This window comes from Mercurialis annua, linkage group LG1-X (genome assembly GCF_937616625.2).
Source record: "Mercurialis annua linkage group LG1-X, ddMerAnnu1.2, whole genome shotgun sequence".
NCBI classification, from domain to species: Eukaryota; Viridiplantae; Streptophyta; class Magnoliopsida; order Malpighiales; family Euphorbiaceae; genus Mercurialis; species Mercurialis annua.
Window position 1 is genome coordinate 57,347,999 of NC_065570.1, and position 119,824 is coordinate 57,467,822.

At 32.2% G+C, this 119,824-nt stretch overlaps 17 protein-coding genes, 1 long non-coding RNA gene and 2 pseudogenes across 20 annotated transcripts; 10 read left to right on the forward strand and 10 right to left on the reverse strand.

The window, feature by feature from the left end:
- The first annotated feature begins 4,326 nt into the window (after window positions 1-4,326).
- LOC126664598 (uncharacterized) lies at window positions 4,327-5,809 on the forward strand. The gene is made up of 4 exons (XM_050357073.2): window positions 4,327-4,530; window positions 4,646-4,764; window positions 5,023-5,141; window positions 5,393-5,809. The coding sequence occupies exons 1-4, from the start codon at window positions 4,479-4,481 to the stop codon at window positions 5,541-5,543; spliced, it is 441 nt and encodes a 146-aa protein (XP_050213030.1). The 5' UTR covers window positions 4,327-4,478; the 3' UTR covers window positions 5,544-5,809.
- A 9,339-nt stretch (window positions 5,810-15,148) lies between these two features.
- Window positions 15,149-17,002, forward strand: LOC126665785 (eugenol synthase 1-like). Its single transcript, XM_050358692.1, has 5 exons — window positions 15,149-15,403; window positions 15,501-15,635; window positions 16,071-16,290; window positions 16,382-16,585; window positions 16,682-17,002. Exons 1-5 carry the CDS (start codon window positions 15,221-15,223, stop codon window positions 16,846-16,848), a joined length of 909 nt encoding a protein of 302 aa, XP_050214649.1. The 5' UTR covers window positions 15,149-15,220; the 3' UTR covers window positions 16,849-17,002.
- Window positions 17,003-17,266: 264 nt separating this feature from the next.
- Window positions 17,267-17,999, reverse strand: LOC126665786 (uncharacterized). The gene is made up of 2 exons (XM_050358693.2): window positions 17,758-17,999; window positions 17,267-17,647 (listed from the first exon to the last, which is right to left on the reverse strand). The coding sequence occupies exons 1-2, from the start codon at window positions 17,870-17,872 to the stop codon at window positions 17,484-17,486; spliced, it is 279 nt and encodes a 92-aa protein (XP_050214650.1). The 5' UTR covers window positions 17,873-17,999; the 3' UTR covers window positions 17,267-17,483.
- Window positions 18,000-24,253: 6,254 nt separating this feature from the next.
- On the forward strand, window positions 24,254-25,404 carry LOC126673678 (gamma carbonic anhydrase 1, mitochondrial-like; annotated as a pseudogene).
- A 4,372-nt stretch (window positions 25,405-29,776) lies between these two features.
- On the forward strand, window positions 29,777-33,224 carry LOC126680582 (uncharacterized). Of its 2 annotated transcripts, none has more exons than XM_050375740.2 (3): window positions 29,777-30,120; window positions 30,199-30,344; window positions 30,697-33,224. In XM_050375740.2, exons 2-3 carry the CDS (start codon window positions 30,224-30,226, stop codon window positions 33,222-33,224), a joined length of 2,649 nt encoding a protein of 882 aa, XP_050231697.2. In that variant the 5' UTR covers window positions 29,777-30,120; window positions 30,199-30,223. The 2 variants fall into 2 exon arrangements, with proteins under 2 accessions (XP_050231697.2, XP_055960221.1); XM_056104246.1 differs by having other exon boundaries at window positions 30,207-30,344.
- Window positions 33,225-36,276: 3,052 nt separating this feature from the next.
- Window positions 36,277-37,130, forward strand: LOC126673688 (E3 ubiquitin-protein ligase SINA-like 10). The gene is made up of 2 exons (XM_050367924.2): window positions 36,277-36,363; window positions 36,450-37,130. The coding sequence occupies exons 1-2, from the start codon at window positions 36,277-36,279 to the stop codon at window positions 37,128-37,130; spliced, it is 768 nt and encodes a 255-aa protein (XP_050223881.1).
- Window positions 37,131-37,545: 415 nt separating this feature from the next.
- Window positions 37,546-39,136, reverse strand: LOC126673697 (uncharacterized). The gene is made up of 2 exons (XM_056105043.1): window positions 38,496-39,136; window positions 37,546-38,308 (listed from the first exon to the last, which is right to left on the reverse strand). The coding sequence occupies exons 1-2, from the start codon at window positions 38,554-38,556 to the stop codon at window positions 37,728-37,730; spliced, it is 642 nt and encodes a 213-aa protein (XP_055961018.1). The 5' UTR covers window positions 38,557-39,136; the 3' UTR covers window positions 37,546-37,727.
- Window positions 39,137-41,614: 2,478 nt separating this feature from the next.
- Window positions 41,615-44,389, forward strand: LOC126665725 (uncharacterized). Its single transcript, XM_050358605.2, has 8 exons — window positions 41,615-41,844; window positions 42,245-42,508; window positions 42,602-42,673; window positions 42,757-42,795; window positions 42,914-43,021; window positions 43,317-43,414; window positions 43,514-43,625; window positions 43,838-44,389. The coding sequence occupies exons 1-8, from the start codon at window positions 41,689-41,691 to the stop codon at window positions 44,084-44,086; spliced, it is 1,098 nt and encodes a 365-aa protein (XP_050214562.1). The 5' UTR covers window positions 41,615-41,688; the 3' UTR covers window positions 44,087-44,389.
- Window positions 44,390-45,031: 642 nt separating this feature from the next.
- Window positions 45,032-47,780, reverse strand: LOC126664422 (proteasome subunit alpha type-1-A-like). Its single transcript, XM_050356798.2, has 2 exons — window positions 47,257-47,780; window positions 45,032-45,682 (listed from the first exon to the last, which is right to left on the reverse strand). Exons 1-2 carry the CDS (start codon window positions 47,605-47,607, stop codon window positions 45,176-45,178), a joined length of 858 nt encoding a protein of 285 aa, XP_050212755.1. The 5' UTR covers window positions 47,608-47,780; the 3' UTR covers window positions 45,032-45,175.
- A 1,174-nt stretch (window positions 47,781-48,954) lies between these two features.
- Window positions 48,955-50,026, reverse strand: LOC126666184 (uncharacterized). Its single transcript, XR_007637825.2, has 3 exons — window positions 49,695-50,026; window positions 49,285-49,366; window positions 48,955-49,123 (listed from the first exon to the last, which is right to left on the reverse strand). It is a non-coding gene; the product is annotated as an uncharacterized LOC126666184 (long non-coding RNA).
- Window positions 50,027-52,762: 2,736 nt separating this feature from the next.
- LOC126686629 (auxilin-like protein 1) lies at window positions 52,763-58,791 on the forward strand. 2 transcript variants are annotated; one of them, XM_050380775.2, is made up of 9 exons: window positions 52,763-53,695; window positions 54,102-56,446; window positions 56,561-57,477; window positions 57,574-57,640; window positions 57,725-57,822; window positions 57,915-57,980; window positions 58,061-58,150; window positions 58,357-58,533; window positions 58,623-58,791. In XM_050380775.2, exons 1-9 carry the CDS (start codon window positions 53,361-53,363, stop codon window positions 58,656-58,658), a joined length of 4,131 nt encoding a protein of 1,376 aa, XP_050236732.1. In that variant the 5' UTR covers window positions 52,763-53,360; the 3' UTR covers window positions 58,659-58,791. The 2 variants fall into 2 exon arrangements, with proteins under 2 accessions (XP_050236732.1, XP_050236727.1); XM_050380770.2 differs by having other exon boundaries at window positions 52,764-53,695; window positions 54,102-57,477.
- A 1,655-nt stretch (window positions 58,792-60,446) lies between these two features.
- LOC126665399 (ornithine transcarbamylase, chloroplastic) lies at window positions 60,447-63,159 on the reverse strand. Its single transcript, XM_050358187.1, has 5 exons — window positions 62,906-63,159; window positions 61,991-62,325; window positions 61,575-61,706; window positions 61,212-61,487; window positions 60,447-60,868 (listed from the first exon to the last, which is right to left on the reverse strand). Exons 1-5 carry the CDS (start codon window positions 63,093-63,095, stop codon window positions 60,686-60,688), a joined length of 1,116 nt encoding a protein of 371 aa, XP_050214144.1. The 5' UTR covers window positions 63,096-63,159; the 3' UTR covers window positions 60,447-60,685.
- An 18,635-nt stretch (window positions 63,160-81,794) lies between these two features.
- LOC126653748 (mannan endo-1,4-beta-mannosidase 7) lies at window positions 81,795-84,244 on the forward strand. Its single transcript, XM_050347689.2, has 5 exons — window positions 81,795-82,238; window positions 82,316-82,510; window positions 82,715-82,837; window positions 83,182-83,384; window positions 83,466-84,244. The coding sequence occupies exons 1-5, from the start codon at window positions 81,912-81,914 to the stop codon at window positions 83,914-83,916; spliced, it is 1,299 nt and encodes a 432-aa protein (XP_050203646.1). The 5' UTR covers window positions 81,795-81,911; the 3' UTR covers window positions 83,917-84,244.
- A 288-nt stretch (window positions 84,245-84,532) lies between these two features.
- LOC126653740 (glucose-1-phosphate adenylyltransferase large subunit 1-like) lies at window positions 84,533-88,792 on the reverse strand. The gene is made up of 15 exons (XM_050347676.2): window positions 88,525-88,792; window positions 88,194-88,424; window positions 87,958-88,080; window positions 87,405-87,578; window positions 87,173-87,265; window positions 87,004-87,087; window positions 86,836-86,891; window positions 86,598-86,691; window positions 86,283-86,468; window positions 86,085-86,165; window positions 85,859-85,945; window positions 85,682-85,786; window positions 85,258-85,364; window positions 85,009-85,069; window positions 84,533-84,861 (listed from the first exon to the last, which is right to left on the reverse strand). Exons 2-15 carry the CDS (start codon window positions 88,410-88,412, stop codon window positions 84,760-84,762), a joined length of 1,572 nt encoding a protein of 523 aa, XP_050203633.1. The 5' UTR covers window positions 88,413-88,424; window positions 88,525-88,792; the 3' UTR covers window positions 84,533-84,759.
- A 1,294-nt stretch (window positions 88,793-90,086) lies between these two features.
- LOC130014995 (uncharacterized) lies at window positions 90,087-93,793 on the forward strand. The gene is made up of 4 exons (XM_056104247.1): window positions 90,087-90,459; window positions 91,169-92,774; window positions 92,942-93,158; window positions 93,270-93,793. The coding sequence occupies exons 1-4, from the start codon at window positions 90,438-90,440 to the stop codon at window positions 93,696-93,698; spliced, it is 2,274 nt and encodes a 757-aa protein (XP_055960222.1). The 5' UTR covers window positions 90,087-90,437; the 3' UTR covers window positions 93,699-93,793.
- An 850-nt stretch (window positions 93,794-94,643) lies between these two features.
- Window positions 94,644-95,521, reverse strand: LOC126666248 (uncharacterized). Its single transcript, XM_050359253.1, has 2 exons — window positions 95,004-95,521; window positions 94,644-94,930 (listed from the first exon to the last, which is right to left on the reverse strand). The coding sequence occupies exons 1-2, from the start codon at window positions 95,510-95,512 to the stop codon at window positions 94,720-94,722; spliced, it is 720 nt and encodes a 239-aa protein (XP_050215210.1). The 5' UTR covers window positions 95,513-95,521; the 3' UTR covers window positions 94,644-94,719.
- A 308-nt stretch (window positions 95,522-95,829) lies between these two features.
- Window positions 95,830-99,918, reverse strand: LOC126673708 (uncharacterized). The gene is made up of 7 exons (XM_056104842.1): window positions 99,676-99,918; window positions 98,321-99,178; window positions 97,914-98,195; window positions 97,547-97,813; window positions 97,294-97,464; window positions 96,826-97,152; window positions 95,830-96,751 (listed from the first exon to the last, which is right to left on the reverse strand). The coding sequence occupies exons 1-7, from the start codon at window positions 99,916-99,918 to the stop codon at window positions 96,305-96,307; spliced, it is 2,595 nt and encodes an 864-aa protein (XP_055960817.1). The 3' UTR covers window positions 95,830-96,304.
- A 1,787-nt stretch (window positions 99,919-101,705) lies between these two features.
- LOC126665420 (defensin-like protein 1) lies at window positions 101,706-102,250 on the reverse strand. Its single transcript, XM_050358228.2, has 2 exons — window positions 102,144-102,250; window positions 101,706-102,047 (listed from the first exon to the last, which is right to left on the reverse strand). Exons 1-2 carry the CDS (start codon window positions 102,202-102,204, stop codon window positions 101,872-101,874), a joined length of 237 nt encoding a protein of 78 aa, XP_050214185.1. The 5' UTR covers window positions 102,205-102,250; the 3' UTR covers window positions 101,706-101,871.
- Window positions 102,251-106,537: 4,287 nt separating this feature from the next.
- LOC126666219 (50S ribosomal protein L31, chloroplastic) lies at window positions 106,538-107,220 on the forward strand. Its single transcript, XM_050359225.2, has 2 exons — window positions 106,538-106,697; window positions 106,782-107,220. Exons 1-2 carry the CDS (start codon window positions 106,626-106,628, stop codon window positions 107,115-107,117), a joined length of 408 nt encoding a protein of 135 aa, XP_050215182.1. The 5' UTR covers window positions 106,538-106,625; the 3' UTR covers window positions 107,118-107,220.
- Window positions 107,221-107,231: 11 nt separating this feature from the next.
- Window positions 107,232-108,445, reverse strand: LOC126666220 (defensin-like protein 19; annotated as a pseudogene).
- Window positions 108,446-119,824: the final 11,379 nt, after the last annotated feature.

Genomic DNA, 119,824 nt, shown 5'->3' on the forward strand with positions numbered 1-119,824 from the left:
CTTTTTAACGTTCTTTAATTTTTCTTGTTTGGTAAGGCTTTAAAATAATGAGAAATGAACTTTTATTTGACCATTCATTATCATTATAGTTCTTGGGTACATAATGAAATACGCTTGATCATGTGATTCGGATGAATTTTTCTCTTCATTATTCTATGGGAGCCCACTTGGATTTTGTTCTGATTTGTTGTTAGCATTCCATAGATTACGTAATTTGTAAGATTGAAATATAATGATGGAATAATCCATTTTCAGAATCTTAAACTATACCTATTTTATTCATCCGATTCTTAAACTATTTTTTATTCTTATCTGATCCTTTAACTTAGCAAAAAATTATTTTCGAGTCCTTAACTGACAAAAATGACGCCGTTTAAGGTAACAAATTGCATTTTTAAAAATAACAAAACAACGTCTTTTTTATCGTTCAAGGACTTGAAAATAATTTTTCAATAAATTGAAGGATCAGATAAGGACAAAAAATAGTTTAAGCATCAGATGAACAAAACATGCATAGTTCAAGGACCTGGAAATGAATTATTTCTATAATGATATGTGTGTAGCAGACTATCAGTAGTCAAATTGGTCATCACTTTTGCTTAATTCTATGTGTTCGAGGTCTTATTTGGTTAGAGGTAACTTACTGAGGATGTATAATTTTACGGAAAGTAATATTTATGATCTGTCTGATTCATTTTTAAAAAGTCGAGGGTTTGATTTCTCTTTAACTAAAAAATATTTTTTCTAAAGAAAATTAGGTAAATTCTACTTTCCATCTACATTAATATAAAATACAATTATATTTCTAAAATAAATTAGCTTAGTTCTATTTTCATATTTAATTATAGTTCTAACTATAGTTAGTTATTGTGTTAATTAATTAAAAATAAACATGTACTAAATTAGTTCCTACTTGTTTATTTTTATTTTATTAAAAAAATAATTTTATTATTAGTTTACTATCAATTTACTTTTAGTTTATTAAAAAATAAATTTATTATAAGTTTACTATTGGAATTATGAAAAAATATAGTAATTCAAATAGAATTATAATTAGATGAATATCTTAAATTCCAAATCAGGATAATTCAAAATTTGCTCTTTTGTTTTTTATTGTTAGAGTCGCCTTCTTTCTTCTGTTTAGCTCTCGAGTCTTCGCGATGGTCGAATCTAAAATTGTTTTGATTGGTAGAAATGGTGGATTTTTAGATGTTGAAATTTGAAGAGAAATGAATGGAATTGAAGGCGGAAATGAAGTGGAATAGAGGTTTGGTGTCAGATTTTAATTTGAAACAAGATTATCGCTGTTACTAAATCTACCAGTTGAAATTAAAAAACAATAATGTTAAATGAGTTTTGTATAATACAGAGAAATTGTAAAAAAATATAGAAAAAAGGGATAGAAAAAAGGACCATAATTCAAAAAGCAAAAAGTCATTATAACATAAATGATGGATAAACAACTTAATTACAATATTGATTTCCGAATTTAAATTTTTTGCGGCAACTGTGTTGAGTAATGTACAATAAATTGTTTATAAATTAACAAAAACCATCGTATATCTGAAAAAAAAGTTTGTAAAAATGAAAGAAGAAGAAAGAATTTTAGTACACCGTTCAACTTGTGCTGTTAATTTAGCAAGAATGAAGACCAGACTGTATAAACGGTAATATAATAGGCTTTTCCCGCAGCCTAATTTCCTCTTTAAATTAGTCACCCTGGAAGGAAAATACGAAACAAAAACAAAAATGAAGAAATGGAATTTTGAGTTCCAAAAACTAAAAAGAAATCATTTGACTGTGGGCTTAGATCCAATTTTTCATAACCCATATGATGGTTCATTGTGCTTGAGTTAAGCTAAGCCCACATACTGGTTACGATTTTGGACCATAGACTCAATTATGTATCTTTTCATTGAGTGTTGCACTTGCATCATTAATCCTACGGTTAGACTGACAATTTTTAGTTGGTATGCGTCATTATTATTAAAAATGTATATTTCGGCTTAAGTGGCAATTTGCCCCTTCAACTTGTAAATAATAGACAATTAATAAACAAATTAATTTTGTGGGCAAATTAGTCACGAACTTGTTAGTTATGGGCAATTAACTCCATTTTGGCAATTTGCCTCCTCAACTTGTAAGTTAATTGTTCCCTAAATTAGCAATTTGCCCCTTCGACTTATAAGTTAATTTGTCCAAATAGGGTTAATTGCCCATAACTATCATGTTCGTGACTAATTTGCCTACAAAGTTAATTTATGTATTAATTGCCCATTGCTTACAAATTGAGAAGGCAAATTGCCACTTAAGTCTTTCATTTACTATTAAAATTTTATTTTATTTTAAATCTAAATTTCTAAACATTAAAATACATTTGAGACATTCAAAAAATAAATGAAGCATCCCGAGTTATTTGAAATACCAATTGTTTTTTTTGTTGAGATTAAGATCATTTTAAGTTTTAATGAACATAAAAGGTCATATTCATTTGATTTACACCGTTCATAAAAATGAATGATGTAAATGAAAATAATATAGACTAAATTAAATTAATTTACACTATTTACTTTTCATGATTGGGATAGATTAATTGAACATAATCATAATCTTTCATATTTCATTAGAACTTAAAAGAATCTTAACTTTCTTTTGTTATCTTCAAACTATTTGAAATTTTATCTCCATGCAAATTCAACAAATGAAGTAAAATTTATCGTTATTTTTCAAAAAAAAAAAATAGTTATTTTATATTTAATACCCATACTCATAGTCATATCAATAGTTAATGATTAATGAAAAACAATCTTATAAAAAAATTAAAAAGTATATTAGTTAGAATAAAATGAACAAAATTTATATATATTAGAAAATATCGTTTGATAAGAAAAGTATAATGAAAATTCACTAATTTAAAAAAAAATACAATTCAATGGTCTTATAAATTAATATAAGTACATGTTGGGGTAAGATGGTATCTAACCGCAACCCAAACCCCTCGGGTTTGACTTTCAGAATATTTATCACAATTCATAATTATATCTCTTTTATTTTAGAATCAAACAATTTCATCCTTCAATTTAAATTTTGTTAACAATTAAAGTATTATGTTAATAAAAATCATTAATATTTACAATTAAAGAAAAAAAATAAAATAAGAAATTTTTGGATTTCTTTTAAGAAAAGTAATCAAATTGGAAAAAGGTAAAATAAATAGAAACAATTGTGGACCGTATTACGTAATTTGCCTTCGTCTTTAACGACAGTAGACAAAATTCTAATAGAATGCTTTAGTTGTTTATATAATTTAAACTAGGTTTAATAGCAAAAAAAAAAAACCTTTCCAACTTGTTATAATTTTATCCAAATCTTTTAATTTTTGCAATAATATCCAAATTGCACTTTTTATGTGAATTTTTTTTGAGTTTTTTGCCATTTCTTGGGACTTTTACTATATTATTATACATCAAAATAATAATAATAATAATAGCCTAATATCTTAATTGAAAACAACAAATTTAGCCATCAATTTGACTATTATTGTTACAAAAAATGCAATTTAGATATTATTGCAATAAAAAAATACAATTTAGATATTATTGCAAAAATTAAAAGGTTTGGATATAATTGCAACAAGTCGTAAATGTTTATTTTTTTTACCATTAGGCCTTTAAACTAAGATGTGTCAAAATGCATATTAGAATATATTTTAATTTATTTACTTTAATTTAAATTTGTTTTTGTTAGTATTGGTCATTTTTAGTTTTACAATTATTAGATTTCACTATTTTAAAAAAGTACATGTACCTCATCCAATAATAATTGTGGTTGAGATAAAAAAAAATTCATTATATTTTTATTTCAAATTTATTAAAATTTAATCTATATATTTAATTTTTATTAATATTAAATTTCTAAACAAATTTTATTTTTTTAATATAAAAATTGAACTCACGACTTAATAGAATATTGTCCTCGCTTAATTATTTGAGTTATAACTCGTTGATAAAGTAACACTATTAATACTTTTTATAACAGCAAATATTAGTAATAAAATTAAAAACATAAAATTAGAAAATTAAAAATTAGAAATGAAGAAACAAAAATGCACCGATTTAAAATGTTAAAAATAAAACAAATACAGAGGCCTAAGACATGCATTATGCCAAGCTACCGTTTATGATATCACGCATACTGCTCTGCTAATACCACTGTATCTTAATCTGTGAGCTACCTTACAAAACTTAGTGGAACTTATCACAATCATATTCATGGCGGCAGCTTTTATCCAAAATCTTTGTTTAAACGGTCGTGGCCCCTTTGTCTCAACTCAAATAAACAAAACATTACGAACACGCTTTAGGATAAGAACAAGAAATAGATAAGACCCACCATCCTCAATAGCTATACAATAAATTTGAGCTCTCCATTTTGCAGTAGTAAGTCAATAGTTTTTGAGAGAATTTTTTTGAGCAAAAATGGGATCTTTAATGGCTGGCTGGGACTCACATGCCTTAAATTCTAAATCAGGTACAATTAATCATCATCAAATAACTTATTAGTAGTAATTAGTTTTTTTTGTAATTATGCTCTATGTGATTATTTATGCTCAGTCTAATCATTAAGTACTTAATTAATTTGCCAGTCAAATACAGAAAGAATTGGTCATTCACCAAAGAAGAAATTGAAGCTTACTGGAAATTAAAGAAGAAAGTAGAGGAGGATCATCTTAAATCCATTTCTAGTCCATCTGATAGCTACCAGGTTCTTTAATTTTCTTTAAGAACTAAAATTTCGATTTTAGTACTTTTTGATCATCCATGAACTATTTATTTAAAATTAATCAGAACTTTAAAAATTAAAATAAATCCATTTGTAGTCAATTCGAATCATTTTTTTTTATTTTTGTCAACGATAAGATAAAAAATGTATTCTGAAGAATTTTATTCTAATTATAATCGAACGTTCGGATTTTTTTTGTTTGTATCACACTATAAATCCAATTATATATGTGTGTGACAGGATGGGGGACATGTTGATGATAGCGATACAATAAAGCTGAAGAGATCAAGCTCCTTGCCTGATTCCAAGACCATGAAAGCAGACAAAAGATTGGAGGAGCTCATAACGAAAAATGGATGGTATAATTAAACTAAACCCTATGCTTGATCGGAAATTAAGATTATTAATGTTATTATTAAATCAATAATAATTAAGTTATAATTTAATGGCTTTGTGATGAACTTGTATGCTTCTTCTATCCGTAAAGATACAATAATAGTATTTTTGGTCGCATAAAGATTGAAAAAAAAAGTAATGTTATCTAACTATAAATTTTTCGAAATGTTCTTTGAATTTATTATATCAACATTAATTGAATTATATTATGCAGGTGGACAAGGAGCAACTCGGCATTTCTAAATGAACCTCCAGTACTGGAACGAGCTTCTAATACTTACGCTTCGCAGTTTCACATAGCCAACGCGGCTGCCTCAAAAGTTAATAATAATAATACTGGAATTAGTGCTTGGTTTAGTTCTTAATTACTTAATTTACTCCTACTTGTATTGTATATATGCAAAATGCTTGTTTAATGTAACGACCCAACTCTAGATGTTTTACAAATCCATGTGTATAAATTTAGATATAAGCTGAGTGTGATGGTGTGACTGTATGGTATGCGAATAGTTGGAGAGCGTGGAAAGGGACATTTTGCGATGCTTTGGTATTGTAATTTGTGAGATTTTGGCATCTCTCTGGATTTCTTGTGCAAGGCAGTGCCAGTACTAGTGTGAAAATTTCACTTGAACATTGCTTGTTTATCATTTCCTCCACGTCTATAATAACACTAGATTCTTGTACAATGTAAAAGAATTAATGATTAGTTTAGATCATATTAGTGGACTTCTATTTTTTGTCTTTTTTAAAATATTAAATAATTTCAGTCTTATTCTATGATAAAAATTAGAGAAGATCACAAAAATACCACAAAAATAGCTCAACATTTCACACATTGTCACCTAACTCCCTTATTTATCATTCCTACCACAAAAGCAAAAAAGTTTACAACAAACACCATTCCATTAAATAGGTGACACATGGCAAGCATAATACCATCTTAATAAAAAGGAATAACAACAGCTAGCACATGTGATTTTCGTGTCAGAGCGCGTCAGCGCGCGTCATAACGCGTCAGCACGTCAGAGCGCGTCAGCGCGTCAGCACCTATAGCAAGCAAGCATCAACAAATTATAGACACAGTTTTGTAATATCATATGATACATCTCTGATACATCTCTGAGACATCATTTCAAAAAAAAAATTGATAGTAATCTACTCCTTCCGTCCCAATAGAGTTGTCCACTTTGAGAAAAAAATTTGTCCCAAAACTCTTGTCCACTTTCAAAAAATAATTAACTTTTACACTCAATTGTTCTATATTACCCCTATTAAAAATCCACTAATGAGTAAATTGAAAGTAAATTGCAAGTGGACCCCATATTAAATAGGGGTATGACAAGAAAAATAAGGTAAATTTTACAAAACCCATAAACAATAATTACTTTTCTTAAACTGTGTGATAAAGGCAAAGTGGACAACTCTATTGGGACGGAGGGAGTATTTATTTTTTAAAAATATATACTGATTATTTATAGTATTTTATTATTTCTGTACATTTACAAATATAACAATAATCCACAAAACTATTCAAAATAATATTTACAAAAAGTAAAAAATTAGTTTAATTAACTAACAATAAATAATTGTGTATCAATGATGTATCAAACAAATATAATATTGATATATATCGGACACGGGTCCGATGCATGAATAATATATTTTTCATGTATAAATTATGTATCGAAGATTTATCAAATATGTACTAAAAATAATTTTATTAATTATTATCGAATATATTGTTCATACATACCGAACACGGGTCTAATGCATGAATAATATATTTCTCATGTGTAAATTATGTATCGAATATGTATCAAACATATATTAAAATAAATATATAATACATGTAATAAAAAATTTAATACGTCGCAAAATGTATCAAATAAGTGTAAAAAAATAAGTGTAATAAAACTGTATATATCATGTATCTATTTAAATATATATCTTGTATAAATTTAGTAAAAATGTATCTATCATGTATATATTTAAATATATTTAAAAATATATCTATCGTGTATAAATTATGTATCAGTGATGTATCTATTAAGTACATTTAAAAAAAATATCTATCATGTTTAATATTTTTTTATAAATACCACGTATAAATTATGTATCGAAAATGTATCACGTATGTATACAAGATGCATTAAATATATATCGGAGATGTATCAAATATTTATCGAATATTTTTCACTTATACTCGTCTTTCTCATTTCTTCCACCTTGGGACTTTCAGTCAAATAATGAAAACAAACTGATCAAATATATATAAAACAATAAATATAATAATATTAATTATAAGTTTTTTTAAATATAAAAACGAATCAATCGATTAGTCAGTTAATTCAATTAATGTATCAAATATGTATCTATCATGTATAAATTGTGTATCAGATATGTATTAAAAATATATTTGAATTATAATTAAATATAGTCGATTAGAATTTAATAAACACTAGAAAATTCATTTTAATTAGTGTTATTATATATGTATATAAGCTTTTTACAATATAAAAACGAAACAATCGAATTTGTCAGTTAATATAATTAATGTATCAAATATGTATTTATCATGTATAAATTGTGTATCAGAGATATATTAAAAATATATTCGAATTGCTATTAAATATAGTCGGTTAGAATTCAATGAGCACTATAAAATAACATTACCAACAATAACATATCCGAAAATGCACTATCTAAACATTAAAAGATAAAAAAAAATTGAACTCAATTCATTAAAAATTTAAATTCATATTAACTAGCAAATCAAGGGTTATTTCCAACAAAAATACTAATTTTTAACTAAATTTTACCATCTTTAAATGTTATGAATATGCACCAAACAATAAATATGTATCGGAGATGTATCAAATATATATATATGAATTATGTAATAAAACTAAAAAAATTGTAAATATGAAAAAAAATGTTTTGAACGATCGAATATATATCAAATATGTATCGAGATGTATCAAATTATATGTTTGATTATTTTTAAATTTTTTTTGCATCGATGTTTTTTCATAAATCGAACTTCTCTGTTAACAAAAATGAAAAACAAAAAGTGAAAACTGATAAATTAGCAAAAAGATAAAATACCAAATTATCAAAAAAATGGAGAAATATGGTAGATAACAAAAATTGCAGAGATAAGTTATAGAGAGAATAACAAATAGCAAAAGGACAAAATAGTACAACAATATCATATTAATCCTTTTAAACGAAACCAACACTTTGAAAAGGTGTAGCTTAATTATTGTGATTGTCCGCACTGGATTTTGCTCCCTTCTCCCTCAATATGTCACGTGTAGTCTTTAGGTAAGACATGGTGCTGATGAAAAGTAATAAGAAAGTTGGTAAGAATGTAAGAAACATGATAACAAATGTAAACAAAATAGTTTAATTTGTATTTAACGAAAATTGTTGATTTTCTTGTTATTTTCTCTAAAAATTAACCTGAGGTGAGACGTTATTACTATTTGAGTTATCTCATATTATGTAGTATAAACTATACTGGTGATATGGAATTTTTAACCTTTTTGTTGAGAATGTCAACTTATAAATTTATTATGAAAAATATGTTTTTGAGTTTATGTATTTATCTATTTTTTAAAATTAATTTTTATTATTTATTATTTTAATCTAGTAGCAATTACAATTGTAATAATCAAAATATTTCTAATAACCCGACATATAACAAGTTGCCTATCCTAAAAACATACATAAATTTATTGAATAGATCGGCTTACACTCATGCGAAGGAATTATTGTAACTGTGTAACTAAAATCACTTTGACTTCTAAAAACCGCAACATGCAAACCTGAATCATCTCAAAGATTGCTGAAACTAACAAAAGTCTGCCATAAAATATGTCTAAATCGTCAAAAGAAATTTGAGAGAATAAAGAAATATAAACACAACAACATTCATCAAGAGTTAAAACAAGTGATTCTGAAAATAAGATTTTGATCAATTATATAAAAAAAAAAAAAAACAACAAACTATTAAAATCAAACATCCTTTAAAATTTAAACACTCTACAAATAAACAAAAATCCGTAACCAAATATATTTATATAGACACACACATTGAAAGTTTAAAATCGATATTTTTTCCCTTTCATAATGAGGTTGATTTTGGAAGAAAGGCTAGAGAAGAGTGTATTTATCCAATTTTAATGTGATGCGCTTTTCTATTAAAAAAATTGAAATGCGTACTTGTGTATATGGGTAACATTATAGTTTTGACTTTTTAAAAAAAACTGCAACTCTTAAATTTATAAGGAAAAAAATCATGGTTGTCAAATTTGAACCAAACAAATTAAATGGTTAAAAAAATAAAATTGGTAAATAATAAAACATAAAAATTTACATAAATATTATGGAATATTAGTACCCGAACTTAATCTTTGGTTAGTGCAGTTGTTAGTGTTTCATAATGGAATCTGGTCACCGTCCGAAATTAAAAAAAGTGTCGATCTCGTCCGATGATGATTTCTAGTCTTCAGAATAAGGTTGATTTTGGAAGAAAGGCTAGAGGGAGGGAAGAGTATTTATCCAATTTTAATGTATTATATTTTTCTGTTAAAATATTAAAATGCGTACTTAGTGTATATTGGTAATATTGTAGTTTTAACTTTTCTTTTAAAAATTCGAGTTTGTAAATTTATAAGAAAAATACCATGATTGTTAAATCTGAACCAGACAAATTAAATGGTTAAAAAGATAAAAATTGGTAAATAATAAAATATAAAAGTTTACATAAAGTTATGATATATTAGTACATGAACTTAATCTTTAGTTGGTGCGGTTGTTAGTGTTTCATAATATAATTTATCACTGCGCAAATTAGAAGAGATGTGCCGGTCTCGTTGGATGACGACTCCTAACCTTCGCGCTAATTCTTCTAATTAGTAGTGATGTCTCAAGTTTTAATTAACAACAGTGTTGTGATCCTTAAAATTTGAAGCTCGCGACTAATTCCCCCCGATTATAATATATTTTCTTCAAATTATTATTTTAATAATATATTATAACTGATGCAATATACAATTTTATCTTTTAATATATTTTATTATATAAAGTATTTTTTATATATAATCACATCAATAATTACTCTTTCCGTCCCACAAATATAGGTCACCTTTTTATTTTTGGCGTCCAAACTATAGGCCACCTTCTAAATTTGGTAAGTAACTTAAAAATTCAAAATTTTATATACCCCTAATAAATATACCTAGTTATCTCAAATGAATTAATGATTTTATGTTTCAATACAAAATTCACCGATTAAAAAATTAGTCATTAATATAGTATTTATATATCTAAATATTATAAAAAAATAAAATTGGAAAGTTCAGTAAAAGAACTAATTTTAACAAACTTGACATATTTTTCTTAAATCTTTTATTTGTCTAAATAACCTATTTTTGTTGGAAGGGGGAGTATTAAATATGTTATTATGTTCAACACTGATTGGACCTCTTACTCTTCTTCACTCTCTGTCCTCACCAGTTCAATGTCCGAGCCGGGTTTGATAACATTAAAAAGAATATATATTAATTTTTTTATATTTGTTTACTTTGACACTGAATTTTTATATTTTTATTTATTAATATTAAATTTTAATATTCTCAATCTTGTAGATAATAAATTTTATTATGGAAAGATAATAAAGCATATTTTTATTTTAATAAAATTGAGTTTTTGTATTTTTATTTTGGCCCTTAAAAAATTCCGATCTTATAGCCCCTTTTACGATCCTACCATGACCTTGAAAACTTGTCAATTTAACCCTATTTCACATTTTATCGTTTCAATTGCACCCCAATTTTTAAATTTTTGTCATTTTTTTACTTAATTGATGAAATCATTCAATTAACCATGTTTAAAGATAAAATTAAATTCATTTCCATTTAATAAAGTATAATTTTTATTTTTAAAAACTAACTAAAAAGCATAATCAGATTAAAACTAATTCAAATTTTTAATTAATTTAACTAAATTTAAATAAATTTTAAACATGTACAATTAATATATGCTATACATGAAGAACGTTTTTTAAAAAAATTCAAACAAAATAGACGTCAATTTAATATTTCAGGATACAATTAAAATGATAAAATGTAAAATAGGATAAAATTGACAAGTTTTTAATATTAAGGTAGAATTCAAAAGGGATTATAAGGTTGGGAATTTTTTAAGGTATTACCCCTTTTGTTTTTATAAAGTTTCTAAAATTGCGTTAGGCCAGTTTATTCTGTATGCTTGGGCTTTACTCCATCATGATGGTAATTTATGATTCCGAACTCGTGAACATCACTACAAAGCCCTGCTGATGGGGGGGTCCTTTTATAAAGTAATTATAAAGTTTCTTGGGTAGCCAAGGCATTTAAACAAACGAAGGATCACTTTATTCCTTCAACTTGGCACAAAATATTAAAAACGTCAACTTGGCACAAAATATTAAAAACGTCTAAATTAATAAAAAAAATTACTTTTATCCTGAATTTGGTACAATTGGATTAAAATGCCCCCTCCCTACTCTCATCTAAAAAAGTGAGATACACTTTCCGATTTTCAAAGATGGTTATTTTTCCGAAGTGGTCTTTAAATGAAAAAAATTTAGAATGGTCCTAAACTTTTTTTAATATTTTAAATTAATACCTAATAATTAAAAAAAATTAATCCTTTTAATTTAAAATTTAAAATGACAAATTAACCCTCCACAATTTATATATATAACAATTTAACACCTAAAATTTATACATATAATAAATTAACCCTAATTTTTTTTTAAAAAAAATATTACAATTTTAACAAAAAATTTATTATTTTTTAAATTACAAACAGACCCACGGGTCTGATCTTTAATGAATAAAAGATTTGTTCATCTGTGTGATTTTTTTTAGGCCTAATGTCTTAAAAAACCCCGACCTTTTAGCCCCTTTTCAATCATATCCTGACGTTGAAAATTTGTCAATTTTACCCTATTTTGCATTTTTATGTTTCAATTGTACCCTGAAAAATTAAATTAACGTCTTTTGCGTTTGAAAATTTATTTAAAACATTCTCCATGTCTCGCATATATTAATTGTATATTTTTAAAATTTATTTAAATTTAGTTAAATTAATTAAGAATTTAAATTAGTGTTAATTTGATTATGGTTTTTAGTTAGTTTTTAAAAATAAAGGACTTATTTGTACTTTTTTGAATAAAAAAGAATTTAATTTCATGTTTAGACTTAATTAATTGAATGATTTCATCATTTAAGTAAAAAAAATTAACAAAAATTAAAATATTGGGGTACAATTGAAAACGGAAAATTCAAAAGTGGGTAAAATTGATAAATTTTCAACGCCGGGGTGGAATTGAAAAAAAAGTTTAAAGGTGAGTGGTTTTTGAGTGATTAGGTCTTGTTTTTAAGTGATACCTTAACAAAATTGACGGTGTTAACAGAACTTTGGATGGAAAGGTTTTACTAGTCCAATTAGCAAAACTTAGGGGATTTTATGATTTTTTTTTTAGAAATTTGCACAAAAAACTCTTTTTTTTAACTTATTTGTTCTAAATACCTCAATTTCAAAAATTTACTTTTATACTCTATTTTTCTATTGTTTTTAGTTGTACTCTCAATTAGCAAAATAACTTATTTTTATTTTTACTCTCCTTCTTTTAAACACATGCATATCTCATTCTTCATTTTTTTTTCTCTCTCCTTTTCCTCTCTCTTCCTTCTCCTTTTTCTTTTTCGTTTTTTTCTTTCTCTCTCCTTTTTTCTCTCTTTTTTTTCTCTTTCTTTCTCTTCTTCTTCTTCTTCTTCTTCTTCTTCTTCTTTTCTCTGCAATTTTTTTTTCGTTTTTTTTTGTTTTTTGCTTTTTTTATTTTCCACACTATATAAATGAACTCTAAGACAAAGAAATTTGAATAAAAAGAAGAGTTTAAGAGATAATATGATGGGTGATAGATGATAATTCTTCTTCTACTTCTTTCTTTCTATGTTGTTTTAAATTATTAGATCATTGTTTTCTGTAATTTTTTACAAATTTTTTTAAGAAAATCGTAATTTTCTTTATTGATGATGTTTTAACCTGGTTGCAAATGTTTAAAATTAAATTTAGAAATCGTTTGAAACTGTTTTTTCGAAACTGTTTTATACTATTCGAAACCTTTGTAAACGGTTTGAAATTGTTTTATACTGTTCGAAAGTGTTTCAAACTGTTATTTTTTTAAGTGTTTGAAAGTATTTTTTTAGAAACTATTTTAGATTGTTTGAGACTTTTGTAAACGGTTTGCAACTGTTTTATACTGTTTGAAACTGTTTTTTTAAAACTGTTTGAAACTGTTATTTTTTATGTAAACGGTTTGAAACTGTTTTATACTGTTTGAAACTGTTATTTTTTAAACTATTTGAAAGTATTTTTAGAAACTGTTTGAGACCTTTGTAAACGGTTTGCAACTATTTTATACTGTTCGAAACCTTTGTAAACGGTGTGAAACTGTATTTTGAAACCGTTTCTAATAGATTTTTAATGAGAACAAATAAATTAATAATTTACAGTTTTCTTTGTTTTTTAAGAAAGTTATGATCGTTAGATTTGAATTCGAAGTGAAATTTGAAGCTATTTGATTAGAAATTAAAAATTCGAGCGGATCGAAATTAAATTTAAAAGTCACAATAAATTTTTAAAAAGTAATGATAGAATTAGAGAAATCAATTTGTTGAATTGTTATGAGCTGAAGATTTTAAATTTAATTGTTGATTTGTTGTTTTTTTTTTCTCTTTAAATGAGCTGAGAAGAGAAGAAAAAGAAGAAGAAGAAACTTTTTAATAAAGTGTGTTAAATATAAGTGGAGTATAAAAAATAAAGAGCAGAGTAAAAAAGTAAATGGTTGACACACTTGGGGTATGTAAATCAAGTTAGAATTTTAGGGTTACTAAATGCTAATATTTCTCTAATCTAGGTAATTAGCTATTTCTCTCTTTTTTTTAAATAATTTGTGATAGAAGGCTCTAAAGTAAGATGTCACGGTTGATTATTAGACGAATTTTACGGTTGATCGAATCGAATGGCACAAATTTGCAGAGTATTCTTTGTTACCTACTCATCTTCACATTTAAATTATGATGAATGTAACCACCAAATTAACTTGACAAAGAACTTCCCAACAATCTTATCTGTTGACTAATTTAATTAATCGAACCGATCGAATTTATTGCATTATTTAAATTAAATTAATTAAAATCTTAAAAATATAAAATTGAATCGGCTAATTGGTCTCTTAATTAGATTAATCTGATAAAAATTGAAAGAATAATAATTATTTTAAAAAAATTAAGTTAATAAATTTTTTAGAATCTTTAATTGTAATCGAACTGAATTTTCTATTAATCAAACTGAATGAATTAACTAAATTTTATAATTAAAACAATCAAATTAATTAATTTGATTTAACTGGATTTTTTTGCTCTCTTTTATTTTCAACTGCCGGGCTCGTGTCATTTTCTTCTTTAATCACCCGCTTATAGGTAAAATCCAAGATTGCTTTATTTTGCATCTTCTTCTTATTTTGTTTCTTGAGTACTTGTTGGCAAAACCGATTAGATGATTGATTGATTATTTACTTACACTTTAATTTTTGGTAGTAATTGATTTTCTGCACAATGCATTCAACCCTTAATTCTTTCTATATTCACTTGACAATTGACACTTGACATTACAAAACTTAAAATTAATTTAAATGGAGAAAATATGTCAAATAATAAAAAGAACTAAAGGATTTTAGTAATTCAACCCTTAATTCCAACTATATTCACTCCTTCACAATTGACACTTGACATTCCAAAATTGAAAACTACTACTAATTTAAATGAAGAAGTATGTCAAATAATAATAATAAAAAAAAGGTATTTTAGTAATTACGCATTCTCGGCCTGTGTCCATAAATAGTTCAGCGCTGCAAAAAGAAAATCCATCAACGGCCTTAGCGTTCTCGTTTCTTCTCAAAGAAAAGAAAAGAAAAGAAAAAAAAAGAATGGGTGATAAAAGCAAAATCTTGATAATTGGAGGGACTGGTTATATCGGAAAGTTTATAGTTGAAGCAAGTGCAAAGGCTGGCCATCCCACATTCGCTCTGGTTAGGGAGAGCACAGTCTCTGATGCTGTTAAAGGCAAAATTGTCGAGAATTTCAAGAGCTTGGGCGTCACTGTGCTACATGTAAGCTCATTTAATTAATTCTCCATTTGATATTGTACTCTGTTTAGTAAATTAAATACACATATCTAAAGAGAAATGATTGAATTAATGTATGCAGGGTGATCTATTTAACCATGAAAGTTTGGTGAATGCTATTAAGCAAGTGGATGTGGTGATATCAACAGTTGGTGGCCAGCAATTAGCAGATCAGGCCAAGATTATTGCTGCTATTAAACAAACTGGCAATGTCAAGGTTTTACCCTTTATTTGTGTTCTTTACTATATTCAGCTATTTATTTGTTATCTGAAGAAGTTATATTATGGTTCAATTCAACCCAACAATTAGATTAAATAAATAGATTAGTCTTCCTAATTATCTTATGCTAATTATAATTTTTGATTATTTGAAAACGTAATTATGAAAAAATGGGTGTAGACAAGTTACTATTTTATTTCTTTATTCAGAAGTAAGAAGTTTCGGAGTTTATGTTGCACGGAAACAGAAATATTGAAATGAAAAACTCTTTAAACCTGTAAACAGCGAAAGGATGTATGAATAAACGCTATAAGTATAAAGTTTCGGAGTTTATTAAGTGTTTTGGATAACTCAATAAATCCTTTTTAATTAACCACAAGATGAGAGACTAATTGATCTCCCTTGAACTGGATATGTTATGTGGTGGTTTAGAGATTCTTCCCTTCAGAGTTTGGGACAGATGTGGATCATGTTCATATCGTTGAGCCAGCAAAATCTATATTTGAAATAAAGGCTCAACTTCGCCGTACCATTGAGGCTGAAGGGATACCCTACACTTATGTCGTTTCCAACTGCTTTGCTGCTATGATTATCCCCTGGGTGCTACCCCCTGGTGACACTGTCTCCATCTTAGGAGACGGCAGTGTCAAAGGTAACTATATATGTCTTTTTGTCTAAATTTCCGCTTGTTAATTGAACGATTTAAATGTGGCTCAGTTTGATATAATATGTTTGTTTTGCAGCAATTTTTAGTCTGGAGCAGGACATTGGAACCTACACCATCAAAGCGGTAGATGATCCAAGAACCTTGAACAAATCCCTGTTTATCAACCCTCCTAAGAACATTTTAAACTACAATGAACTTGTTGCTCTCAAAGAGAAGAAAACAGGCAAGACCTTTCAGAAAATCTATGTTTCAGAAGAGAAGCTTCTCAAGGACATCGAAAGTAAGCCAATTTCATTACATTTTATTCTGTTTGATCAAAGACAGAGATAAGATTTTCATCATTCTATTTTTGGTGTTTGTTCTTGAATTCTTGCAGCCGTTCCGGTGCCATATAGCATTGGTCTAGCAATCAACCATAGCGTGTTTATAAAGGGCGATCAGACCAACTTTGAGATTGATCCTTCATGGGGAGTTGAGGCTTCTGCTCTGTATCCAGATGTCAAATACACCACCGTTGAAGAATTCTTTGATCAGAACGCTTGAGGGTTTTAAATGTGCTTCTTTTGTACAATATTATCATCTGAATAAACATATATTCAATGGTTGCAAATGGATCAATGATTCTTCTGAACTGTTTTTGTTTGTAAATCTGCTATCTCTATCAATAAAATAATTGCAGAAATCTGCTGCTATACTAGATTGTTCTTGTTTTAAGTTTATGTCAGTGATCACAGACAGGTTTGCAAATATTTTGGATAAGTGGCTCCTTCTTGGAGCTACACTCCCGCCAATATTCCTGACGGATATTGGTATTGTGTCGGCAATCCATCGGATTTACATTTACTGTGCCAATTCTCTAGTTATTGGCTAAAATTACTGATGAATAGTATTCATCGATTCGTCGCGCAGTTTTCTATCAGTGGAGAGTTTTGAGTCTTTTGACTATGCAAAGTTAACTTCATTTACAAGAAAGATGCAGTTGTATTTCTATATAGCAGCTTTATCTATGATCTATCTATGAACTAATTACATCTCTTTTGCATTTTTACATTTATTTTTCATGAACTGAACTATAGGATTGAAATCTCCAAAACAATTTCCCTAAATCATAAAACAACTCTTAAATAAATAACTCCATAGCCATGGCTCGAAAATATATATGTATCTTTGACCTATAATCATAGCTTCTTAAAAAACTTTCTCAAACTAGACCATCTCGTTCTGAAAACCGGTTCCAGCACCGGAGCAGGTGCCGGTGCCGATCGGATAATTTTTCTTGCCAATTGCTTCTCTGAGTAGTCAATCATTCTTCTAGCATTCATTAGTCCTCCACTTCTATCAACTGCAATAAACAAAAAACCAACATATCCATAATTTCACCAGTCTCTGAAGTAAACTGTAACAGTAAAACAGAAACCAAAAAAGTAATTAAAGAGAAGTAAGTTTACCTACCATTGAACTGCAGCAAGTCAGGTTTTGAAGATTCTGACAATAAAATGAGTGTTGGAGTGATAATTGTGAGGATAGCCCAGAAGAAAAATATAACTACAAAAGTTCTCTCATTCATTTGTTGAGAGAAAAATGAGACGAATTAGTATTGTTAGAGAGGTTTAATAAACATGTTGGAATTTGAAGAGGAGAGGGGTAGCACCAAGCAGAGCAGGCATTAGCTGGCCAATGTATTATAAAATTAAAAAGCCATAATTATAAAATCACTTAACTAATACTCAACTTGTTAATATTTTGTCTTACTTAGGGGTAAGTTATAATCAAGTTTCGAAAATATAGATATGTAAATGAGATGTTTGTTGGTCAGTTGTTGAGGAGTTGTTATACCAGTTGGTATATGATTAGACAGGAGCCATCTGGCATCTCCTTCGCCTAAAGTCAATTTCTGCATTTTTTTCATTCGTTTTAACTTAACCCAAATAGATCGATTAAATCATTAACCAACCTACAGCACTGAATAATGTGATTATGACTACAATGTCCAATACTCTCAACAAACAGACATGATATTTTTTCAATTAATAATAAATTAATTAATTTAAAAGTAGTATCAGAATAAGTGAATGAACTTATAATTAGGGGTGCAGCCAAATCAAATCAAGTTGAGTATTAAAAAAATAGAGATCGACTCATTTATTTTTAAATCGAGTTTAAAATTTAGATATGGACTTATGGAGTACTTATTGAGCTCATCAAAAAAATAGAGATTGACTCATTTAGTTTTGAAAATTTTGTCATTTTCGTGTACGAACTATCACTTTTTTTTAAATTCATACGCGCTGCTAAGGTGTCATGATTCGCTGAGGTGCATGTCATTTTACACCAGATCACCTCAGCGTCATGTATGAATTTGAAAACAAATGGTAGTTCGTGCGTAAAAATGACAAAACTTAAACTGTGTGATTAAAATGAAAAAACATGTAAAGTTCATGATTTTTTTTGACATTAACCCTTTAATTAATAAAAAAAAAGTAGTATGAAAGTACATGAATGAGCTTATAATTAGAGGTGCAGACAAGTTAAGTCAACTCGAGTATTAAAAAACTAAAAATTGACTCATTTATTTTTGAATCGGGTTCGGAATATATATATATATAGAGACTTCCGAACTCATCAAAAGCTCACGAGTTTAATCGAGTTTCAATTTTATTTAGTAAAATTAAATTTTTATTATATTAATATTTTTATATCAACAAAATTAAATTTAAATAATCCATAACATATTTATTTTAAAAATAAATATAATAGTAATGTGTTAATTAATATATAAATATATGAACGAGTTTATTCATAAACTTTTAAGTCGAGTATTTTTAAAATAGAGGTCGACTCGTTTACTTAATAAGCTCCAAAAATTCAAACTCGAATCTCTGAGTAGCTTACAAACGAGTTGGATTCACCTATACTCCTAAGCTTTTTTACGTTTTCCATTGAACAAAGGATCACTTTCACCCCGAACTTGCGTCAAAGTATTAAAAGAGTCTAAAACTAGAAAACCAGATTACTTATATCCCGAACTTGTGTAAACCGACTCAAAAAGGCCCCTTTGCTGACGCAACACCTTAATTGGAGAGTGGGATTTAAATTAATCATATTTATATTATTTAATTTCTAATTAATCATAATCAACATTAATTAATCATATTTAACCACTAATTAATTATATTCTAACACTAATTAAATGAGAGACTTTTTTAAATTTTTATCCAAAAGATAATTTTTTTTTTAATTTTTTTCGGAGCTGCTGCTCCTCGTTTTACCGAAGAGCAGCAGCTCCTCAATTTCCCGATGAGGATTAGTTTTGCTCCTCATCGGAGGAGCAGATCTGCTCCGCTTTGAGGAGCTCTACTCCTCATTGGGGAGCAGATCTGCTCCGCTTTGAGGAGCTCTACTCCTCATTGGGGAGCAGATCTGCTCTTCCGATGTGGAGTAGAAGCTTAGAGCTCCTCATTAGGGGAGCATATCTGCTCTTCCGATGTGGAGTAGAAGCTCCTCGGAAAAACAAGGAGCTCTGCTCCTCGGTTCCGACGAAAAGAAGCTCATTCCTGCCGTAAAATGATTTTTTAAAAAAAGATATGAATTTATAAAAAATATTAAAAATATTATAAAGTCTCTATATTTTTAAATATTATTAATAAAATAATTAAAATTTTAAAATTAGATTATTAATTAAAAAGTTTTATATGTTAATTTAAAAAAATTGAAAATTTTAAGCATTATTTTTACCTTTTTTTTGTTAAAACCCACTGTGAAAGAAAACTAATATCTAAAACCGGAGAGTGTACCTCACTCTCTGAGATGAGACTGTGGAGGAGCTTTTTTGAGCCGAAATATGAAAATTTAGAGTATAAATGATTTTATTTTTTAGTTTTGGACTTTTTGACACAAATTCAGAGATGAAAGTGATCCTTTGTTTGTTTTCTATTACACTTTATATTTATGAGAAAATTAGAAAAAATACTCTATTTTCTAAAATAATATGATTTCCTACCTCAACAAGGAAAAGATCGAAAAAATACCTCGCCTTTTTAAGAAAATTATTTTTTTACTCTAAGACATGTTTATATTGTAATTATACCTACTTCTTATTATTATTTTACTCTAACTAAATTTCTTTTACTCTAATTATATTACAACCTGTCATTTTTTTACTCACTCTCTCTCTCTCTCTCTCTCTCTCTCTCTCTCTCTCTCTCTTCTTCTTCTTTTTCCTTTTCCTTTTTTTTTTTCTATTCGCCATTTTTTTTGCTTCTTCTTTATTTCTTCTCTATTTTTGCTTTTTTCTTCTTCATCGTTCCTTCATCGCTCTGCCGTTACTCCGCCATCGTTTCGTCGTCATTCCGCCGTTCTTTCATGTTTGATTTTAGCGATTTTTTTCTTAACTCGTGGTGTTTTTATGTTAACTTTCAGATCTAAATAAATTACTCTTTGATTTTTTCAATTTTAGATCTAAAAATCTGCATGAAAAACGATTTTATGATGAAAAAAATAATTTTCTGCACAAAAAATGATTTTCTGCAAACAAAGCAGCGTCTGATTATCATATGAGTATCACTGCATTATCATCACATTATCATAACACTGCAGAAAAAATATTTTTCTTGTAAAAAAAAAGCCTCTGATTATCATATGGGTATCACTGTAATATCATATAGTTATCATAACATTGCAGGAAAAAAAATTCTGCATAAAATAATGTTTGATTATCATATCGTTATCATAATATTATCATATATCGTTATCATAACATTATTATATGATACCGAGATGATAATATTTATGATATCAAGATTATAATGTTATGATAATATCTATGATTATGTTATGACAAAATAGTATCTGATTATCATATCAGTATCAATATATTATCATGTTGTTATCATAACACTGCAGTAAGATAACTAAATGATAATGAAATATGATACATTGATCATTATATGATAAGATGAAACTGTGATAATCATATGATAATGTAATACTGTGATAATCATATGATAATATGATACTGTGATATTTGTCTAATATTATCAAGCAGTATCATCACATTATCATGTAATAATCTGCTACATACGATACTGATAATGACATGATAATAAGATGCCAATGCAATATGACACACTGATAATTACATGCTAAGATGAAGTTGTGATAATCATATGAGAAGGTGATACAGTGATAATCATATGATAATGATACTGTGATTTTGTCTTATATTATTCAGCAGTATCATCATATTATCATATAATAATTTGCTACATATGATACTGATAATGACACTATAATAAGATGAAAAATGGAAATAAAATAAATTCTTAACATTCATTTAATTTTAATAAGTTTGCTTTAAAATCTAATATTTATAGAAAATGAAAATAAAATAAATTCTTGATATTCATCAGATACAAAAGAAAATATAATAAAAAAATGAAAAAAAAATAGTAAAAAAAAAAATTAGTTGAAAATAGAAACAAAATGAGTAAGTGCAGGTCATTGAAAGAGAGAGAGAGAGAGAGAGAGAGAGTAGGGAGGCTGGTAGTTGGTGTAAGAGTAAAATTCTAAATATTATGCCACGGAGAGTACAAACACAAATAAAAAAGATTCTTAAAGTATTTTCAATATCTTTTCCGCAGTGAGGTATTATTTCATATTATTTTCTTTTTTTAGGTAAATACCTAATAATCTCTATATTTATTTTGGCTTCATAAGGTGCTGGTGGCCCAATGAGAGCCCTAAATTCTGTTTCAACAATTTCCTCTAACTGCTCATATCTTGAAAACTTTATGGCCTAGAAATTTTATTAGATCCATCGTGTTTACGACATGTCGTTCTTTTCAAATTTCAGGTAAATGGACGAGTCATGACTTACTTATTATCATTCGAAGAAATTACAAACGACACTTCCATTTTGACGTCATATACATACATGCCCGCAGAGTAACAATTCTCCTCCTTCGTTGGTTTTCCTCACGGAACAAAAATTTCCTACTGCTTAGGCAGCAGAAAACTCCTACAACATGGCATGTGGCAGCCTTTTATTGGCTGCTACACATGCCTCCTCCTTTTCCATAGAATGTTTAATTAACCCATTTAAGTATTGGTTATTAACCATTTTAGATCTTACAATTTATTTGTTTTATTATTTAACTAATTCAAATATTTTTTATGTTTTGTAAAATTTAAAAAGTTTTTTCGTTCTTTTCCCACTACTACTGTCTAGGCATGTAAATCATTCAAACATTGGAATACAAAACTTATAGAAGGCTCTACTAATATAATTGATGTGAATGATATTTTTCTATGATGTTTCCCTAATTTTAGTGTACAATATAATTTATGTGAATTATACAAAAAGAACAAAAAGCATAATAGATAAATATATCTGGTTATATTTTATTAATTATAATATAAATACATTAAATTTTGAATTAACAAAATTACAAAATAATATATTATACTTTCTTTGTTTTTTACTATCTAATCAAAAAATATATTTATCTATAAATACTTGCAAATTAAAGATAACTTTAACAAATATCTTTTAAATTTTCCCTTTCTAATACTCCCTTTATTTCAAAATGATAGGCTGGAAGAAAATTCCAGTTATCAGAAAAAATTATTAAATTGGTTAAAATTTGTTAGTTTATCTATTTTTTCAATTTTATACTTTGATAATTTTTTAGATATATAAATAATACATTAATGATCATTTTTTTATTATTGGTGTAAATTTCTATGTTGGAATATGAATCAATTAATTTTTAGGAACAATTATGCATATTTATTAGAGAATAAAAAAGACTTTTGATTTTAAAATTGTTTACTAAAAATAAACGGTAATATGTAATTTTAAATGCCAAAAATAATAAAGTAGCTTATCAATTCGGGACAGAGGGATTAAATAATTTCATGATTTAATTTATATAACATTTATTAACTAGTAATTTAATTAATAAAATTATATCAATCTTTGTATTTATAAGTTAAAACAAAAGTAACATTTTATTAATATATACAATTTTAACTGAATGAATAAAAATAGAGGATGTAATAGTTAAAATGGTTAATTAACCCACATTAAACCATCTAATTAACCATTTAATTTGAGAGCCAATAAATGGCTGCCACATGCCAAGTTGCAGGAATTCCTACTGCCTAGACAGTAGGAAATTTTTGTTCTTCCTCACGCCGTTTAGTATAGAAAGTAGAAACCTTACAGACCTCAAAACATCAGTCAATCAAAGTACAGGAAGAAGAAGAAAACAAGAATTTGAGAGGTATATATATGATTGATCGTGTATCGTTGTTCTACAATTCGTGTGTTGTATGTTACTTTTTTGTTTATCATTTGCACTCGGTATTAATTAGGTTTATTATAACTATAAATTTTACTAGTCAAAGAGTTTCATCAGTGTAAATTGTTGTATTGAACTGATTAAAATTCTTGTTTTCTTTTCGTCAGACAGGATCCTTGCATCCTGTTGCTTTTGATTTAATAGATATTGGTTATTCAATAGAGTTTGACTCCCAATAATTTCATTTTTTGCAAGTCAGTAAATTCAGTCATAACGGATATAGTCCTAGTCCAGGTTTCATAAACTTAGCTAAGCTGCAAGCTCACTTTAAATGATAATTATATTGATATATCAAACTAGGTATCTTTTTTCTATAGATATTTTCTATTTTTAAAAATTTAAGAAAGATTGTCTTAAGCTGTACACAATGAGGAAAAGGGTCTTCGAAGCCAACTAAATTCAGTTTGCAAGTGTGGTTGAGTTGATAAACAAAGATGTTGGCATTAGAAGCCATCTGATGTTTTTTTAGGGTCAGTTTAATTTTAGAAGAGGTCAAGAGGCTAACCCACTCTACTTCGATTCGCGGTTGTATTGGTTGATATTTATTGACAATAATGTATACTTTTATTCGTGAATAGGTGTTATGAACACTGAACAGTATAAGTGTTGGATCTGGAATGAATATGCAAGATAACTTCCTTGTGCCTGTGGCAAAGTCTAATCTAAGTGGGAAGGTGCTGCCAACATAGTCGGGAGAAATGTTACTATAGGTGAGGAATATGGTCACTGTATTTTTTTTGGTTAATCAATATGATGTAAGCTACAACCCCCTATGCATTATTATTTGAAGTTCAAAATGGGCAGGCCATAATGCTGTTCTTCGTGGCTGTACTGCTGAAGATGAGGCTTTTATTTGTATAGGAGCAACACTTCTTGATTTTGTTGTTGTTGAGAAAAATGTCATGGTTGCTGCTGGTGCCCTTGCAAGACAGAACATAAAGATACCTGCTGGAGAGGTATTTCTGATATCTGCATATTTGTCTTGTAGTGCTATATTTTATTTAAAGTTGATTCCATTATTAATCATATTAGTTTCGAGCACTTAAAGTCTTATCATCCAGAATACGTTGGTTGGAATTGCATTATAGGTGGAGCTGCTTTGGTCCATACTATATTCTCACGTGCACTTAACCTTAAGTGAAAATTTCAAGATGTGATCCATGATATAGCAGCTTAAATGTTTGCAACATATGCAGGTAGGCAAAATCCTGCAAGATTTCTCAGGAATCTAAATGATGAAGAGTAGCCTTTATCACGCAGTCAGCCGCCAATTATTCTAATCTTGCACAGGTTAATGCTGCTGAGAAAACTAAGCCTTTTGATGAGATTGAGTTTGAGAAGGTGCTTCACAAGAAGTTTGCTCATCGGGATGAAGAGTATGACTCAATCGCAGGTGCTGTTCGTGAAACTCTGCCTGCTACCAAATAAAGCACCCAAGGCAGCTTGAGATATTTTCATGAGGTATTCTTTCCTAAATTTGAATCTCAGATGTGACTTGTGAGAAACATTATGGGTTTGTACAAATATACGAAGCAGGGGTCACTTTCTTTTGCAATAATCCTAGACATATTTTAGGGCAGAATTATGGCTCCTTTTTATCCTTTGGCTCTGGTCGTCTTGTTTTAGACTGTATTTCTTTTATGGGAGAAGTTAATGCCATAATAGTAAGAACATTTTGATGTTCATCTGCTCCTTGTAAACAAGATATTTTAATTTCTGATATGATTTTTATCATTCACATTGCTGTTATTAAATCTTTTTCGGAGACTGCATCACTTACTAGTTTGTCTCATAAGCACACTTTTGCATCCATTGTAAATGCTCACCCTTATCAACTCGGAAGTTTACACATATTATGATGTATGTGCATTTAGGTGGAACCAAAAATCTAGACAGGCTAACCTTATTTGGAAATAATGACAGGATCTGGAACGAGGGTATATGTTATGCGTGTATGTATGCATGCAACAAATTAGTGTCGCTGCTAATGAGTGGCTGGTTTGAACATCTGCTGAACAACTTTAGAAACTTGAAATGCTTGGTTAGGTTGCTCCTAGTCTCAGTGTGCATACAGAAATTTGCTCTGGATATATATAGCTGGAAAGACAAGGAATTTATTAATTGAAAGATCATTGATGTATGGTTCTGTCATTTAGAGTGTCATGGTATTAAGTATCAGTTACAAATGCAATTGGTAAAGGCGTTTTGATGCAATCCAATCTATGTTTATTCAAGTGTTCTTGCTCTACATGCTTTGCCACGTGTAAATAGATTTACCATACACACGTTTGTTATAGTAATTAGAATGAGGGCCTTAGGCGGATGGGTGAAAGAATCATACACTGGGCCTGCCTAAAAAAAATTAGAATACTTTATAGTATTCTGAGTATAGGGAGAGTAAACTGGAGAGATGGAGCGATTTGCATCATTGTTGTTATTTGTGCACAAAAACTTATCGAGTTTTATATGTTTCAACATTTTATTTATTTTCATAAACAGTTCTGAAACCAAAACTTTATATTTCTATTTTCTTGTAAAATACATTATTTCACCATTTTTTCTTATCATTATTATTTTTTGAACGTCTCCATGCTATTGTTGTTACTTGCTTGGGCAATAATTTTTCACCTCTTGTTTTTAACTAATTTCTTTTCATGCTTACTCAACTTTTTCACAGTTTCTATATAATACTAATAAAAAGAAGGCTTAATGTTAAAAATACTAAATCTGTCGATTATAACCAAATTTTTCAAAATCATCTTATTTGTGTTTTTTTATAGCCACTTTTAAAAATAAATTGGTTGTTTTGCTAGAATTACTAACGGTCATTAGGGCAAAAAACTGCTTATTAAAAAACAATAAATTTCAAAACGAGCTATATAGAGTGATTTGGAAAATTTGGTTAGAATTGACGCAAAAGTTTAATATTTTTAAAATATTAAGCCTAAAAAGAATAACAATGGGCGGTGACTGGAGTGTTTTAGCAATTATTGGAGGGAGGCTTTAAACGCAGAAGTGGGAGTTGTTTCCCCGTGATTTGTGTGTAAAAGTGTCGTTTGATACTGATAGAGTACAAAAAAGAGTGAGGCCGCTCAAAATCCATATCTATTCTTTGATTCGCTACTCTCATTTCTTTGTTTTCTTTTTCTTGTCTTCTCCCTTTTGACTCATACTTTGTTCTATTTTTATTTTTATTTTCATTAAAAGTTTAGGTTTTTGATTCCATCTATGAAAATAATTGAAGGGTTGAGCTCTTTTTTTTTTGGAAAGTATCTTTGCTTTTCTCTAATATATTAATTATGGCATTCATCGTATTTTCTTTTCTAGACAAATAAATAAAATTATAGGTTGATGCACATTTGCACTTAGGGGTGAGCACGGATCCTGGATATCTTCAAAACCGAACCGAAAATCGGACCGAAAATATCCAGGACCGAAAAATATCCGTTGACTATTGACTGTCTTCGAACCGAACCGTACCGAAAATTTTATTGGTACAGTTCTGGATCTTTTATAAATAACCGTACCGAGAACCGAATCGAACCGTACCGAACTGAAGTACCGAACTTATACCCGAAGAACCGAAATTATATTATTTATATATATATATTATTCTATTTTTCATTTGATTATTATATTCGTATTAACTTTGAATTAGTAAATATTAAAATTGATTTATAAAATTAAATAATATATATTAAAAATATTAGTCTATATATATAAATTATTAATTTACATAAAAACAAAATTACTTATATATTTCAATGAAAATTATATGAATTTGTCAAATATTTAATAATTATTAAAAATATTTTTTATAAATTGATATGAACAACCACTACAAGAAAAGTGAGTTACAGTAACGGTCTATTACAACGACCATTAAAATCGTTACAATACATATACTTTTTATAACAATTATTTTAATATTGTTTCTATATATAATTATGGTACAACGCCTAATAAAATCGTTATTAAAAGTTATACTTTAGCAAAGACTTAATTTATATCGTTTTTAAAGATAATTGTTTTACAACGACTAATCATGTCATTGTAAATTATTTGCTTTATCAACGATTTAATATGTGTCGTTTCTAAATATTATCATTTCACAACGACAAATAATTTCGTTGCTAAAAGAAAGAAAGAATAGTTAAAATCCCACATTGAAAATAAGTGAAATGAGAATGATGCATTCTCACTATAAAATAAACTCACCCTTCACTATAGAAATAATTTTTACTTTTATTGTAATATATCAATCAAAAAGTAAAAAATATAAATTTTTAATAATAATTGTATTTTAAATTATAAAAATAAAAAAAATAAAAATTATATAACATATTTATATAATAGTAATTAATATTATAATATTTTGACAACGACTTTTTATAGTTACTAATAACTTTTAATAACCAATCTTATAGATTTTGCAAAACATAGAGTAACAACCATTATTAGAAAATGCCGTTATAAAAACATTATATTACGCTAACACGCACACCCACGTTTATCGTTGTTAAAAACTTTTAACAACCATATTTTAGGTTTTCACAACGACAACTCACGTTTCCGAAAATCAAATTTCTTGTAGTGAACACATATTCATTATTTTCTATCATTGACCAAATTATATAGTTTTAACAAAAAAATAATAATTTGAGACTTGAGAATATATAAAAATACCCTTATCAAATAATCAAAAAATTAATATTAAATCAAACGAAAATATATTTGTTGTTCCTTTTTATTTTATTGATGATTATTTATTTGTGATAGTTAAAAATATAAAAAAATGAATTAATGAGTAGCTAATTAATTTTAAAAGTCAAAAGAATATATTATAATATAGTAGAGATCACATTTTAAATAAAACAATATCCGTGGTATTAGTAATATCCGTACCGAACCGTACCGAACCATTAGGACCGAATCCCCGTACCGAATCGTACCGAAAAATAAAATATTCGAACCGAACCGAATCGATTATTGGTACGGATCCGGAGATTCAATCTTTGATATCCCCGATTTTTAGTTTGGTTCCGGAGATTAGTCAATTTCCGGATTTTCCCTCACCATGCTCACCCCTATTTGCACTTGCTTTTATATTAATATTCAATTCAATTTTAGTGGTCATATTGAAAATTTAGATGAGATGATCCTATTCAGCATTCTCAACAATTTTTATGGCAATAAAAAAAAGCATTTCATTCATAAAAAATAATATAAAGCATTCGGATGCTTAGAAAGATGTTAGTGCTGTTATGATAACATGCGCTAATAATTACCGTCTCCATCCTATTGGCCCCATTTGTACAGTTTTAAATTTACTAGTTTCGCATTACGTGCTATGCACGTGATTTATAACGTAACTCGTCAATGAACATATTAGTAAATTTAGTATAATTATATTAATTTTTTAATTTATAATTAATATTAAATTAGTTAAGAATTTTTGTAAAAGTAAATATAATATATTCGGTTATAATTTTTTTTATATTGAATTTCTTTTGATTTTATAATAACCATAATTAAATAATTAACTTAATTTTATTAATTTATATCTTTAAAAATAATAAAATAGAAATTTAAATAATAATATATTGACAAAATACAGTATTTTAATTTTGTATTTCAATCAAACTAAAAGATAGGTATTCCTACTAATTTGGAGACAATTTAGTTATTTTTTACATACTAAATACTAAATTGGAGATAATTTTAGCTAATGACTATAAAACCTTTATTTAGTTTAACCTGAAAAGGATTATTCGGTAAATTTGCATGTCCCCCCCCCCCATCCGTGCTTTTATATATAGTATAGATAAGTCATCATTTATTATTGGCTAATAATCACCCATGACACCTCAACTTTGGGGGTGCGGGCGCTAAACCCCCTGAAGTAAAAAAACGGGCAGTAAACTCCCTGAACTTTGAGGCGGCGCTCACAAAACCCCCTAAGACTAAATATCGCCGATTTTTTCGTTTTCTGTCGACGTGGCATCCAATTTCTCGTCCGGACACCAAATGGCGGCGCCTGTCCCCCCTGCATGCATGTCTGACACCTGCTGCTTGTGTAAGAATGCGTCAGTTGACTTTTTATTAAAAAAAAAAAAAAAAAAAACTGAAAAGTAACCGCGGTAATTTATTTTTTTCTCTCTCCTACTTTTCCTTTTCCCCACTCGCTCCCCTCACTTCCGTTTCACTATTTTCGTTTCAAATATTTTCGCCACGCTTCGTCTTCTTCCCCTCGTTTTTTCGTTTCTTCGCTGACACTGACCTAGGGTTTGCTCCTTTCCCATTTTTCGTTCAATCTTTCTCATTTTCCTCGCATTCTTCCCCATTCTTCCTCCATTGTTCAACATTGTCTTTCATTTACCGAAAAACCTAACTAAAAGAGAGTGATTAAAAGAGAACATTACTTCTGCAACAAAGAACAAGAAAGTGATTAAAGGTTAGAAATTTAAAGTTACTCGTTATTTGATTTTTTGTGGGTTGGTTAGAAATGTTAACTCCACTATCATGTTGGCAGGTTTTTAGTTTGTGTGGCTGCAAAAATGAAGAGAAAAGGATTCAGTAGACGAAAACGAAAAGAAAAGAGTGATTACAGAAGCGGGCCTCCTGGAACTGCTGGGTATGGCTTGATGGATAGTTCCAGCAGCGATGATGTTGTTGAAGGTATGCTTGTAGTCTATTTTATAGGACATTTTTCCTAAGAAATTGGCGGGGGTTGATGACTGTAAAAGTTGATAAATTTGTAGGACCACTTAATTACTAAACATGTCAAATTGTTTTTTTTAGAGATAAATTGGTTGATTGGTTTGGGACCATTTCTTTTTGGCTGTATATGCTTTTTCAATAATAGAATATGGTTGCTATGCTTGGTGATTGTGATAGTTGAGTTTTTAATATGTCTTTATGTGTTGGAACTGCTGTTTTAGACAATTAAGTATTATTGTTTGTGTACTTAATGATGGTTGGTTGGTTTGTTGGTTGAATTTAGTGTTGCTTTTTTTTTTCTGTTTTTCAGTTTCCCCTGCAGAATTAAATTGTTTTACCATCAACTTACACATTGGTGGGGAACTTGGGGAGTGGGGATATCATAACGGGGAAGTGAAGAGTAGGGTATATAACCTTGATGTCATTACAATGGGTAAGTTTGATAAATGGGTGGCAAAACTGTTACCCAAGAAGCTTGTTGACTACCATTGGAAAGAGACAGCCGTAGAATATAACGTTGGGATAAAACCAATCAGCCATGAGGATGATTTTATGGAAATGGCTAGGGCTGGGTCAAAGGCGGGGAGTGTTGAGGTGTACGTTAGGGAGTACTCCGTTGGGGATGTTAGGAAATTACAGCCTAAGAGAAGTCCTAGTCCTCCCCCTCCATCAGCAGTTGTCTTAGAGGAAATTGAAGAACCGAAGGACAGTTTCAGTTATCCTAGTCTGGGCCTCGTGTTGAGTCAGGAAAATTGGGAGAAGCATGGGGATCGTGGCTTCAGAAAAAAGGCGCCAGGTGCCATCAGAATGGTGCAAAGTCAGGGGCCAGGGGTGAAAACGCAAGGGAGCCAGGGGCCATGGTTGAGAAGAAGGTCAGCAAGTCAAGGACCACTAATGATTGAAGGCCAATGGGAACCTGAACCCCCCCCTCCGTACACAGCCGTTGGTGAATCAGAGGTTCGCCAGTGGATGAAAAAAACTATGGAAGATCTGATGAGGGCGGGGCCTAGTGAGGGGCAAAATCTAGCTGAGAGGTTTGAGGAGGTGCAAAATGAGGGGCTGAACGAGGGGCTAAATGAGGGAGAAAATCAAAATCTGAATGAGGGGCTAAAGGAGGGGCTAAATGAGGAGCTGAACGAGGGGCAGAAAGATGGGGTGAGTGAGGGCCAAATGGAGGGGCCAAACGACGACGAGCATGGGCAGATGGGAATAGATGAGGTTAGTGAGGGGCTTTATGATGGGTTACCTGCTAGTGATGGGATGTGGAACGAAGGGGACCTTGGCGAGGCCAATCAAGAAGCTAATCAGAGGGGCCCTGCTGCTGATCTGCAATGGGAACCTGAGAGGCCAAGTCAGGTTGAGGACCAGTGGCAAAAATGGGGGAACTTCGATGAGTTGTTAGATGGCCTTTCAGCTGAGCTTCGGGTGCTATTCGACATGCCCAGTGAAAGAGAGAATGATGTTCCTGAGGGAGTTGTAAATGAAGAACAGAATGTGCAAGAGGAAGGGGGGCATGTGGATGCAGAGCAGAATGTGGAAGAGGAGGTGGGGCATGGGGATGCAGAGCAGAATGAGGAAGAGGAGGTGGGGCATGGGGATGCAGAGCAGAATGTGGAAGAGGAGGGAGGGCATGGGGATGAAGAGCATATTGATGATTACATAGTTGACCCCGACTACGATATATGGGATGATGACGACGATCTCTTGACAGAGCTGAGATCAACAGGCCAACTACACGGAGAGTCATCAGTTCCAGTTCAAGATGGGGATGAACACGATGTTCAATCAACACAGAGGTCTGGTGGCAGACCAAGGGGTAGTTCACAGCCAGAATTTGGGCCAGGTGGTGTAGAAAGAACCATAAATCCGGATTTGAATGAAGCTGAGTCGGACTATATTGCATCGGATGACAACAACACAGCCTCTGATTCTGATGGTCAAACGGGTGCGCGGTTTAACAGGTTCGATGAGGAGGCTGCGAGAGCCAATCCCTCGTTCACCGAAGGAATGTTGTTTGATAATAGGCACCAGTTCAAGAAGGCCTGCAGGGAGTGGGGAATAGTCAACAGGTATCAAGTTTGGTTCCCCACTAATGAGAAGACGCGGGTTAGGTGCAAGTGCTATGCCAAGTGTGGTTTTTTCGTCTTCGCTTCAAAACTAGATATGGCAAATCCGGAAGACGAGACATTCCAAGTGAAGAGCTTTTTCTTGGAACACACTTGTCCTAAGAGGACAACCAACTTCCACGTCACAAGTTCGTATCTGGCAGATAGTTTTTTGGAGGAGTTCAGAAACAATCCCGACTATACCCCTGAGCAGTTTAAGGGCAAGATCCAAAGAGAGCTGAAACAGAACATCCCAATCCAGAAAGCAAGAAGAGCTAAGAGGAAGGCTTTGGATAAGTTGGAGGGGGATGAAGATGGACAGTATGAGAAGATGTATGACTACAGGAGGGAGGTCCTTAGAACAAATCCTGGCAGCACTGTCGAGTTTAAAGAGCCGAGAGGGAAATTTCAAGGCATGTATGTCTGTTTTGATGCGATGAAGCAGGCTTTCAGGAATGGCCTTAGGGAGATTGTGTGCCTTGACGGTTGTTGGCTCAAGGGAAAGTATGGGGGTCAGTTGCTTTCTGCAACCGGTATTGACCCGAATGATTGCATGTACCCCCTTGCAATGGCGTGGGTGAAGGTGGAGAACACAGATTCTTGGATGTGGTTTATGGAGCTGCTGAAGGCGGATCTGCACTTGGGCAACAGCACAGTTTTTATGTCTGATAAACAGAAGGTAATTTCTTTAATCCAGAAGCTTGTTTTGTTTCTTGCTCTCTTTGGTGTATAATGTGCAGTTGATGTTAGGATAAACTCTAGGGATATTTGTAGATGACATATTCATAGTTAAAGGTCCACACTGAATGAGTTTAAAATGTTTAGTGTCCACTGCTGATTTGAAATTTGTAATCCAGGGTCCATAGTTGATCATTCTGTTATGATGGTTCACATGCAGGGGTTGGTCAACGCCGTGAAGGAGCTGTTTCCCTATTCTGAGCATAGGTTCTGCTGGAGGCATCTATGGTCAAATTATAGGTCCACATTTCACCATCAACACTTGAAGCCTCTGATATGGAACATTGGGATAGCTTCTTACAAATCCAAATTTGTTGCGGCAATGAAGGTTTTGGAAGACAGCCATGCAGAGGCATACGCGTGGATTAGTGCTAGACCAAGAGAGCATTGGTCTAGGTACTATTTTGGTACAGAAGTGAAGTGTGACATTCTCCTCAACAATCTGGCCGAGGCGTTCAACAAGTACATCCTGGCTGCCAGAGTGAAACCAATTTTGACCATGTTCGAAATGATCAGAACCCAGCTCATGAAGCGGATATATGACAAGCAACTTTTGGGGAGTAAATTTCAGACTGATGTGTGCCCTAAAATTTTAAAGAAGCTTGACAAGATCATCGATGAGGGATGGAAGTACACCGCAACCCCTACCGGCGGCCCACAAGTTCAAGTTAGTGGTCCCGGGGGGCAGTTTGTGGTGAATTTGCCTGAAAGAACTTGCACCTGTAGAAGATGGGACCTGACTGGGATTCCATGCGTCCATGCCTGTGCTGCTATTCATGAGAACAATGAACACCCACGGCGGTACATTGATGACTGTTATAGCAAAGCGGTGTACGAGCGAGTTTATAGCTTTGTTATCAATCCCATGAATGGGGCTGATATGTGGGAAACAGACCCAAACCCCTTCAATATCATACTCCCACCCTCACCAGTGCAACAAAAGAAGAGAGGGAGAAAGGCAACGGTAAGGCGACTGGAGGCTGAGGAGCTTGAAAAGCAGGCTGCCGAGAAAGCAAGCGACGCACAAGCGACGAGGGCCAAGTTATCACGAAAGGGGCGTCTGCGAATTAAGTGTAGCGAATGTGGACAGTTTGGGCACAATATCAGGAAACATTTAAAGGAAAGAGGTCAAGCTTCGGGTGGAGGTGAACAGCAGCCATCTGTAAATGAAGGTGAAGGACCAATGGCAGAGAGTCAAGTAAGTAACTTTCTGAAATTTCGGTTGCCTGTGTAAGTACAATCTCCCTTCTAATTGTGTTTTTGTTGTAGGCTACTACTGAAGTGCCGCATGCGTCCCCAGCACACCAGACATTGCCATCTGAAACAGAAGCTGCTTGTAATCTTGACAGCCAAACGAGTGCAGTTGATGATGGTGCTCCACCCAAAAGACAGCGCAAGAAGAAGAGTAGTACAGAAGCGTCTGAAAGATACAAGGAACATCTGAGGAAAAGACCTAGGCAGGGCTAGATTTATTTTGTGCCTAGATAATGTTTATTTTGGACCTTATATTTTGTGCCCAGATACTGTAACTGAATCTGTCCTCAACATGTGGGTTATATTTATGTAGATTATATTTCTTGTCTATTTATGTAAAGATACAAGGAACATCTGTGAATTTCTTGTCTATTTATGTAAATTATATTTCTGTCTATTAATTTGCCGTTTTGTGATATATGATGATGTCAGTGAGTAGATAGGAATACTGCCATTCAAGTGCAGATTCTAAACAAATATCACTAATCAATCATGGACCCTGAGATTTGATAAATTGTTATCCATGGCCCTCATAGTATATAACTTATCCACCGTGGACCTGTATATTATACGTTTCATCACGCGTGGACCCTAATGTTTAGATATACGATCATCTATGGCCCTTTAGTTATTAATTGATATCAGCATGGCCTACTTTTGAATTTTAACAGCGCCCCACATAAATAGTCAATAAGTAGCTGGTTTTCTTATTTCGTTCTTCGTTTCCATCTCTCACCCATCGCTTACTACTTAGACTTCTAGGGTTGCAAAATTCCGATCTGTATTTTAACACGTCCGCAAATGGAACGGGTATCTCCACCAGTGGTTTGCGAGTGCGGCATCCCATGTCGTTTACAAATTTCGTCAACGGATAGAAACCCAACTAGAAGATTTTACACTTGTTCAACTGTAAGTAATTGATGTGCTTTACTGCATGTACTTAGCCTTTATTTCTTTGTTCAAATTGTTGCATGTCTGAAGCCTTTATTTTTTCGACCTAAATTTGCCAGGATCAGTGTAATTTTTTTGCCTGGCTAGAGAATGACATGCCTTACCAAATGTCGGTGGTCCGAAACTTGAAACTTGACCTCCATGTCATGACTGTTGAACTGGAGGAGGCCAAAAGTTTGCTTGCTGCTAAAAAGGACGAGTTCCAGGGATTGAAGGAGTCCCATGAAATGTACATAGACGAAAATCAGGGATTGAAGGAGTCCATTGAGATGTATCGCGATGAAAATGGAATCTTGTTTGAGGAAAGCGGTCTACTTTTTATGGAGATAGACATACTGAAGGGCCAGATCAAGGACATGGAGGTCAAGTATGCAGACTTGGAGAGGTCAACCAGGATCATGAAGTTTGGTTTTTGTGCTGCTTGTGCAGTTGCAGGATGCAGTGTAGGCTTGCATTGCATGAGGAAAAATTGAATAATTATTAACAGATGTAATGTTGTTTCGTTTAATGTAATGTTGCGTATTATTAATGAAAAAAACTTGACTTGTCTTATCATTAATTTTGTACAGTAATTATTAATTTACTACAGTAATTATTATAACTACTGACTTGTCTCATCATTAATTATGTTTACGAAACCCAACAAACCCATCCGTTGGTCATTAAGTATATACCCTTTGATTACCCCCATTAAGTACATCCACTGACTTGGGAAACAACACGATGGTTAGGTTGAATATGAAAAGACAAGTATCCAACTTATTTAAACAAGTTATCATGCTTAATTACAACCGACTTGCTTCTTACAAAGATCATTCTTCATATTAAAAGAAAACAAAGCTATGTCTGATAATATAGTTCGTTCATTTAATCTTGAAGTTATGGATTGCCCCATCTGCTGCGAACCGTTAATTCCTCCAATTATTCAGGTTTTTTACATTTCATTTATATGTTTTCATTTTTTGAATTTTTTGGTTAGTTTATTGTGTATCATATAACATTTTATTTTCTTCAGTGTGAGAATGGCCACACAACTTGCAGCACATGCTCTGTGAAGGTTAAAAATTGCCATTCTTGCACTTTGCCCATAGGATCAATGAGAAATCGGGCGATGGAAGCGGTCGTGGAGGCTGTTACAGTGTTTTGCCAGAACAAAATTTATGGATGCACTGAAAGCTTCAGTTACGACGGAAAGACAAAACACGAGAAGTACTGTTCCTTCGTACCGTGTTCATGCCCGCTTCCAGACTGCACCGTCAAAGGGTCGTCCAAAATGATTTATGGTCACTGCAAAGAGATGCATGCAGATTCTTTTATACCATTTCATTTTGGACGTAGATTTGGTGTTTCTCTGAACTTGGATGATAGGGGCTTACTTCTCCAAGAGGACACATCAGACACTGTGTTTGTTCTGAACAACACAACGTCTTCTTATGGGAATATTATAACTGTCTTTTGTCTGGGACCAATGTCAAACGGACGCTGCCCTTATGACATCGAAATAAAATTTACTGAATCCTCCGTTGACAGGTTTCATTCTTCTACGAAGAATTTTCAAGACACCAACAGTTACTACCGTTCGTTGACAGGGTTACTTATTGATAGCAGTGATCGTGATTTTTTTCCTGACGGGTTGGTAAAGATGGAGCTTTGTGTATGTCGATCATGGGAGCTTGGTTTGGAGGATGACATTTAATGACAAGGATGCTGCCCGAAGTCAAATTCTAGGTCTTGATGATGTATTAAGTTTTTGTGTCGTAACTTTGTTTAGAAAACTGAGAATATATAAGTTAGTTTTTTTGTAGTAACCTTTTCTCTTTGTTTAATATGTAAGACTTTTGATCAGTATGTGTTTTAACATCGTAATATACTAATTATTGTATGTTTCTTAACATATTATTTTTAGGGTCTTTACTTGATTACATAATACACGATCAAGGTCCTTGGTTGAACAAATAAATAAAGTTTAAGGTCCACAACTGAACACGGTCCTAAAGTCCAGGGTCCACGTATGATCGTTAAGTTTAGCTTCCTAAAAACCAAACCAACCAACACGTACAAACACAAATAATAAACGGGAATATCATAAGCAAACAAACAATAACGACCAATTCACAATAATAAACGGGAATATCATAAGCAAACAAACAATACTTCTCCAACATTTAATCAACCAGTGCAAAAATATAAATTCTCAGTATTAATACTAATTGCAAAATAAATATTAACCTAAAAGGTTACAACTGTTGAAGCATAACTTTGCACAAACAAGGTAACTCAAGTGTGTCAATCTTCAGTCTGAACCACCAGACTGCTGCTTCTCCAGGGGTTCATCAACAACTTCAGGTTCATCAACAACTTCACTTTGCAGCACCTCCACTGGTTCACCAGGACTTTCAATCTGCAGCACCTCCACTGGTTCACCGGGACCTTCAATCTGCAGCACCTGCACTGGTTCAGCCTCAGCAACAGCCTGCAGCTCCAATGCATCATCCCCATCTTCAAGTTCTTTCAACTCAAATAATGTTTGTCCAAATACAGGCCTTAGGTTGCACACGTCATCACAGCTTAACTTCCTAACATACACATCAACACTACCATCTTGTGCCCCAGCCAGTGCCATGTCCATGACATGGTCATCGTTTTCCATAGGAATTAATTCTTCAGTATACATGCCAGCCCGCCTCCAATAATACATTAGCAATCCCTGAACCTTCAATTCAAGTAACCACTTATCTAGACTATTTAATCCTATATCTTCAATATGAAATTTTCTGACAGCCACATCCTCATTAAAATAACCAAACCATTCAAAGTCTCCATTGTAGTTAAGAATAATTTCAAAGACCTCAAAAAAACGTTCTTCACTAGTAGCTGCGCAAACCAACAAATTTAAAAACAAACAAACAATTTTCAATTACTGAACAAGTAAAACCCAAACTGAAACAACATCAAATGACAAACTAGAAACAAAATACCCGCAAAAAACAACATCCCATAAAAAATCAACCCCAAAATTCAAAATAATAAAAAAAAATAACAGAGACCAGAAAAATCATACCTTTTCGTTTCTTCCCTTCTCTTTCTTCTTTTCCCAATTTCGTCGTTTTTTTGGATCCCATTTTCTGAAAATTAACAGAGACAGACAAGACAAAAATTTAAAAACACTTCGGTAAATGAAAGACAATGTTGAACAATGGAGGAAGAGTGGGGAAGAATGCGAGAAAAATGAGAAAGATTGAGAGAAAAATGGGAAAGGAACTAACCCTAGGTCAGTGTCAGCGAAGAAACGAAAAAGCGGCAGTGAGGGGAAGAAGACGAAGCGTGGCGAAAATATTTGAAACGAAAATAGTGAAACGGAAGTGAGGGGAGCGAGTGGGGAAAAGGAAAAGTAGGAGAGAGAAAAAAATAAATTACCGCGGTTACTTTTCAGTTTTTTTTTTTTTTTTTTAATAAAAAGTCAACTGACGCATTCTTACACAAGCAGCAGGTGTCAGACATGCATGCAGGGGGGACAGGCGCCGCCATTTGGTGTCCGGACGAGAAATTGGATGCCACGTCGACAGAAAACGAAAAAAACGGCGATATTTGGTCTTAGGGGGTTTTGTGAGCGCCGCCTCAAAGTTCAGGGAGTTTACTGCCCGTTTTTTTACTTCGGGGGGTTTAGCGCCCGCACCCCCAAAGTTGAGGTGCCATGGGTGATTATTAGCCTTTATTATTTGAATGATTAATTATTAATATATTTAATTTTATAAATTACAGTAGAATAAACTCAATTAAAAAGAGAATAATAGATATTTAATGATCAAAATTATTACTGATTATGTTTTAATAGAATTGTCCGTTTTTTATTATCTCACATTTTAAAAAAACACAATTAATATTATATTTTTTATGATTTTTTTCTTTATACCCTAATTTTATATAATTATTAATTTTAATTTTTTTTATATAATTTAATAAATAGCATAAAATACTAGTCCATTATGAATTTTAAATAAGTGTATAATTAAAAGTTTAATTTTAAGAAATGTTACTAGATATGGGTAAGAGTGGGATAAGAAAAGATTGAAAAATGAACTATTCCATTAAGAAAAAATGAACTATTCCATTAAGACAGAGAGATTATTAAATTAAATAAGTGTAACCATATTATTTTTATTATAAATTAAATTAAATTTTTAATATTTATATATGCCAATTGATTGAAAATAGAAGGAGTAATTATTATCCTGAATTATATGTAATTAAACAATTCAAATTTTCTGTTAAAAGAATGTATATTCTCAATTGGTGCTCTTATTATAGCACCCTATCATGGGCAATAATTCGATCAATAAATTGAAAATATCTATAAACTGCGCTCAACTTTATCTTTTAAAAAAACCATTATCAATGTTTTCTCTAAAGTAGTATTAACAATTTATCTATTATAAGCTATGTTTTCCTATAAGAATATATATGCAAATACTGCATGAAATTAAAATAGTAATATTTTAATCCACATCATTCCTCCTTCCTCCAAAAATTACAATGTAGACATACTGACATACAAGAGCAGATCTAAATAAGTTGAAGGAGGATCATCCGACCCTTTCCGCCAGAATATACTACCAGAAGCTTTGCCCTTCATTAATGGAGGAGGGGCGAAAGTGAGGTGAAAACATCTTTTTAAGATTTTAGATGAAGAAGAAGGTAAGTTTTTAGTAAAAAGTTTATTTTAACCCTTTAAGTATTATGCACTTTTTGGTAAAAGGTTCATTCGACCCTTTAAATACTATGAAAGAATAATTGAAACTCTTAAAGTACATTTTTAATCAATTAAATTTTTAAAACAATAACAATAACACATAAATCGCTAATTTAACAGAATAATTCGAAAAGAATAATACTATGGTTAGTTTTACAAAAAGCATGATAATTTTTATATAAAATTAGACCAAATGATTTATTGTTTAGCTTAAAAAGTAAAAAATTAGTTAAACGACAATGCTATTTAACTAAAAAAAAAACGAATGTCAAATCGTTTGGTCAGAATATTTATACCCCCCTGCTATATTTTCTCGTTCTGCCACTACATAACAGTAAAAGAAAAACTACTTTGGGAGGGGTAACTATAATTATCGAACTAGAGACAAAAATACCCTTATTGTACTTTTCACATTATTCATAAGGCTAATTAGGTATGACAATTTTATATATGATCAGTTTATATAACACAGTACGATATTAGGCGGATATAAATTGTGTTTATATAGGCTCAGTCATAAACGAGTCAACCTATTTATAGCACAGTTAAATAATGGGTTAAACAGGTTTAACCTATATAATATGTCTAAAACACTTTTAAACTTATTTATTATTTATTAATCAATACATTATTATAATGCTTATATTTTATTAAATATTGTTTTTGTGTAAAGATTATGGTTATTTGAAAGTTTGTTGTTTGATTATACTCATTAGGAAGAAGAGGGTGAATTAATAAAAAAAATTATAATTATAAAACTGGTAAATGTTTTAAAAATTAAGAGTATTTTTGAATTTTTTTAAGAGAGAAATGATATAAAGTTTGAAATATGAATTTGGTAAGTATTTTAAAATTAAGGATGTTTTTGAACTTTTTTTTAAGTGCCACATCACCCATTTAACGTCTGTTAGTCAAAGTTGTGGACGGCGGGGTTTTTTTGTTCAAAAGATAAAATTAAGAGGCTGTTTTGTGCCCAAAAAAAGTTTAAGGGCTATTTTATCCTTTTGGGATAACCTTAGGTGTCTTTTTATACCTTTTTCCTTAAAAAAATATAATTTATGAAATTTAGATACATTATTATTATTATTATTATTATTATTATAAGAAATACAAATGAGACCACATGGGCTGAAACTCAGCTCGAGATGGTGGGACTATGAGAGAGAAGGTGGTGGGTTGTATAAGAGAAATTATTCGGTAGGCTCAGTCCACCATATTATATATGGATTAAATCTATCATATTATGACACGTCATTAAAATAATAATATTATTGTAATATTATTATTGTAAAAAATAATAAATAAATTACGATAGTACTATTATTTATTTTAATGACGTGTTATAATATGATAAGTCAGATCACGGATAACGTGTTAGACTGAGACTAACTAATAATTTGTGGTTGTATAAATAAAAAAGAGGTGGCGTTAAAATGAATGAGAGGGCAAAGGCAGAGGCAGCTTTTTGCAGAGAGAAGCCAAGGGAAACTCAAACCCAAACCAAATGGGTGCAGAAGCCTTCCCCATCGACCCACCAGAGGTTGCCCCTCGTCCTCCTCTCATTCTGGGTCTCCAGCCAGCTGCTCTCATCGACCACGTCGCTCGTGTTGATTCCTCCTTGCTCGACCAAATACCCGGTGACCGCGGTGGCTCTATACCCGTAATTCCCTTTCCACATATTCATATTACATTCGTTTTGCTTTCTAAGTCTCCCTTCAATCTGTTCTTTTTTAGTGCAATTTTTTAAATTCTTCTGTCGCAAAAATGAAGTGTATATCTATAAATCTCATCAAGATCACTCGGAATAGTGGGTCTTCAGTATTTTGGAGTTATAACTTCAGTCATATTTATTAATTAGTGCGTGCACGTAGCTTCATGTGTTTATTTGATTCAAATCCCTATGTACTTGCTTGTACTTTACCTCTTCTGCTAAATCTTTTCCCTTATTTGCACATATTATCACTTTTGTCTTTTTCCTCTTATAGTTCACGCCCTTTTTAGCCTTTCTTCCCCTCACATAATTGTCACAAAATGGCTTTTGTTGGAATTATTATGTGTAGGTAGCAATTCAAGAACTTGAGCACATTTTAGAGAAGGTGGAGACACACATGCTGGCTTCTCCTGATGATAAATCTTCTATTAAGACTCTTGCTGGAGGCAGTGTAGCCAATACTATCCGAGGTCTTAGTGCTGCTTTTGGAGTCTCTTGTGGTTTAATTGGTGCTTATGGAGATGATGATCAAGGCCATTTCTTTGTACGTAATATGAGCTTTAGTGGCGTTAATCTCTCGAGATTGAGGAGGGAAAACGGATCCACTGGCCAGGTGATCTTTCACTTCCAATGCTTCTTTACTATTGGAAAAAAACTTGTGTTCTTTAAATTTGAAGCTATTGTTAGTAACTTGGGTTGCACGCAGTGTGTTTGTTTGGTTGATGCATTGGGAAATCGTACAATGCGGCCCTGCCTCTCAAGTGCTGTCAAAGTTCAGGTGCGTGTTTTGTTTTGTTTACTTACATTGATTGTTACCAAAATTAGTATTTCAGAACTTTTTGTTATTTTGTCTCTTTTCAGGCTGATGAATTGACCAATGAGGATTTTGAAGGCTCCAAGGTTAGGCATCTTTCATTTTGACATTACCAATTCTGCTCAACATTTTTTGGGCTTTATTTTGTATTCATGGTTAGTTTCGTGTTTATATTTAGGTTTGCTTACACATTTTTTATTGCAGTGGTTAGTAACGAGATATTCAATTTTTAACATAGACATTATTCAAGCAGCTATCCGTATAGCAAAGCAAGAGGGCCTTAGTGTCTCATTGGATTTGGCCAGCTTTGAGGTATCTTCTTCATTCTTATGAAAATACTTCTAGTTCAGATTCAATTTGTGACCAGTATATGTTTTCCATACCATTCAAGTCGTAAATGGCCACTTTATTAGTCATCATGACAAATGGTCATGGAAACGACTTTTTTTAATTTATTGAGTACCAACATCAACATGTGATCACTTCTTGTCTGTTTTGATTTTCTTTTTGGATCTGAGCAAGTTGTCGCGATTTCGATCAGCAAGAAATATGTTGTTTCATAACAGATTTGTCAAATGTTTTAACTTAATTCTTCAATTCTTGCCAGATGGTGCGGAACTTTAGACAACCCCTTCTTGAGTTGCTAGAGTCAGGAGATATTGATCTCTGCTTTGCCAATGAGGATGAAGCAATGGAGCTTCTAAGGTGACCATTATTTTGGTTATGTTCTTCATTTAATATCCTGATACAAGTTAGTTTAGAGTTTCAAATTTATCATGCATCATTCTGTTGAAATGGTTATAGAGGTGAACAAAATGCTGATCCTGAAGCTGCTCTAGAATTCTTGGCCAAACACTGCAAGTGGGCTGTAGTGACGTTAGGACCTAATGGGTGCATTGCACAACATGGAAAAGAGGTCAGTAATTTTTTGCAGACATGAATGATTGAAATGTTGAAATATGAAATGCCGCTTCTGTATAGACTTATTATTTCTTGAATTTAGTGGAGCATTGTACTTGCAATACAAAATTATATGTTTGTTTGCAATTTTTAACATGAATTAGAGGTTTTCTGTCTCAACTGTGTGTAAATTTAGTTCTCATCCTTGAAGATTTCTCAACATCTCAGATTGTTCGGGTTCCAGCAATTGGGGAAGCAAATGCGACAGATGCAACTGGAGCAGGTGACCTCTTTGCCAGTGGGTTTCTGTATGGACTGGTCAAGGGATTATCTTTAGAGGAATGCTGCAAGACGGGCGCATGCAGTGGTGGATCTGTTGTCCGCTCCCTTGGGGGTGAGGTGACCCCAGAGAACCGGCACTGGATGTATAAGCAGTTACAAGTTAAAGGCCTCTCTGTTCCGGAAATCCGCAACTGATGCTACTTGTGTAGAGTAACCGTGGTTCATACAAGCAAAGAGAGATATCTTGTAGTTGTAGGTTTCATTTTTGGCTATTTTTATGAACACAACTCGTTTCTGTGCTTTAAAAAGAATTTAATTGATGAGTCACTGTGAAGGCACATTTTGGTGAGAGGCAACTTTCATTTGTGGGCGAATACATATTGAATTAACTCAATTAATGATGAGAGTACGATTTCTGAAGAAAAAAGAATAATTCAGTTCTGGATCTCTACACTTATCTTGTTTTTTTATTTGATCTCTTCACTTTTATTCGTTTAATATTGAGTTTTTATATTTTTAATTTTATAGACATTAGTCTCTTTGTCATAAAAATTATTAACAGCTGAAAAAAATCAATTTAGGGTTTTAATGCTAATAAAAATAAAAGTACAAAGATTCAGTTCTGAAGTGATCAATAAATAAAACGTTTATTTATTGAGAAATTTTTATGTAAACTCAGTTTACCACGTCATCCGTGGACTAAGCCAATCATATTATAACACCTCATTAAAATGAGGGTATTCTTGTAATTTCGTTTCTTATTTGCATACACTTTTGAATAATGATATTACAAGAATACCTTCATTTTAATGAGGTGTTATGACATGATTGGCTTAATCTACGAATGACGTGGTAGACTTAGTCTATCTAAGAATTTCTCTTATTTTAATTGTACTAATGGCATTTTTGCGATGGATGAATCAATGCAGAGAAAAATAATGCAGGAATTTGATGTCAAAAACAGATCCAAATATACCCTTTTGTCAAGAACAGATGTAAATGGAGTATCTGCATACATCTACGAGGCTCTACAATTGGCTGGTCCAGGCAAAATATAAACCCGATGAGATTTAAAAATGGGTTCTTACTATCAATGCATAAAAAGTTAACCATAAGCTATCATAAAAATGTCTGCACCAATGAGCGAAATTAAACTTGCATAAAAGAAAATCCAACAAAAGGATGTCTTCCATGGTGCTATTCATTTTCCAAATAAATTCTGTAAACGCATTTCAGAACATAAACTAAAGATCACGAGAAAAAGCAGCACTATTTCTTTCATCCTCATATGTCCATTGGAGCCACACCCTCATCAACAGCAGCAGCAGCAGCACCGCCCTCAGTGGCAGCAGGACCGCCCTGGTCAACACCTTCTTCAGCAGCAGCATCAGGTTCAGCGGCAGCATCAGCCTCTGGTTCTGGCTCTCCAACTATATTAAATGCATCAATTAACTGCTGTACAGTTTCTTGATCCAGTGTGTGGAATGCCTCTCCAACTCCTACTATAGAAACTGTGCATATGGAGCTCTTGAGAGTTTCTCCTTGTAAGGTTTCCCTAACAGCAATAAGAGCATCCTTGATAAGATCATCTCGTGAAGAGTCCATAAATTTCTCAAACCTGCGTTCCATGTATGTCTTTGCAGCTTGTGAGCGAGATCCAATCGCAAAAGCCTGATATTCAAAGTAATTCCCACTTGGACAATTGTAGTAGAGATGAGCTCCGGATTCATCCAACCCAGCTACTAGAACGCCAACACCATAAGGCCGTTTCCAAGACCGCTGGGTGCAGACCTGCCATTTAAATTTGTATTGCAATTGCATCAACTTCTTGTGGATGTAACAGCATGAAACTAAATGTAGCCCAGCCGCTAGACCAACAAGCATGTCAAAACATGCCACATGGGAAACATTTTTATTTGGAGTTATTAAAAAAAAGGAATGTGCAAACCATCATCTTGAAGATGACTTGCACAAAGATGGCCCTAGAACCATGCCAAATTCAAATAGAGACGATGCACGAAGACATGTTCTTTGAGTTCAATTCCTCACTAGAAAGTCAGCCTTCTTCGAGTAATTACGTATCAGAAACAAGATGAACAGAGACATTAAAATGCAAAAACTAGTAAATCAAATCATTAAAATTTCATAAGTTCAATAATAATGACATCAGCTCTAATGGTACATATATTAGCACTTATGTATTCAATGATATTTCCTAATCGACCTAATACCTTCCGTTTTTTTTTTCTTTGATAGGCACAATAGTATTACGACACACAACGTGCATGCACTTACTTTTGTTTATATTTCACATCAAATTCTCTTATAAAAATTGCAGATACAAATACATAACTTATCCAACCTAAAACCCTTATCTAAACTGATAAATAGAGTCTCGTATAAAAATAGCAGACGCAAGTACAAACCTTATCCAACCTAAACCCGTTATCTTCAACATCTAAACCCCTAAAATTACTCTTTGAAACTGAACATGAGCTTCAGATTTGATCTAAGTCTGAATTCAAATGGAATGCTGTATGTGGCATTATAGTGAACAATGGTTAAAAAAGGTACAAATTCAATGGATGCCTTCTCCCACATAAGTTTGTTGAATGATAAAATTCCCAAGATTTCACAAAGACCTAGTTCTTTTTTTGGGTCAACAAACCAAAAATATTTTTTTTCTTTCTTATTTGTCATTTTGAAGTCTTACAAAAAATCATTAAGACAGCCCAAGTCCTATTTCTCCATCTATAAGAACTTGTATATTTGATGTCCAAAAGAAGTTGCATTCTGCACATAGTATACTAGTTCAATCAACTAAAAGTCTGTATGCCTTCAAACAGAACCTACTACATAAAAAGATAAAAGAGCTCAACAAGGAGACGAGCATTCTTCCCAAAGCCAGTTTAAAAACAAATAAGCCTCCGGTCTTCCAGAGAAACTCATCACAGACATTTTTGCAGTTGGATTACACAAACAAAAACAAATTTCCCAAAAGCAATAAAGTTGAACAACTTAGAAAGCAAACTAACCACGAAAAACAACAAAAGGAAAAGCGATAATCAATTTAAAAACACTAGTCCAATGGCATGGAAACTTAATTATATGTATTCTTGCGTGCTAGAAGCTAACATACACTCAAATCACTAAACAAACAAACCTAACATACACTCTCATAAACTAATTAACAGCTGAGTTGGCCAATTAAGGGAAAAACAAACACAGACCAACAGTAACCCTAACTCCTTAACCTAAACTAGCATCCATCAAGCTCAGATGATCTAAAAACACAACTTATACAACCGAATTTAAAGCCAAAAAAATTAGGGTTTTATAATGGTTTTAAAAATGGGGAATCGAACCTGAGCCTTATCTGCGAGTTGAACAACGAGGCGACCAACCGGAAGTGGAGACTCATAGGTAAAGCTGTAATTAATGCATTCGGATCGCATATACCTCGAGAGAACGCGACCGTCGGCAGTGAGACCGGCAATAGCCACACCGATGTGGTCATCGACTTTGAAGATCTTCTTTTGGTGAGAGGAGAGCTCAGAATTAGCCTTATTAACGCACGCGAGAACCACGTGAGTCTTGGATCGGAGTCCAATTGCCGCTGAGCCTTGCTTTACGGCCTCCATAGCATACTCCACCTGGAATAGCCGTCCGGCGGGGCTCCATGTGGTAACGTCTGTGTCGTACTGGTTCCTAAACATTATTAATTTCTTTCTACGGCGTCGTATAGCAGTTGACTGACACTCTTGCTCTCTGGGTATTTGATCTCAATGTGCGCGTTTTGATACTGATTTTAGAGGTGCTTTGTTTAAGAAGAAGGTGTACTATTTGAAATGCACAATTTTTTTTTCTTTTTGTTCTAGTTTACAATTAGGTGACTTGTTGCACGGGACAGAACTTTACTTCGTAGATCCATTGTTACCCACGATTTATCTATTGGGCTTAGGTTTTGAACTTCAGCCCAATTTTATGTGACTCATAAAGTTTCTCAGTGTTTATGTAAGAAACGGTAATGGGCCTGATCCTTGGGCTTAGCGGTTTGGAGTTTAACAAAGAAAGGTGTCTTTTTTGGGAAATTATTATGAGAAAAATTAATAAGTACCCTACATGGCTATAATTAATTAGATTTTTACTGTTGACCAAAAAAAAGTTGATGACATATTTTTTAAGTTTTCAAATTGCACAAATAACTTTATAATATTTGAGGATTACTGTCAACTATAAAAAAGGAAAGAAGTGGTTACAAGAATCAAAATCTCCTACAAAATCTCAAAGCATAAATATATAGCAATTAATATTCAAGAATATTTAACAATCCTTAATTATAGTAATTGATACTTTGAATTATATGCCATAAACGACAAAAGGGAAACCAAAAAAATAAAATGATTAAAAAAATGAAAACAGCAAGCATTTGAGAAACAAAAAAAATCCAGCAAAATAAGAAATTTATCAACTCATCATAAACAATCAACAAATATGAATACACAATATAAATTCATTTATTTGTAAAAAAAAAACTGATATATTGTCAGATTACATGTAGTTAACCATTAATAAACCAAAATTTAATAAAAAACTATTAACATCATAAAATCATTTTTAGATAAATCTAGCAATAATATATTATAAAATTAACAGTACACCAAATTAGTTAACTGTCAGTTAACCAGTAGTCACTTATTAGTTAATTTTTAACTAATAAAAAAATTAACATTATGTATTCATGTTTTAAATAACCAACACAAGTATAGTTAACTAATAGTTAACCGTTATTAAACATATAATTGCCCCCCTAATTATTTTTAAAATTATTCAAATATAACAAAAAAAACAACTGAACATCAAATTTTAATTATTTTAAAATAATCATACGTATAAAAATAATTGTTTGTTAACTATTAGTCACATTAATTAACTGTAATTAAAAAAAAAATTATCAATATATATTCATGTTTTATATAAAAAAATCATACAAAGTTAGTTAACTATTAATTAACCATTAGAAAACATATAGTTAACCTTAATTATTTTTACATTATTGCTAATATCCCAATTACAATAAAAAAGACAACAGCTGCCAGCCACCTCGCCTTCATTCATCGTTCGCTTTCGTTCATCGTTCGCCTATCTTTGTCCCACTCCAACGACTGTTTTCTTTGTTCAACTCAAACCGCCTTCGTTCATCGTTTTTTTCATCAGTTTGACAGAAAAAAACTGCAATATAAAAAATAACAAAGACGATTCAAAAACTTTAGAAATGCTTGCAGAATTAAAATTTACCAAAGTTAACTATTACTATATTAAAAAATAAGATTATTGATATATCATTAGTACACCATTGGTTAACCAACAAAAAAATCAAGTCATAAAATTACAAATCAAAAATTATTGTTGCGTCGCGGATCTGATCCCCGATTCCGATTTTTTAATCATGGCGACAAGAGGTCCTTCATTTTTCTGTAAAATAAAAACACTGATTAACTGGCAGTTTACACATAGTTAACCATTGGTTAACTACATCTAATAAAAAATGATATTAACGTCATAAATTCTTGAATTCGAGATCATTTGTCAAAATCACCAACAAACAATTCAAAAATATCCTTAAAAATATATTATAAACAACATTGTAATTAACAACAGTCTGCAATGATGCATACAAATTCATTCACAACAAAAAGCAATAACAACAAAACAAAACAAGACAACAAATAACATTGCATATATACATAGAAATAGATCAAAAAACAATAGTAAATAAGATAAAATATATTAAAAAAAATACCTTGACAGCAATAACCATATCAACAACAGCCATATCCTTTCGATTATCAATGATATTCAAATCTTCGAAACCGCTATCATCATCTTCTTCCCGATTAAGAACTTTATGGTTCTTTTGCCGTCAATTTTTTTTATTTAGAAATTGAAAGTTTTTTAGTAGACAAATATTTTGCCAAAACCTAATTTTGAACATTATGAAATTAATTTTCTTCTAAATTCAAATTGAATGAGAAGTTTCAGTGATGGGATAATGGAGAGAATAAGTGGAGAGAATAAATCGGAGAAGGTTTGTCAAAAGGATTTTGTTTGTTGGGAAAGATTTGGTAAATGAGAAAATTGAGTTAATTTCGGAGAGAATCTAGAAAAGATCAATCACAAATGGTAACATGCAAGGAAATCTTGGTTGACACGGAATAATGACTTTGTATTTTGACAATTAAATATTTGTATTTGTGCAAAGGAATAATTGTAAATTCAAATTCAATTTTTTAAAACCGTAAAATGTTAAATGGCTTTTTGTCAAAGTAATATTGAGATTAATTAGGTCCAATACAGTATTATTTTGACAATTAAATATTCCTCCACTTTCATCTCTTTCAACATAATCACTCAAATTTAATTTGTAATTCTATTCTCTCTCAGCTTTCAATTTGTAACTTTTATTTTCAACTGAAGTTATTCAATTTATAATACTCCAATTAGGGCCGTAAACAAACCAAGTCGATCAAAGCTTTAAGATGTTTATATTCGGTTCATTTAATATATACTATAATATTAATATTCAATTCGTGTTCAGCACGTGTTCGTTCATTTAGCCACTAATGAACGAGCTGGTTAATTAGTTTATGAATGTACTAAACGAACAGACACGAGTTCGACTCTTTTAACAGCTAAACAAATGCTAACATGCACCGTGAAACAAACAAACATGAGCTTTTCTTTAATCAAAACTATGCAGTTTTAATAAATTAAAAGAATATTTTATATTTAATTTTACTACAAGCTAGTTCTTGAACTCTTAATCGACCCTCTATTCGAGTCGGTTCGCAGACTCTTTATTAACTTTATATACGAGACAATTCACAAACTCTTAATCGAGCTCGTTTCCGAACAATTAAACGAGCTTATATACGAATTGTTTGCGAACATAAATGATAAATAATAAACATAAAATTAAATTTCAGATTGGGTCGTTTAGAATACGAATTAACACGAGTCGAACTGTTTATTAGTAGGTCGGTTCATTTGCAGCTCTAGAGTTAACCATCATGTTATTAAATTATGACAAAAATAGAGATGAAGTGAAGTGAAAGAGAAGATGTGAAAATTAAACAAAACTATCATTCCGGGTAAAATTTTAAGAAGACATAAAAATTGAAAGATTGTCGATGAAAATTATTATTTTTTGTATTTAAAAAGCATTTGAACAGATCATCTGGTGGGTTAATAAAGCTTGATGAGCTGAGTTGGTGATAACATAAGTTTATTTATAAAGATTAAAGCAGATATTAAAGGGAAGATAGAAAGAAAAAAAGTAGATCATTGTAACTTTTGTTTTTTGATTCTTTAGAATCTGCTATGATTGCTCCTTAGATTTACCATAAAAAGATGGTCTTTCTGAGTAGATTCACTAGGCAGAAAAATATACCAAACATCTGAAATCGTTTTATTCAAATTTGAGTCAGATAAAACCACATGAGCGGTAGAACTAACTCTATATTTTAAAGCTGCAAAATTATTAAAGAAAATAAAAGCTCACCTAGAGAAGAAAAAGTTGCCCATGTATGCATCGCAACTAAAGAGAGAATGTGGGCTAGCTCAGCTTGACAATAATACGCTAAAACAAACAAGTTTAGCTTTCTTTTTGGAGGAATTTCTTTTAAGTAATCGTAGTTTAAAATTCTTTAAAAAGGAAAAGATAGAAGTCATCATTTAGCTATGATTCTTGTAATAACTGTGGAAAATAAAATGGACATGAATGGGTTAAAAAGATATTCATAATTAGATGCATTAGTTCAATCATTAAATTTTCATCTTTCATATTATTTTGCATAATCATCTTCTGATTATAGTTTTGAAATGTTTGAAAGGAAAGTTGTATATCCACTACAAGATCCACATAAAGTTTCAAGAAATAAAAGAGTGATCTACACTTTGAATTTAGGTTTAATAGTGCCGAAAAATCAAACCTTTTTAATTTTTTTAAAATATTTTCAGTTCTTTCAAATGTTACAAATGTATCACAATTTAATCGATTTTTCAAAAATCTACCCAATTTTATTTAATTATTTATATGGCAACTAAATGTGTAATTTTATTTAAAAAAATAGAGAGAAAAAAAATTGCCGAATTAGAATGCCACATTATTTGGATTAATTTTGAAAAATATTATTTTAATTTTGAAAAATTTGATAGATTTCCAAAAAATTGATCAAATTGTGATAGTTTTATAATTTTTTTAAAAAATTAGTTTTAGATTGAATAAATTTTAAATTGGATCATGACAGCCTATATGTGTTTTACTATCTTATAGTTTATACTCCCTCCGTTTTTTTTAATTGTCCATTTAGACAAATGAATTTGTCTTTAATTAATTGTACATTTAGAATTTTCAGATAACTTTAGCTATTATTTTTTTAAATTATACCTTCCTCAATTTACAAAGCATTTATTAAGTAGTAGGGTTATATTAATATTTACTTTTATAATTTAAGATAAAATGTGCATATGTATAATTTTGGTTAAATGAATAATTAAAAAAACATAGAGAGTATAATTTAAAGAATTAATTAATTTAAAATTTAAAACTATTAAGTTTAATTAATTAGAATTATTAAATGTGAATTATAAATTGACCTGAGGGGAATAATCCGTTCAAAGTTTGAAGTGTTGGGTGGTTGAAAATTCTTGGGGTGGGGACACACAAGGCATATAAAGAGTTGGGTGGTAGTTGAGTTGTGTTTTATAAGTTGGCTGGGGGATTCCATATTGCTGCTGTCCCATGTGAAGGAAGCTACTCAGCATTGCAATCATTCAGCACTCTAATTTCTCAGCATCCTTAGCATACATCATTTCCATTTCATTTTCATACACAATCTCACTTCAATTGAAATTTTCAAGCCAATTTATTGAAAATAACAAACAAATAATTGGTCGGTTCAAGAATTTACATACACGAGATTGCCGTCCCATACTCTCCGATTCTTAATTACGCGTCTGCGTTTTTTCACGAGTGAACATTCCCTCGATTACCCTCCACACATAAACTCCACGACCTACTTCCCTAAAACACCCCCGTTATATCATCTATTATTCCTAAACTACCCCTATTTGCGGCATCGTTGATTGGCGACAGCTTGTCTCCACCCCTCAACATCACCCAAATGACAACCGTAAAAACGACTGTCTAACACCGGTTCAACCGGTAACCCATTCAGCCGATGGTTTTGAATAATCGCCGTACAAAACATTACCATTTATCCGTTGTATACCCCCACACTTTTTAAAAATCTCATTTTCTCGTATCTTTCTCATTTTCTCTTACTTCTCGTGTCTGACTCTCTGCATAAATTTTTTTCGGAGAGAAAGAAAAACAAAACCAGACAAGAAGAAGAACAAAGAACATTAAACCAAAAAGCATCCAAACAAGCCCTTATTAATAAGACCTATGGAGTATCAGCAAGCTCCTTTCTCTAAAAAGCTTAATAATGGCGGTTTTGGAAGTTTAAGTGGAAAGCATATATACGACGGCGTTTTCGGAGGTGAAGTGAAGTCAAAGACGACGAGGATGGAGGATTATAAAGAGATATTTGGTGGTTCTAGTACTTGTTCGATTCCGATTCTTGATTTTCCTGAGTTGAAGAGTAATGCTTCAGAGAGCTCCTCCAGACCTGATTATTCGACCATTTTCGGTGGTTTTGGAGAAGCTGATTTTGCTGCGCCTTATGAAGAATTAGTTATCAAGTCAAGCAAAACAGTTAACAGCTTCTCTAAAGAAGCTCGGTATGGTTTTCATTTGTTTGTCTATTTATATTCTAGTTTCGGTATATTAGTTACTGCATTTTACACTGTTAGAGTTAAATTTAGTTTGTTTTCAGTTTACTTTATGAAATAATGACTGTCGTTGGGTTATGCATTTTTAAGCTCAGGTGTACTCTGTTCCACACGGTCAAAAAAAGATTAGATAGAAATGATAAGCATTTTCAGTCGTTGCTTATTTGCAGATTATCTTTTAAATTAGTCATTCATATCATTGAGTTTGTCTCTGCAATTAAATCTACTTTTAGATGCCAACATTTGTCTCTATGCTTTTATTTTTTATTATGTCAAGAAGCATTTAATAGCTTTACTATGCTAGCTTCAACTTCTACGATGATCATGGGTTTCTCTTTAACTTCTAATTGTGTAGTACTCCGGCTGAACCAAAATTCTCCCCTACGAGTACGACTGCTAGGCCACAGCAGTCTAATGTTTCCAGAGAGCAACACACCCCGTCACCGGAAATAAGTGGTGTGAAAGAGTTCAATGTATCATATAATAAAAGCAATCAGGGAAGCAAAAATGGGGTGAATGGGATGACACACATTGCCCAGCTCCACTCTGTTCCTGGTTATGCTTGTTTAGTTGATGAAACCACTTCGCCTCAACTGACTGAAAGTCTCAAGCCAGTGCGGACAGTATTAAAGGATGCTCGCGTAAATACCAATGTCAGTCAGGGTATGAAGCCACCCAAATATCTCCGGAAAGTCGTGTCTGGGCCACAACCTAGAGGTGCTGTCATAGACGATTCTACAAGTCATGCCGAATCTAAGAAGAAATCTAGTAGGAATAGATCGTTTTCAAATAAATCATTCGATGATTTTGAAACTAACCTTGATACACGACAACCAATATCGTCGCCTTTAAGTTCAGTGGCTAACTTAAATGATAGTAAGGGTGGCTCTATGAGGTCAATGAGTTCGAAGTTCGGGGTTTTTGAAAGTGATTCTGCAGAAGAGGCTGCTGGTAGTCATTTACCACCTCTCTTTGATGATGAAATGGATGCTAATTCAGCTGCCGGTACCTCAGTAGCTGCCCTGAGGAAGGCAATAGAGGAGGCTCAAGCAAAGATGACAAAAGCCAAAGAATTAATGGAAAGAAAGAGGCAAGGCCGTCACAGCCGTGAAAAGAAAACTGTTAATGATGGCTTGAAAGTTGGCAGAAAAGAGGATAGAGTTGACCAAGAAGCTAACAGATGCAAAGATGAGGTGGCTCAGGAAACGAGTCATAAAGTTTACACTGCTCAAAAGCAAGTTTTCACAGGCTTACCAGAGAGCAATGCAACAAAAGCAAGCCAAATAACTTCAGACCATATTAATGCAGAGAAAGTATCTGCTGTAAAAAATGCCATCGGAGAAGCACAAAGCAAAGAGTCCAAACGGGATCAAGTGAATCATAGGCTGGAAGCAGAAATTGGTATAGCGACAAATGGATTTTCTGAACCTGCTGGTGGCAGTGACCAGAGGACAATGGTATTGGAGATCAAGCAAGCAAACAATGTTGAAAAAATGAAACCATGTACAGATGGAAATGATTGCAAAGCGAAGATGGCAGGAGATGAAACAATGAAAAAGCCAATGGAGGGTGGTAAGAAACTAAAAGCATTTGACGAGGCCCCTATGCAGGAGAAGGTTGAGAGGGTACTAAACTCGATGGCAGCAGCATTCAAATGGGATTTATTCAAAAACATTATCAAATCAGATGAAAATACTCAATGTCAGGAAGAAAAAATAGATAAAAGTAGAGCTGCTTATGAGAATGAAGATGCTGCTCAAACACCTGAAGTGACATGTGAACACAAACAATGTGAAAGCATCACAAAAAGATCGGATGAGCCAGAAAAAGAGGCGAAGTATGAAACCCAAGAGATGGAGGGGAACAAAGATATGTATGAACTAAAAGCATCTGAAGATTCGCTGAAAACTAGGAAAAAAGAAATCGAGGCACATGGTCAAGACGTAGAGAATCAGTCAAATGAAGAAAATGATCAAGAGAAAGTAGAGAATCAGTCCAATGAAGTTCCGTTGAGAAAGGAGAACGAGAGAAGACTGCATGAGATTTATATGTGCAAAGAAAATTGGGAGGGACAAAAAGAAGATTTTGATAAAGCGGATAATGAAAAGCAACAAGAGAGATGGGATTACAAAGAAAATGAGAAGAAGCAAAATGGTGTTTCTAAACCAGAGGACACAGAGACATTTGATCAAGTTCAGAAACTGGAAGTAACTGAAGCAAATTATAATGACTCTCAAGGAAAGGAAGAACATGAGTTAAAATTTAGAGAGTATTGTTCGACAAAAGTGAATGGGCATCTGGATGATGCCAAAGAGACTGAAGAGACGCTCAATCAAATAAATGAAAATGAGACGGAAAAAACTTGTGAATGGTTAGAAGCTGAAAGTATGCAAACAGAGATTCATCTGGCAGAAGACATCGAGAACACTTTGGAAGCAACTCAACAGAGTTTTAGGTGCCAAGATAATCTTGAATCAACTAAAGTACATAAGCTGAATGAAAATGATAATGCATGTGAAGTTGATGAAACACATGCAGAAGAAAATTTTGAAGGTCTGGAAGTAACCTCAGAAGCTGCGAGTGAAGAGAATGATAGAATGGTGGAGGTAAGTGGAGATTCTATTGCTAAAGAAACTGAAATTGGAACTAAAGCAGTTGAAGAGGCATTTAACTTGGCGGAAGAAGGCAATCTTGAAATTGGTATGTCACAGCATCTCACTGGACTTGATAGGTTTAAGAAGCACACAACTAATATGTTTTTAGGCAAAACTGACTTAGATTTTGATTACAAGCTAAATGGATATAATATGACAGAATATGATGCTGCAGTCTCTAAACATGTAAAGCATATTGAGGAAGTAGCTTTTCAATTGGATGAAAATGATAAGGATGTCACTGAGCCTGAAATTGGCCTCAACCAGGAAGAAAATGAGAGTACTTTTGCATCAAGATGCTCGGGTAATGGTATGGAATCCAACACACTTTGCAACCCAGAAAAACAGGTTGGAGAAACAATTTGTGAACTGGGAGAAAATAATGACATGAAGGAGCCTGGAGTAGGAACTAACCATGAAGATGATTTTGAATCTTTTCTTAAGGTGGATAATAGAATTGGTGAGCATGCTAGTCAGCAGCCACATAATTTTGAAGGCGAAGGAAAGAACATCGCGATATCTCCAGAGGAGAAAACACACCAAAGCACTCATGAAAAGGCGGAGAGTCGGAATGAAACTCAGACAGTAGAAAAGAGAGACTCTGAGGATACTTTGCAAAAGGAAATGGGCTCAGAAAAGAAGCATCACGGAACAAAGGAAGAAACAAAATTGAGGGAAATGGAAAAAGAAAAGGAAAGAATAGTCGTTGAGAGAGCAATACGTGAAGCTCGTGAAAGGGCTTTTACTGAAGCTCGAGAGAGGGCGGAAAGGGCTGCTGCCAAGAAAGCAGCTGCCGAAGCTCATCAAAGGGTTATGACAGAAGCTCGAGAAAGGTTAGAGAAGGCTTGCGCTGAAGCTATTGGTAAATCAGGTAAAACAGCAGCAGAAAAAGCATCCATGGAAGCAAAACTAAAGGCTGAGCGGGCTGCAGTAGAGAGAGCAACGGTAGAGGCTAGGGAGCGTGCCTTAGAGAGAGCATTGTCTGAGATAGCTGCTTTTAATGCTAGAAATCGGGCCGAAATGTTTACAGCTGAAAAGTTCTCGGGTGTTTCCAGAGATGCTGGGTTAAACTCTTATGTGAGTTACTTCACCGTGTATTGTTTTTTCAGCTTTCTGGTTGTCATAATCTTTAGGTGGTACCAAAATATTAACGCTTGATGTATTTTCCTGTAGGATCAACAATATAAAGGTCCAGCTCCTTCCAGCAGTTCAAGACATCCTACCTCTTCAAACCATGATGGTATAAGCTATCAATAATTTTGTGTTTTGTCAATTCTTCTTATGTTGTGCCTGCTTTTGAACGATACTTATTTTGTTTATAAAGGCCCCTACTCAACAGAGAGATTTAATGGCACCAATGGTGAATCAGTTGAAAGGTGTAAGGCTACATTGGAAAGGAATCAAAGGACAGCAGAACGCGCAGTATGCTTCTTATTCCGTAATCTGTATAATCTATATAGAGACCTAAATATCTCCGAGTCTTAACTTGCATTCATCTTTGATGTCAATTTCAGGCAAAAGCTCTTGCAGAGAAGAATATGCGTGATCTACTTGCTCAGAAAGAACAAGCTGAAAGAAATGTAATTTGATCAAGAGTATAGAATTCTTGACATAATAATGAGTTGTGGATGTTTTTCTTATCGTTGAATTTTGATGGCAGAGATTGGCAGAAAATTTGGATGCTGATGTTAAACGGTGGTCCAGTGGAAAGGAGAGAAATTTGCGAGCCCTGCTCTCGACACTACAATATGTACGTAGAACGTTTCAACTTGTTAATGTTCATCTTTATCTATCTGGTTCTACAAATTATGCAGCAAATAAAAATTGTTGGCAAGTTATTGGTCCTTTATAGTAATTAGAGTTTTATAATCTCGTCGCATTAGCATTTCCTGCATCGATGATGGCTTGCTTACTCACTGCTCGCTAGCTATTTCTTATTGCTTTTTGAATGAGCAGATCCTTGGCCCTGACAGTGGGTGGCAGCCAATTCCTCTGACGGATCTGATAACAAGTGCTGCTGTGAAGAAAGCTTACCGCAAAGCCACTCTGTTTGTTCATCCAGACAAGTTGCAACAAAGAGGCGCAAGCATACCGCAGAAATACACCTGCGAAAAAGTTTTTGATCTTCTCAAGGTAAAGAGAATGCAGAAGTAATCGGTGTAGCTGTAGCTGTTTTCTCTTCTTATCTGGGTAAATCTCATTAACTTCTTTGTTTCCCCCAGGATGCTTGGAACAAATTCAGCATAGAAGAACGGTAGATGATTGGTGTTCGCATTCTGTTCCTGCCCTTTCTATAGCATTCATTATAGGCATAGTACATGTAAATTCAAACAAGATAATATCTCATTCCTGATTGAATCCTAATTGAAGTAGAGATTATTTTGAAGTCAATTCTTTCTCTCTTTTTTGTAATTTCTGAGAGCCGATTTTTGGGAGAATTATGCGCCTCTAGTGAAATTCAAAAAGCGAGACAATGTTGAATACAGATTAACTGTGCTAACGGGAGAATCTCAGAAACTCTTGTTCACCAATGTTTCAGCATTTCTGAGTCATTTTTTCAAATAATTTTATAAGAAAATGTCTCATAAAAATATACTTATATATCTGTAAAAACAAAAAAAATATTAAAAGATGTCATTACTTTTTTAATATTTTGATGTTTTTCCTCACATTTTGTAACTTTAATATTTAAAAAGGGATAATTAAGTGTTTTTTCATTTTAATCACGCAGTTTAAATTGTCATTTTCATACATGAACTACCATTTTTTTGAAATTCACACATGGTGCTACGTGTCACAAATTCATTGGTGTAATTCGCTAAGCTGGAGGTCATTTTACACCAATAAAGGAGTGCCACCTCAGCGCCGTGTATTAATTTTGAAAAAAAATGGTAGTTCGTGCATGAAAATGACAAAATTTAAGCTGCGTGATTAAAATGAAAAAACAGATAAAGTTCGTGACGTGATTAAAATGAAAAAACATATAAAGTTCGTGATTTTTTTTGACATTAACCCTTTTAAAAAATACCATTTCTCAGTGTCTCTTCATTTCTTTTCTGTTTCAGAAACACTTATGTCCTGTTTAGTTGTAGAAAATATTTTCTCTTTTCTGTTTCCAGTTTTCTTTTCATTTTCTCTATTTTTCAGTTTTTTTGTTCTCCAAATGGAAAACTAGAAAATTAAAATTTTATTTGCTTATTGAATTTTCTTATTGTTTTTTATTTTCTATTTTCTAAAATTAAGCAACATACTACTTTTTTTTAATGATATTTTCGTATTTTTGTTTTTCATGGATGTTGTATAACCTCTGAAAATATTTTTTTAAAAAAAATTTACAAACGGTCACACTCTAAATCGGGTCAAAACCGGATCAGAAATGAAAAAAGAGATTTCAAGACGGTTTAATATATTTTTTTGGAACCAAAATGTTGGTTGGTATATTTAAAAAAAATATATTTTAAAGTATCTATAAAACATGTTTATATAAATCATTATTAATATAATTAATCAATTGATCATATTAAATGTAATTTTAATTTTGATGTATTTTTTTTGTTTTTCAAATTTGGTGCAACTTGAATTTGTTGGTTCCAAAATGGCCCGGAACAATTTAAGGGCCGGTTTAGAACCGGTTCAAATGTTTCTCGAGCTGTGAACTACAAAATTATGAACTGTGGCCATTTTTATATGCAAGTGCTTGCTAACGGTTAAAAAATTTCCATCAATAATTATATTGAATAAATAGTGATTTTCGTTATTAAATTCTTAAATTAATTTTTTTTATTGTTTTTTTAACTTGTTAGACAAAAATATCAATTAGAAAATTGTGTTTTCTAAAAATTACGTTTAATAAAGGAAAAGTTGGAAAATATCTTTTTGGTGTTTTCCAACCATTAGTTATAATATGGAAAATTATCAAAATTGTTTTCTAGTTTTTTAAATTGGAAAATACTACAACTAAACATCAAATTCCGTTTTTCAGTTTTCTTGGAATAATTTTCTAAAAAACATGCAAAATTTTCTACAACTAAATTAGATTTCTAACATAACCAGAAGCCAGATGATTCCATATGTTAAAAGTAGGAAGCACAGTTGTAATGCTCGAGTTCGATCATTGAGTTCTTACCTTACAAAACTAATGGGAGCAGAATGGAACAAGCAACACAATTACAAAGCTATTTCGGCTGAAAATGAAATTGCAAAACTGAAGTTATGAAATAGCCGACTATAACAATCTAAAATTGGCGCCTGCACATTACACAATTAAGATATTACTGGTGTAGGATCACAGACCAAGAACATGAAGCATTACAGCATTCTGTGCGTGCATACGGTTCTCTGCCTGTGGGAAGACGATAGAATTTGGAGCCTCGATGACGCCGTCTGTTACCTCTACACCCCTCTCTGCTGGTAAACAGTGCATGAAATAAGCTTTTGGACCAGCTAATTTCATTAGATCTTCGTCAACCTGCAATGTTTAATGTCAATATGAAGCAAAATAGATGTTCATATGCATGATTTAAGACATCCAATCATGGACACCTCGCATCTCATTCAGAATTTAAATGCAGCCCCTAGCACGAACAGGCTCTGTTATTCTAAAACTATCGCTCGGGAAAGCTTTGCATTTTAAATGATGAAGATAATGGAAATACAGGAGGTCAGTAACCCATTAAAAATGATCTGCCTGCCCAACCCATAAAATAAATAAACCGACACTTAATCAATTGAAGCCAACAATTTCTGTGTCACAAGGACATATCTATGTTACTACTTAATACAAATACTTCCGAGATGAATACTTGACATACCTGAAATCCTTGAAATACTTTACGGCGGTGTGCGGCCTCTTCTTTTTGACCCATACTTGCCCAGACATCTGAGTATACAACATCAGCTCCTCTAACAGCTTCCTTGGGGTCATTTGTAATCTCAATCTTCCCAATTCCCGCCTGCTGAGCTTTCTTGACTGTTTCAGCATCTGGTTCAAAGCCTTTAGGGCAGGCACAAATGAAGTGGAAAGGAATAATAGATGCCAGCAACAACCATGAATGGACAATGTTATTCCCATCACCAACATATACCACCTGAAATATGTAGTGGATTAATATTTCCAATATATGACGTGCAAAGATGAACTTAAACTAAATTGAGTGCTAGTACAATGAGCTAACCTTGGTTCCTTCCAGCTGACCGATGTGTTCAATTATTGTGAGGGCATCAGCCATTATTTGGCAAGGATGATTATAGTCAGTCAGGCCATTAATAACAGGTACAGTTGCATACTTAGCCAGATCAACAATATCCTGCAAAAGTACTAGTATGTAACTGTATCTCCACATATGCACATGCAAAATGAATGCTTTCAAGTTCAAGCGTAGATATTAAAGAACTCTCAAGCGACAGAGATATTGAAGTTTTACAAAAATGTAACATCTTTGCCAACCATTGCAGTTCAGTTCAGTGGTGCATGGTACTCACATCCAACCATTTAATGATATTACAGATGTATAGACAAGCAGAGACGGATAAAACCACAACTTAATCATCAGAATGACTTTCCAAAAACAAAAGTAACTCACCAGCATACCTGATGGGCAAAAACACGTGCCATTATGATATCATTATAGCTAGACAAAACACGAGCTACATCACGGGTTTCTTCACGTTTGCCCATCTGGATATCATTAGGTCCCAAATAAATAGCATGGCCACCAAGCAAGAAGAACCCAGTCTCAAATGAAACCCGTGTTCTCATAGAAGGCTTTGCAAAGATCATTGCCATCGTCTTTCCTTTAAATGGAAGGAATGACCTGTCTCCAGATTTTAATAATGCCTTGACCTCTGAAGCTCTGTCCAAGATCTTCATAATAGTGGCTTTGTCAAAATCGCTAATGTGAACAAAATCCTTGAGCCCTGTTTTTGCTGTGAAATCACAATCAAAAAGTGAAGAAAAATTCTGAAACTGCAAAGAGGCGGAAGTACATTGACACCTCTTAGCGTTTGATACTGTAATTACTCAACAATGAGCGTTGAATTGACTTCATAATTTTGGAAATGCAATCAATCTCAAAACCAGAACTGGCACATCAAAATCAGTCTATCAACAGTCCCTTGTAAATCACAAACTTAGATAAACGGTGAAGCCGCAAATGCTTCAATGAATTCAACATTTCTCGATTTAACCAGACATTTCCAGAGCTGAATCCTAGTTCAGATGCTCATCTTACAGTAAACATAGGTCATCAATTGTTAATTTATCTAGTATTTCTGTAGCTAAACCTTGGTTCAAAACTTCAAATAATAAAGTTGGTCAACATTTCTTAATTTATGAAGACATTCCCGCAGCTAAACACTAATCTAATTATCGAAAAATGCTAGAAACCCTAATTCCACGCCATTCAGTTTAAACACTGACAAATAATTAAACAAACCATCACGTTGCAACAAAAATGATCAAGAATATTAGAACCCAAAAGAGTAAAAAAGGCGAACGGAGACGGACCTTTTCCATTAACGGAAGAAGTAGCAGAAGAAGTCTGGCACAAGATTCTGCCACGAAACGCCTGAGTTGACGCCGTTACAGTAGAGAATCGAGCGTTACGCGAGAGAAGGTTAGAAGAAAAAGCAGAGGAAGTGGAAGAGAGAGAGATTTTATTTGATGGAACTGCACTGTGACACGAAATCGCCGCCATTGCTTCTGTAATTGCTTCAAGTTCAGTGTAGATCTTGCAGTAGTCTAGTGACTAATGAGTGATGCGTCAATCAGTTTATGAAAAAGGAAATTGGCAGGGCCAAGCAAGATTACATACCTGCCCTCACCTTAGGGATGATACGACACCGTGTACTTGGGTTATTATTACTTCTTGAAAAAAGGTTCGGATGTGCCCTTAATATATACACTGGGGAATATATTGGCTCTAATGTACGTAAAAGTTAAAAAATTATCCCTACATGTTGTCGTTGCAGCGATTCTGTTTTCCATTAAAGCACCTGCCCATAACAATTTACAAAACCCTAAATTTTCAAATGGAAATCAGTGAAGAACTTTAAATTAACCAATTATGGTCCAAATTGTTTCGTAGTACGCTGTTGTTTTCCTCCTGGTCTAGTATCTCTGTTGTTGGTGATCCGATCTCCACTGGAATGACCTCCTCTGTTCTATAGACGGGTGAAAATGGTGTCTGCATGTTGGTTGACGAGGAGTTGTTCAGTAGTTTTAGAGGACGTTGTTGAGTTCTTCTGTCTGCCTTTCTACTCATATAGTCTTCGCTTAAGTCCCGCCAACAACATACGATTAGCGACTTCTGCCTGTTCATTCGTCTATGGATGATACACCAAGATGAATCGTAGATCAATGTGGTATTCGGTGCAGAACTTCCTAAAGTTTGTTGAATCGAAATGTTTTCCTTTGTCTGTTATGAGGATCTTTGGCATTTCAAACCCGCATAAAACATGTTTAAAAAGAAATCTGTGATATTTTGTTGAGATATGGTGGCGAGTGTTTCAACTTCAATCCACTTTGTGAAATGATCTATGGCTACTACGAGGAATTTCCTCTACTCACTTGCTTTAGGGAAGGGACTCAGTATATCCATCCCCTATTGGGCGAATGGCCAGGAGCTACCGATCAGGGTCAACTTTATCACTGGATGTCTGGGTAGATTAGCGTGTACTTGACATGCTTCACTTCCTAGTTAACTCCATGGAGTCCTTCTTTATTGTAGGCAAGTAATAGCCTTGCAAAAGCACCTTCCTGACTAAAGTGGTTGCCCTATCATGAGCTCTGCATACGCCTTCATGGAGCTTTTTTAATATATATACTCGCCTTCATCTGTCGTGACACATTTGAGCCATGGGTGAGTAAAGGATCTTTTATAAAAAAGACTCGCCATAGATAGCAAACTTTCAAGCTTTGGCGACCACTTTTCTAGCCTCTCCTTTGGCCTCTGGAAGAGCTCCTTACGTCAAGTAGGCATTTACTGGGTCCATCCATATACGCGTGTCTTATATATTGAACACTTCTAACTCGTCAATAGAGGCATTCTTCTTTACCTCGAAGGGAACGTTCACCAACTTCTCCTCATTTCCTATCGCTGCCCATTTGGCGAGTTCATCTGCCCGCCTGTTTACTTCTCTTAGAATTTGCTAGAGTATCCAGCTTTGGCTTCTACTGTTTCTGAAAATAGAATGGACTTTGGCCAAATACCTTATGATCAACGGCTCCCGAGCGATGAATGATTCAGATACTTCGTTTACCACCAATTGCGAGTCACTGTAGCAGTTGAAATTTTCCACACCTAGTACCTTTAACAGACATAGTCATGCTATCGTAGCTTCATATTCCACCATATTTTTGAGACCGAGTAATACAACTAGGTTGAGATTTCCAAATTGGCTTTCCCGAGCCCTTTGATGCTCACTCTGATCCTGACGCCTTCCGAGCATATTGCTCCATCTACTCGCATCTCCCACGTCTCTTCTTTTTCTTTTAGTGCTTGCTGGTTTGTTTGTTAGCTCGGCTACAAAGTCAGCTAATGACCGAGCTTTCATAACTTTTCGTGGCTCATTTTTCACTCCCAAACTTCCTATTTTGACTGCCCACTCGGCTATCCTTCCACTAGTTTCCGCCTTCTGAAGTATCTTTCGTAGGGGTTGATTGGTCTGGACTACCACTTGATAGGATTCAAAGTAGTGTCAGAGTTTCTGTATAGTTGAGTATAGGGCGAGGGCTAGCTTTTCTAGCTTTGGATAATAAAGCTCGGCGTCGTGTATGACCCTGTTTTTATAGTAGATTGGGAACTGCTCGCCTTCCCTTTTTGTCACGAGAATTGCTGCCACTATTTCTTCAGTAGAAGCGATATAAAGATATAATATTTCATCTGGTTCTGGCCTACTCAGTAGAGGTGGAGTTGTTAAAAATGCTTTCAAACTGTCGAACAGTTCCTGCATTCCTCAGTCCACTGAAAGTTCTTCACGTGCTTCAATAATTTGAAGAATGGGAGACATCGTTTTACGGAACAAGAGACAAATCTTCCAAGGACCGTGACTCGCCCATTCAGCTTCTAGACATTATGAATAGTCTTCGGCGGGTGCATTTGCAAGACCGCCTCGATCTTATCGGGGTTGCCTCAATGCCCCTATGACAGACCATATATCCCAGGAATTTGCCTGCTGGGACCCGAAAACACATTTTTTCGGGTTTAACTTCAGGTTGAATTTCTACAAATTCGCATCACTCGCCTTATATATTTCGGGTGCTCCTCTGCTTTTGTGCTTTTAATGATCATATCATCCACGTAAACTTCGACACTTTTCCCTATCTGATCTTTAAAAATGAAATTAACCAAACGCTGGTATATAGCGCCTGTATTCTTGAGACCGAATGGCATCCTTACATAGCAAAACAAGCCTTGGTATGTAACGAACGAAGTTTTCTCCTCATCTCTAGTGTTCATGTAAATCTGGTGATATCCCGCCTTTGCGTCTGAGAATGAGTAAAGCTCATGACCCGCTGCAGAGTCCACGAGCTCATCAATACTCAGAAATGGATAGGCATCCTTCGGGCACGCCTTATTCAGATCTATAAAGTCAACACACATACGATAACTTTCATTAGACTTTTTCACCATCACTACATTGGCGAGCCATTCTGGGCAATGGACATCCGTGATAGCTCCTACATCCTTTTACTTTTGAACTTCGTTTGCGATGGCGAGTTGCTTTCTCGGGTGAATGTTTTCTCTTCCTCTGGGACAGCGGTTTAGAATCCGGGCTGATCTGTAACTTATGGCTGATGATTTTCGGGTCTACCCCTATCAACTCCTTTATACTCCAGGCAAAATTGTATTTCTCCTTTTGCGAAGTTTTCTCCATCTCTTCCTGAACTTTTGGCTGTAAAGTTCCTCCCAATTTCACTAGACGTTCCTCTCCTACTGCAAAATCCACTGTTCTTCCGAAAGGCTCGGCCTTCTCTTTTTTTGACAATTCGCTTGAGACGATCGGTAGAGTGTTGTACACGTTTTTTCAGTGCATTGTAGTATTACTCACAGGCTGTCTTCTGGCAACCCTTCATAGACTCCTCTATCTTCTTCAATGATTTTTACCGTTAATTATCTCATGCATATTGAGGCAATGGGTCACCCTAGAATATATTATATAAGAAGTCCATGGCTACAATCATGAACTCGACGATGATGATTTTCATTCGATCCATGTCTCTACGTTGGACCTTCACGTTAATCTGGCCTTCTACTGGTACCGCCTTCCCCCCAATTCTACCAGAGGAGTAGAGACTGGGATGAGCTTCTTTTTGTCCAACTTCAATTGCTTGAACACCGTGAGGGCCATCATGTTCACTGAGCTACCTGTGTCTACCAACATTCTCTTTACAACAAAATTGTTCAGTCGCCCTTCAATTACCATAGCATCCTCGTGGAGGAGACTTAATCCATGTCCATCATCCACAGAGAAAGTGATTCTGCTAAATGTTTTCACATATGGGTTACCCGGGTTAACCGAGTACACTATTCTCGCCACTTTCCTTCTCATGGTGTTGCGTCACCGCCTCTTGATCCTCAAACAATAACATTGATTATGCTAGCGGGTTCTCGCCTATTTTTTTGTGTTTCCTCCCGTCTTTCTCTATAATCTCGCCTCTTGTTGTTATCTGGCTATCCTTCTTGCCTTTCTAAACAAATTGACTCAGGGCCCCCTTAGCAATGAGATGTTTAATCTCCTCTCTAAGATGCCAACAATCCTCGGTGTCATGGCCATTATCGCAATGGAATTCGCAATATTTGTTGGTATCCCGAGTTCTTACTGACCGGTCACTCGTCTTCCTCGGCATTCGAACTTGCTCTTTCGCATCTTTCACCCATAGTAACACATTTGTTTGACTAGTGTCCAATGGCATGTATTCCCAATTCTCCTCTTATCTCATTTGTCCCCTCTCTGCTCCTTCTGATCTCTAGAATTCTCCTCTCTAGCTGGTTTGTGATAACTGCTACTTGTCAAGTGGTGCTTTCTTAGGGCGATCTCCTTCGGCCATCATCAACTCGAATATGTGGGTGTGAGCGATAGTCATTATTGCTATGAAGGATTTGGGCGCTTTAGACATCAATTCTTTCCTTAAGTCCAGGTTGGTGGTTCCATTGAACATAGCTGTGTAGGCTATCTGATCTTTTATTTGCATTGCCTCCTTGTTAAACCTCTCCACGTATTTCTCAAAGTCTCACCATCCCTCTGCATGACCGCTATCAGGTATGTCGAGTACTTCTTATGTGGAATACATGCTACAAACCGTGCCTGAAAATTGTTGAAAAGTAAAAATGGAATTAGGTTTTAGACTTTCATACCATTCCTGATCTATCCCCTTCAAAGTGTGGCGAAGAGTTTTCATAGAACATGGTCCAAAATGGTTTAGACGTTGAGAATGGCTTGGAACTTATGAATGTGACTTTTGGGGCAGCTTGTTCCATCATAAGATTCCAAATTTGATGGGTATTTGAACTGAGTTGGAAAATCAATTACAATGATATAGTCTCCTAGTGGCATGTCACTTCTCAAACTTAAATCAACATCGTCATATCGTACCCCCATCCTGCTCAGTGCATCCCGAACTTTCCTCTCCAGATCATCTGGGTTCTCCTTAGACTCCAGTTCCACCTCTGGCCGAAGCTCATCTTCATCCACCAGTATGGCAGGACTGGTCTTTTTTGTCGCCGTAGGCTCGGATAAAAGGGGTGTGGCGGGTTGTTTGGCTTTACCCTTAGCATTGTCGTTGTTGTTGTGTAAGGTATTTGGTGTTTGGTTTTGCGATTAGGAAGAGGTATTCTTTTAGATGTCTTTTACTAATCTAGTATATTCAGAGAAGGCCTTGAAAAGGTCTTTGGTAGTTATGTTCTCCTCTGTCGGGTTGTTGTCAGGATTGTTGGTATCGTCTTCTGGGATGGGGGTTTTTCCTGTAGGATCACTGATTTCTCCTTCTTCACCAGTGCGACCTTCATTTTCTTTTCTGCGGCGGTTTTTCCATGGTGAACAAAAACAAAAAATGAAGTGTATTCCACGTTCACCGCACTAAATGATAACTTTGAAAATGAACAGGTAATCAACCGAGCACCTGCACAAATAATAATGTTAAAAGGAATTAAGCTGGATTAGCCTGAAAACCACTCTGATGGTAAAGTCAGCATACTGTGCAAGAGATTAAAGGTAAAATATAAATGTTTAAGGGTATGTAAGTGACTAACCTCTGCTCCCTATTGGAATTAAGGTATTTATAGACTTGGTGAGGTAACCGCTGGTCGTGTTTTACCCACGTCCAGCGAAAATCATGAAGTGATCCCACGATCCCACGTCTTAAAGTGTGTATGTATAAACTCACCTATTTTTAGGATTGTGTCGCCTGTGAAGGACTGGGCGAATCTTTATAGGGCTCACCGAGTTCTTCATTGTGATTGGTATAAAACGGATCAGTAACAATTAGCCATGATCCGATGAAGTAAGATGAACCAGTGACATAATCGTTTTTCAGTTCTGATCCCATAATTAGATAGAATAATTTAAAATTGTGCAACAAGACCAACTACTGTAAATTAATACACTAGCTAACCTATAAAAGGGATAATATAAATAAATTTATGTTCTCGACTGAAAAATGTAAATTACTATAAATTAAACAATAGCATCCGGCTTGTTTGAATTATGCAAATATTTATATTTTTATGGTGTATTTGTACCAGAAAAAAGATAAAAATAAAATTACATGTTTGTTCTTCTTTTTGGGTTGAATTTGGTGGGAACGTGAACAACTAATTAGCTGCAAGTACCGGTTCAAAAATACTCCAAGCAATCTTTGACGTTGCAAGTATTGCCATAAGGAGTGGCAGTTGAAAATTGTAAATATGGGCCACAGTTGTTTTTGGGCTTCACTGGTCAGTTCAGAATGAAGTCAAAAAAGTTGGGTTTGGCAGGTGGCCCAAATCTATCGGTCCATTATCATTTTTTACCACCGGCTCTGGGCTTTCAGCGACACTTAGTACACGGATGAATACAATTTGTTTAGAAAAGTAAAGTCTGATCAAATTGTCAATTTAACCTAGTCTAGCGACTAATTTAGTCCATTTAATTTTTTAATTTTGATTGACTCGATTAAATAATTTTTTTATTAAATTGAATAATCCAATCGATTGAACTAAAAATTAATTAATTTAATTTTAATTAAATCTATTAGTTTTTAATTTAAATAATTGTTTGCTCATTGTGGAATGTTTTAGAAATCTTTAACGATTTATATTTGGAATAATTACTATTGGCCCTTGAGTTTACTTCCAAACTACTAGTTTTCCCTTAAGTTTGAAAAATCACTATTTCGCCCCTCAACTTTTATATTTTACATAACCGAAACTCCGTTACATGAGAGGATGTTAGTAAAAAAACTAAAGAAAATAATAATTTAACTGTAAACTTTTAGAGGTAATAATACCATTGATATTTTAAAGGTTGGTGTTGATGGGAAAATGCAAGCAGTATGGTGAGGGAAATGAGTCCTTAGTTTGGACTGGAATATAACCCGTGAACGGGTACAGGCCCAATAGGCACAGTGCCAGAAAGAAGAGGTAATTACGTGCTGTACCCCAAATCTTGAAAGTCTTGCAAAATTGACTGTCCAACTTTTCCGTTTTCAAGGGTGCTTATTTTTTATTTTTCTTTGCAAAATTATGCCTTTCTTCTAAATAATGATTTCGGATTTTGTGGTAATATGTCTCTCCTTTCTTTTACTTTCTCTCCACTTTTTTTGTTTTTATTTGTGTGAACATAAAAGATTGATTAAATTATTACTACATTTTTTTTTATTTAGTTATTTAATTTTTTTTTGATATTTTATTTTTTTTCTTTTTATTTTATTTTATTTATTGGCTTACCTGTTTAAACTTCAATATTTTTCTTTTATTTTTCTTTTTATAATATTTTTATATTATTGCAAATGTTTATATAATTAATTACCATTTTTATCAATTATATTCATTTTTTTATTTATGTTATAATTTTTTGATTTTTGTTATTATTTAAATTACTTGTTTTGATCCATGTTTCTTATTTTTATTTAATAATTTCAATTTTTATATTTTTATTTATCTATTATTTAGTTATTTCCTATTTACATGAGAAATATTAAAATGAATTCATCCTCGATAAATTTAAATTACCTAATTATACACATATCTTTTGAATTTAGACCCTTAATTTTTTGTATTTAATTTTTTTATAGTTTGTTATCTAATTTTACTTTCTATTTCAGTTTTGATTATTTTTTAGTTGTTTATTTTTTGCTCTTTAGTTGCTCAACAATAGTTTTTTGGTAGTTTATTGGTTGATATTAAGTTGCTTTTTAAGAAAAAAAAAGTAAGTTGCTTTTTGGTTGCTCTTCTTTAGTTGCTTTTTGATTGCTATTTTTGCTTATTAGTTGCTCTTAATTATTTTTGAATTATATTTTTATTTTTTTACTCTTTACTTTCTTTTTCAATTTTAATAATAACAAATATAGCCACATTGTTTCAATAATTTTATTCCAATTATATAAATATTAGTGTAATCAAAATTTTGATTCCGCTCTTCGTTATAGTATATAAATATAGTACATTTTTCAACTTGATTTTCTTTGGTGGTTCTATTTTTATAAAAATTATTATACATATATTTAATTAAACTCATTTTCATAAATTTTTAATAAAAAAAGTTTAAATTATTTTTTATGTATTTTAATTTTTATAATTTTTTGTTAAATAAGTATATTAGAATTTATTCATGAAACTCAAATTTATTTTTGACAAAATAACTAAATATTGTAAAAGAACCTCGGAAACCAGTGCTTCCATCACCGGCAAAACAATTTTCTCCTTCTCGAACTTTTTCATTTCTTTCAGCGTAAAGCATCGGGCTAATTTTTCGATAATAAATCATATCCGGATGTTTATTAGACTTTATGAAACCACTAACCAGAAAAAGAATAGCCAACAGATGACTATTAAAGAAAAATGTAAACACAAACCCCAACAATCTCAGAAAACACACAACTACAGTCGACCCTCTAATAATTAATATTCTATAAATTAATAATTCTAATAATTAATAGAAAATTGAGAGAACCAACTTCGTTCCACGTCGGATAATTAATAATTCTATTATTTAATAATTAATAAAATTTAAAATATATTCTACATGAATATTAATTATTAGAGAGATTTTTTTTAAAAAATATATAACAATTGATTATTTATTTGAGGCAATACTAACCTTAATTCATAAAGTGAAAGTTAAAATACCATCAAATTATGACTTGTTTACTCTTATGAGAAATTTTAAAAGAAGTTATTAGATAAACAAATTAAAGTAAATAAAGTATCTCTAGTATAAAAAATATTAAAAATTATTTTACTTTATGAATACAACTTCTTAATAATTATTTTTTAATTTGATATCAATTGATATTTTTTAAATTGAATATAAAATTATTTCTTTTAAATTGAGTGATTGTAAAGTGTATTTAGTTAGTTTTTTTATAATATAATATTAATATGAGGTCTATTAATGTAGATGCTTTAAAATATTTTTTATAATATTTTTATATAAATTCAATAAATTAATAATTCTAATAATTAATAAATTTTTGATCCACCATGTGTATTTATTATCAGAGGGTCGACTGTAATAAGATGACCATAGCCATAGAAATAAGATTATTACAGAAAATATAAAAGCAAAACATCTATATAACTTAAAAACAGTAAATATAAAAAAGATTAATTATTATAAACTTTCCAATCATATCCTAATGTCAACTTTGTGGATATGAAGTTAAAACAATTAACAAAATTTATGAACGAAAATCAGTATCAAAAGAAAAGAGCAAATGTTAGTATTATAAAGAAGAAAAGTTAATGTAGTAGGGGATTAAAGGAAAAAGGCGTGTCAATGAATACATATAATGGAAAAGGGTATTTGTGCTAGACTTTTACCTATATAACGTATAAAAGATAAGAGTTTCTATAAAAGGAGTATATATGTAAGAAGCCCCATAAAGAAGCACACATGATTTTGTATGGATAACTCCCAACACCCCATAACGTAAGCGGCTCCATTTATAGATTGAATTGTTGAGTCGGTGGATGCTTCATTTGTTAGGGTTCCCAACCACAACTGAAAACGAATGGAAGATACACGAATCGAAGTTGTGGATCATGTCTCATCATTTTATGGCACAATTTAACTAAATTAAAAACTGTGGGAGTGGAGCCTTCTTTCACATGGGATACTGCTACGTGCCACAATTCAATTTTCTCTCAACTCACCTCTCAAATCCTGCCTAAGGATGGCAATGGGACGGGGTGGGGGTGGAAAAGTTATCCCCATTCCCGTCCCCGCTTGTATGGGGAATCCCCATCTCCATTCCCGTTCCCATTTATTTAATGGAAATTAATTTATCCCCATTCTTATATCCGTGGATTTCCCATTTCCATAGGGATCCCCATATCTCCGTATATTTTAATATAAATATTTAATTATTTTCATAAAATATTTGAAAAAAATATAAACTATTCAATATTAATAATATAAAAAATTATAAATTAAATTATCCTAAAAATTAATTAATCATCTAAAATATTCAGCAATTTTAATTATTAAAATAAAATAATCAAAATATTATAAAAGGTCGTTAAAAGTCATTACTAAATATTCTGATAATTAAATAAAGTTATTAAAAAATATGAACAATATACTAAATATTGTTACAAATTATATAAAAAAATTATACAAAAATAGCTCGGATCCCCATGGGGTGGGGACTACACCCCTCGTCCCCTCCCCATCCCCGTGAATGGGGAATAATCTTCCCCTATCCCCGTACACATGGGGACAATTGGTGGGAATTTCCCGCCCTATTAGGGGCGGGTCTCCATGGGGATCAGAGAATCCCCTCCCCATTGCCATCCCTAATCCTGCCTTTGGTTTCATCATGTACGTCACCGTTTAAACTGTGCTTATTTATCGCTTTTTTTTGTTTTTTTTTTTCTGGCCGAGCTAATATTAATTCTTTCAGCTTCTATAATTTTAGTTTATTTATTATTTGAATTTTAAAATATTATTTAGGTTAAATTTTTAATTTCATAGGTTTAAATAGTGAAGTCAAATCAAATTCAGACTGAACTTATATTTTCAACAAATTGAGTTGTTGTTGGAAATTGCAGGTGTGCAAACCTTTTTTTTTAATTAAGAAAGAAATTTAGTGGTATGTATAAGACTATTAAAAAAAAGGATTAGTTATTACAATCTTATACAAATCCTAGCCGTATCTCTCTTTTAAAAAACCTCTTAAATATTAATAAGTTTTTTTTCTCCTTGTGTCTCTTTCTTTTGAGAAATCTCTTAAACTCTAATAAATTTTTTCTTTTTTTGTTCATTTGAAAGGTGATTTTTGATCATTCACTGCTAAAAATCACCTCCCCAATTTCTTAAACTCAATTTTTTTTAGTTTTTTTTATAATTTTTATCTTTTTTGGTCAATTTTGAACTAGATCTAAAAATTATTTTTTACCCTAATATCTTAATTGTATTAGATAAGATGTAATCAAAATTGATAATAGTTTATTTTTCATCTTTGTAGATGAAATTATTTTTTATAGTGTAAATGACTTGGATCTCTTAAACAATTAGAGAATAATAATTTCACCAAGTATAGGTATGTTTAGCGTCACTGATGAAGGATTCCTCCAAAATCGATGATGTATTCAATGTTAAAGAGAAGAGATATATCACAGAAGATGTGATCGGAGATTTTAACGATGAAGTTATAGATGCTAGCTGTAGCAGTCGTGCGATTAAAGTTAGTATTATCATGGCAAGCGAAGCTAATTTAATTCCCTTTATTTCAAAGATTGTAATAGATGTCTTGAAAAATAACTTTTTGCTTTGTAATATTATCAGTTTGATAGCACATGACTATTTTATTTTAATTGAGATGTATAAATGTTGTTTTAATTATCATAGAAAATCTCATGTGATAGCATATGACTATTTCAATTTATCTAATTGGTTGGGGCATTGTCCCTTTGATTATCAAATTTTATGTATTGGCTGATCAATTAGCTTTTTATGAATAGAATTTTTTATTTGAAAAAAAAAAGAAGTAGTTATTGAACTCGACGATGCTTTCGTTCAGCATGACATTGGATTGGTTAACGAAGATGCGACATAGCATTCGACACAAGCCAAGAGCATGAGATCCAAAAAAAAAAGAGCATTTCTTTATTTATTTGATTTTTTGCTTTTAAATTTTGAAATTGTGTTGTGCTCCATTCTTTTTTTTTGTTACAAGGGAATGAGGCAAGGCCTAAATAAAAAACAAATTAAAAACAGCAGTCATACGACACACCATGTAAATCATGCAATAATCAGTAGCTTAAGCTAGTCAGTGGACTCTCATGAGAGACGAACTCTATCAAATTCTCATCACTTACAGACGCAATATGATCAACCGCAAAATTAGGTTCCCTAAAAATATGACACAATCTAACATTCCAATCCTTAGTAATCAGAGTCTGAATCATAGTAAAAAGATTAAATGACCCGCGTCTGAACCATTATTAATTTTATCTACCGTATTTTTATTGTCGACTTCGATAATAACCCGTCTAACTCCAAAATCCCATCCCATTTCAGACCATGATAGACTTCCCGAAGCTCAGCTCCCCTCACATAATCAACTTTAATGGTCATAGAAAACTACCAATTTGAGAACACTATCATCTGGACTTTTAAGTTTGTATTTTATGATTAAATAAGTTATTTTTAATTCTTTTAAGCAGTTAAATTTTAAAATTTGTAGATTAAATAAGTAATGCATTTAAATTAAGAGAGTTTAAGATTTAATTAATTAAAAAAAATTTACATGACCCCAAAGTTATTGAATCTAATTGAATAAGAAAAAATTAAAAAAAATTATTTGGTCCAAGATAGATATTCGAAGACCTAGTTGAATTTAGTTTTAAAAATTTAATCATCCTTTTTCTGGTTATCTTTTATGAGGCCATACTTTGCCTTTCACTATTTTGTTACTTTAGCAATTTGTCCCAGTGAAGGCCGTGCCCAAACGTCGCCGTGATGTTCGCCAAATTCAGGGAAAAAGTTAAGGGCTTTTTACACAAACAACCTATATTGGCTAATTGTTTACTTTTATACATGTCATATTTTTCACTTACTAAACTACCATACACGGAGCTGATTATAACTTTTATACGGATCTTATATATTCAACCCTAATAGCACAATCATCATTATTTCATTTATTTTCTCTCTCCTCATCATTCAATTCTCTCTTCCTCTCAACTCATATTTCTCTCTCTTCCTCTCAACTCATCTTCCTCTCAGCTCATCTTCCTCTCTCTTCCTCTCCGTCGTCTTCCGCTTCGCCGTCCTCTATTCCTCCGCTCCTCCGTCATCGTTCTCATCATCGTTTCCGTTGTCAACTTCGCCAACACCATCATCTCCTCTGCTCGCCGTGTCATCTATTTGATTTCAGATCTACAATTTATTCATTCTTTTTTTTTTTTCAGATCTACAATTGTTTTACTGTTTTTTCACCATTAAACATGTATATAGATTATATTTCAAGAATATAATGTTAATTTCATGTTATGTAATATAAAATTATGGTTATATGGAATAATTTTTTGTTATTTCTGCATTTTGTTTTTGTGTTTGGTTGTATTTCTGTGTTTATTTATTCTGCAGCTCGATTTTTTGATGATGGTTGATTGTTGAATTATTATAATATTACAGTGTTGTTGATTTGTTGTTGATTTTGTGTTGATAATCAGTTGGTATTTCCTTGATTTTAACATTGGAAAATTTTATTTTTTAAAAAAAAATTGGCAAATTAGATAACTTTGTCAGCGAAATAAACTAAATAAAATAAAATTTAACCGAGACTACATATTTATATGTTTGCATTATTATGTTGACATGTTGTTGATTTCTTGTTGATATTTTATCGATTGTCACAATTTTTCAAAAAATTATGTTTTATTTTATTCCTTATGTTGATTCGTTGTTGATTTATTGTTGACATTATGTTGATATGTATTTCAACTTTTTTTGATTTTCAATTTTATGTTGACATGTTGTTGATATACTGTTGATAACATGTTGATTTTTCAATCATTGAAAGAAAAATAAAGCTAGTCTTAAATTGATGTATTAATGAACTATTGATATGTTTTTGATAATATGTTGATTGTTTCTGACTTAAATCAATCAATGTTCTCATTTTACAAACATCTTGACTAAATTAGCATTAATTGTTGATTCGTTGTTGATTTATTGTTGACATAATGTTGATAAGTATTTTAACTTTTTTTGATTTTCAATTTTATGTTGATATGTTGTTGATAACATGTTGATTTTTCATCATTAAAAGAAAAGTAAAGTTAGTCTTAAATTGCTGTATTGATGAGTTGTTGACATGTTTTTGATAATATGTTGATTGTTTTTTGCTTAAATTAATCGATGTTCTCATTTTACAAACATCTTGACTAAATTAGCATTAATTGTTGATATTATGTTGATAACGACGATAATAATTCAAATGAAAAAATAAAATTATTCTTACATATAAAAATAAAAATATATTAAATATACACCAACACAACAGTTCACAAATTAAAGAAATCTATTTCAAAATATATTTTTTCCTCAATTCTCTTTACAGCTGCACAGTTTCTTCAAAATCACTTGTATAATTGTTTTGCGTTCCACCTCTCATACCTAACTAAATTTCGACAAAGACGGTTATGATACAGTTTCATTTCATCCAACGAAAATTTATTTCATAGACAATATTATCTTATTTGTCAATGTTAAAATAAAAAGAATCAGTAGATATCAACATAATATCAACATAAAGTCAACATAAAATCAACAACACTGTAACATTACAATAATTCAGCAATCAATCATCATCAACAAATCGTTCTGCAGAATAAAAAAAACGCAGAAATACAACAAAACACAAAAAAATGCAGAAATAACAGAATTTTATAATATAAAATCACAAAATTATTCTATATAACATGAAATAAGTATTAGATTCTTTAAAAATACTCTTTATACATGTTTAATGGTGAATCAATAGTAAAAGATAAACAAATTACAGATCTGAAAATAAAAAAAAAAACAAAAAAATTCAGATCTAAAATTAAAAAAATAAAAGAAAGATGGCGCGGCGAGATAAAGGCGGAACGATGGAGGCGAAACGGCGGAGGCGGAACGGCGGAAGCGAAGGAGTAGAAATCGTGAATTTTTTTTTCACAACTCAAAAGAATTTATTGTTATATAAGCAAGAACGGTTGAGATAATGATGAAATAGAGATGAAAATGAGAGAAGCAAGAGGAGTCGTGCAGTAATGGAGATAACATACAGCAAAATAGTGGAGAAGAGAAGCGAAAATAACGGAGAAGAATGAAGAAACCGCCAATTGAGAAGGAAAAGAAGAAAACGGTAAAAAAGAAAGAAATCAAAAAAAAAAGTTAGGTTTCATAAAATTGATGGTGTGAAAAGTAAAGATATGAATTGGGCTGTATAAAAGTAAAGTTTAGTCCAAATCCTGTATTTTATATAAAAAGCCCAAAAGTTAATGCTCGCTTTCGGTTCTGCACTTTGGTCAAAATGTTGGCCAAGAGAATCCAAGCACTTCGACGACCCATCACGTAGATTAAAAATAAAAATAATTCTTATGGGATAGATCTATATATAAATAACAATATATAATATAATAAATATTATTTATGTTATCTGTAAATATCCTATCATTTTTACTTGAAAATCTTACTGATAATATGTAGAAATTAATATCATATAATAAAGAAAAATACGTAAAAATATTATTAAACAATTTGAAAATTTTGATTAAATAAATTATTACTATATTATTAACATCATTTCATTTACCAATGTGTGATAATTTTATTTATTCTGCTAACTATTGAGTACTGATGCCTTTAATAGAGAAAAAACCATTCTTATTTTTCTGTCACTAAAATTTCATTAAATAAAATATTCAAAATATATAATTGAATGGCTTCTCAACAATTTTGAGTCAATCATTCTAAAACAAAATAATAAGCACTGCAAGCGGTCATCAAATAGGGCTTTATATCTGCCATATGGATCATCCAATAATATTTAAAGTTTACATACTAAAATCTAATTTTTGAAAATTGAAAAGTAGATTAAAGATATCTTCTAATACTACTTCAACATCTACATCATTACTAGAGGAGGAATTAATAACATCGATCAGAATCTAGCAGTCTCCTTCGAATTGTAGATCTTGTAAGCGACATCTATTTCGTCGATGTCTGAAGCGCCAATACCTTTATCTCAATCCTTATCACAATGCCAACAAAGCGTCGAACCATAATCAAAATAAAACATTAGCTAGCAAATTGCAAGGCAAAAACCCGAGCAAAGGTTAAAATTCAATTCAAACCAAATCTGATAATCACAGCGAGTATAAAAATTGAAACAATATATTAAATATAAGTAAAAATTTGTCTAATAGTAACAATAATACAAAATTGTATAATTTAAAAGAAAAAAACAATTTAGTTTGGGTTTTATCAAACAGAAAATATTTGTGTAGTAATTCTTTGTCTAGCTTTGGAACTTCTAATAAGATATCAGCATAATTTTCGCTCTTAATAGTGAAAGAAGGGAAATTCTTACCTAGACCCGGTCCATAAATTTTCCATGCACCTATTCAATGAGGTGTTAGAAAATCAAATACAATTTTCTCTCTTTTCTTATTATTTTCTCTTTCTTCTCATTTCTCTAACACCTTATTGGATGGGTCCATGAATTTTTCATAAACTGGGTTTAGGTAAGAACTTCCGGTGAAAGAAACCTATGAATCCTGCCAAATGAAAATAAAATATGAGAATTGAACTATATATAAAACCCAGCCAATCAAACTAACTTCTGAAAACCCTAGCCGTCTCTTTTTTTTAAAAACCTCTCAAACTCTAGAATTATTTTTTTCTTTTCGTTCATTTGGAAGGTGGTTTTTGGCCATTTTTTTTTGCCAAAAATCACTTCCAGAATGGCCAAAAACCACCTCCCGAATCTTTCAAATTCAGTCTTTTAGCTTTAGCTATAGTTTTTGTCTTTAATTTTAAATAAAGTTTATTTCTTGGCCAATTTTGGTCTAGATCTAAAAAATATTTTCTACCTTAGTATCTTAATTTTATTAGATCCATCCCAATCGAAATTAAGAATAGTTTTTTTCATCGTTGGAGATGAAATTGTTTTTTGCGATGCAAGTGAATTGGATCTCTAAAACAATTACAGCCACCATCTTACGACAAATTTCACCAAATATCGGTATGTTTTGCGTTAATATAGATGATGTCTTTAATGTTCAAAAGAAGAGATATGTCACAGAAGATGTGATTAGAGACTTTAACGATGAAGTTATATCTGCTAGTTGTAGCAGTCGTGTGATTAAAGTTAGTATTATCATTACAAGCGAAGCTAATTTAATTCTCTTTATTTCAAAGGTTGTAATGGATGCTTTAAACAACAACTCTTTGCTTTGTAATATTATCAGTTTGATAGCACATGACTATGTTAGCTTAATTGAGATGCATATATGTTGTTTTAATTACGATAAAAAATTTCATATACAGTCGACCCTCTAATAGTTAATATTCTATAAATTAAAAATTCTAATAATTAATAGAAAATTGAGAGAACCAACTTCGTTCCACGTCGGATAATTAATAATTCTATTATTTAATAATTAATAATATTTAAAATATATTCTACATGAATATTAATTATTAGAGAGATTTTTTTAATGAAATATATGACAATTGATGATTTATTTGAGACAATACTAACCTTAATTTATAAAGTGGAAGTTAAAATACTATCAAATTATGACTTTCTTATTGTTTTGAGAAATTTTAAAAGAAGTTATTAGATAAACAAATTAAAGTAAGTAAAATATCTCTATTATAAAAAATATTAAAAATTATTTTACTTTATGAATACAACTTTTTAATAATTATTTTTTAATTTGATATCAATTGATATTTTTTAAATTAAATATAAAATTATTTCTTTTAAATTGAGTGATTGTAAAGTGTATTTAGTTAGTTTTTTTTATAATATAATATTAATATTAGGGCTATTAATGTAGATGCTTTAAAATATTTTTTACAAATTTTTTTATACAAATTCAATAAATTAATAATTCTAATAATTAATAAATTTTTGATCCACCATGTGTATTAATTATCAGAGGGTCGACTGTAGTAGCATACAAATATTTTAGTTTTTTTAATTGGCTGGGGCAATGTCCCTCCGATAATTAAATTTTATGTACTGGCTAATCAATCAGCTTTTGATTAATAGAATTTTTTATTCCAAAAAAAAAATAACTTTTGAACCATGTCATTTTAACAGTGGCTTAGTTTACATATATCATGCTAGACTATATAATATAAAGAGCAAACTACTACGACATCCCTCATATTTGATATAATTTACACTTAATTTTTTTATTTAAAAATCAAATAATATGGCTCTTCATTTTTGTTTCTGTCAATGATTTAGTCCTTCTGTCCATTTTTAGTGTTAGTCAACCAAGTCAATAAAACTATATGGCCCCTCACTTTTATTTTTGTCAACGATTTAGTCCCTCACTTTTATTTTTGTCAATTATTTCGTCCTTTGTATTTGAAAATTAATTTACTCATAAATCTTTTGACTTTGTTGACTAACAATAAAACTGGACCTAAGGACTAAACTGTTGACGGAAATAAAAGTGAGGGGCCATATAGTTTAATTTTCAAACAGGAGGGATTAAAGTGTAAATTATATCAAATATAAGGGGCCTCATAATAATTTGCTCTAATGTATATTCATCAGGTAAAATAAATTTGTCACGTCATGTAAAAAGTCCATCTAATAATATTAATACTACTCCTAAGAATTTGAAATTTAATCATTTGATTATGAGTAAACAAAATATAAAAATGGGTGAAATAAATAGGAAGTTCTCATTTATGTCCTGAAACAGAATTTGACATCATACCATTTCCCACACCCACCACATACTTACATTGGCAACAAACACTCAACTAAAGGCTATAATTACTAACCAAATCTCACCACCATTATAAACTTTTCTTTAACTCTCATTAAGGGGCATTAAAGTCATTTTGCTAGGCAGAGAGACAAAATTACATTTTTGCTTTCACTCGCTTACCTTTTATGAGAAGAAACGCATAAAAAAGGTTAAAATTGGAAAATAACGTACCAAGAAAACCATGTAATATGGGATAATAAATCACCTTTATTTAAAGAAAAGAAGCTACTATCCCACCTACATAAGCATTCCCAGAATCTCAGTTCACTTTATTTTTCTCGAGAAACAAACAAAGGAGAGAAAATGAAGAAGTGGAGTGTAGTTATTTTCTTGGTGATTCTTGCAACTCAGAAACAGGGGATCTTTCTTCAAGTAGAAGCAGCAAATGGGTTCATAAGTACCAGGGGAGTGCAATTTATGTTAAATGGCAGTCCATTTTATGCAAATGGATTCAATGCTTACTGGCTCATGTATTTTGCAACCGACAATTCTATGAAAGACAAAGTTTCTTCAGTTTTTCAAGAAGCTAGAAACCATGGCCTCTCACTTGCAAGAACTTGGGCTTTTAATGATGGTCAAGATAGAGCTCTTCAATCCTCTCCTGGCTCCTACGATGAACAGGCCTTTCAGGTGGGTTTTCTGAATTGTGCTTGGTTTTGATTTTTCAATTTTTATGGCTAATTTGTTTTGTTTATGCATTTTGTAAGGGATTGGATTTTGTAATATCTGAAGCAAAGAAAAATGGGATTAAGCTAATTTTGAGTTTGGTGAACAATTATGAAAGCTTTGGAGGGAAAAAACAGTATGTGAACTGGGCTAGGAGTCAAGGCCAGTCTGTTTCATCTGATGATGATTTCTTTACAAATTCTTTAATCAAAGGTTACTATAAGAATCATATCAAGGTCAGTTACAGTTGAATGTTGATGGTTCAATCTCATCCGTTCGTTTGATTTTTGCTGATGAGCTAAACTTTTTCATCACTTGAAAACAGTTTTGGGTAAATTTGGTAGAAGCTGATATAAAGTTTAATTATTTTTCATAGTAAAATGGAAATGGTTAACTTGTTAAATCAACCAATTATGGCTTATTTTTTCACCTGTGTGTAGACTGTGCTTACGAGACGCAATAGCATCACCGGAGTTGCTTATAAAGATGAGCCGACGATAATGGCTTGGGAGCTTATGAATGAGCCCAGATGCACCTCTGATCCTTCAGGAAAAACCATTCAGGTTTATATCACTCTCTTTTTTGACTCAAAATAAATGAGAAGAGGGTCATTTTGATCCGTAAATTCGTGTGACTGGTTCAGCTAGGTCCAAGTTTATTCATTAAGATTAAATAGATTCAGAAGTTTATAATTTCAGGTCAAATGGATCCAATTTTTTCTATTATTCCATATTAATTTGGTCCAATTGAATCTATTTGATCTGATATTCAAAAGAATTAGATCTCTTTGACTTCGATTGATTAAATTATATTTGTTTTAACATGTGACACATATTTATGGACAAGCATAACACATAAAAAATGACTGAAGAATTGGATTTTGGCCTAATTGGGGCTGTGATGGCAGAGTTGGATTTCGGAGATGGCTTCTCACTTGAAATCCATAGATAGCAATCACTTGCTGGAAGTAGGCTTGGAAGGGTTTTACGGGCAATCTTCATCACAAAAACAGCAATACAATCCAAATTTTCAGATAGGTACAGATTTCATTGCAAATAATCAGATTCCAGGCATCGACTTCGCCACTGTTCACTCGTATCCTGATCAATGGTAAGATTTTTGGATTCAAGTACAAATACTACGGCCAAAACATTATAAGTTGAATATTTTGCTTATTTATTCAATATACAGGTTACCCAGTGCAGATGATGAGAGGCAGAAATCTTTCTTGAACAATTGGCTCAACAATCACATTGAGGATGCACAGAACATACTTCACAAGCCACTTCTATTTGCAGAGTTTGGGAAATCATCGAAAACGGCCGCATATAATCAAAGGGATCAGCTCTTCAATACAGTCTACTCTGCTATTTATTCATCGGCTAGAGCCGGAGGTGCTGCTGCAGGCGGCATGTTCTGGCAACTTCTTACTGAAGGAATGGACTCGTTCCGCGACGGATATGAGGTGGTTTTCAGTGAGAATCCCTCAACAGCTGGCATTATAGCTGATCAGTCGCAAAAACTTAACAAGATAAGGAAGATGTATGCAAGACTTAGAAATATTGAGAAGTGGAACAGAGCTCGACAGATTAGAACAGCTCAATGGTGGGCTAGTACTAATAGCACTAATGTAGAAAACTGAAAAAAAAAAAAACAAGTCGTTAAACAGTTTCCATTATATCATAGTAGTAAAATATCTATATCTCTAAAGAACAAAGAGTGTATCTAGATCGTGCCAACTCATGAGCTATTTGGAATTGATTTAAAAATTATTTAAAATCGATTTGATGTTAACAGAATCAAAATCGATTTGATGTTAACAGAATCAAAATCGAATTTGAATAACTTAAGTCAATTATCGAATCGAGCTGGAGTTCGAGCTCCTAGTCAGTCAATTGTCGAGCTGAATTCAAATATCAACATATTTAGCTCAATAGATGAGCAAATCTAATCGAACTTTAATTAATTTATTTGTTTATCTCTTATAATTATACATATTTATAATAATATTTATTAACATTATTATTGTAATACAAGAATTTAATTTTTAAATATTTATATATTTAACGTAGAATGGGATCGAGTCAAGCTCAATTTTTTTTATAGCTCTTAAAATTAAGCTTGACCAAATTTAAGCTTATTAGAGTCAGGTCGATCTCGAGGTTGACATTGTTTGGACTGTATATACCTTTAATTTTGTCTACTGCATATCAACATCACTAATCTGATGAATTTCTGTTAACATGGAGAGGGTTGGATTGACAAAATCCATAATTCCTTATTTTCTAATGAGCTTTATTATGTTCTATCAATGAAAACTTGGAGCCATGGTTATTCTAAGAGTTATAGTAACATCTTTAATATGTTCTTTCATGAGCAGAAGGAGCATATAATTTACATATACAATCCTTATTTGAAGTTAGACCAGCTACTAGTCTTTCTCAGCTCTATCAGTGGCTCCACCGGAGGAGAAAAGCCTTCGATTCTAGATTATGGTTCCATCGTTAATTGTTGCGTTCTTCACTACGACTGTGATACCTGATCTAATGTAAAATCCTTCTTCTGGCCTCTCTGCTTCTTGAACACCCTGAAATATACAACTTTCCATTAAGCAAAGATGAGGAAATATATAAGAATTAACTCGTTTCTTCATAATTGTAAGTGTTGATTTTATACCCAAAATAAAAAAGTAAAATAAAGAATTATTGGAAAGAAAATAAAAATGCAAGCTTACATCAGCATTTGTGATTACGACATCTCTTCCAATCTTGGCGTTCTTGTCAATAATGCAATTCCTTTCCGAAAAAGAAAGACAGGTTCAGCAAACATATTCAGAAATTTCACCATGGGAACTAAGATAACTAAGACCACTTGTCGATTTATATTGTTAAACAAAGTTATCTTAATATCATCATCAAATTGACATATCTAATTCTTATCGTTGAAGTTTCTTTAAACGAGAGGCATATGCTTCAAATCTCACCTGATTTTTGTATTCTGCCCAACGCCAATTGGAACCTTTCCTTCTGCTAGTAGAGAGGCAATTTCAGATTCTGTTTGGTAGTAGTCCGCACCAACCATCATGGTATCCTGCATAGATTAACATGCTGCCGTTAAAAGTCTTCATTTGTGAAACTAACCAAATCTTAACTGCGAATTTTCTAATATTCAACAAAAAACGTTTATCTTAGAATCATGCATAACGAGACTTGCATTTTGTACATGTTGCATCTATAGGATGAACTGTGTGAAGCATAATTGATTCTAATGTTTGTTTAAGAATTTCATTTTTGATGAGAATGGGAACCTCAGTAACACGAATGTAGGTCACACGACTCGCACCGACCTATAGAGTACCGTTACAGGAATGTGCTGCATGTGTAAAAAGAAAAGGAAAGCAGTCTCACCGTAAGCTCAACACCACTCTCCAATCTTGAACGTACACCGACTATAGAGTGCCGTACACTACACTCTCGCAAGAAGCAACCATGTGAAACTATAGCATCCACAATCTGCAGTAAACAAATGAGTGTTCAGATGCAACAACAAATTCAAAATTAAAAACATTTTGAATTTAGTCGTACCCTGCATGCATCGACTTTTGTAGGCGGTAAGAATCTAGGAGATGTGAAGAAAGGAGTCTTTGGATCATAAAATTCAAACTTTGGTGGCTGCATGAAGAGGAAAGTACTTGATAAGTTAGAAGAGTCAACTGTCTTTTTAGGAACGGAAAGCAAATATGTTTCTGATTCGGGATAAATCAGCTATTCACATGAGATTCATTCATAAGTCGAGGATAATGATACCAACCTGTTCTGTCAGTGCCAAATTAGCATCAAAAAATGACTTTATGGTCCCAATGTCTTCCCAATAGTCATTGAATAAGTATGCCTAACAAATGAAAAATGCAGGAATCCAGGATTAAACTTAAACAAAGAGTTACTAGCAACAATAGAATCAAAAATAAAGATTTCATCTCGAAAAGCCATCTAGAGTAATCATTATCACCTGGACATTGTGATCCTTCACGGCAGCCGGAATAATTTCAGACCCAAAGTCATTAGATGATGGATAACTCCATCTAAGAAGCTTAAGTAGGACCTCAGTTCTAAACACATAAACACCCATTGATGCAATGTAAGGAAATTGCAAAGCATCTTGCTTAGATAACCCAAGCACCGTCGTGTCAACTTGCTGCAGAACAAAGAAGATATAAACAAAATAAATGCTTTATAGAAAATGCATGATAGACCATTTACATACCGAGACAGACACAAAGAAACTGAGTTTTATAGTTAAGACTTAAGAGTTAAGACTGTCTACCATTGCCTTAAGGTCAAGGCCCTTAGGTTTCTCAGCAAATTGGATGATGCGGCCTGTGTTGTCAATTTTCATCAGTCCGTAATCTGATGCGCGACTGGAAAATAGACAATTTTGGATGAATTTCAAAATTTATAAGAATAATAATTATCTATGAATTAAGTATTAACTGGTCAAAGAGTTGGAATCTAGCAAATGCATGTTAGATCATGAATTATGACAATTAGACTACTCGGAATACCTGTCATCCATAGGTACACATGAAACAGTAATATCTGCACCCGAGTCAATATGCTTCTGCACTTGTAATGATAATAATAAGCACAAGACTCAAACTTCAGGTATCAAGCATGTAAGGAAACATAACTTGGGTTTCGCATAGCCAGTGTGATTTATAATTAAGTGTAACCTGTACAAAGTCCATATACTGCATCCTATAAAGATGATCCCCAGACAAGATCAATACATGCTCCACATTCTTGTTCTTAGCATCCTGAATGTATCGTATGAAAGCCAATTAATACCATTTATACTGAAAATTTAAAGACTTTAACGAAGAAAAAAAATCAAGTTCTCACCTCAAACACCCATATGAATTGCCTCACAGCATCTGCAGTTCCTTGGAACCACTTATTTCCTGCCTCTCCTGGTGTTTTAGTAGCAGCCAGAACCTGTTCATAGAAAATAATGCCTCAAAATGTCTTGTAAAGCAACGATCTAATGTTCATTTGTACATCAAACAAAGGCCTCAGGCCTCAAAATGGCATGGGGTACTAACACTAAATGGTTTCTTCATAAAATTAATATTACCTCCACAAATCCATCTCCGAAACTAACACCATTTCCAAGATTATATGTGCGAGCAAGGTGGCGATTGAGGGAGAAGGAGTTGAACTGTGTCATAATAAAAATCTTTCTTATACCGCTATTGATGCAGTTACTCATTGGAATATCAATCAGCCTGTAACATCCTCCAATTGGAACCTATTAGAAAAAAGGCCAAAAAAATATAAAACTAATTTAGATTCTTATTTTTTTCTTATTTTACCATAACAAGTAACAACGAGTACAATGAGTCTTGCTCCACTAATAACAATCTATGTCGCACAGAAGCTTCTCAAATCCTATGTTTCTGCATTTCATTTATATTTAAATAAATACTTCTCAAACTCCAAAACTCTCTATATATAATTAACTATCGTAAAAGAATACGACTTTAATCGTTTCCGTATCAAGATAGATAACAAAAACAACTGATTTTCTTTCATAACTACTAGAACCAAATAATTTACTTTGCACTATTTATAATGTCTACAGTAAAGCTAGAATCTATCTAAAAAATGTTTGCTTAGCAATATCTTACCGCTGGCTTGGCTCGTTTGCTAGTAAGAGGAAAGAGCCGTGTCCCTGCTCCTCCACCCAGTATAATTGAAGCTACATTCTTAGGGTCTGCTCTTGGTGTCTCAAGAGCTGCATTATCAAATGTCTAAAGCCAAAAACAAATCTCTGAGTTAATAAAACACTAGATCATCCTTTTAGATAGGCCAAAAGGGCAAATTTAACATGATTTGGAATTTCATGCAGTTTTTGTTTACTTACCATAATCTGTTTGTTAACATCTGATGTGATAACAGAGCAGGTGAGTCCAGGCTTAACCTTTTTGGTGATCCCTTTATAATCATTATCTTTGATCAAAAGTTTCTTTAGTTGGCTCTTCCTTTTTAGGCTCCCTTTAATACCCTCTCCCCAAAAAGGAGTTCTTTTACTCATGTCTATAGCATTGGCAGTCCCCTTAAAGACAGCACAGCAAGAATCCATGGCTGAACTAACCTATAAATTACAAAAACAACCCAGATTACGCTTTAGAGAGAATATCCAATATAAGATACAAAAAAAGACTTATGCGCAAATACTATTAAAAACAGTTTACCGGAATTTAAGGTGATCGGAAACTGAAAGAGTTTTGAAACGGTGAGATTAAGAAGAAGGAAATGAGAGAGCTAATAATGGGATCCAAATGTGAGTCAGTGATCTGCAAAGCCACTTCTAACTCCACAGTATGCGGTGGCCACAAACTTCCAAGGAATTTGAAAGAGTCCTTGCTTAACTGAAACTCTTTTTTTCTATTTCGAGCTCACTCTTTGTATTTCATGAGCTTAATTCATGGTTTTCCCACTCACAGTAAGCCCATTTGCATTACGACTCACTAAAAATAATGCAATATGTGGCCAAATTTGATTCATATTACTAACACAATTTAAAACGCTACTTAAATTTATATCATTACCTTAATATATAGTACAAATTACAAAACAATATAATGCAGTATTTTGTTTAAACAGTTATATGAGATTATCTCCAGCAACAACAATTTTAAGTTTTTAATATTTTTTAATAAACTAAATTAAATTATTTGAATTAGTTAACTTTTTTATGCCACAACTAATTAACTTCTTTGATTTATGTATTTATTTTAAATTGTTTATTTATAATTAAGAGAGTTCCTTATTATAATGTTCATGACAACGAACAAAAGGAGTGCTTCATTTATAAATATTAAAATAATTTGGTAGAGTTTGGAGTATCCTAATACAATATTAAAATCTTTTTGTATTAATGTTAAGCAGCAAGCAGTATAGCAGCCAAAATAAAAGATATTTTAGTTTATTTGAAGAAAGAAAAGATAAGCGATGAGTTAGAATTCAAATTCAAATGTGTTATATAAATTTGGATTTAAATTTCAAGAGATTTTAGTTTAAATTTCGGCTGGAGTCTAAAAGCTATTCACATTGTATTCTAATAAATTAAATTTTATAATAAAAAATTTAATAAGTACTCATAAACTTATTTTTTAAATATATGTAATTAAAAATGTGAAAGCATTTATAAAAAAATTGAATTCACGATTTAATTTATACCATTTAAGATATAACTCGTCGGTAATATTCATAAATTTATTAATTACTCTTACTCCTAATAAGAGTACATCAGTACAAGTCAGAGCGCCACGTTTATTTAGAGATTTGAGCATGATGTTGTCTCATGAAGAATGAACCGTAACTGTGGTGATTCCCACGTGGCTGTCTTCTTCTCCTTCAATTATTTGTCCTTTTCACTGGCTATCTGACACTCACCTACTTACTCATTTTAAATTGTTGGTTAGGGTATTTTTGTAGCTACCCAACAAATTCCCATGGCCCATTTATATATAAGCCCATCCGCCATCAGACATAAAACATTCAATTTCGTTTCATTTTAATAAATACTTTATGTAGATTTTAGAAAACTTTTTTCGAATTTAATTGATAATAATTATTGATTAAAATATAATTAATAATATTAAGTTAATTTTTATATATTCATTTTATATTCTCTAAATATTTTTAATAAAATATTAGTATAATTTACTAAAAAGGTTCAAATTTAAAATATTTTATATATAAACTTTATTAATTTGAATGGAAAACTCTAATTTAGACAAATACACCTAAAACGGCTAAATAATCTCACGGCTACCACAACAATTTAATACTAACTATAATACCGTTTGTCATAAGTTTCTTTTAATAAATAAGCTTCCATATTTGCCAAATTACGACTCTTAAATAGGAGCTGTTCTCTTCCAAAATTCAATCAATCTCCATGTCGCAAGATTCTCTCAAAATCAAACTTACAGTTTCCTTTCATAATCAGTAATTCAGAGACGATTCCAACAAAATCAAACGCAGTACATTCCCTCAAAGAAGATTCGATAAAGAACAGAACATTCATCTGTCAAATTTGAACAAAAAACAGCTCAATCAATACGCGATTCAAGACAAAAATCGAGGAATCACATCTGATATGAGTTTACTAAGTGATTCAGGTTAGTCTCTGATCAATCGCGACTCGAATTCAACTAATTTTTTATCAATTTTGAAATTGATCAATCGCGACTCGAATTCAACTGTTATCTCTGATATATCGCATAAATAGGTTTCTGTTTTCAAATTTAAATTGAATGATTTAAAAACTGGATACATTGAAATTTTTTTTGCAGTTCTTAATTGATAATTCATTCAATTTTGTGATAGTTACTGATTTTTTTGAATTTACTAAATCTGTTATAGTAGTTTTAATGATTATTAATATGTTATAGTATACTAAATGGTAAATAAGCTTATACTAATAGTATGAATGAATATTCATTCAATTTTGTGATAGTTAGTGTATTTTTAGTTTGATAAAGCTGTATTGTAGTTTTAATGTTTAATGATGTGTTATAGTTTACTAAATAGTAAATAAGACTCTACTGATAGATTGAATGAATATTCATTCAATTTTGTGATAGTTAGTGTACTTTTAGTTTGATAAAGCTGTTATAGTAGTTTTAATGTTTAATAATGTGTTATAGTTTACTAAATGGTTAATAAGCCTCTACTAATAGTTTGAATGAATATTCATTCAATTTTGTGATAGTTAGTGTATTATTACTGAATGCTTAATAAGCTGTTATATTAGTTTTAATGATTATTCTGTTTGTAGTTTACTAATGGTTTAATAAGTGTTACTAATGTTAAATCATTAAAATGCAGCAAAAGGAACACTAAAGGCTCTTGTGCACTATAATGGAGTATGGAATGAGCATTTTAATTACTCCAACTATAAGATGAAAGGAATACTGATAAGGGAAGACACAACCTTTGAAGAAATTAAGGAATTGATAGCAGGTATACTAGAGGTAAACAGTTGGGAAACCAAAATGGAAATCAGATTTCAGTTAGAAAGCAACTACCAAACTTTAGAAATTGAAGATAATGTCAGCCTTCAATTCTACATTGAAATGAAAAAAGATGAACCGCGAGTAACCAGTTTTCCATTATGTGTTACAACAAGAAAATTTGAAGATCAACCACAAATACTGAATGTCAGCAGCGAAGATCAAACACAAATACTGAATGTCAGCAGCGAACCTTCTATTGGAATGATTGAAGAGCAATTTGTGGATACATCATCTACTAGTAACACAAAATTCGATATTGTAAAATATGCAGAAATTTTATACAAACAAACAAGAAAAGAAGATGAGGAAGCTGACAGTAAACCACAAGAAATCAACATCGTCACTAATTCAAAAATATCAGAAATCTATGTCGGACAGATCTTCAAAAACAAAGAAATCATGAAGACAAGTTTTTGTTTCTACACAATTGCTAACCAATTTCAGTATAAAGTCAGTAAGTCTTGCAAGAGAGAATATATAGTCATTTGCATTGATTTAAATTGCAGGTGGACAGTGAGAGCTTCAAGAGATGGGAAGACAAATATGTTTGTGATTAGAAGAATGATCAACATCCACACATGCCCACCAAATATAAGAATGGACGACAAACGGCAAGCAACAGCTTCTATAATAGGGGAACATATAAAAATGAAGTTCCTGGATATAAAAACCATCTATACTCCAGCTGATATTATTGCAGATATTCAGAGAGATTTTGGGATTGTTTTGAGTTACAATAGGGCATGGAGGTCAAAAGTAAAGGCACTAAATCAGATTAGAGGTACTCCGCGCGACTCGTATTCCATTTTGCCTGGATATTTGCACATGCTTCTACAAACTAATCCAGGGTCTGTTGTAGATCTTCATACAACTGATGAGAACAATTTTGAATATATGTTTATGGCTCTAGATGCTTCTATTAAAGGTTGGAAGTACTGTAGACCAATAGTTGTAGTAGATGGTACATTTTTGAAGTCGAACTACGGTGGAACATTAATAACAGCAAGTACACAAGACGGGAATGGTAAGATTTTCCCCCTTGCTTTTGCTATTGTTGATTCTGAAAACGATGATTCCTGGGAATATTTTTTTGTAAAATTGAAAGAAGCATTTGGTGGAAGAAGTGGGCTGTGTATTGTTTCAGATAGGCATCTGAGTATATCCAATGGGGTCAAAAAAGTTTTTCCTGAAGCAAGTCATGCAATATGTATGTACCATTTGCTAAGTAACATCAAATCAAAGTTCAAACACGATCCGGATACATTGAGAGACTGTTTCTATGGAGCTGCAAGATCATACACAACTAAGGGATTTGAATACTACATGAAAGAACTCGATGCCATTAATGCAGGAATTAAAAAGTACCTAACAGATATTGGGTTCGACAAGTGGGCAAGAGCATACTGCAAAGCTAATAGGTGTGACTACAAATTCTGATATTAGTTACCTGATAGTTCTTTATAAATTTGATATGACTATGGAATAACTAGTTTACTGACAATTTGCTTGATATTTACTAAGAGTTTTTTATGTGTATTACAACAAGTTTGATCATATTTTACAATAATTAATTTGCAAAAATTAGGTACACAACAATGACATCGAATATAGCCGAGTCTTTAAATGCAGCAATCAAGGCAGCTAGGGAATTACCAATAACAACACTTCTTGAAAGTTTAAGGCGTTTGATGCAAGAATGGACTTACTCAAACAGAAATATTGCAATTTCTACATTTACTAAGCTGACAAACAAAGCAGAAGATGAACTCAGAAATCACTATGCATCATCGTTAAGAATGAAGGTAAATTTTCAACTATAGTAAATTATATATTCAACTATACCATGTTTTCTAAACGTTATCTAACAGTTGTCTGATGGTCAGTTAACTGTGTAATATGTTTTTTCACAATAGGCTTCAACATCTGTTAGAGGTTTGCACAGTGTGGAACATGGTGATAAAACCTTTATAGTCAAACTTAATGAAAGAACATGCACATGCTGCAGATTTCAATTGGATGAAATGCCATGTCCACATGCTGTTGCTATACTAAACAAACTTCACCAAGAACCATATCAATACTGCTCAAACTTTTTCAGTAAAGAAAATATGCTTGCCACATATGAAGGAATTGTCTATCCAATGCCTAGCCAAAATAATTGGGATTTACCAGCCAATGTTGAAAGTATGGAAGTTCTTCCACCAATAGGAAAAATTCCAGCGGGAAGACCAAAGAAAAGAAGAATACCGGGACCACATGAACCAATAAAGACAAATCAGTGTGGAAGATGTAAAGAAAAAGGACATAACAAGAAGACATGCAGAAATATACCAAAATCATAAAATTTAGTTTTCAAATAGATTTCTTATATACATTGATTAGTTGATTTGTAATTCATTGAATTTTGGCTCAATTAAAGGATTTCTTCTTTTTTTTTTTGTGATTTTTTCTTATAATTCTAACCACTGTGTTAACATACAAATTAAAGGATTACCAACTAGTTACCACTATGTTACCATACAGTTACCAAATATTTATCAAAAATTATAATCATTTCTGTTCAATAATTATAAAAAATATTTTGTCAAATTGTTACTACATGTTCAGGAAGTGGTAAATAAACAAATTGCTACAAGATTACTAAAGTGTACGTACATGTTTTATAAATATAAAAAAGATAAATTACTAGTGGTTTCCTAATAGGTTTCTTAATATTTGTTATAAAGTTTTATTAAAAATGTATTTATAATTCATTCAATTTTCCTTTTATTAATGAATATCTTCCACTCTTGCTATCAACTTTTTTAATTTCATATTTGTAATGATTTAGTCTGAAAAAATTATTTATTCAATGGCTATAACAGTTTACTAACTATCAACCAGTCGTTTACTATTAATTTAACAAATTTATTTTTTATAATTTAAAATAATTTAAAATATTTTTAATCTCATTTAAATCTATTAACTTTTTTACTATATTTAATTTAATATTTATAAAAATATAATCTTAAAAAATTCTTTATTCAATAGCTGTAATAGATTACTAACTATAAAGCACTAGCTTACTATTAATTTACTAAAACAATATCAAAAGTATATAACTATATTAGTTAGTTAATACCTATAAAATTATAACAGATATTATAAGTTTACTAACTAGTTACCAAAACATTACTAATAGTATAGACTAAAAATATAAGTCAATTATCATTTACTAACACTAAAACAGTAAACATTCAACATTCATAGGTTTAGAAACCTATATACAAAACAAAGTCATAACAAAATAAAAAACAAATATTGTTCAGATCTTTTTCAGATAACAAAATAAAAAACTTAAAGTACTAGGATAAAATGAAGAGTTCAGATCTTGTTCTTCCCCTTTCTCTTTGGATTTGGGACCTCCTTTTCAACCTCCTCATCACTAACAATATTGCTCTCTATCTTCATATTGCCATAGCGGAACAGCAGAAATGCAACACGCTCGCGATAATTCTCAATATTGAAATCACAAGGTATTTCTTTGCGCAGACACAAAAACTCCGCAAAAGCAAGCAAAAACGCACCACAATCACTGAATAAAAGACATAAAATTGAATTATTCATCAAAACTGCATAATTTAGAAATAATAAATTTGAAAACCTACCTTTCCTTTTGAGTTGGTAGATCCTCCACAACTTCAATACGGAAAGCTTCATTTGAATTCTTATTCAAATAAGGCTGAGAATTCAGATCAATGTCACTGCGCAAATCATAAAAATTCATCTGAGCTAAAAAAAGTGGAATTAGAACAGAATATTTTGTGGCTGCTTCAACTGCAGACTTCCTCGCCACATTTGAATTCATAGAATTATACACATATATGCATCTTTCTTTGAAGACCAAACGCCCCAAAATCCAGTGCTTCTGCTTCTTCATGTTCATAGGAAACAACACCTCATCTACATTCTTCCAATGCGTATTGCAAAGCATATTGTATCCACAAATATACTTTGCAATAAGACTACGTTCAGAAACTGAAGTAGATTCAGACTTCTTCCTCTTCAAGTATGCCACATAATATGAAGTCATTCTATCATCGAAGAGGCAATCAGTTGTCGTAATTCGCAAATCATTAACAGGTCTATACTTGGCTCTTTTACGAATGTAGTACATAACGATGTTGATATGCTGTAAGAAAAGTAAAATTAGAATTAAATATAAAAATTAGTAAATAATTAGTAAACAATTAGTAAACAATTAGTGCATAACAGCAATGGTAAAAAAAGAAATACTTACAGCACTCTGTAAGAAAGCACCCGAGTAATTAAGCGAATGAAACCAAATTTTACTATCCACATGTTCCACGCCATAATTGAATGGAGGTTCAATAGTGTCGAAACCTTCTTCATAAGAACTTCCCCTACAAAAATAAAAACAGATAGAAGGTGAAAAAAAAATTCAACGAGTTATTAAAACTCAACAACTTCTTCTATCAAAAATTGGTAAAAATAACATAGCACACTTAAAAGACTTACTCAAATTTAGCGTCAACCCAGTTATTAAACTCCATCTGTCCCGCATAACAAGTATCTCTGATAACATCATAATCAAGAGGATCTAATCCCTTCTTAAGAATCACATCCTGCTTAGCCTTAATAAATGATAGAGGCACCACATCCGCAACTTTCAATTTAGAGGCAATCTTTGCAATTTGCTATAGTTAAAAAGAAAAAGAGAATGCAATGATTAAATGACAGTTAGTATTAATAAAATAAATATGGTAATGAATAGTAAACAGTTAGAAAACATTTAGAAAAATATAAATTGTGATAATGAATAGTAAACCACTAGTAAACACTTAGAAAATAAAAAGTAAAACAAAAACATAAAAATATAAAAAACAAGTACTACCTCAGATGGACTGCCTCGATATACAGCAATTTCTTTCAGAGATGCCTTCTTTATCTATATAAAAAGCATAAAAGAATTTATTAATAAAGTATTAATATGCGAATAATAAAAAAAACAAAAATTAAAAAAACAGCAACCTAAAAGATATACCTCGGAACGATTATCCTCAGATTCTTGTTTTTCAACAAGACCAGCAGCTTCCTTTTGCAAAAGGGCATGAGTAGCTTCCTTTTCAATCTTATCAACCATATCAGACAGTAACGACTCATCAAATCCTAAATCCTCGTCAACGCCATGGTCCAACTTCTTATCAGCAGCTTCTTTCTCAGCAAGCTCACGGCCCAACTTCTTATCAGCAGCTTCTTTCTCAGCAAGCTCTGCAGCTTTCGTAATGGCACTAAGTTCGCTAGAATTGAAAGTAGAGCAGGTTTCTGCCCCTAGGGTACTTTGACTACTTAATTCATCAAACTTAAAACTTGGACCGCTATCAAAACAGAAACCCTGAAAAAAAAAATTAATAACAATATAAAAAAAACAGCAGACAATTTACTTAAAAAATTAGAAAGTAAAAGTACCTTTCCGCTATATTTCACAGCTCCGTCAACCTCTTTAAAAACTATATGACCCTCATCAGATTTTTTCTCGCCCTTATCAACATCGCCCTGCTGCTCATGTCCACTATCATCAGCGACATTTCCATGACCTGCGACATTTCCATGACCTGAACCATCGTTCTTGTCATTATCTTCGTCTTCATCCGATTTCTTACCATCTTCTTTAGTCTTACCTTCATCATTTTCATTATCATCGTCATTACCATCATTATCTTTATTGTCATCTTCAGAATCTTCATTTTCATTGTTGATGTTAACACCATCATAATTTGCATATTTCTCACCAGCCTGATTAAAAATACAAAATTGGTAAACCATTAGAAAACTACAAGTAAATTATTGGTAAACTAGAATATAAAATTATAAAATTAAAAGTAGTAAAACATTAGCAGACAGCTGGTAAACTAAAAGTAAACTGGTAATAAAAACCTCAGCGGAAGGAACAGCATAATCTTTTTCAAATTCCATTTTAAGAACAGCAGCTTCCTCAAGGGCACTAAGATCGATGGAATTTAATGTAGACGAAGTTGCTACACCTACAGTACTTTGAGTGTTGCCTTCTTCAACATTGGAAGTTGAACCATGATGCAGTGAAAATACCTTAAAAAAATATAAACTTTATTAGTAAAAATATAGATATTAGACCATTAACTTGAAAAATAAAAATATAAATAAAGATTACCTCGATATTATCTTTTGTAACATTGTGACCCTCATCACATTTTTTTTCACCACTACCAATAATATCATCATCATCCATCATATATTCATAATTAAACCTCTCACTCACAACGGAATCAGAAGCAAAATTACCAACACCATCGTCCTCTTCATCATCATCATCATCACTTTCTTCTTTCTTATTATCTTTGACTTTGTTATTATCCTCCTCTTTCTCGTTGTCATCATTACGATGAAAATCATTGACACCATTCTCATCATCTTCAACCTGCAAAACATTTCAATAAAAAACAAAGTAAATACATAATTAAACTAAACAAACAAGCATGGTTTACTAACTGTAAACAAAATAGTAACTAAGCGATTACCTCAATAGGTTGTCCACCAACAATATTTTTTATCAAATCTTTCAGTTCACCAAACTGAGTATTAATACCAGAGAACTGAGTCTCTACAAATATCTTGAAATTCTGAAACTCATGGTAGAACTTAGATTGATCCCAAAACAATTTATGAATTTTAGTTTTCATTGAAACCCCTTCACTCGCTTCTGGCTCATTTTCAACTTTACGCTTTCCTTTGACAAACAAACCTTTTAAATCCAGCGCTGACCTTTCCTCGCCAGTGGGATGTATATTGCTTAATTGCAACTGAATATAAATAATAAAACTGAGTCAGTTAACTTAATGGTTACTAAAAGTAAACCATCAGTGTACCATAAACATATTGGATAAATATATATTAAAGTAAAAGCTAGAAAAATATATTAAAATACCTGGTCAGCAGTTTGATCAAACAGATTTCGCAAGAAATACGAGCGTTCTTGGACCTCTAACACCTCCCACCGCAGTATACGAGGAATTTCATTTCCTGAACTAGAAGCAACTGCGCTTTCAATTGTAGGGCAACACTCAAAAAACCAGGTTTGGAAAGCCAAAGGGAATCCATCATATCTAGAGGAACTAGGATGACCAGTTTTTGAACCTTTTCTCTTTAAAAAATCACAATTTTTCCAAGTACTCAGTTTACTTTTCAAATACTCGATTGTAAAATGAAACAAATCCTTCCCCCAAGGATAATTTTCAAATTCCCCACTGCAAACAAGATCAAAATGCTTATCACGAACATTTGACTCATCTTTGTTGTTATATAGAAAATTCTCAATAAAATACAAAACAGCCATCTGAAAAGCCTCTTCCTCGTTATTCCAACGCTTAGAAACAAAGCTATCCTCCAAAAACTTTTTTGAAACTTTCCTTACATTTCCAAAACAGTTTTTTCTAAAGTCAGAAGACACAGTATTCTGAGACTTAAAATCAACACTGCCATTAACTTTCAAACCGGTTATTAAAGCAAATTCGTCAATTGAAAACTTAAGAAACTTTCCTGACACCTTAATCCACAACTCATATTTAACAGGCTGTTTAACTTCTCTAAGCAGTAAACAGTGAATCAACTGCCCTTGAAGTTTATACTCTTTCATGCGTAAAAAATATCCAAAAACAAATTTTGAAAACCTTTCTAAAGTTTCAGGTTGTAAAAGATTTTTGATATTTGAAATGACAGAAACACCAGCATTGTGAATAATCTTGTGCGGAAAATGCTCATGAGGCCTAATGAAATAGTCCCAATCCTGAAAAGTAAAATTAAAACTGATAAACATATGAATAGTAAAATATATAATATAGCAAAAAGAAAAAACATCATTAGAAAACATATAGAAAACCATATAGATATTACAATAATATAAAGTAAAAAGCTAGATTCCCATTAACAACCATTAGGTAAACTATGATTAAAACTAAATTTGAACGGAAACATTTGTAATAAAAAAATGAATGAAAAACAAGCTCTTAACTAACACATAGTAACACAAAAACAAATCTATATACAAATATATGTATATTATAATAAAATAAGAAAACAAAACTAAAAACAGATAACCATTAGAAACTAGTAAGATGATTATAATATAAATTAACAATACTAAATAAACGAGTAAATTAACCACATAAGCATTCATAAACTGATTAAAAATTCCAAATCACACAATATTCACATTATTAACTAATAAATAACAAATAAAATGCAATTAATAAAAAAATATAACAAACAAAATAATTAAAATACCTTAACATTTCTAATAGCTTTAGAACTTTCACCAACAGAAAAGTTTGATTTCAATTTTTTCTTAACTTGCATCGGAACTTCCTGGAAATCGTCGTCATCGTCATCATGATCATCTGAAACTCTCATTTCAGTAGTTGCAGTCTCCACAAAATCAATCTTCCGTTTCATCGCTGGATTCTTTCGTTTAGGGATTTTAGCGGGAGATTTAGGATTTTTTTTCGAAACTGAGCGAGTAGTAACCATTTTGTAAAGAGTATGAAATTAAAAAACTGAATGCAAAGAACACTAAGTAATCGTGGATGAGCAGTTAAGAAAACACAAAATCAGTAAGGAAATGGAGCGGTTAAAAGAGAAAAAGAAGGAAATTTAAACATGCAATGACAGACAAAACACCTAGATTATAGCGAAAGATTAATAGCTGTGAGATAATTGAAATGAGATTAACGGTAAAATAAGAAACGAAAAGTACTAATCTGCAATACAAAAACAATAAGGTCGTAAAAAAGATGGAGGCTGGGCCGCGCGGTGCTGATGAGAATATTTAGGCCTTTTAACGTGCTGGGCCTAATTTCCACAATAACTTATGTGACGGCCTGAAATATATAAAAATTCATTAAATATGAGTTTGTGATAAGCATGATTTTTTTCTAATAATAAGTATATCTTATTCATGGTTTGATAAAAAAATATAAAAAAAACATATTAAATAATATGCAAAAAAAGACTTAAATTATATATATATATATATATATATATATATATATATATATATATATATATATATATATATATATATTCTTCAATCACGTTAACATAGCTATTTGAATATAAAATTTTCCGTTCCATCGTCCTTATTAATAATCATTTCAAACCACACATTGACTATTTTATTTTTTTAAATCAATCTGAATTGAATTATTAATAATAAAATTTTGACTAATAATTATTTATACTTTCCTTCCATCAACGTATTTAGGAAAGAAATAGCATAATCTAATGCTAAAAATGTCACCAAATAATATAAATTTTTTAATAAAATTTGTGATTCTTGAATTACTATAACTTTAATACTAATCAAAATAAATAATTATAAAATAATTAATAACAATAAAAATTTCAGAAGACTAAAAAGTAAAAATTATTCTTATACTTGCCAAGGCCTTAATTAAAGCCCAGAAAAGAACATATGTATCCAAGTGAGTCAAGCCCACAAAAGTAGAAGGCTCAAATTACTAAAATCCAAATCAAACAAAAGCCAAAGCCCAAAACTACAAATAAATAACTTCATCCCCATCACAAACCTAGAGATTTGGTGAATTGTTGGCAAAGGTAAAAAGATGTAAACTAAACTTTCGTTTGGTTCAAATAAATTTTACAATTTTTATAAAATTTAATTAATTTTTTTATAAAATATGTGTTTACAATTTAAATTTGCATTTATTTTCCAAATAAAATATTTAATTTATTTTATTTTATTTAAAATTAATTCTATATTTAAAATTTGGGATACCAAATATAAGAATTTATTTTCAAATGATTTTTAAATAAAATTTATTTAAAAATAAAATAAAATAAATTGTACAGTAGAATTGAACCAAACAGACAATGTTTATGTTCATGAAACTTAATTTTAGTGAATTTGATTGCATGCATATTTTGGATTTGTTATTTGATAATGCATGTTAACTTATTTATAATCTTTTGTTGTTTGTGCTAAATAGGATGCCATATGGAATTGCTAAATAAGTACTTCTATTGCATATTTAGATTTCATATTTATTCTCAGTTTAATTTATTTAAATTCAGAGTGAGATTTTCAGATACATTTTCATGAACAACTGATAGAACTTTTTTTGCTTGAGACATATATTTCACTGGCGTAAGCTGAGCCTAATTAATTTCTTCCTGAACTCGTAGCTCATGGTTAATTAGTTCCAAAATCAATTTTGTATGAGTCAATTCCTTGTTTTGTTACTTTTCGAGATAAGTTTAGGAGGATTAATCGATGTTGAAACATATTTAGGGACTGATTTATATATAATAAGTTGATTTTTTTTAATCAAATCCATATGCACAATATTATTGTGATGCCAACATGTTTAGCAGAGTGTTGACTAAAGTGCCATTGATGGCAGGCTTATTTAGCATATTACAGAGCGTGGCTACTGAAGTTGATATCGAAAGCATAGCAGAGATCTAGGTGCAGTTGAAGTAACAGAAGCATTTAACTCCGGGGAACTCGTAATGGCAAGCTCCATGCGCAGCGCCCTCCCAATTCTTGCATTGACGGTCACAGTTACTGGTGCTTCCGCAATGCCCTGACCATGTTTTGCTTCGCCTTCGGCAAAGGTTTGCTTCGGTCGCTTGCATCTCTGCATTTCAATAATCAGAAGAATACATCATAAAATAATTGGACACATATGCAAACAGGATTGCGGAATTCTTATTATAGCAATGAGGAAGAATACCTGTAGAAACAAGGAGGAATAAGATGATAAAGAGGCACAACTGTAGGCGTAGCTTACCCATTTCTCTTCACTCAGTGTATGATTTGATGCTGCAAGTTATTGAATTTATAGAAGAAATCATGGGTTATTTTCACCTAACAATCCCCAAACTTTATTCGTATTTTTCCAACCGTCCCTAGAGTTCAAATACTGTTAGTTTTGTTGATGTGATATAAGACTAGTGGGATACGTTTTAAATTCTAGAAGATGGTTGGGGAGAGAATAAAATTTAAAAACTACCCGTGAAAATAATCCATCAAATCAAATATTTTGTGATCTAAAGTAAAATTTTGATTTCTCTAAATCATAAAAACAATGGTTATATATTCAATTCCGATACTGTTATTGAGAAACTATCATGTAGATCATGTCCATCAAAGTCATCTTCCAACAAAACTAATAACATTATAACACTTTATTATAATATACTAATAATGTAATTAGTTAATTTTTTTGTACTTACAGATATATAATAATGTGATCGATTGTTAATATGATAAGAGCTCGACCTTCGAAACTCGTTTATTAGTCTCTAAATAAATAAAATTGAGATGTAATTTTCATATATTTATTTAAACAAATAAATCGAGCTTAAATTTAGTGTTATTTGGCTTATTTATATCTACGAATGCATATATGATTAAAACTAAAGTTATACAATCACAAACACCAATGAAGGGAGGGGGAGGCATGAGAGTGTCAGTGCCCCATCCAAATTTTTAAAATAGTTGAAATTAGCACCAAAATTTTAATATTTTATAATTTAACCCTCCCTAATTTTTAAAATTATCTACTTCATATATTGTATATTGTAATTTGGTCCTTCTTATATTGAAATCCTAGCTCCGCCACTCATCACAAAAAATAGAAACTCGTAAGTTTAATTGAGCTAATTTATATATACGAGTTTTTATTAAAATCCCGTGAATTGACTCTAATAAACGTAAAATGGTGTAGTTTTAATTAAAATTGCAGTCTCTTTAGTTAATAAAACGAATTTGATTCGTATTCTTTGATGCATGTTACTGATAGAATTAACATAATTTTTTACGTTTATTTGTGGTAATGGTGGTGGGCCACACGATACATATCTACCCACTCAAAATTTAATTAAGCCAGGAGTAGTGCTAACACTTGTTTATCCATTCTTGGTTGATATCTTATCTTTTTTGTACATGAATTTCCAATTCTCCTAACTGTTACTTATGTTGAACAAATTGAACATGAACAGTAAATACGCATTCAAAATCATAGTATAACAATTTGATTCGAGATCTCTTATTGATAACTATCCGCCTCCGTTGTGGAAAAAAATTAAAGTTGCCGGCTCTATTATAATTCTAATTAGTGTTAGTGATAATCATTTTGTTTTTTTTTTTCCTTAAAATAATGGATCTTTTAATAATAAAGGTTATAAACGAATATGATACTAGTTAATAAATTATTTTAGCATAGTGGGTTGTTTGAGTGATACTTGTTGGATGACATCTGCCAAGAAAGAAAGTCACACTACAACAAAAATTATCTATTATGACATTGAATAAATATTATTTAATATAAAAAAAACGTCACTTAAAAATTATACCAACATTTTTCACAAATGTTATTAGAATGTTACATTAGCCGGTGTTGTTATGTGTTTAAGTGACATTTAATACAAATATTTGTAGTCACTTATGGTAACATTTAAAAAAATCTATTATGACATATATTAAATATTATTATAACACCATATGTAATAATATTTATAAAGTGTTGCAATATTAATTTACCAGTATTGGTTAATAGTTTTTGCAACATTTTTTACTATAAAAAACTGACATTATTTTGCAATATATTATCACAATTATTGTATTGTAATTAGTTTTCATTCGTTATAATGGTTATTAACTGTTCATACAATTCATTTCTGAATGTTAAAAATAAAAACAAACAAATACATGCATAATCCAGTAGATAAATAAATTTGAACAAAATAAACTAATAATTTTATTTATTTATTTATTATAATATACATATATTTGTTATTCATCAAAAAAAAAAATTGTTAACATTTTTTATAGAATCTAAAAAATTGCAGCAAAAATATACAAAAAAATTACAAATTCTATTCTACAAACTATGAATTCAATAATACTCCTTAAGACATGGAACACTCTGATTTTTTTATTTGATTCCGCACAGTTATAATTCGACATATTCTTCAATCGAAACAGATCTTCACTGTTATTCAAAATAAAAATAAAAGTTAATTAAGGGACGATACAAACTAATACAATAAATTAATAAAGGAAATAATTATTCCATAAAACTAAATTTTTAGAAAAGAAAATACTACTTACAATTAATTGTATCTTTGTGGCTAATCGAATCACCTTACCAGTTATCGGTGATCAAATCTAATCTAATAAAATATAATTTCAATCTTAATAAAGCTTTAAAATAAAATAAAGATCCAGATAGAAAAGAAATTGTGTAAAAGTTAGGCCTAATTACACCATCAAATTTAAAAATAAAAAGGGCACAAATGATTGTAAAAACAAATAAAAAAAAGTCAGCTACTGGGAAAGTGGGATCAGAGGTAATTAACTTCTGCACCAATGCCGGAGGTAAAGAACAATGGCTTGGGATTATTTTTTCATGGTGGATAATATACTTGAACCGTCTTTAGAATCTGAAGATAATGGTATGCACAAAAATGTGAATAATTTTAGTAGAGTTGATAACGGGGGCGTTAGATTTGATAATATTCATAATCATATTGCTAGTGATATTGATGAGTTTGAGCCAAGTACGCTGATGACAGAAAAATATTACAGTCCGGAGATAAATATACTTTCCAGTCCACTAATAAAAAAGTTATTTTAGAGAAAATGGAGAAGATGGAGAAAAAATAGGATAAAAATCAGGATAAAAATTAAAATTTAAAAAATGATAAGATTGTGCTTTAAAGAAGTGATAAGTTTTTTAATCAGAAATATTTTTTTTATAGTAAACATATATTTATAGTGTCATTTGTTAAAACATTACTTTAACAGTATTTTATTATTTAAAACAACATTTGTCAAAAACGTTACTATAATTATATCGTAAGAGATTGTTTTTGTTGTAGTGTCGTGACAAATAATATAGATCAAAATTCAAATATGGTGCCCATAAAAATTAACCATCTAACGATCTATCCATTAATTTTTGTTTGTTTATAAAAAAAACTTTATATTGATTGAACAATAGAAAATAAAATTAACAATTAAGAAGACTAAATGCAAAACTAAATTAAATGAATTTAAAATAATGCTAAACAATTAGGGATTACCAATTTGTCATATACTTGATTCAGTTCATAGATTATGAATTCATAGGTACACGAAATTTAAATTATTTTAAAACATTAATTATACTGTATCGAGGCATTAACTAATAAAACTGTAAATCAATTGGTCAGTAAACATATAATTCACTCTCATATAATTACACATTCGACCATCAACATTTTCAGAATGATCAAGCAAACTTATTGAACACTTATCTGTCAATTCACTCTCGCATAATTGATTTCTAGATTTTTGATTATTGCACTATCATTAATTAGCTATCTCGAGTCAAATTAAGTGATCAAGTGAAATTAACAATTAAGTATAATAATTAAAATATAATTGTCACTAAAATTCATAATCGCATTAATAATAAAGCATAATATAGATGTTAATATCCAAAAGAGTTTAATTACACGTAATAATAATAACCACAACAAGAATACTAAAAGAGTTCATAGTAAGAATATTCAAATGAAGCAATTTCTCCCTAATAATATTGTCTTCACATTGAGAGTGGGCATGGGCCGACTAACCGATTTATTATAAACTGATTCATTGTATTACAATTTTAAAAATTAAAAATCTAAACCTAAAATTTTAAACAATTAACCGTTAAATCAGTTAACCATTAAAACCGGCTTGATTTTTCGGTTTTGTAAGTTTTGACCATGTAACTATTAAAAAAATTAGAGATAAAATAGATAAAATTTGTATATAAAATTTTAAATATAGTCTAATAGTTAAAATTTAACTTTTATTCTATTTAATTATGAATATATATTTTATATATTTCTAATTCAATTAGGCATATATATATATATATATATAATCATAAACCGGCTAACTGATTAACCGCTATGTTTAAAACTCCAATCTATAACATTCTCCATAAAAATTAAAAATTAAAATCTAAATTTAAATTTTTAGATTGGTTAATCACATTTTTCAGTTCCGTTTTTGGGTTTCTTACATTTGCAAAGTTCTAAAGGAAAGCCCAGATTAGTAAAATCCAAGCTAAAAGCCCATACGTAGAAAGAACCTCATCCCCATCACAAACATTTTCCGCTATCACCATACTGTCTCTACCGTCTCCTCCACTCCACCCATACCCAATTCACACAACCAAATGGCGCTTAATCTAACCAACACATTCCTCCAAATCAAACCTTCATCTCCTCCACTTGTACCCATTAAAAAGGTCGTCCATTCAACACCCTTATCTCTATCAATTTCATTTTACTTCTCAATTTCAATTCAATTTCTTTTATCTGTGTGACTGCAGGTGAAGGTCAGCGCGGTGGGGAATTGTAGCATGCAGGTGACGTGCCGGAAGAAAGATATTCACCCGGGATTTTACGAGGATGCTAAGGTGTACTGTAATGGAGAATTGGTGATGACCACAGGTGGGACCCAGAAGGAGTACGTGGTTGATGTCTGGTCCGGCAATCATCCGTTTTATCTAGGTAACCGGTCCGGTGTGGTTGTTGATGCTGACCAGGTCGAGAAGTTCCGCAAGAGGTTTGGTGAATTGTCGCAGCTTATGGAAATTCCTGTTCTTAAAGGTGAAATTGTTTTACCAAGTAGGAAAAAATCTGCTGGCAAAGGTAAAAAGAAGTGAAAATCAAATAAAAAAACAGTATTTGTGTCTGGCTTTGATGTTCATGTAACTTGATTGTAGTGAATTTGATTGAATTAATATTTTGGGATGTTAATTTGGCAAATGTGTGTGAACTTATTTATAATCCTCTATGCTTAGTTATGTAAAAAGAGCAAGTGATTTCCAGACTAAAGGGATAGACAATGCAGAAGCGTAAGGGGTATGACATTGTTGATTATAAATGACCGGGGTATGGGAAATATGATAATTCATTCTTGTAGAAAACTAAAGAAAAGGGATCATCGCTGTTCTTTAATTTGTAGATAATTGATTAAAATGGCTACTCGTGAGTGAATCGACCATGACGCACAAGTGATAACCCTTTGTTATTCATAAATATGACCCTTTCATATTTTTCACATTTGCTATGTTGCGGTTAGGCATATAGGCAAATAGGCGCAATATTTTCAGTAGTAATTTCTTATCGCCGATAACTAGTAGTGAAATATTTGTGAAACGCCAACAAGTTTGGCACACTGGTAACTAAAGCGCCATTGATGGCTTATTTAGTAGATACTAGGCACATTAATAGAGTTTTGTTATTGAAGTTGATGTTGAAAACATAGCAGAGTGCAGAATGATTAACTAGCATTTGAAGTAACAGAAGCATGCAACTCCTGGGGACTGGGCAAAGCATGCAACTCCTGGGGACTGGGCATGGCAAGCTCCGTGCGAAGCGCCCTCCCAATTCTTGCATTGACGATCACAGTTATTTTTGAGCTTCCACAAAACCCTGACCATGTCTTGCTGCGCCGTTGGCAAAGTTTTGCTTGCGTCGCTTGCATCCCTGCATTCCAATAAACAGCGAATCAGAATTCATCATAATTTTTTGGATACATACACAAACAAGAACACAGCAAACCAGTAGAAAGGAGGAACAGGAAGACAAAGAGGCACAATAGCGTGGAGCATTGTAGCTTAGCCATTTTTATTCCCTTGGTGTAGTATTTGGTGCTGCAGGCTACTGAATTTATAAAAGAAAGCATTTGTCTCTTTAGCTTTAACATACAAGTCTTTTCGTCATCTGTCGCATAGATCGACATAGAGTGGCCACTCGGGATTATGTTTTTTCATGAAAGGAAGACAAAACAACAGCATGTATTTTCAAATTTTGTAGCGAAGAAAGATGATAAAGACTAAAATGTACAGCAGATTTGGCTGCGCTGTACATAATTCAGACTGCAAGTGTTTAATCTATGGAAATCTATGTTTCATGTTGGCCCGGAAATGAGCAAGACCCGTTGGATATAGATATTTGATTGCTGAAATTTTTCAGACAAAAGAAAATTCATGAGTCAGAGGGGGTCATCAGGTCCATATGGGATTTGATCAGTTAAAGGCCTTTTAAGAAGCTTTCGCTTGGTTGCCACTAGTCGTTTCATGGGCCTGTAACTGTCTGGACCGGACTTTTTTTTGACTAGATTTGATTACTTGATTTTTCCACAAGTCCCACTCAAACCTGCGGATGTTAGCAATGCCTTTTTATGTGTAGACTTAGATTTTTATTTAGTTAAAATTATACTATAGGTCCAGAAACGTTTGTTATAAAAAGCTCATAAATCTAGTTCATTACTGAAATTTGGAAACTTAGATCTGAATCTAGAATTGGTGAAAGTGCCAACTCCTGTTGGATCCGATCTAAATCCTTCTCCTTTTGATGTATATGTTCATTTGATGATTGCCCCTCACAATTATAAAGTCTTTAGTCTTTTGTTTACTTATCATTCAATTTTTTTAAGAGTATAGTTGCCACACTATCAATTAGGAGTGAACCAAAGATCGGTTCGATTAAAAAACAATTAATTTCATTAGAAATAAAATAAATTGATTTATTTATTGCTTTAAGAGAATTAATCGAATTAAATAAATTAAGTGAAGCCGAATTGATCAAATTAACTGAAACTATAAAGATATAAAATTAACTTTTTTTTTGATATTGGAGAAGTGGCACGTTTGTGAGTAATAAAACCCACAATTTTGACAGAATGTTACTCAACATTTATATCATTTGAACTTAACTTGTTGCCATGTTGGTATAAAACCAAATATTTGAAATATTTAATGTAGCAGAATAATTTTTTATTAATCAAATAGAGCTAAAACATAAAACAATAACTAAAATTGATTATTTAAGTTTAACCAATTTTTTTTTCTCACCTTTACTTAGTAGTATCATGTTCTGTTTCCCTTCATGAATTTCCGTAAATACACGTTTTCGTCTTTAAATTTAAAGTTGCATAATAATGCGCCTTCTAGAGAAAAGTTTTTTCTTGGTTTTATTTTTTTTCTTTTAATTAATACTTCCGGACTGCTTTTCATTCTTCTTATCCAACCAGCTTTAAGGTTGATCCAATTCGTTGTCCTCACTAGTAAATTAAGGGCATTAACACAAAAGCTTTCACCAAAAAGCAAATTGAACCATATTTTATTTTTGTTAAAAGAAGAAGCCAACCACAATTTTTTTTTTGACCAATCATGATTTCATTTAAGAGAGATCACCATACAAAAGAGTTTGTAGTTTAGCAGGGGGGTTCGTGAACCAGCCCTCATTATACAAAATATTGGGTTCTTTACTAACCCAGTCAGCTACTTGGTTCTGCTCTCTATATACATGGTTAAAAGAGCAAGAAGTTAGCTTTTTTGCAAGGGAGGTAATCTCATCTATTACAGGCTTAACATCCCAAGGGACATCTTCATTGTTCTGATTGCAGTAGTCAATTAGAACGGAAGAGTCAGCTTCGCAATCTACTTGGTGCCAATTGAAGAGGATTGCGTATCTGACTGCGTCTCTGAGAGCTAAGGCTTCTGCTGAGAGTGCTGACCTGCAGAAATACTTAGTAGCTTTTCCAAAAATTAGGTTACCCTGATGGTCCCTACAAACAAAGGCTGCCGTGCAAATATTACGCTCACTGTCAAAAGAAGCGTCGCTATTGAGCTTGAGCTTGCCTGGGGGAGGAAGCAGCCATTTCCTCCTTGCACGAACTGATAAATTATGAAGGTGAGTCTGCGGCCTGCAATCAATTTGAAGACAGTAGTCCTTCCATGCTTCGTTAGCTGACAATCTTGGGAATATTGCTTTTTGCTGGAAGATGAAAGAGTTTCTGGCACACCAGATACGCCAACAAAGATTTGCCACCAGTAGAATCTTATCCTTCGATCCAGCAGCTGAAAGAGAATCAATCATATAAATCCACCAATCACAAAATGATGAGAAATGCATATGATGCGTGTTAAATCCTAGAGTGGATGAGAACCAGGTTAGTCTAGAAAAATGACAATGAATAAGCATATGCATTATGTCTTCTTCTGAGGCTTGACAGATTCTACACAGGTTGGAGCTGGACAAGTTCCTTCTGAAAAGGTTGGACTGCACTGCTAAAGCATTAGAAGCACATCTCCAAATAAAGTTTCTGATTTTAGGAGGACCCTTCAGGTTCCATATAGAGTTCCAAAGTTTGGCGTTGGCTGTGTGATGTTGCTGCATATTCAAAAGCTTGTAACCAGATTTGACAGTGTAAGTCCCTGACTTGGTGTAATGCCATATTATGCTGTCTTCTTTGTTCAACAATCCCAAAGGCAGAGATAAAATTTGTTGGCTCTCCTTAGGAGTAAATGTTTTGTGAATGGTGTGGAAATTCCAGGTTCTTTCTTGCTTGTTCATTAAATCTGCAACTTTATTTACACCATGAGGTCTAACAGTGGGGTGTTGTAATCTGAAGTCCTCAGAGTCCGGAAGCCATTTGCTTTCCCAAATGTCAATAGACTCACCATTTCCGATGGTCCAGTGAGCTCCTTTGGTAATGAGCTCTCTCCCTGCAAGAATACTTGTCCAGGCCCATGAGGGATGTCCACCTCGCTTGGCTTCGAGAAAATTAGTATGTGGGAAATAAATACCTCTGAGGACCTTGGCCCATAGAGAAGTGTGGTCTTGTAGCAATTTCCAGCTTTGTTTAGCAACTAGAGATTTGTTGAATTCCGATAGTTGTTTGAAACCCAATCCCCCATCTGATTTTGGCTTAGTCATTTTATTCCAACTTCTCCAATGTATGCTTTTGTGGCTATAATCAACATTCCACCAGAACTTAGCAGTTAAGCTTTCAAGTTTAGTGATAACAGACTTAGGGAGAATGAAGACAGACATGAGGAAGGTAGGGAGCGCTTGTAAAATAGATTTAATCATGATTTCTCTCCCAGCTTGATTGAGTAGTCTGCTCTTCCAAGATTGAAGCTGCTTGAGGGCTTTGTCCAACAGATATTGGCATGCCTGGATCTTAGACCTTCCCCAGCTAGAAGGAACACCTAGATATTTCCCAAACGAAGAGACTTCGGCAATGCCAAGAATGGACGCAATTCGGCCTTTCAGAATGACATCCGTATTAGGGCTAAGGTATAGGTCTGACTTATGGAGGTTGATGCTCTGACCCGATGCATTAGAGTAGTGATTGAGCGTTGTCTTGAGATTGTGAGCCTCACGAACAGCAGCTCTACCATATAGGACTGTATCATCAGCGAAAAGCAAGTGACTGATGGCAGGACAACGGGGAGTAATACGGTAGCCTTCAAGATTACCAATCTCTCTTTCCTTATGTATGAGTCTCGAGAGAACGTCAGAGACTATAATGAATATGTACGGGGAGAGAGGGTCACCTTGACGAATACCTCGAGTGGGACTAAAAGTTGAGGAAGGCTGCCCATTCACAATGACTGCAAATGTGACGGAGCGGATGCACTTCATAACCCATCTGATCCATCTACTGTGGAACCCGGTTCTGCTAAGTACTAAATGAATGAAACCCCAATCCAGGCGATCAAATGCCTTAAGCATGTCAATCTTTAGAGCAAAATATCCTTTCTTTCCCTTTTTACGGAGTTTCAAGTTGTGAATAGCCTCATGGTTAACAATTATATTATCAAAAATACAGCGACCACTCACAAAAGCAGCTTGTTCTTGAGTAATATAATATTTCAAGATGGGTTTGAGCCTATTAGCAAGAATTTTTGAAATGATTTTATACGAAAAGTTACAACAGCTAATTGGCCGATAGTCGCTAATAGATTCAGGCCTGCTAGTCTTAGGAATGAGTGAAATATACGTAAAATTGATATCTCTAGGCATATGTTCAGTACGGAAGAAATTGTGAACCATTTTATAGACATCGGTTTTAATAATAGGCCAGTATTTATGGTAAAAACAACCCGGAAAGCCGTCAGGGCCCGGAGCTTTAAGAGCTCCCAACTGAAAAACAGCTCTATCAATCTCACTATCATGCACATCAGCTCCGAGAGCCAAATTATCAGAATTATTAATGAGAGGGAGCAAAACATCGTGTACCTTTTGAGAGACTCTGGTGCTTTCTTTAGAATAAAGTTTTTGGAAGAATTGCAGTGCATGATCCCTGATGGCTTCCTCATCTTCAATCCAGGCTCCGTTACAATTCTTGATTTTGGCCAACTGGTTCCTCTGCCTTCGAACAATGGTGGACAAGTGAAAAAATTTAGTGTTTCGGTCTCCATAGCGAAGCCAATTGACTCTAGATTTTTGGTGCCAAAACATCTCTTCTCTTTTGTAGCAATCTTCCAGGGATAGGAGGAGAGACTTCTCTTGAGCCGCCATGTCTTCAGTAACTATATTCTGGGCATGAATAGCATCTATCTGCTTCTTAAGAGAAGCAATCTGCTTTCCGGAGTTGCCATAGTGTTTTTTGCTCCAGTGAATAAGTTCCTTACGGCACCGTTGAAGTTTATGCGAGAGGGAGTTCCCAGAGCCGTTACTATTAGCCCAGGCTTGGCAAACAACATTATAGCAATCCTGCTCTTCGAGCCATCTATTTTGGAGCTTGAAAAGAGACTTTCTGCGCTTGCTTCGACAATTAAGTTCCACAATTAGAGGCCTATGATCAGAGCCTATGAGGGATTCATGAAACACTTGGGCATATTGAAATTTCTCTCTCCAATTGATATTCGCTAGACCCAGATCAATTCTTTCCCAGATGCGATTGCCTCCAAGCTGCCTATTAGTCCAGGTGTACCTATGACCTTTGAATTCTAGGTCCAGCAACTCAAGCTCAGATAGGAGATTGTTAAAATCAAACAATTGTGCCCAATTCACCGGATTCCTACCTTGTTTGTCAGTAGGAGTGAGCATGGCATTGAAATCTCCTAGACACAACCAAGGAATATGACTCCCTAGGTGCAGATTCTTTAACTGAGACCATACCTCATCTCTGGCACTGTAATTTGGAGCACCATATACACCAGTGAAGTGCCAGGTACCTCTAAAGGTAACCAAAAGGTCAATAAAATTCTTAGAGGTGAACAAAGTCTGAACTTGGCAATTGTCAGTCCACCAGCATGCAAGGCCGCCACTATTGCCCACCGGATCCACATAAATTCCTTCTTTAAATCCCCATTTAAGCCTAAGTTTCTCCAATTTTACTTCTTGTTGCTTCGTTTCCGATAAAAACACCAAGAAGGGGCAATATTTCTTGATTAACCCATGAAGGGTTTGAACTGCCAGGCATTGCCCTAGCCCTTGGCAGTTCCAGGCAAGGATGGTCATGGCTGGGGTGGTGGCACTGAGCCGGCCACCGTGGCATTTCCAGCAGGGATTTCATTATCAGAGAGTTGAGTTTGGTCTGTTGGTGGGGTTTTGGTATGGGTATTGTCATTTGGGGAAGAAAAAGATGTGGTTTCTGGGTCGTGACTTGCAACGTTATCTTGTGATGTATTGCATAAACTCAAACGGGCCTGGGCTTTAAGTCTGTTTTTCTTGGCTTTGATGGGAAGAGGTGTTTTAATGTAGTTATGGGCTTTGTCTAAGCCCTCTTCTCTGATGATTAAAGAGTGAAAGTTGGGTATTACCTCTTCAGATGCTGCTTTATTTGTGTGGTCCTCATTATCCATAGGATTAATTATTTTCCTTTTTTTCCGGCTTTCTGGCTGCTTGATTGAGATAGAGTGGACAAGAGAAGAGGCTCCCATATCCAGAGTATTAGCATTATCATTGCTACCTAGGATGTCAGTGGACAGGTTGTCAGCGGATAAGATGCTGTTTGGCTCGATGCTTCCAGATTGCAGCAACAACTCCCTTGGTTGTTGGGCACTAGAGTTTGGCAAAGCAGCTTTTCCACGCGCCGCCTTGGCTGGGCTCAAGGTATCTGCTCGGATCCATGGACCGTAGTCCCTGTGCTCCGCCCTCCTCTGATCAAGCGTTTCCATGGTAAGGATGAAGGTGCAATCCTTTGGCCCATGGCCTAACCTTCCACATTTTTGGCAAAAGTATGGCAGGCGTTCATATCTGATAGTGATCCAAGTTTCCTTCCCATTTTTGTTATTATTGAAACCCATAGGGAGTGGCTTCTCTGTGTCTACCCAGCCAACCACAATTGGCTTGTACATATAACATTAAAGTTTAGTAGTGTTAAAAAGTAATTTTTTTTATAAATTTATTTAAAAAAATTATAATTTATAATTCGTTTTTAATATATCCAATTTTTTTAATAATTATTTTAATTTTGATTAAATTTTTATATTAATTTATTAAGCAACAATACTCATTTTCAATATTATAAAAAGATAAATAGTTATACTGAAAAAAGAATTAACACAATTAAATTAATTAAAAAAATTAAATAGAAATGCAATGAAACTGCCAATTTAAAATAAATTTTTTAAAAATTAAATAAAACTGTAATGAGACTATTAATTTAACATAAATTTTTAGTTTTTTATATAATATAATATAAAAATTTGATTTTTTTAGCACAGTTAAATCTAAAATTTAAAATGTTTTGAATCTCAATCTCAGTTTTAATAAAAACAATCTAAGGGGCCGTTTGGTTCGCCAAAAAAAGGGGGGGATGAGAATGGGAATGAAAATGATTCCCATTATTTATGTTTGTTTTGTCAAATTACACTAGGGAATGGGAATGTGATTACCTCCTCAATGAAAATCACCCATTCCCCCTTTATCCCATGGGAATGAACTTTTGGAAATGGGAATTAAGATTTAACAAAATATTTTTATGCTAAATAATAAATATATAATTATTAGAAAATTTATTTTTAAATTTTAAAAAATATACTTAAAATAAAAAAATATTAATATTTTTTTAAAAAATATTTTTTTTTATTTTTTTAAAATAATTTTTTTATATAAAAAATATTTAAAAAAATAAAAAAAATATTTTTAATAAATAATAAATAAATTTTTTATTAAACTTTACCCATTTTCATTCCCATTCCTACACTTTGAACCAAACAAAAAATGAAAACAATTATTCCGATTTCCATTACTTCTCATTCCAATTCTCATTCCGATTCTCATTCCTAACCTTTAACCAAACGGCCCCTAAGAGAATGCGATAGAACCAATGAGCTTTTAGCTCAAGTGGTATAAGCGCTAAGCAGAAAACTATTAGGTAATGGGTTCGTATCCTCCTACAAGCGCTTCCTCTTCTCAAAAAGAATGTGATAGATTTATATTAAAAAAAATAATGAAAAAACAAGTTAAACTAATATCATAAACTGCGGTTCTTTTTGACTAATTGGGCAGTCGCTACTTTCATTTGTTGTGACAATATCAACTGAACTGCTCTAACACTAACACCTGTGCTATGTTAATCGTTTTAGCATGTCTGTTATACGACAAAATTTCAAATCAATATTAAAAAAATATACTACTAGTTATATCATTAAATCATTGGGGTTACATCGAAAAGTGTTAATTTGTGAATTTTATATTTAATGATGGACATGGTTTATCAAACTAGTTATTCATTTTTTTTATTTTTTTTTATATACGGTTTATGGATTTGTAAGTAATCTATATTATGATAAATATTTTAAATTTGATATCGTATATGAGGGGGTAATCTTAATAATTGATCAACAACATTGTTGTTGTTGTACTGTTTCATTTATGTTGTTGAATTGATTATCCAGCTTTAGTTACTTTAATTCTTGCAGTTGACACGAGTAAAGTTACCAATTCAATTTCATTCGGGGCAACTTAAGATTTTTCCCAACTCTCACATGAAAAATGTCATTATCTAAACTAAAGACTTTTTTTTTCGTGACACAAATTTCACCTTTTTAACATAATTATAGAGAAATATTTAATGCATGCAGCTATATTATTATAGTATGCATATTCTTTTTCGGAGAATTTTATAAATATATTTTTTCTATAATTTGTTTATTTTATCATTGCAAACAAAATTATTCTCATCAAATGATGAAAAAAGGAACAAAATAACATTTTTTTATAAATATAAATTAATGGTACAATGTAGCATTTCTTTTTTCAATTATTAACATTATGAGATAATTATTTATATTGATAATTGAAAGTGGGTAGTGGATATGTATGATTATGACTAGAATCTTTAGACATGTTTTCGGGTTGGAAAAAGCAATTTGCGGGTAGCTAATGTAAATAAACCCTAGAGATATACATAATGCATTATTACTTACCTTTATATATCTTGGGACCCAAAAACAGACCGTAACTTATTTTTCTTTATTTTTTAACATTATCAATCAAATTGTATAAAAAAACATAATCAATCAAATGCCTGATCTCAAATTCGTAGTCACTCAATTAATCATGGACGACGAAACAGCATGTGGAGTTAAAAGATAGTTTTCATCCACAATCCCTAATCTTCTACCTATTTCCTATTATATTCTTTTATAAAAATATATAATATTAACATAAATAATACAACAATAGATATATTTAACGTCCAGTTTACAGTCTTTCCGTCCAAAGATAATGATTTGAATTTCTACAATATAATTGACGTGGAGAATAAAAAAGGAAAATATAAAAAGATTCATGCCAGTGACATGTTAATATCACTCCGGTAATATCAAAAACAATAATTAAATATCATTAACATACACTCCTTTTATATATATGACTTTTGTTTGTCAAATCAATTGTTTTAATATTTTTTACATTAACTTTTATATAATACTATCTTTTAAAAGTTAGGGATTGTATGATTACATATCCAAATGAAAGGTCTTTAGTGAAAAAGAAATGAAAGTTTAGGAATTGTACCTACAATTATGGCATAATTATATGGAATTAATCAACTTTCGTGTAATAGTCAGTATTTACCAATACACCCCTTGTGGATGTAACTTGTCTCCTCAGGCTCGCCGTCGAGCCACGTTAGCTGTCTATTTGTCCCGTTTTCATAGGGGGCTTGATCGTCATTTTAAGTTTTCTTTGTCCGGAGGGTTACTAGATTTTCCTTGCATACTAAGAAAAAGCGGTGAGAGTGAGATAAAAAAAAAAACAGAGAGCAAAATAATATTATATCTTTTCTTTTAGGCAATCATAGAAAATCTACGGCATCCTTTTGCATTTTTTTCTGATTATGTTTCAAGTTCTAATGGTTAATGATAAATCACCAAACTGGATCCGAGCTTTGCCGACCTGCACACCACAAACAGCCAGAGGTCAGAAGGAACTCCGGTGGGGATCACCGGACGTTCACTCCGACGCTCAAGTAAGGTTTTTGAGGTAGAGAAAGAAGAAGAAGAGAAAAAAAGAGTTCTTAGAGTAGAGAAGAGGAATTACCTAGGATTTGTCCTTAAACCCTCTATTTATAGTTAGGGTTTAAGGACAAACCTGCCTTGCTGGCAGGCTGTGAGCCCAGTGGTCCCAGAAATCAGTTATGCTGACGTGGCAGAATATCCATGCGGGAGGCACGGGTTGTTAGGTGTGTCAGAGGGAACATTCCTCACGTACCTGTCAGAAGATCATCTGTGGTCCCAGGATCTGGTACACGAGCGTGTGCTCATGGGCAGGACCTCGGAGCCCGGTCAGACCTTGAAGCCCGGATAACTTATTAGAATTTGTGATTAAGATGAAGAGATTTTCATTAAGTTCATAACTGTGATTACATTCTTCTTTATATAGAGAAGAAGATTGACACTTGTCCTATTGCTATTTGCTCTTTACACAACGGCTAAATTGCCTAGAGCTGATAACAGACTCTGCAACTAACTTACTGACTGTTTCTGTAACAAACTAACTGCCTGGCTAAATATCCTATTTAGTCCTCTAACTTATTAATTTGATAAAGAATTAAATTTGCTTTCTATATTTAACATCCCCCCTCAAGCTGGACTGTATAAACTTTGCACACCAAGCTTGCTAAGAAAACTGATAAATGTTGCTGGAGGTAATGGCTTTGTGAAAAAATCAGCCAACTGATTTTCAGAACTAACAGGAAAAAGATGCAGCAGTCCAGATTGGATTTTCTGTCGAACTATGTGACAATCTATCTCTATATGTTTTGTCCTCTCATGAAAAACTGGATTGTGAGCCAAGTAGCATGCAGCTTGATTATCACAGTAGACATTTGCTGGAAGATGATCATTAACTTGTAGTTCTTGAAGTAAGAATGAAATCCATTGAATTTCACAAGTTACATTTGCCAAAGCCCTATACTCTGCCTTTGAGCTTGACTTTGAAACTGTGACTTGCTTTTTTGTTTTCCATGATATGAGTGATTGACCAAGAAATACACAGAAACCAGAAATGGATCTTCTTGTTTCTGGACATGTTGCCCAGTCAGAGTCTGAAAAGGCCTTGATCTTTATTTGATTATCTGCTGAAAAGAACAAACCTTGTCCTGGAGACTTTTTGAGATATCTCAGAACTCTTCCTATTGCAGAATAATGGACCTCAGTTGGACAATCAAGAAATTGAGATAATTGTTGAATTGAGTATGCTATGTCTGGCCTGGTACTGCATAGATATATCAACTTGCCAACCAATCTCCTGTAAGCCTTAATATCTGGATATAATGGTCCATCATTCTTGACTAGTTTTGTAGAAGGAATCATAGGTGTTGAAGCTGGTTTTGAACCTAAGTAACATGTTTCTGTTAATAAATCCAAGACATACTTCTTCTGACATAAATTTATTCCAGCTTTGGATCTTGCTACTTCAAGTCCAAGAAAAAACTTCAAAGCACCTAAATCTTTAATCTTGAACTCTTTATGTAGATAATCTTTAACTGATTTGATTTCCTGTGTATCATTCCCAGAAAGTATGACATCATCTACATATACCAATAAAGCAGTGAACTTATCTGCTTTTTTCTTTGTGAACAAAGATGTATCTGATGTTGCTTGCTTGTAACCTTGAGATATTAAAGCTTCTGTCAGCTTTACATTCCATTGTCTACTGGCTTGTTTAAGCCCATATAATGACTTATTTAACCTGCAAACAGTGTTAGTGTTCTGACCAGAAAGTCCCAAAGGAATATCCATATAAACCTCTTCATTTAAATCTCCATGTAAAAAGGCATTATTAATGTCTAGTTGCTGCAATATCCAGTTATTAGAAGCAGCTATAGCCAACAGAACTCTAATTGTGGTCATTTTTGCCACAGGAGAAAAAGTTTCAACATAATCTATCCCATTTTGTTGAGTATATCCCTTAGCTACCAAACGAGCCTTGTGCCTTTCCAAGGTTCCATCACTATGATATTTGGTCTTAAATACCCATTTACACCCTATAGGCACTTTTCCTACTGGTAACTCAGTTAATGTCCATGTATTGGTTGCTTGTAAAGCTTCTAATTCTTTATTCATAGCTTCTTTCCAGCATTGTTGTTTTATAGCCTCATTATAAGTTTTTGGTT

What these genes read in the sequence shown, in the direction of transcription:
- LOC126665420 (XM_050358228.2), bottom strand. Translation starts at nt 102,204, where the DNA reads ATGGGTAAGCTACGCCTACAGTTGTGCCTCTTTATCATCTTATTCCTC. An exon ending in ATTCCTCCTTGTTTCTACAG is followed by an intron (nt 102,048 to 102,143) that starts GTATTCTTCCTC and finishes ATTGAAATGCAG; the next exon opens with AGATGCAAGCGACCGAAGCA.
- LOC126666248 (XM_050359253.1), bottom strand. Translation starts at nt 95,512, where the DNA reads ATGTACTACATTCGTAAAAGAGCCAAGTATAGACCTGTTAATGATTTG. An exon ending in CTACCAACTCAAAAGGAAAG is followed by an intron (nt 94,931 to 95,003) that starts GTAGGTTTTCAA and finishes TCTTTTATTCAG; the next exon opens with TGATTGTGGTGCGTTTTTGC.
- LOC126680582 (XM_050375740.2), top strand. Translation starts at nt 30,224, where the DNA reads ATGAAGAGAAAAGGATTCAGTAGACGAAAACGAAAAGAAAAGAGTGAT. An exon ending in CAGCGATGATGTTGTTGAAG is followed by an intron (nt 30,345 to 30,696) that starts GTATGCTTGTAG and finishes TCTGTTTTTCAG; the next exon opens with TTTCCCCTGCAGAATTAAAT.
- LOC126665725 (XM_050358605.2), top strand. Translation starts at nt 41,689, where the DNA reads ATGGGTGCAGAAGCCTTCCCCATCGACCCACCAGAGGTTGCCCCTCGT. An exon ending in AAAACGGATCCACTGGCCAG is followed by an intron (nt 42,509 to 42,601) that starts GTGATCTTTCAC and finishes GGTTGCACGCAG; the next exon opens with TGTGTTTGTTTGGTTGATGC. An exon ending in CAAGTGCTGTCAAAGTTCAG is followed by an intron (nt 42,674 to 42,756) that starts GTGCGTGTTTTG and finishes GTCTCTTTTCAG; the next exon opens with GCTGATGAATTGACCAATGA.
- LOC126665399 (XM_050358187.1), bottom strand. Translation starts at nt 63,095, where the DNA reads ATGGCGGCGATTTCGTGTCACAGTGCAGTTCCATCAAATAAAATCTCT. An exon ending in CACGTGTTTTTGCCCATCAG is followed by an intron (nt 61,707 to 61,990) that starts GTATGCTGGTGA and finishes GTACTTTTGCAG; the next exon opens with GATATTGTTGATCTGGCTAA. An exon ending in AAGTATTTCAAGGATTTCAG is followed by an intron (nt 60,869 to 61,211) that starts GTATGTCAAGTA and finishes TAAACATTGCAG; the next exon opens with GTTGACGAAGATCTAATGAA.
- LOC126673697 (XM_056105043.1), bottom strand. Translation starts at nt 38,556, where the DNA reads ATGGGATCCAAAAAAACGACGAAATTGGGAAAAGAAGAAAGAGAAGGG. An exon ending in AGAAGGGAAGAAACGAAAAG is followed by an intron (nt 38,309 to 38,495) that starts GTATGATTTTTC and finishes TGGTTTGCGCAG; the next exon opens with CTACTAGTGAAGAACGTTTT.
- LOC126666219 (XM_050359225.2), top strand. Translation starts at nt 106,626, where the DNA reads ATGGCGCTTAATCTAACCAACACATTCCTCCAAATCAAACCTTCATCT. An exon ending in CACTTGTACCCATTAAAAAG is followed by an intron (nt 106,698 to 106,781) that starts GTCGTCCATTCA and finishes GTGTGACTGCAG; the next exon opens with GTGAAGGTCAGCGCGGTGGG.
- LOC126664422 (XM_050356798.2), bottom strand. Translation starts at nt 47,607, where the DNA reads ATGTTTAGGAACCAGTACGACACAGACGTTACCACATGGAGCCCCGCC. An exon ending in AACTCGCAGATAAGGCTCAG is followed by an intron (nt 45,683 to 47,256) that starts GTTCGATTCCCC and finishes TTTAAATGGCAG; the next exon opens with GTCTGCACCCAGCGGTCTTG.
- LOC126665785 (XM_050358692.1), top strand. Translation starts at nt 15,221, where the DNA reads ATGGGTGATAAAAGCAAAATCTTGATAATTGGAGGGACTGGTTATATC. An exon ending in AACAAACTGGCAATGTCAAG is followed by an intron (nt 15,636 to 16,070) that starts GTTTTACCCTTT and finishes GTGGTGGTTTAG; the next exon opens with AGATTCTTCCCTTCAGAGTT. An exon ending in GCTTCTCAAGGACATCGAAA is followed by an intron (nt 16,586 to 16,681) that starts GTAAGCCAATTT and finishes GAATTCTTGCAG; the next exon opens with CCGTTCCGGTGCCATATAGC.
- LOC126664598 (XM_050357073.2), top strand. Translation starts at nt 4,479, where the DNA reads ATGGGATCTTTAATGGCTGGCTGGGACTCACATGCCTTAAATTCTAAA. An exon ending in GTCCATCTGATAGCTACCAG is followed by an intron (nt 4,765 to 5,022) that starts GTTCTTTAATTT and finishes TGTGTGTGACAG; the next exon opens with GATGGGGGACATGTTGATGA. An exon ending in CTCATAACGAAAAATGGATG is followed by an intron (nt 5,142 to 5,392) that starts GTATAATTAAAC and finishes TATATTATGCAG; the next exon opens with GTGGACAAGGAGCAACTCGG.
- LOC126653748 (XM_050347689.2), top strand. Translation starts at nt 81,912, where the DNA reads ATGAAGAAGTGGAGTGTAGTTATTTTCTTGGTGATTCTTGCAACTCAG. An exon ending in ACGATGAACAGGCCTTTCAG is followed by an intron (nt 82,239 to 82,315) that starts GTGGGTTTTCTG and finishes GCATTTTGTAAG; the next exon opens with GGATTGGATTTTGTAATATC. An exon ending in CACTCGTATCCTGATCAATG is followed by an intron (nt 83,385 to 83,465) that starts GTAAGATTTTTG and finishes TTCAATATACAG; the next exon opens with GTTACCCAGTGCAGATGATG.
- LOC130014995 (XM_056104247.1), top strand. Translation starts at nt 90,438, where the DNA reads ATGAGTTTACTAAGTGATTCAG. An exon ending in GAGTTTACTAAGTGATTCAG is followed by an intron (nt 90,460 to 91,168) that starts GTTAGTCTCTGA and finishes ATTAAAATGCAG; the next exon opens with CAAAAGGAACACTAAAGGCT. An exon ending in GCATACTGCAAAGCTAATAG is followed by an intron (nt 92,775 to 92,941) that starts GTGTGACTACAA and finishes TGCAAAAATTAG; the next exon opens with GTACACAACAATGACATCGA.
- LOC126653740 (XM_050347676.2), bottom strand. Translation starts at nt 88,412, where the DNA reads ATGGATTCTTGCTGTGCTGTCTTTAAGGGGACTGCCAATGCTATAGAC. An exon ending in ATGTTAACAAACAGATTATG is followed by an intron (nt 88,081 to 88,193) that starts GTAAGTAAACAA and finishes TTTTGGCTTTAG; the next exon opens with ACATTTGATAATGCAGCTCT. An exon ending in GCCTTGACCTTAAGGCAATG is followed by an intron (nt 86,469 to 86,597) that starts GTAGACAGTCTT and finishes TTTGTTCTGCAG; the next exon opens with CAAGTTGACACGACGGTGCT.
- LOC126673688 (XM_050367924.2), top strand. Translation starts at nt 36,277, where the DNA reads ATGTCTGATAATATAGTTCGTTCATTTAATCTTGAAGTTATGGATTGC. An exon ending in TAATTCCTCCAATTATTCAG is followed by an intron (nt 36,364 to 36,449) that starts GTTTTTTACATT and finishes TATTTTCTTCAG; the next exon opens with TGTGAGAATGGCCACACAAC.
- LOC126673708 (XM_056104842.1), bottom strand. Translation starts at nt 99,918, where the DNA reads ATGGTTACTACTCGCTCAGTTTCGAAAAAAAATCCTAAATCTCCCGCT. An exon ending in AAGCTATTAGAAATGTTAAG is followed by an intron (nt 99,179 to 99,675) that starts GTATTTTAATTA and finishes TTTACTTTTCAG; the next exon opens with GATTGGGACTATTTCATTAG. An exon ending in CTGTGAAATATAGCGGAAAG is followed by an intron (nt 96,752 to 96,825) that starts GTACTTTTACTT and finishes TTTTTTTTTCAG; the next exon opens with GGTTTCTGTTTTGATAGCGG.
- LOC126686629 (XM_050380770.2), top strand. Translation starts at nt 53,361, where the DNA reads ATGGAGTATCAGCAAGCTCCTTTCTCTAAAAAGCTTAATAATGGCGGT. An exon ending in AAAGGACAGCAGAACGCGCA is followed by an intron (nt 57,823 to 57,914) that starts GTATGCTTCTTA and finishes TGTCAATTTCAG; the next exon opens with GCAAAAGCTCTTGCAGAGAA. An exon ending in AAGAACAAGCTGAAAGAAAT is followed by an intron (nt 57,981 to 58,060) that starts GTAATTTGATCA and finishes TTTTGATGGCAG; the next exon opens with AGATTGGCAGAAAATTTGGA.
- LOC126665786 (XM_050358693.2), bottom strand. Translation starts at nt 17,872, where the DNA reads ATGAATGAGAGAACTTTTGTAGTTATATTTTTCTTCTGGGCTATCCTC. An exon ending in TGACTTGCTGCAGTTCAATG is followed by an intron (nt 17,648 to 17,757) that starts GTAGGTAAACTT and finishes TGTTTATTGCAG; the next exon opens with TTGATAGAAGTGGAGGACTA.